Here is a 106,649-nt window from a genome sequence, read left to right as displayed (position 1 = left end):
AAAAGATCAGTGGACACCCATGTGTTACTCCAAATATACTCCTTCATTACTCTAAATATACTCTGTAGCCACATTGATGTTACTCCACAAGTGCTTGGCAACCATAGTGATATCTAAATCCCCAAGTGATTTCCAGAAACTCTTAAAGTGACAGACTGTAAGATTTCCTGCAATTCATTCAAGTTATTGTTAGGCTATACCAATTGATTCATGCATTATGAATATAGGCTAGTGTGAATTAATGCCTATGCATACATACACTAATGTGTAAGATCTGTCACTGTCTGGGCAGACAGACACTCACCGGGGTCATTATCACCCCTTCACCTTATAGGCCTATGAATCCATGGGAATTGGGAATTACCTATTGGTGTCCTATTGGTGGTATTTATGAGGGTCACATGAAGAGGGAATCAGGCAATGGCGTCTTATAAACGTGTTATAAATGTTGAAACTCCTCAGCCTACACATTCAGTCTAGCAAACACCACAGCTTGGGTTGATCTCGTAAAACCCAGCCATGCCACATGCCACTAGGTCCCCAATAAACCCTGCTCACATTGTGATCATTACACACCTGGGACCGACAGACAGACAGGCAATGGAACATACATGGGCTTTATTAAGGACGTGCCACAAGGCAGCCTCGGGGGTAGATAATGTTCTCTGGGACAAGTGAGATTCAACCACAGATATGGAATAGATAGAATTAACATGATCATTAAAAGGCAGACTTGGTATGTACTTTATGCCAGACAGGATGTCAATATCTCAAAGTAACCATTCAATTCGATCACCATGTGGGTGGGTCCATGACATAACCTGTAGAATAGAGACCTGTGTCAGTCTGTTCTATAATAATAATAATATGCCATTTAGCAGACGCTTTTAATCAAAGCGACTTACAGTCATGTGTGCATACATTTTTACGTATGGGTGGTCCTGGGGATCGAACCCACTACCCTGGCGTTACAAGCGCCATACTCTACCAATTGAGCTACAGAGGACCAAATCTTTACAGTCTATATCTATGGTTATACACCAGAGTAGAGGAGTGGGTCCTCCCTCTTTACTCGTGGCCAGTGAGGGCAGTGTAGTGAAATGTCCAGATTTAGAGGTGGGACTGTGGCATTAGCCTGTTTAAATTAAACCAGAGGTATTTATGAGCGGACATTCTCTCTGTCCTCTGTTCCCATGGGGCCTGAACAGGATTTCACAGCAGGGGGGGTAAGATGCGAGGGGTGAGAGATGGGGGGTCGGGGGGGGATGTGGTATAGAGGGTGCAGAGGGGTGTTAAAGATAGCCAGGCATTTTGTTTGGCTGTATGTTACAACATTGATATCCATGGTGACTATAAAGTATACTCCCCTTGGTGTCCATGGTGACAATGCACCGTGTCGTTGTGGTAACTATGCCTGTCCAGTGGGCAGAGGTTGAGGTTGCGCAAAGTCAAATATAATGGACACTTTTTTCTGCTTTTTCAGATGTCTCGGGGGGAGAGGAGGAGAAAGAACGGGAGAAAGAGGAGGAGAACAGCCTACAGAAGCCACCCCACAGGAGAATAAAGGAAAGAAGAGGAAACAGGTGTGTTCTCCTCCTCTGGTATGTAATAGTTTGTTTTAAACTTCATTGCGTTTCGTTTGGTGTACAACTGTACTACTACTGTCTCAGTTATATTTGTCTACACAGAAATCCCAGAAGGAGTGTTTTATGGCTCAGGAGAAGAAAGCGGATGAGGGCGAAAAAAAGCCCAAGAAACAGAGAAAGGTAAAACTGAGGATGGAGGGGATTGAAGAGACACTTGCTGTCCTAAAAAGGAACTGCAGTTAAAATGTGCCTAAATTCAATCACATTGGTGTTAGAAGTAGGAATTGTATCTCTGTGTGAATTCAGAAGAAGAAGACGATCACAGATGTCCTGGCCACATCGAAACCCAAACCGGGCTCTCCAGGCGACCTGCAGAACCTGGTTCTAAAGTATTTCAAATACGAGCGCTCTGTCATCGAATTGGAAGAGCTCAAACTGCAGGGCGAGTCACCTTTAACCTTTCAACTGTCACACCTGACCTCTGTCTTCTGTTACCAGCAGGTATAAGGGCTGTCAGCCTTTTTGTCAGTCTCTCTATATCTTTCTTTCTCTCTTTCTCTCTCTCTTCTTTCTCTCCCCCTCTCTCTCCCCCTCTCTCTCGTTCTCTCACTCCTACGCACTCACTTTCTCTGAATTACCTAATGTGACTTTTTTCACGGATTCCTGCTTCCTGATGATTAATGACCTCACACACACCTCCTCCTACCTGAAAGAAAGTGAGTACAAACCAAACCGTCACTCCTTACATACCTACATGCCTCACCAATCCATTACTCATTTTTAACCTCAATGTTAAACTAATAGGACTTCTGTCCCATTTGTGCTTTAAGTCTTCTGTCATGTTCCTAGATGTGTACTTGGGTATAACTCAATAGTCTGGTGTTGGCTTCCCCTCCTCATCTCCTATTATTCATCTGACTGATCTGTGGAGGAAATGAGAAGAGGAAGCCACTTTAGACTATTGACATCCGTCCCTTGTATCACAGTATATGTTTTTCCTTTTCTCTTTTTGCTCAGTTTGTCCCAAATGGGCTAAGGTCCAGACGCAACACACAGAGAAGGGTTCTGTAATTCTGCTCATTGTCTGTAACTCCGCCCTCAGACTCATCAAGCTCACACATTGGGATGGGAACACCATGGAGACTGAAAGCCCTTCTAGGGAGAGGTAAAGGCTTGTCCTTAGTGTGGCTTAATTTACATGATACTTTGTTCTGATCCTCTACCCTTCACCCTGAGGTGGGGCCTCATTTTCTCCCCCTCAGGGATTTAACCCCAGTTTGGCACTGCCAGCGCAGCGCTTCCTGGTTCTGGACTGGAACTGGTGGGACCAGAAGCTTCGCATGATGGTGGATGTCGCTGAGGTGAGACTACAATGCCCCCTGCTGGGTGAACAACACAGTCACACTTTACACAGTACTGAAAATATTTTCTAGTAGTACATGGGCTTTCTGTCAGACAGACTAAATGGAGTTTCTTAATAATATAGCCCTCTTTTTCACTTCCAGGTCCAAATTGACTTGCTGAAGCTGCTGGATAGGGGCATCTTGAAAGGCTGTAGAGAAGGAAAAGTAAAAGTGGGACTCTTCTGATACACATACACACACACCAACTGCCATACTTTGCCCTCTGCCATAGACTGACACACAAACACACACCCAACCATTTTGAACTGGACCTCTTCTGATCATGCTCTCACACAAACACACACACACACACACCAAAGTTATTGTAGTAAACAATTTAGTAAAATAAAAAAATAAAAAAATAAAAAATAAAACATTTGAAAAGCAAACTGCAAAACTAACTAAAATACAATCAAAATCATCATAAATTATGTTTAGTTTTATTGTTTTTATTCTAAAGTTTGGGCAAAAATCTAATGGGGTTTTCAAGCTTTTTTTCTATTGGGGTTTTCGAGCTTCTGAATCTGGTGTGTAAATGCTGCTAGTAGATGCCGATGTTTCAAATAGGCCTACCCACTGGGCACAGACGTCAGTTCAACGTTTAGTTTTGATTTATATTTGGTTGAGATGTCAACTAACGTGATTTAAATGTGAAATCAACAACAAATGTCACCATGTCATTGGATTTCAGTAAAAAGTTGGGTGAAAAAAATATGAAATGCCCTTACGTTAATGACTTTTTGCAAATCCAATCAGTTTTCCATGTTGATTCAACGTCATCACATTGATTGATTTTGGTTGAAATGACGTGGAAACAACGCTGATTCAACCAGTGTTTGCCCAGTGGGTAGCATGTGCATCACTACCACTAGCTATCACTAGCTAACAGGGAAGAAATCTGAGTGCGAGCAAGGAGCGTGACTAGGCCAAGCTAGAACAGCTTATGAAGTTGCTGGAGCCGTTCGCAATCCACATGACCAACTTGCTGACCAGTGACTGGGCCAAGCTAGAGCAGCTTGTGAAGTTGCTGGAGCCGTTCACAATCCACAACGACCAACTTCAAACTGTCTGATGTGGTACCGTGCCTTCTCAACCTTGAGGCACACTTGCAGTCATCTACTGTTGCAAAACAGTGGGCACAGGTCCTCCTGAAGTCACTGCTTGAGCGCTTTGCATGCATACTGAATCCTCTGGCAGCCAACTTCGATCCAACCCCTGCAGCAGCTTGCCTGATAGACCCAAGTATGTCTCTGGCATTTCGCTCAACAGAGATGGAGCCACTGATGAGGGAAGCAGAGTCATTTGTACTTCAGCAAATCAGAGAGTACAGCCATGGAGCAGCAGGACCCCAGGAAGATGCCAGCACGATGAATCAAGCAAAAATCTCGACCACAGTTCTTCAGAAAGATAGCCTCGCATCAAAGATTGTGTCTGAGGTCACTGTCCAGCGGGTCAACCTGGCAGGGCATTAAGTGCCCCGTGTGAGCTGCGGAAAAACCTGGAGGAGGTAAGGGGAGCATGTTTACAGAGTCACCTCTCCAGTTCTGGCAGACAAGGATGGCTGTTTATCCAAAGCTGTGTCCTGTGGCACTGGATCTGGTTTCTGCCACTGCATCTCGAGCGTTCGTGCAGAGAATATTCTCTGTCTGTGGACAACTGTCATCAGGCTTGAGAACACGAACGACCTCCTCTCTGGAACACAGAGTCTTATTGAAGATAAACCAGAACATTTTGTATGGTTGAACAGAAACACACACACACACACACAAGCTGGCTGTCAACTGATAGATTTGTGAAGAAGTGTTGTATTACATAAGTTTTTGCTGTTGTTGGAGCTGTTTTTATTAACCCTATGGGGTTAGTCAGTGATACTTATTTAATATTACATAAACATAATATGTCAAATGTGCCATGACTTCATTTGTAGTTTTTTCCTCTCTCTTTCTGTCAGATAAAGGTAAAGATACTTGATTCTTCTTACTTCTAATACTAAAAATAAAAAATAATTGGATTGGTTTAAACATGGGCAAGGGAGTACCCTTCCACCATATTTATTGCACCAGTCTAGGCGCTTATCCTTTAAATCCAAGTCACATTACGATTGTTTTATAGTTTAAACCTAACCAAACCAATGTCCTGGCCATGGAGTTGTATGGAGCCCTCTAGTGGCCAAAAGCTGGTGTTATCATGGGCAGCGCCATAGAGGATTCTTGCCATTTTTATTTAGTCAACTGTGCGGGACTTCCAATTTCATTGGCTGATCCCTGCTGATGACCCGGTTGGCATGACCTGATGACCTGGTTGGAGTCGTGACAGCCGGGTCATCAGGAGGAATCAGCCAATTACTTTTACTTGTGAAGAAGAAAATGTACGATTTCAAGATGGAGATGGCCTCAATGGCGCTGCCCATGCTCTCACAGACGTCATCATGACACAGATACAGAGCTGTTATGTCTATCCAGGTCTATGGTCCTGGCCCATCAATTTATGTATTACTGCCCCCCAGTGGCAAGAAGTGACATCCCAAAAACCAAAAAAACTATAGGCCTTCAACATATAAATGGCTCCTAGCCTCCCACACATAGGCTACTTTCTGTCCCTAACACTAAAATTTAAATTAAATAATATAAAACGAAATATAAATGTTTTTATCAAACTGAAACTAAATAAAAACGAGCAAATCAAGTCTGAACTAACTGAAACTAAACTGAATTTCCAATAAAAATCTAAAAACGAATAGAAATAAAAACTAATATTAAATCACGAAACTATAATAACCTTGAAACACACACACACACCTACACACAACAAAGTTAAGTGGGGCACCTCAAACCAATTATGTCTCCATAACAGAGAGAGACTGCTGGACACTTCCCTATCCTGTTTTTACCTTCTCTGTGTGACACTGTTGTTGTTATTTTTCTATTTTAAGTGACCATGTAAAATGTCTGATATTGTTTATACAGTGTTGTAGTCCCTGTGGGATGGTTTGAATAAAGCCATTCTGAATGGAACCAGACTCTCTGTTTGTTCACCCACACCAGCGGGAAGCCCATCCCACTGAGTCTGAGGTCATGAGTTGTTTCGCCCAGTAGGAAGTCTGATTTATCATAACATCCTGTGTGTGAAGTTGTTCTACAACAACGAGGCAGGTACAGACACAGGCAACTGGTTCGAAGGGGAAATGATCGTAAGTTACTGTCTAAAAATAAACCTGCAGTATTTCAGCTCGATGATCTGTTAGACTGTAAAACATCTGTATGTATGTAGGACTGAAGCGCTAAGGAAGGAGTGAGAGAATAACAGTAGAAAAAGAATGAGAGAGAAGAGACGGAAAGAGGAAGTAGAGCCAAGGATTCTTGGCAGGGAGGGGAGCGAGAACAAGGGAGAGGAACAAAGAGATAAGACCATGTTAAAGAAGACGGGAAGAGAAGAGAGACAAGACTCCCATTCCTTGCTTGTTCTCTGGTTGCCTGACCCTATCCGTGCTCCTTTCCCTGCCCCAGCCGGAGCTCTCTGTCATGGGCAAGGCGAAGGCCCACGCTGGGCTCCTGGCCCGGAGGCCTGATAACTCGGCTTTCAAACATCAGAGACTGCCTGTCTGGTCCCCCATGCTCACAGCTCACACCGTCCTGCCTTTCTTCTACTGTATGGCCACTATATGTTCTACTGGGAGTGTGCCTATATGGGGGATACAATCTTCCCAGCTCTGCAGATTTTGCTGCGAAGAGACAGAATCATTAGATCATTTGTTTTGGTACTGTCCATTTGTAGCTTGTTTCTGGACACAGGTCCAGGAATGGCTGAAGGATTGCAATATTTGCATGGAGCTGACCCTGCAGAGAGCACTACTGGGTGATCTGAAAAGTCATAGTCAATCGATCAATAATATAATAATACTTTTAGCAAAAATGGTTATTTTCAATTTATAATCTGTAGAAACAATGAGAATAGAAAGGTTCAGAACTTTTGTAAAACATCACAGTACAGTTGAAAAATATATGGCAAATAGAAATCCAATATGGATGGTGTTAAGAGATAGATGGGTGGTGTTGCATGGAGTTGAAGGATGGGACTAATAACAACTAGCAACAACAAGATAACTAATGTAAAGCATACTGTGTCCATAATAAGTATATAGGTTATAGGTTGAGAGCATTTGTGAAAGAGCACAGTTAGAAAGATATGGCATATAGAAGCAAACCGGATGGACATCATGAAAATGATCGGAGAGGTTGAGGGTAGAGGAAGTTCAGGAGTAAAAACAAAAAAATAGAATTATTGTAAAATTGACTGTATCCATGAAATGTATATAGTATGTATAAGCTGGAAGTAGAGGCCTAAGCATTGTTGTTCACTAGTTTACTCCAATTAGGGAAGGGGTGGTGGGGTTGGAAAGTAATAAAGGGAAAAATATTTTTTTTAAGGATATGTATATGTGTATGTATATATATATATATATATATATATATATATATATATATATATATATATATATATATATATATATATGCGAGAGAGAAAAAACATATGGGGGATTGGAAGTGATGCAGACAATTACATTGATGGAAGTTACAATCTATCTGCAATATTAAAGCTGATCTACCCCCTAAGAAAAAAGAAAAAAAAGAAGAAAAAAGAGAGAGAGAGACAATGAGAGGGAGAGAGAAGAGTTTAAGGGTATCCTGAGAATGAGTGTACAGTATAACAGGAGGAGTGGCAGTGGCGAACAAGCATCAATCTAAAGTTCATATAGGTTTTAATGTTTGCTATCTCTGTTTCTCTCTCTCACCATCTCTTCTTTTCTCTCTCCACAGGTGGACTACACACACGCAGGGTCATGTGATAATTGTGTTTTGAGAAGCGTAAAGACAGTGCCAACGCCAACCAGAGCTGCAACTGCACAATGGTGTTTAACATTGAAGACACATTGAAGGTGTGAGTGTGTGTGTTTCTGTCTTGGTGTGGACACTTCGACAAGACCACAAGCTGTCGAACCAAATCCAAGTCCTTTGAGACGCATAGTGATGACGCATTTCCTGTTTCCTGTCCCAGAGAGACATGTTCTTCTACAATGGGCTGATCAACTTCCACCAGAACATATACATGTACTCCAGGGACGATGGACAGATGGTCGGGAGAAAATGAAAACCTCAAGGTAGCAACTGTTTCTATCTACTCTATCTATCTATTCCTGTCTGTCTGGCATTACCCACACTATGTTATGAGTCTCTGCTAACAATGTGACTGCATGATATATAGGATTCGGGGGAAAACACCTTTTAATATCCAGTGATATGATCAAATCAATCTGACATGAGACCTGATTTTGATTAATTTACTGACTGACTGATTTCTTGATGAGTTTTGTTTGTTTGTCCCAGTCTCCTTGACTCTGACGTATCACTCAGAAAAGGGGGGTCCGGTGGTCCATGTTCCTCTGTTCAGGAAGGACATCACCTGGTACACCGACAAGAATGTCAAGTTGCACAACCCACCGGTTGAGAACAAGACACTAACGTTAGCACAGGTGTTTGAAGGTGTGTCTCACAATACACCCACACAGTGTGTTCATGGCCATCTCTATTATTAATAGTTATGGTGTAATACCACATTCTTATTTAATATACATTTATATCACCGCTTCCTCTTACTTGCCTTTCCAAATGTTGGTATCACTGTTGTCAAAACTCTGTCCTAGTTGTCTATGTGTTGTCAGGCACGGCACAGCCTCTGTACTGGCAGAAAGCAATGTGTGACCTGGACCCCTGGTACCACAACAACAACGGATTCATCAATGAGGACCTGATCGTGTGGATGAGGGAGGCTGCCTTCCCCAATTTCAAGAAGCTCTACGAGGGCTGCCGCCTGGGAACTACAGCGTCCATATCTCCTACAGTGTCCTTTATTATTCATCTGTTTATTCATGCTTTATTCTACCAGATTTATCATTTTGAGATTTGAATCAATTGAATTAAAACGGTTTCCCAATGGCAGGTTCCTAGTGGGGTTAGCTAGTTTCTCATTGGGTGGAAGTGAAACAGTAGGTTGTGGCTTGAAATGTTGATTTTTGTTTATTTGGTCAGTTATTAGAACAGTGTGGGTCACAGCACATCAAGCACAAAAACACCAACAGCTTTTTCCTTTGTCATCTGTGTGAAGAAGAAAAAAATCGAAGAACTAACAGTAAGCCTACTGACTATTTGGAGCCTCTGTGTTTAGATATAAGGTGTGTACCGTATGTGGCTCTGTTTATCCTTGACCTTTGCAGTGGAGTCCTTCTGGGGCAGAAAGGAAGTGGCACTGTCCAGTCAGCTGGGTCGGGGGTCAGAACAACTTCCTCACCGTAGCCTACCAGATCACTGACTGTCTCATCCTGCTCCTCGCTGTAATCTTTACCGCCATTTGGTGGAAGTTTGGTATGAACGGTCAGAACATGGAGGAGTGATGGAAAAGGACCAAAAAGGGTGAGGAAGAAGAGGAGAAATATTGAGTGAATCATGAGAAAGAGAAGTCTGATATTTCATTCTAAATACTGTAAATGTGACTGATTTATTGAAATGGTCAATGGTCCAAATGTACGTAGTTCTACATTTGAGATGTGGTTTGTGTTATTAGCGTTTGATCATCATGAATGCTTGTGCTTGGTTTAATTTCCCTACATCACCATGTGATGGCAGTAGTGGTGTTAAAATGACATAAGGTGGGATATCATTGGAAATTGTTTTCAGATGTTATAATTTATACCAGTGCTTGAATATCTATTAAGATGTTATCTTCAAGATATTGATATGAAGTAATGTGAAATATGAAGGAATCATTTAAGATTACATTTTTTACTGTTGACCGTATGAATGTGTTGTGCATTAACGTTTTTGTAAAAAAACATTACTTATTTTTAAAGTCTTTATTTCTCTTTGTACAATCTGTGAACTCACAGAAACACACACACTGACCTAGGGCCAGCCTTCCCTACTGATGTCCTAACCTTTAACAAACTGGTCCAGGATCAGATTTGGTGTTCAGGACAGGGAGTGACCTGACAAATTATTTCCTGACATCCATTACTACAGACATGACTAATCAAACACAGATACAGTACACTCATACAGACATAGCTAGATACTCTCTTTAGGACAGCCATACAAAGATAGACACACACCGATACAAAGGTTCAACAGACACAGCTACTTGCACAAAGACACTAAGGAAAGTTATCACATACACACACACGAAAGACAGCAATCATACAGTAGAGACAATCAATGTCCAAGAAATACACACAGCAGAGTCATTCAGACAAAGATGCACATTCACCTGCATACTGTATATTGGAATTTGAAGTGTTTCTGACTTCAGTATGCTGACTGGTCACTAGTGATATTGTTTTCTCTCCGTACCATCTTTGACAGGATCCGTGACCTATACGCAGCTCTTTAAGGCTGACGCGGTAACCTAGACCAGGGTTTCCCAAACTTGGACTACCCCCCCCCCCCATGAACCATGTAACCATGAAAACAGTGCAACCATAATTATTTGATGCCTTCCGTGTGGAAGAGGATTCGTCACCGCTGTCCATAATGGTTGGGAACATTTGCTTTTCTTAAGTGAGAGTATGTCCTTTTCAGCAGGAATTATGAAAGAAAAATAAATAAAAGATAATCATTTTGAGAAACACAGGTTTTTGGTGTGGATTTCACTCTAGATTTATGTACAAAGGTGAATGGTTACATTCAAAAGTTTTATGAGATCTGATTTTGAGAACTAACAGATCTAAAAGCCTCCAATCAAAGCGTACCGTAGTAAAAATGAGGAAACTCCTCTTTAGACATAGGTGACCTTCGGCCTTTATGCAGAGAACACTATTAGAACACATTAGTGGTAGAAACATTGCCTATAATAGAAGGCAACCATTTCAGAGAACCTATCTTTGGAGAATTACTTCACTTTTAAATTGACACATGAAAGGAATTAAAGGAATATAAACTCACAGTTTGACTAAACATACAATTAAGACACATTGACAGAGTGGACTAAGCCTGGCTGAAACAGTAGTGAGCTCTCCATCTCTCCTCTTTCTCTTTCATGTAGACATTCATCTTTGTGGTTTCAGTGATAGGACTGGTATGGCACTATGCTAGCACTCTCCGGCCACGCATGTACATGTAAACACACACATACTGTACATACAGACTCCTGTGTAGACACACTCACATACAGACAAAGTGAACTCACTTTAAGGTAGTGTGTTCTTTACAGACTCAGACCCAGGGTTATATCCCCCTCTCTCTGTCCATGGGGGATGTGGTTTATGGTTTCGGCCCTGTCAATCACAGTCCTCACTCCGCCCCTTCAGCTCTGCCCTGCTGGCTTCTGAGAGCTGCTCTGAGGCACCTGATAGGCTAGATCCACAGTGGGCATGGCCTGTCCTATACTCTTGGGTGTGTCGTACATTGACCTCCCCGATTGCCCACTGTCTGTCCGTGCGAGCAGGGAGGCGGGGCCATGGCCGATGAAGCTGGAGACTGTGGTTGGCTGGCTCAGCGAGGAGCTCCCTGATAGGTGGCTTGCAATGTCAATCACGATGGGCGTGGCGTACTCGGCGCCGGAGGCAGGCAGGGGTTCAGCGTAGGCGTGGTAGATGTCTGTTGCTATAGGAGCGTCGTAGAGGTCAGGGTCAGTGTAGCCAGGGTCAGAACCTTCCTCTGGCTTGAAGGTTGACCTCTGACCTAGTGATGTCACCACACCGCTCACCAGGGGCTGGGCATATTCTAATGCAGGAGATGAAGAGGGTGTGTTACACATACAAACACTCAGTTCGCTGTGTGTGTGTGTGTGTATACCTGCGGGTTCGGCCTGTAGTCTAGGGGCGTTCCCTCTTCCTCTGAGCCGGCCCACTTCACTGCTGCTGTAGCGAACTGACTCCTCCCCCTCTGCCATCTTGGATGGCAGGAACTGCTTCATACTCTTCCACCAGTCTGGACAGAGACACACACACACACACATTAAACACACACACACACACACAAACAAACACACTGAGAGTGTTGTGTTTACCTGTACGGTCCCAGTGAGGTAAATCATAAGCCCCCTCAGAACTCTTCTTCCTGAGGAGAGAGAGAAAGAGAGAACAGAGGAGAAAATCAAAGAAAGTGTGATACATCAAAACGTCTTCAAATACTATTTTAAATAAGACATCTGTCACCCCCCAAAAAAAGAATTATTGCACATCTTTTCCTACTAGCACTGGCTTTGCTGATAACTTTAATATTGAGGAAAAATGTACTTACTACAACTGTGATATGTAGTTTCTTACCTAGCTATCTTAAGATGAATGCACTATCTGGATAAGAGCGTCTACTAAATGACTAAAATGTAAATGTACTTTGTTGGGAGCTACTGAGTGCATGGGTATTTAGTTGTTACTAGTTATAGTTAATCATCACCTGTTTCTCCAGTGCCAGGCACAGACCATTGTCAAGATGAGGGAGGTCAGAACCATGACCAACACTGGCACCAACACTGCTGCCAACGCCACGTCTATGACCACAACACAACCAGTGTGAACCAATCACAATCATCAGCACAATTAGATACTGTAACTATTTTCCCTCTATCTGTTCCCTCCCTCCCTCACCGTTGCTGGTGCGTGGGGGCATGGTGGTGTTTCTGATGTCAGGGGTGTGGGTGCTCAAGCCGTACAGTGGGGGGGTGTCTGTGGCCACTGGGGGAGTGGGAGGCCGAGGGGGGCGGTATATCCGTGGTCTCGCTGTCCAATGGGAGAATAGGCAGAACAGTTATAATCATTCTATGACAATATAATCCCTTCGACTGCCCACAAGAAAAATCGAATTCACGAATGGGCTAAAAAGTCGAAACACCTGACTTGCATCTGATTGGCTGGTTTGGTTACCTTGATGGAACTGGCATCCGAGCAGCTCAAACTTGAGGGCGATTCGCTGGTGCCACTGGGCAGGGCTCATCCTCACATACCGCGCCTCGATTGGTGGGATGAAGTTATTGCGTACTTCATGGAGATAGTTGGTGTTTCCTTGAAAAGTCTGTCATGAAACAGAAAGAGAGACAGTCATCACTACACACAGACATTGAAGCTACAGTATGTTTCCAAATGATATCTCATGTTATCTTGCCTGTGCCTACAAGACTACTGTATTGTTAATATTATGTATGGTTTGTAACAAATGTTTGATTGCTACCTTTTTGGGAAAGGTTTCTCTTGTAAAATAGATTTTTAACCTTAGTGATATTATCTCCTGTTAAATATAGGATAAAAAGCCCTGATTACAGATCCTGACTAACACAGCCACTCAATCAATCTCCATCCATCTTTAATGAGCTGCTGTCCTGAGTGACCACAGCGCTTAACAACCACAGTCAGCTCTCATGTTTCCTGCTATAAACAACCGCAATCAATCACCGTTGCCATAGAAACAAACTCACAAACCCCCCGCTCCCCTACTCTTGTCTAAAGTAGCTTCCTCTCTCCTTAAAGGGAAAGTCCACTCAAAACTATCTTTTAGTATTTCTTTCTTTAGTCCACTGTTGATACATTCCCAAAATGTTTTGTATGTCAGCAGTCAAGTTTTCAAGATATTGGACTTTCAAGAAGCAAAGTGTCCCTTTAATGTTATTGATGAGAGGGGTGTTCACCTTGTCCTGGGTAGCATCTGCCTCCCGATAGGCGCTCCAGTTCTGTCCGTCATTGCTGTAGAGGACCCGATAGGCTGACACGTAGAACTGATACTCCAGGAGGGAGGAGCCTGTAGTGGTGATGCCTGTAATCCTCTTCTCCTTCTTCAGATCCACCTGTAGCCACTGCTGCTGGTCGCTGTGAGCCGACGCCCAGGGAAGCCCTGTCCTTTTAAGGCGGGCCCCAGATGGGCCCCACTCGCTGGGCTGGCCAATCACGTCACTCCATTCCCACACCGAGGAAGCAGAGAGCTGGGAGTCCCTAACAACGCCCGACTCTAGACCCAGTGTCCCATAGCAACCTAAGAGAGAGAGAGAGAAACTGAGTGTATTCAAGTGGGAGGACACATGACTGTCTTCGCGATTGTGGTAGTGATTGTGGTGGCAGGTGTAGTTGAAAAGGTTACAGAAGCATGTGTGGCTGTGGTGGTATCATGGTCTGTTTTTGTATTGTAGCTTAACTCACCACTGGTCTTGAAAGTGAAGAGGCTGTTGGACAAGGGACCACTGGAGAGAGGCAGAGAGAGATAGACATAATGATGGAGCGATGGAAAGGGAAGAGAAAGCAGATGTATTCTCCCAGACAGACAGTAGTACTTACACAGTGGAGGAGACGTTGTTAGCCAGCGAGCCATCGTAGTGAGGGATGCCCTTACTGCTAACCACACTGATCTGACCGCCCACAGAGCTAGACACTACACCTGCATGGATGGCTGCTAGACACACTGGAGACGACTAGAGGAGGGAGGGAGAAGGAGATATTGATTATGATCTATTCAAGAGTGTTTAGAAATGTGCATTTTTATGTATGACCATCTTCATCAAATTACTTCTATGTCAATTGAATCCTCGCTGCTGTGAGAAAAGGGGTTAGAACACTGGAGGGAGCAAGAGGGATGATGAGAGGGGGAGATAACAAAGAGACAGAGAGAGAGGAGAGAGACAGACGGAGAGAGAGAGCGGTGAATCTTGTGTTTAGGATTGTTCCGGTGTCAACTGAGAGGCCATATATCCCAGTGAGTGACAGTAATGGCTTGTATAAGGTTTTACAATGATATAGATCACAAAGAACAGCTCTCAGTCCCCAGACCTCAGCTCCACAGATAACAGGAGATAAGTCGGCACGATGATGTCACTTCCTGGCAGGGGGAACCCTGAGTGCTATGAAGAAGAAAAAATGCTGATCCAAGGCCTGTTTCAATAGATTTCTATCTATGAAGTGAAGGTGGTAAATTACCTTTTAATGGCGTCAGACCAAGGCTCTGCGTCTGTCCTCGTGCTCCTAGACCTTAGTGCTGCTTTTGACACCATCGATCACCACATTATTTTGGAGAGATTGGAAACCCTAACTGGTCTACACAGACAAGTTCTTGCCTGGGTTAGATCTTATCTGTCGGAAAGATATCAGTTCGTCTCTGTGGATGGTTTGTCCTCTGACAAATCAATTGTAAGTTTAGGTGTTCCTCAAGGTTCCGTTTTAGGACCACTATTGTTTTCACTATATATTCTACCTCTTGGTGATGTCATTCGGAAACACAATGTCAACTTTCACTGCTATGCATACGACACTCAGCTGTACATTTCGATTAAACATGGTGAAGCCTGTGTTTCAAACATTAGGAAGTACTGCTTACCTACAAAGCATTACATGGGCTTGCTCCTACCTATGTCACTGATTTGGTCCTGCTGTACATACCTACACGTATGCTACAATCACAAGAAAAAGGCCTCATTATTGTTCCTAGAATTTCTAAGCAAACAGCTGGAGGCAGGGCATTCTCCTACAGAGCTAAATTTTTATGGAATGGTCTGCCTATCCATGTGAGAGATGCAGACTCGGTCTCGACCTTTAAGTCTTTACTGAAGACTAATCTCTTCTGTAGGTCCTATGATTGAGTGTAGTCTGGCCCAGGGGTGCGAAGGTGAACGGCAAGGCACTGGAGCGAAGAACCGCCCTTGCTGTCTCTGCCTGGCCGGCTCCCCTCTCCCCACTTGGATTCTCTGCCTCTGACCCTATTACAGGGGCTGAGTCACCAGCTTACTAGTGCTTTCCATGCCGTCCCCAGGACGTGTGCGTCACTTGAGTCCCTGACGTGATCTTTCTGTCCGGTTTTTGCCCCCTCGGGCTCGTGCGGTGGAGGAGATATTTGTGGGCTATACTCAGCCTTGCCTCAGGGTAGTAAGTTGGTGGTCTGTTGATATCCCTCTAGTGGTGTGGGGGCTGTGCTTTGGCGAAGTGGGTGGGGTTATGTCCTGCCTGGTTGGCCCTGTCCGGGGGTATCGTCAGACGGAGCCACAGCCCCCCCCTGTCTCAGCCTCCAGTATCTATGCTGCAATAGTCTATGTGCCGGGAGGCTAGGGTCAGTCTGTTATATCTGGTGTAATTCTCCTGTCTTATCTGGTGTCCTGTGTGAATTGAAGTATGCTCCCTCTAATTCTCTCTCCCTCCCATCCCGGAGGACCTGAGCCCTAGGACCATGCCTCAGGACTACCTGGCCTGATGACTCCTGGCTGTCCCTAGTACACCTGGTCGTGCTGCTGCTCCAGTTTCAACTGTTCTGCCTGCGGCTATGGAACCCTGACCTGTTCACCGGACGTGCTACCTTGTCCCGGACCTACTGTTTTCGACTCTCTCGCTCTCTCTACCACACCTGCTGTCTCGAACTCTGAATGCTCGGCTATGAAAAGCCAACTGACATTTACTTCTGAGTTACTGACCTGTTGCACCCTCTACAACCACTGCTGGTCATCTATGAATGAAGAACAATCTGGCCTTAATGGCCATGTACTCTTATAATCTCCACCCAGCACAGCCAGAAGAGGACTGGCCACCCCTCAGAGCCTGGTTTCTCTCTAGGTTTCTTCCTAGGTTCCTGCCTTTCTAGGGAGTTTTTCCTAGCCACCGTGCTTCTACATCTGCATTGCTTGCTGTTTGGGGTTTTAGGCAGGATTTCTGTATAGCACTTTGTGACATCATGTAAAAGAGCTCTATACATTTTTTTTTTGTTGAATTTGATATACATCCTTCCTTAATTCCTTCCCTCCTTCCGTGAGTTAATATCATATTAAGATCACTGAAAAGGTTGGATTGTTTAAACATTTCCCTTTCTCTTCTTCATGTATTCCCTTAGCTTTCCAGTAACTAACTCAGTAATTTGCAGACATCATAAAATCGATCTATTCATGCATATATTGGCAAAACACGTACACACACTAGTGAACACACATTTAGTGAGACCACAGTTCCCAGCAGTGGGCAGCTGGGTGAGTGAAGTGGGATGGTTTTCCTGGAAAGGCCCCACATGGGGTTTCACAGCTGACAGGACTGTGGGTAACACCAAAGGCACCGTGTTGTGACATACACACACACACACACATTGTGCGATCATAGACACGTTCTACACATTCACACACACACACCACATAGTCAAGGTACCCACAGGCACTGAACACTTGCCCTCTCAGCTCTAAATCATCCCAGTAACACACCACATCCGAAGCAGCACCCAACCAAACCACTAACACAAACACACTGCACTGCTCCAAACCACCACACCCAGCAACTCAGAGCACAGACCGCTTACACACACACACACAAACTCTCTCACTCATTACAACACATTACACACCAACCCAAAGGGATGAGAGAAGGAACAGGAGAACCGGTAGAGCAAGAGAGAGAGAGACAAATTCATACTGAAAAAGTTGACAGAGTGACAGAATGTGAGAGTAAAGTAGACGTGCAGAGATGGGTGGGGTGCACTGACCCCCCTGTGACATGAGGTGTGGTCCAATGAGCAGCAGATGGCAATGCTCCATGGAAACCAAAGTCAGACTGACTTGGGTTGTAACCCCGTACAGCTCTGTTTGGCTGAACATGTAGAACCCAGGATCCTTTTCTGCTATGTAAACTGCAACACCGCCTACACAAGCTCAGAAACACACACACACACCACACGTCACAAACATATGCCTGCACGCATGTACACGCCACATAGGCACGCTCACATGCACACGCACGCACACACACCAGTCCGCTCAGCACCCTCCTCCAGCTGGAATGGATTAGAAGAGGCTGTTCCTTCGGCCAAACAATTAGCTCACCTCCCCCAAACCCCCTTCCCCTCCCCTATGCCTCTGAGACACCCCCTGACACACATACATACACACAAACACTCTTGCCCTCTACTGTGCCTCTGAGCCACCCCTGGGCCCCCCCTCTTTGATAACACCCACACCCCCCATCTAGCCTTCCCTCCCCTCTTTCCCACCCCCATGGCCCCCTGACCAGCCCAGGCATGAGGTCATCAGCCGCAGACTCACTCAGCCCCCATGACCTCAGACACAGCCGGGGCATTGTGAGGACATCAGCCTGGGATGTGCATACGCTGAGAGAGGCCCTGTTTACAAAGAACTTCATGAGAGCGAGACAGAGAGAGGGGGGGGGGGGGGTTAATTGGGACAGACAAGGTCCAGCAGGGTAAAGAGAGAGTGAATGAGACTGGAAAAAGAGAGATGGGGAGAGAGTAAAAGAGATATAGAACGAGAGAGAGAGGGGAACATAGCCATGAAGTGAGTCATGACTGTGTGCGTGGCCAGTTAGTTCCTGTGGGTTAGTGGCAGTGGTGGTGGGTACTGCTGAGTGATGAGCAGGTTGGTGGAGGAGGGTATTGGGCAGTGTGAATCACCTGGGAACTGTGTGCCCTCCACAATGACTAACACTGACACACACACACACACAAATGCATACGCTCACACAAAGATGCACACACCCACGCACATGCACTGTTCCCACCCAGTCTGTCTCTGTTTCGTTGACTTGCTCATCTCTCAGTCCCCAGCACCACTCATGCACATCCACAAACCATTCCATGAGTACTGTGCATATACTCACGTCTCTGTAGCCATGGGGTATGGTCCCAGAGATCTCCCCAACAGAGGTCAGACATCCTGCAGGACAGTATCTTGTGAACTCTGCCTCAGTGAAGTGGATTCCCTTGTCTTGACAGGTGATCAGATCTACAAACAGGGATGCAAACTGGTGACAGTCCAAAACATGCAAAAAATCTGTGTAAACTGCAAGAAAATGTGCCTATTTCCAGAGAGGGGTTGTCACAATACCAACATTTTACTAACGCTGTGATACCAGGCCAAGTATCACCATACTTAGAAATATGGTGACACCACATGGTTTGCTGCCAAAAGTTAGGCACCAAACAGAATTTAAGGAACGCCAGAAAAATACAGATTGTTTATTCATATTTAGCTTAGAATTCCATTGATTAGGCATATGCATCCTACCATTGATTAGGCATATGCATCCTACCATTGATTAGGCATATGCATCCTACCATTGAAGCATATTTTTGAGTAAGCTATCTCAGTGGTTCCCAACCTTTTTTTGAACCATGGCACACCTTGATGGGATAACAAATTCTGCGGCACACCAAAAATGTCCCTCTTAATATATTTAGTGGTACTGACCTCCATCTCATCTGATCCATACTGCAAATCATCTATTTTCTGTGAAAGACATTTATAGATTAAGGGCGTTTTCTTATATCCCCTTATGATCTGGATCCTACCCTGATCCGCTCTATAAAGCACGTGTGAAACGCAAACGAACCCTGGCTGAAACTAATCCTGGACCTGAGTTGGTAGCTGCAGCGCAAGTCGCGTGGAACTTTTTTGCCCGTTGTAAACAAGCTAGCTCGCTAACGTAATGTAGAAGATGTGTTTTGCTAATCATACCCTGAAACGGTGAAATGTATTCTGTAGAATCACATTAACTCAGCTCTCTCTCTCTCTAATCCACCCTGTCTAGGTAGACACACGTACATGAACACAAGCAGAACAAACACGCACAGACAGACACACACACAGTGTGCTGTAGCGAGCAAGAGTGTTTTTTGTTTTTTTTAACACTGAGGGGATGCCCACAAGGTTAGAAATCCCCATCCAGTCACTGAGGATGATAACACTCTCTAACATATGAATGTGCAATAACATATACATCTGTATTTCACCCCATCTCTTTCTCTCTCTTCAGTAATTTGATTTCCCTCTTTCAGAGGATGTGGATAAAAGCTTTGTTGTATCTCACTCTCTCTGTTCACCCTCAACTTCTCCCTTCTCCAACCTTTCTCTCTCTCCACCCCCCTGCATCCCACTTTAGTTTTTCTCTAGCTTCCTTCCCCCTCCATCCCCTCATCTATCTCTCCTTCTCTCCAGGGAGACTGGCGATGTAGACAGACTCCTGACACAACAGACAAGTGTCACCACACGCTGGATCTGCAGTGCACAGCGCTATTGGCTCTAAACACACACACACAGTCTGTGCCACTCTAGTCTGCAGAGATAGACAGCTCTTTGGAGTGGTGTGTGACAAAGCCCAGCCACACAGGGACAGGGTGGGCTTCACCTAAGGGTTCTGGATACGTACACGCACTGTTCTGACACTCTCACTGCAACAGAACACCCCATCATTAAGGCCGGGATTCAATCCAATCGCGCTTATAGACAATGCAGATTTTAAAGGCGCTTAGAGACGGGCTGCAGTAAACGACAATTTAACCGTGAGAAAATCCACCTACCTTGTGTAGAGAACAGCGGTCCCAGTTGTTGTCAGCTCGAATGTTGTCATTAAAACATTGTTTGATTGGTTGACAAGGTGAACTATGCTCATTGGTCAACCATGCGCGGCAGCCGCTCAAGACTTCAGCTAATTTAATATTTTGGCGCCTCAAGCGCTGAGCCATCAGCACCGTCCACGGTAGTGAGCACGAAGAACCGCGCGGCTTGCAAAACTACTTGCGTTTTGCCACTCACCGCCCTACTCCCATTGAAGTCTATGAGACCTTTGCCGCTAACTGCGGCCTGTCTGTAAACGCCTTAAAAACAATGTTACCGCATTCGCAGGAGATCGCATTCAAGGTAAACAATGCAGATTTCGGCTCAATTGGAAATTAACTGTCAAGCGCATTATATACCGTCGTTACGGATTGAATCTTGGCCTAAGCCTCCCTGTCCTTCCATCTGCCCTCTACCATAACGCTCCTTTAACTTCCTTCTCTATTCACCTCCCATCTCTCACTGTACCCTTTCTTATACCCTCTCTCTACTACTCTCTCACAGTAGACACACAAAAAACAAACCCACACATGCATGATGCACACACACAGAGCTGCAGTATGTCTAGATTAAGAACTCCAGTATTAAAACACACACACACACAGTTATGTGGAGATAAATGCCAGCTGTAATACTCTCCAGGCATGCTCCATGTCTGTCATGTTACAGCAGATCACTTTCCTTACATCTCCCTGTAACTGAATTCACTCCATATATCTCCCACACCCTGACAGAGAGAGCAGCACGAGGTACCACTTACAGACAACACAGTCAGTCTCATACATTTAAAATAGTTATTTATCCAGTAAGGAAAAGGTGGAAAAGGGAGAGAGAGAGTAGAGGAGGAAAGGGAAAAAAGAGGGAGTAGAAACACATTTATAATAGGACTCACATGAGACCCTGCAACTCCCAATCATACAAACACACACAGTTACCTAGGCAACTCCATCAGCCATGGGGGCACAATGTTACTGTAAAACAATCTATTGTAATCTCAACTAAGAGTTAACACAGCGGTCTATAATGGGTGACATTGTCATATCTGAGGATTGGGACACCAGCAGCAGCTTGAATGATCACCTCACAGTTCACACAGTTAGGATGCAGCTCAGACCCCACCCCATGACCGTTGACCCCTTGTACCTGTGTGTTCTGTGGTGGAGTAGGACAGGGAGAAGCCCCGCCCACTGCGGTGAGTTCCACTCATGAACTGGATGGTGACCCGGTTCCCACCGGACTGGATGAGCTCAGGAACCTTCAGACCCAGACCACAGAACTTCACTGGTGGTCGGGAGGAGAGGGGTAAGTTACTTAATCTTGCACTCTGATCTAGCGGTTATTATCTACATTCAGATAGTGGTACAGACAGTGTTATTCTATTGACGTGTCTGTCATATACTGACATACTGTCATATAGTGGTTGCTATTGATTGATTATGTATATTTCATACACCCCTCTCCTTTCCCCTAGGAGATAATAGAGCCATTCCCTATCCCCTCCCCACCTTCCCTCCTCATCTCCATCCCTCTCTCACCTATCTGGGTCCTCTGGGGTCCTACACCGTCGTAGATTCTGAGGTAGTTGACCTGACAGTTGTTGTCCTCTATGTCCAGGTCAGCGAAGCGGAAGTGTAGCCTCAGGCCCTGCGGCACACTGATTTCCCACTCACACACTGTGTGGTTGGGGTACGTCCCTGGGTAACCCAGAGAGGACAGGGTCCCACTGCTGGGGCCCAACACACTGGGGCCACAGCCATCACCTGTAGACACACACACACACACACACTGAGTGACTTAGGGGAGACATACATGTACTGTTTCTACCCACACATAATGGGTGGATGTATATGCACATAAGGGTTGTGTTACACAAATACACACACATTATGGAGTTAGAAATATCAGTGGGATTAGATATGTTCAGACTTTGACACACCAGTAGTTTGGACAGCAGAGGGTGAAGGTAAGGATTTCACCATCACTGTTTAGTTTAGTTATCAGGATTCCAACAGAGTTCTAGTGAACAAATCCATTGCAGCTGATTTAAGCCAATTGGGGCTGTGGTTTTCGGCTTGACCTTTGACCCTGTCCTATACTGTACTAGGCCCAGTCAGAGGCCTCATCCGAAAACAATCCCAAGACCAAGTAGGTGTCGCAATATGGCGTGTCCTTTAATCCATTTAAAGTCAAGCTAGGTGGAGTCAGCCCCATATTGCTACACTTTACAGATGTGCAAAAACTGAGGGGTAAACAGTGCAGCTATAGGGGAATGGGCTAGGGCTTGTTTTCGGACCAGAGATAACAGGGGACAGTCATGCGTCATGGGCGGCAGGTAGCTTAGTGGGTAAGACCGTTGTGCCAGTAACCGAAAGTTCGCTGGTTCTAATCCCTGAGCCGACTAGGTGAAAAATCTGTCGATGTGCCCTTGAGCAAGGCACTTAACCCTAATTGCTCCTGTAAGTCGCTCTGGATAAGAGCGTCTGCTAAATGACTAAAATGTAATGTAAATGTATGTCATGGGCTAAGAGGATCCGCGGCTGGGCTGGTGTTATGTAACATAACTGACATTTTATTCAGATGAACTGGACAAAAATGGGTCTCCGTTCAAACACGCCACTTCGATACATGTGACTTTACGTAGCAAGTTAGGAGAATATTTTCGCTTACCCTAAACCTTTTTCCTAACCTCAACCTATTTATCCTACATGCTACGTTAATTCTCATAACCTGCTGCGTAAATTCTCATAACCTGCTACCAAAAGAAAAGTCGTAGTTATATCGAAGTGGCGTGTTTTTAGGGGATCTCTAGAGAGAAGCAGCTTTCGGATCAGCTTACACCAACACTAACCAATTTTTTAAATGTTTTTAACCTTTATTTAACCCTCCCGTTGTCCTAGGGTCAAAATGACCCGCCACTGTGTTGAACCAACTTTATTTAATTTTTATATTTTTGGGATCATTTGTGAGAAGGAGGCAGTGAGACTTTAAATAAATTAAATAAAGTTGGTTCAACACAGTGGCGGGTCATTTTGACCCTAGGACAACGGGAGGGTTAACTAGGCAAGTCAGTTAAGAACAAATTCTTATTTACAATGACCGCCTACCAAAATGCCTTACTCTGCCACCAATGTTTCCAAAAGAAAAAAAAAACTTTATAAACGTCCCCAAGTGCCAATTGGAGAAGTGATTTAAGTTTCTAAACCATGTTCGTTGGGTTAAAAATACTGTTGTTATTTAACTCGTTACTAGCCTACATGTACCGCCACGAGACGTTGTTGAGGCTGTTTACCCCTCTACCACTTCAACCCCTCCCCCTCGGTTAGAATTCTACCAAATGGTGTTATCGCTATCTCTTTCATCACCTGAAATCCTGCCCACAAATGACTATTGTTTATTTTGCCCGGTCTGCCCTTTATATCTATGCTATACACTTAAATAACCAATTTCAATGACTACCAAACTACTTGGAGAAGTGAGGAACTTTTGCAGTCTGTGATTCTGGCTACATATTTGGGATTGGGGAGAGAATGTAGCAGTCGAGCCATGTAAGGTAGGCTATCTGCTCTGCTCAACCTTGCTGAGGCGCAGCTGCATAACAATCTCTGCCGTTGGCTATCCGGAGTGCAACAAAGTAGACTTCAAAAGAAACACTGCGTCAAAGCGAATGTAGTAATGTCTATATGTATCTAGTTTATAGCACTTTTATTACACATGGTTACATTAAGTGGCACCGAACAACACCAACCTTTCTGCGCTCGACTGCTTCTGGCGGTGAGGAGGATGATGAGAGTCGACAGGAAGAAAAGCCCGGCCTCTCTCGGTCCCCTACCCACCATTACCGCTCTGCCCATAGCAGCCTGCAGTCCGAATGCATACTGCTCGCTTTCACACCGGTGAACTCAAGAGTTTAGTCCGTACAGGCAGTTTAAAACGCCGCTCCGCAAAACATCCGTCCTCAGTCAAAACCGCTCCTTCTTTCTGCGCTCGGAAACGTCCGACGCTCTCCGCTCTCTCTGAAAACACGGCGCGGGTCGCGTGCAGCTTCGTTTTCACAACTGAATCTGAAGCAACACTATCCAATCTGCTGTAGAACGACTTCCTCCTCTTCCGCTCCTCCCACACTGCAATAGGATTCAATAGGAATCCCTAGTCCACCAAGTGGTATGATGGAAGGGAATAAAACATATTAAATCGTTACTTTCTCCTGCACTCCTGTAAGCATCCTGCAACGAGTTTTCCCCCGTTGGACGTGCTAGGGATGAACCAGATAATCAGTATTCACTAGAGGACAAATTGTCATAGGTCTACAACCTATAGCCCATACAGCCATAAACTGTACCTGCCCAATGCCCTGGCCCATGACCCAGCCACGGTGTCAGTACTTAGGGGTTATGTACAAATAGAAGGCTTACCTTTTCTCTCTCCAATAACACTGAGTGGCCTAGTTATTGACTGTCTGTTGTAATTAGTAGATTGTATGCCAGTAATCATCTATAATTAATGAACACATACATTTTGGCCCCTGGCCAGTGTCCAGATGTTCCTGAGTCCCAGTAGTTTATTTCTACATTTATGTCACACACACACACACACACACACTCACACATCATGCATTTATTATGGCTCAGGCACACACGCGCATACTTGGTAGAGAGGGAAGAACAAAACAGCTTGCTTTGGATTGTGATGCAACTAACTAACTGAGTATCCATTAGTAACCCGTAGCAACAAACAGTGTTTTCGCCAGTGAGTAGCCTAGTGTGTGTGTGCGTGTGTGTGTGTGTGTGTAGGCCTACAGTTGAGGAATCTGAATGCATACAGATGTTTTCTACAGAGACATGATTTCTGCTACGTAGAGGAGTGGCCCAGAATTGTCTCATTATTGTGTATGATGTCCCCTCTCTCTCTCTCTCTCTCTCTCTCTCTAGTGCGTAAAGTTTGGGGAATTCCAGTAATGTGTGTTATTAGAGCGTTCTTATCAGTAGATGCCCTGGGAAAAGGCTGGGTTACGCTGGTTACGCAGCAGACAGCAAAACAGTTCTCCTGCAGGAATTTCTAGGCAGTGGAAAGTGGCTTGAATCCTCCTCTCTAACCAGCTAACTTCTCACATTGACCAAATGCATTGTCTAAAAGTAATACAACATGTTCCAAATGATCTAACTAGCAGAAATATGTTTCTGATTAAGAGGTTGACCTCTGCCCCCTGGATAGAAATAAAGGAGTAAGTTGAAGTTGCTTTAAACCACTGACATAGATTCATATATTACTTCACCCCCCTAATGGTAAAGTTAGGATCAGGGTAATCAGATCTGTGGCTAAAGTGGTAAGGTCTACGGGTAGCTTCTACTAGCTGCCTTTGCTCTTTGCTGTGACACTAATGCTCTCTGGTGGTCAATTTGGGTATTGTTGTGATCAGGACTGAATAGACCTCTCAGAACTAGGTTTCAATTAGTGGACACAGAGAGCTATAGCAACTTCCATGACTCACTGTTCTACTGTGTTGTACCTGTCCTAGCCTCGGGAGCCCAGGCTTCTTACGTTGGCGGCAGGTAGCGTAGTGGTTAAGAGCATTAGGCCAGTAGCCGAAAGAACACTGATTCGAGCCGACTAGGTGAAAAATCTGTTGATATGCCCTTGAGCAATGCACTTAACCCTAATTGCTCTGGACAATAGCTTCTGCTAAATGACTAAAATGTAAATGTTGTCAAGGAGACAAGATTTGGAAGGACAGACCAACAAGACTATACCTGTCCTCGTGTCTCTTATCAAAATTGTGCACGTGTAGTTTTGGTGATATGTGTGGTGCTCTTATTGTATGTTACTCCCACCTTGGTTCATTTGTCTTGCTTCAACTTACCCTGGTCACAGCACACCACTGTCCTACATACACTACATGACCAAAAGTATGTGGACACCTGCTCGTCGAACGTCTCATTCCAAAATCATGGGCATTAATATGAAGTTGGTCCCCCCTTTGCTGCTATAACAGCCTCCACTCTTCTGAGAAGACTTTCCACTAGATGTTGGAACATTGCTGCGGGGACTTGCTTCCATTCAGCCACAAGAACATTAGTGAGGTCGGGCACTGAATTTGGGCGATTAGGCCTGGCTCGCAGTCGGCATTCCAATTCATCCCAAAGGTGTTCGATGGGGTTGAGGTCAGGGCTCTGTGTAGGCCAGTCAAGTTCTTCCACACCGATCTCAACAAACCATTTCTGTATGGACCTCGCTTTGTGCACAGGGGCATTGTCATGCTGAAACAGGAAAGGGCCTTCCCCAAACTGATGCCACAAAGTTGGAAGCACATAATTGTCTAGAATGTCATTGTATGCTGTAGCTTTAAGATTTCCCTTCACTGGAACTGCGGGGCCTAGCCCGAACCATGAAAAACATCCCCAGGCACCTGGCATCCGCCAAACCCAGATTCATCCGTCAGACTGCCAGATGGTGAAGCGTGATTCATCACTCCAGAGAACGCGTTTCCACTGCTCCAGAATCCAATGGCGGAGACCTTTACACCACTCCAGCCGACACTTGGCATTGCGCATGGTGATCTTAGGCTTGTGTGCCGCTGTTCGGCCATGGAAACCCATTTCATTAAGCTCCCGACGAACAGTTCTTGTGCTGACGTTGCTTCCAGAGGCAGTTTGGAACTCGGTAGTGAGTATTGCAACCGATGACAGACGATTTTTACGCGCTACGCGCTTAAGCACTCGCCGGTCCCGTTCTGTGAGCTTGTGTGGCCTAGCACTTTGTGGCTGAGCCGTTGTTGCTCCTAGACGTTTCCACTTTACACTAACAGCATTTACAGTTGACCGGGGCAGCTCTAGCAGGGCAGAAATTTGACGAACTGTCTTGTTGGAAAGATGGCATCCTATGACAGTGCCACGTTGAAAGTCACTGAGCTCTTCAGTAAGGCCATTCTACTGCTAATGTTTCTATATGGAGATTGCATGGCTGTGTGCTCGATTTTATACACCTGTCAGCAATGGGTGTGGCTGAAATAACCAAATCCACTAATTTGAAAGGGTGTCCACATACTTTTGTATATACAGTATAGTGTACCTCCATGGCATTACACTCATCCTAGTTACCATGGCAGCCACACAGTGTGATGGATACAGCCAGCAGGATGGGACAGTGACTCCGTGGTTACAGGGCTCTGAGTGTTTGCAGGGCTCTGAGAGGTTGAAGGACATCGGTGTGTGTCTCTGTGCTCCTCAGATGAGTAAACTGGAAACTGGGAGAGCCATGTCTAAAAACATTGACCAAAACATTGGATTGGTGGTTCTTTTGAGATCTATTAGGCTTGGTCAGCTCCAACATGTTAGTCCTCTGTTACACCACTAGAACGTGCTCTTTAGCAGCCTACCATTATCAATCCTCTTTTACTACTGTACTGTCACCCTCTCTCTCTCTCTCTCTCTCTCTCTCTCTCTCTCTCTCTCTCTCTCTCTCAATTACAATTACAATTTACAATTTAAGGGCTTTATTGGCATGGGAAACATGTGTTAACATTGCCAAAGCAAGTGAAGTAGATAGTAAACAAAAGTGAAATAAACAATAAATATTAACAGTAAACATTACACTCAGAAGTTTCAAAAGAATAAAGACATTTCAAATGTCATATTATGTATATATACAGTGTTGTAACAATGTGCAAATAGTTAAAGTACAAATGGGAAAATAAATAAACATAAATATGGGTTGTATTTACAATGGTGTTTGTTCTTCACTGGTTGCCCTTTTCTTGTGGCAACAGGTCACAAATCTTGCAGCTGTGATGGCACACTGTGGTTTTTCACCCAGTAGATAAGGGAGTTTATCAAAATTGGATTTGTTTTTGAATTCTTTGTGGATCGCTGTAATCTGAGGGAAATATGTGTCTCTAATATGGTCATACATTTGGCAGGAGGTTAGGAAGTGCAGCTCAGTTTCCACCTCATTTTGTGGGCAGTGTGCACATAGCCTGTCTTCTCTTGAGAGCCAGGTCTGCCTACGGCGGCCTTTCTCAATAGCAAGGCTATGCTCACTGAGTCTGTACATAGTCAAAGCTTTCCTTAAGTTTGGGTCAGTCACAGTGGTCAGGTATTCTGCCACTGTGTACTCTCTGTTTAGGGCCAAATAGCATTCTAGTTTGCTCTGTTTTTTTGTTTGTTCTTTCCAATGTGTCAAGTAATTCTCTTTTTGTTTTCTCATGATTTGGTTGGGTCTAATTGTGTTGTTGTTGTTGTTGTTGTCCTGGGGCTGTGTGGGGTCTGTTTGTGTTTGTGAACAGAGCCCCAGGACAAGCTTACTTAGGGGACTCTTCTCCAAGTTCATCTCTCTGTAGGTGATGGCTTTGTTATGGAAGGTTTGGGAATCGCTTCCTTTTAAGTGGTTATAGAATTTAACGGCTCTTTTCTGGATTTTGATAATTAGCGGGTATTGGCCTAATTCTGCTCTGCATGCATTATTTGGTGTTTTACGTTGTACACGGAGGATGTTTTTGCAGAATTCTGCATGCAGAGTCTCAATTTGGTGTTTGTCCCATTTTGTGAATTCTTGGTTGGTGAGCGGACCCCAGACCTCAGAACCATAAAGGGCAATGGGTTCTATAACTGATTCAAGTATTTTTAGCCAGATCCTAATTGGTATGTCAAATTTTATGTTCCTTTTGATGGCATAGAAGGCCCTTCTTGCCTTGTCTCTCAGATCGTTCACAGCTTTGTGGAAGTTACCTGTGGCGCTGATGTTTAGGCCGAGGTATGTATAGTTTTTTGTGTGCTCTAGGGCAACGGTGTCTAGATGGAATTTGTATTTGTGGTCCTGGCAACTGGACCTTTTTGGAACACCATTATTTTTGTCTTACTGAGATTTACTGTCAGGGCCCAGGTCTGACAGAATCTGTGCAGAAGATATAGGTGCTGCTGTAGGCCCTCCTTGGTTGGTGACAGAAGCACCAGATCGTCAGCAAACAGAAGACATTTGACTTCAGATTCTAGTAGGGTGAGGCCGGGTGCTGCAGACTGTTCTAGTGCCCTCGCCAATTCGTTGATATATATGTTGAAGAGGGTGGGGCTTAAACTGCATCCCTGTCTCACCCCACGGCCCTGTGGAAAGAAATGTGTTTGTTTTTTGCCAATTTTAACCGCACACTTGTTGTTTGTGTACATGGATTTTATAATGTCGTATGTTTTTCCCCCAACCCCACTTTCCATCAATTTGTATAGCAGACCCTCATGCCAAATTGAGTCAAAAGCTTTTTTGAAATCAACAAAGCATGAGAAGACTTTGCCTTTGTTTTGGTTTGTTTGTTTGTCAATTAGGGTGTGCAGGGTGAATACGTGGTCTGTCGTACGGTAATTTGGTAAAAGCCAATTTGACATTTGCTCAGTACATTGTTTTCACTGAGGAAATGAACTAGTCTGCTGTTAATGATAATGCAGAGGATTTTCCCAAGGTTGCTGTTGACGCATATCCCACGGTAGTTATTGGGGTCAAATTTGTCTCCACTTTTGTGGATTGGGGTGATCAGTCCTTGGTTCCAGATGTTGGGGAAGATGCCAGAGCTAAGGATGATGTTAAAGAGTTTAAGTATAGCTAATTGAAATTTGTGGTCTGTATATTTTATCATTTCATTGAGGATACCATCAACACCACAGGACTTTTTGGGTTGGAGGGTTTGTATTTTATCCTGTAGTTCATTCCATGTAATTGGAGAATCCAGTGGGTTCTGGTAGTCTTTAATAGTTGATTCTAAGATTTGCATTTGATCATGTATATTTTTTTGCTGTTTGTTCTCTGTTATAGGGCCAAAAAGATTGGAGAAGTGGTTTACCCATACATCTCCGTTTTGGATAGATAGCTCTTCGTGTTGTTGTTTGTTTAGTGTTTTCCAATTTTCCCAGAAGTGGTTAGAGTCTATGGATTCTTCAATTACATTGAGCTGATTTCTGACATGCTGTTCCTTCTTTTTCCGTAGTGTATTTCTGTATTGTTTTAGTGATTCACCATAGTGAAGGCGTAGGCTCAGGTTTTCTGGGTCTCTATGTTTTTGGTTGGATAGGTTTCTCAATTTCTTTCTTAGGTTTTTGCATTCTTCATCAAACCATTTATCACTGTTATTACTTTTCTTTGGTTTTCTGTTAGAGATTTTTAGATTTGATAGGGAAGCTGAGAGGTCAAATATACTGTTTAGGTTTTCTACTGCCAAGTTTACACCTTCACTATTACAGTGGAACGTTTTGTCCAGGAAGTTGTCTAGAATGGATTGAATTTGTTGTTTCCTAATTGTTTTTTGGTAGGTTTCAACACTACTTTCCTTCCATCTATAGCATTTCTTAATATTATTCAGTTATTTTGGCTTTGATGCCTCATGATTGAGTATTGCTCTGTTCAAGTAGACTGTGATTTTGCTGTGGTCTGATAGGGGGTGTCAGTGGGCTGACTGTGAACGCTCTGAGAGACTCTGGGTTGAGGTCAGTGATAAAGTAGTCTACAGTACTACTGCCAAGAGATGAGCTATAGGTGTACCTACCATAGGAGTCCCCTCGAAGCCTACCATTGACTATGTACATACCCAGTGTGCGACAGAGCTGCAGGAGTCGTGACCCATTTTTGTTGGTTATGTTGTCGTATTGTGCCTAGGGGGGCATATGGGGGGAGGGAATGCTGTCACCTCCAGGTAGGTGTTTGTCCCCCTGTGTGCTGAGGGAGTCAGGTTCTTGTCCAGTTCTGGCATTTATGTCGCCACAGACTAGTACATGTCCCTGGGTCTGGAAATGATTGATTTCCCCCTCCAGGATGGAGAAACTGTCTTCATTAAAGTATGGGGATTCTAGTGGGGGGATATAGGTAGCACACAGGAGGACATTTTTCTCAGTTGAGATAATTTCCTTTTGAATTTCTAACCAAATGTAAAATGTTCCTGTTTTGATTAATTTAATAGAGTGAGTTAGGTCTGCTCTATACCAAATTAGCATACCCCCTGAGTCCCTTCCCTGTTTCACACCTGGTAGTTTGGTGGATGGGACTACCAGCTCTCTGTAACCTAGAGGGCAACCAGTGGGTCCGTCTCCTCTATACCATGTTTCTTGTAGGATGACAATGTCTGTATTTCCGATTTCTTTGGTGAAGTCCAGATTCCTGCTCTTTAGGCCAAAGGCAGATGACCTCAGGCCTTGGATATTCCAGGATGAAATAGTGAAAGCTTTGTGTTCCATAAAGTGTCTAATGTTGTTGGTTGTGTGGTTTGGCCTCAGGCCAGTAATTGTGAGCAGAGCCTGCTGAGCATCTGGTACATGCCATTGGCTTGGGCTAGTGTAAGAGTGGGTGTTGGGCCTGTTTGCCTGCTCACGGCCTGGGCGTATGTGTGACTTTCATGTTGAGGCCCTCTTTGTGGGAGTGGGGGCTTGGGGGTGGGTAGGAGGGGCATAGGGTCTGAACTGAGGGGGCCTAAATGGGGTGTGGGCATGGTTGACTTGGGGGGGAGTTAATTGGTTGGGGTGGGGGTGTAGATGTGGTTGATGGTGCTGTGGTCTGGATGTAGGTCCTCTCTGCGGGGGTCCTCTATGTGTAGGTCCTGGGGGGTCCCGCAGGTCTGGGAGAGTGTCTCGCTGGTCTGGGCGGGGTGTCTGTTGATCTGTTGCTCCTGTGTGAGGTGTTGGGTCTGCGGTTGAGGGCGATATCCTTTAGGGTCCGGGCGAAGGTGGGCACTGCTGCCTTGTATAGGTGGACCTGGTCGTAAAGGCTGTTCACGTCCAGGGTGGAGTGGTGGGCCAGGAAGACATTTGGTTTTGATGCACAGTCACGGGAAATACTTGCGTTTACCCGCTGTATGGTAGCAGGGTGGAAGTCTTTTCGTGGTAACAGGGTTGAGATAACCACTTGTGCGTTGGGGAAAGTAGAAGAAGCTTTTTCTATCACGCCCTTGAGTGATGTGGCCACCCTTTCCTGCTGTGTTCTCAGGTCGTTTGTGCCTGTGTGTATTATTATGTGGCTGGGTGATCCTAGTCGGTCCTTAGACAGAAGGTCTAGGGCGCGCTGGGTATTTGGACACCAGAGTTTAGACACTGTGTGTTTTGGAAAAAGTTTATTTTCTTGTATGTATTTCCCGTTTGAGTCCATAAGGAGTACAATCTGTGGCTTGTGTATGTCCTCAGTGGGTGTGGGGGGGTCGTCATGAGGGCTATCAGGGTGTCTGACTGGGGGGTTGCTCAGAGGGGTTGGGGTCCCCAGGGCTTGGGGTTCTTCATTTGTTTGTCTGGGTGTGATGTCGAGGCTATGGTCAGGGTCTAGGGTGTACTGTTCTGCTGCGGTGTCGAGACTTTGGCCAGGATCTGAGGTGGGCTCTCTCTCTCTCTCTCTCTCTCTCTCTCTCTTCTGCTCTTTCTTTCTTTCTCTCCCCTTCTCACCCCCATCTCCCCCCTCTCTCTCACCACTCTCTCTCTCCTCTCTCCATCTGTCTCTCTCTTTTACTCAGTCTAGCCAGGAACCAACACAACACAACTGTACCCTCTCTCTGCCTCACACTTCAAAAGACAACCATAAAAACCCCAGTGTTTACACCTCAATCTGCTACTCCCCCTTGGTCAAGATTCTGAGGGTAAGGAGGAGGGAGATGGAATGGAATCTGTCAACACACGCTTTGAGCTCATGTTTGATTGGCAGGGTCCCCGTTTGATGACATCACTGTTAAGATGGATGACTGTTTGGTAGGAAGAGCAGTCGGACAGGCCAGGCTCATTACTGGAAGATGGAGACAGACACCCAGCAACAGTAGCCCTGGAGAGCCCAGAGAGATGTGAACATAGGCCATGTAACTGCACACATATATATTAGACACATGACATGGGAGTGAGAGCAGGGGTGCACAGATCAATTTGTTGAGAGCCACATCACATTTAATTAATCAGTTTAGTGTCAGGGAGAGAGGAAACCCAGCAAGACTGTGGCCCTCAAGGACTGTAGACTGTAGCAGATGACTGTAGCTAGAAAAAAAGACACATATTAGAGCTTCTATTGTAGGCCATAGGCTACTCATGTAAATTGAATAATATGAGAATTGGGTAATAAAGAACCTAAACATCTCTGACCAATTAGATTAATGTCCCGGAAATGTTAGAATCCTCCAACATTAGAATGTTCTGAGCAGAATTTTCCAGAGAAGTCAGTGGACTAGACAATTGTGGAATGTTGGTGTCTTCCACAGACATTCTAACACACTGACCTGTAGAGAGAGAATGTACATTCTGGAAGGTCCTGAAAGTGAGTTGGAGGGTCAGAGCTACAGGCTCTGATGACCTGGAGAATTTGTCTTCAATCCACCATTTATGCTGAAAAGACCCAAGTCATCGCCTTTGAATCACAAATACCGTTCCATTGGATAGAAATCTATTTTTGGTTATTTAATTTGTGTTGAAATATGGTATTAAATAGATATCATATTGGTTTTACAGGAAAAGTAGGCTTATACCTATTCACTGTCTTTGGAATTCAACGTTCAGCCTGGTGTACTGTTTACACCCAGCTAGTGTCAGTATAGAGCTCTTTATATGAATGTTCTGTCCTGGCTGGCAGACTCAGGTCACTATAGACATACAGAACATACTGGGAGAGAAAACGTATAAAGCTACATATGTCTAGTCCAGAAGATGAACTCTTGAATAACAAACCTTTCCCCTCTGCACATTCAGTGATTCCTCTAACCTCTCTCTCTCTCTCTCTCTCTCTCTCTCTCTCTCTCTCTGTCTCTCTCTGTCTCTCTCTCTCTCTCTCTCTCTCTCTCTGTCTCTCTCTGTCTCTCTCTGTCTCTCTCTCTCTCTCTCTCTCTCTCTCTCTCTCTCTCTCTCTCTCTCTCTCTCTCTCTCTCTCTCTCTCTCTCTCTCTCTCTCTCTCTCTCTCTCTCTCTCTCTCTCTCTCTCTCTTGGCAAGTGAGGTAAGTCAAATGATCCAAGTCTAACAGGGTTTGGTATAAAGAGAATGCTTAAAAATTCCTTGAAGGAAAAGTACAGTGGAGGCAGGAACAGGAGGGGTATTACTTTGATAGGCTTGCAGGTGAATGGTGAAGCTTTTATCATAGGTGCATAGAAGGGTGTGTGTATGTGTGTGTGTGTGTGCGTGCGCACAAGCCTTCCAGACCACCGTCACAGTGACTTATTGGGGGTATAGGGGTGCAGTGAGGGGTTATGGTGGGGGTTTTGGGGGTGGGAGTATACCCCAAGCTACATGTACAGTACCAGTCAACAGTTTGGACACACCTACTCATTCAAGGGTTTTTCTTTATTTTTACTATTTTCTACATTGTACATCATTGTACATTGTGTATCTACAATTGTAGACATCAAAACTATGAAATAACACATATGGAATCATGTAGTAACCAAAAAAGTGTTACACAAATCAAAATATATTTTACATTTTAGATTCTTCAAAGTAGCCACCCTTTGCCTTGATGACAGCTTTGCATACACTTGGCATTCTCTCAACAAGCTTCACCTGGAATGCTTTTCCAACAGTCTTGAAGGAGTTCCCACATATGCTGAGCACTTGTTGGCTGCTTTTCCTTCACTCTGAGGTCCAACTCATCCCAAACCATCTCAATTGGGTTAAGGTCGGGTGATTGCGGATGCCAGGTCATCTGATGCAGCACTCCATCACTCTCCTTCTTGGTCAAATAGCCCTTACACAGCCTGGAGGTGTGTTGGGTCATTGTCCTGTTAAAAAACAAATTATAGTCCCACTAAGCACAAACCAGATGGGATGGCGTATCGCTGCAGAATGCTGTGGTAGCCATGCTGGTTAAGTGTACCTTGAATTCTAAATAAATCACAGACAGTGTCACCAGCAAAGCACCCCCACACATCACACCTCCTCCTCCATGCTTCACGGTGGGAACCACACATGCAGAGAACATCCATTCACCTACTCTGCGTCTCACAAAGACACGGCGGTTGAAACCAAAAATCTCAAATTTGGACTCATCAGACCAAAGGACAGATTTCCACCGGTCTAATGTCCATTGCTCGTGTTTCTTGACCCAAGCAAGTCTCTTCTCATTATTGGTGTCCTTTAGTAGTGGTTTCTTTGCAGCAATTCAACTATGAAGGCCTGATTCACGCAGTCTCCTCTGAGCAGTGAGATGTGTCTGTTACTTGAACTGTGAAGTTTTTATTTGGGCTACAATTTCTGAGGCTGGTAACTCTAATGAACTTATCCTCTGCAGCAGAGGTAACTCTGGGTCTTCCTTTCCTGTGGCGTCCTCATGAGAGCCAGTTTCATCATAGCGCTTAATGGTTTTTGCAACTGCACTTGAAGAAACTTTCAAAGTTCTTGACATTTTTCAGATTGACTGACCTTCATGTCTTAAAGTAATGATGGACTGTCATTTCTCTTTGCTTATTTAATCTGTTCTTGCCATAATATGGACTTGGTGTTATACCAAATAGGGCTATCTTCTGTATACCACCCCTAGCTTGTCACAACACAACTGATTGGCTCAAACGCATTAAGAAGGAAAGAAATTCCATAAATTCACATTTAACAAGGCACACCTGTTAATTGAAATGCATTCCAGGTGACTACCTCATGAAGCTTGTTGAGAGAATGCCAAGATTGTGCAAAGCTGACATCAAGGCAAAGGGTGGCTACTTTGAAGAATCTCAAATATAAAATATATTTTGATTTGGTTACTACATGATTCCATATGTGTTATTTCATAGTTTTGATGTCTTCACTATTATTCTACAATGTAGAAAATAGTGAAAAATAAAGAAGATCCCTTGAATGAGTAGGTGTGTCCAATCTTTTGACTGGTACTGTATGTTATATTTTTGTTCCATAAATAAACGTCTGCTCCATGCTGAGTCAGTCTTGGTGAAGCCACCCAGCTTCTAATGGTGGACCTTGGCCGGTGGTCTGACGCTCTCCAACTGTTAACCATCTCGTCCATAATGTACCATGCTCTGCTGGGATGTTTGGGGCTTACAGACACACACACACACACACTGCATACGGCCACATGGGGGTCACAGAAAACACAGACACACACACATTGCACATGCAAAATACACTCAAACTGCACAAGAAGGAGACACACACAAAAAAACACTGCACATGGAGGACACACATACACAGACTGTACAGATGTTTGTCTGTTTCTTTGGAGCCCCCATGTGGCCCAGAACCTTGGGAGACGCAGCCTTTTCCCCTGGTGACTGAAAAACAAGCAGCAGATCTCCAAATCTGGGACTTTAAATGAGGGGTGCCATTCTGCCTCAGCTCGCCTCCCATCTGCACAGGGGAACACACACAGCTAAACAACAGGACAAAGGGCCCATTACACACACACACACACACACACACACACACACACACACACACACACACACACATCTATGCACAGACACCAGTGTACTACACAGAGGGGGAAGACTGCACACACACAAACATTAGTGCATGGGCAGACACACATAACACATTCACACATGGCCTTTGTGGAGACATACCTGTTGAGACAGAAATACTAACATTAGACAGACATGGTTTTTCTGTACAGTATGCACATGGTCATGGAAGGAACTCTAGGAATATTTGTTCCATCTGTGTGTGAACCGTATCGAGCTATGGGTCCCATGTCCTGCGGTCAACTGTACTGCCTGTCCGCTTAAACATGTGTATCTGTCCTAATATGTGTTCCGTTAAACGACAGTGCTTTTTGTAGCAACGGCAGCCTAAACGGACACGTCGGGGGGCTGGTATGAAGGTGAGGGGCAGGTTGGGGGGATGGGGTGGGGGTCCAAATTGAGGTGAAGTGTTGGACAGTAGTGTGATTTACCTCTGGTACGTGAGTGCGGATATGGCACATCATTAGAAGGTGGACTCAATTCCACCTCAATTGATATTTGATTTCCAATTGTTAGGGAGACCGTTGCGGTGAAGTAGTGAGGAGGCAGAAAAGATGCTCCCAGTGCAATGCCCAGAATGGTGTACTACCAATCTACATAGAGGAGTTAGCCAGCTAACTTTGGTCAACTCGGAGTTCAACTCGGGATAACCGGTGTCACGAAAGTGGCTCACCTTTTAGCCAGGTCAATTTCTATGGCAACGAATCCTTCAGAACTAACCTGCTCCAGGGCAGGCTAACTCAGGGCTAACTCCACTTAAACTGAATTAAGTGTTTGAGCCGTGAGTTGAGGACCAATCAAATTAGATTCCCTCCCTCTCGCAAAGAGCGAGTCATAAAAAAAAAACTGCCCTAGTTATAACTCATGGTCTGGTCAGAGTCACATGATCAGAAAAACTGCTGTCCATAGTTATGAAATATGCCCAATATATCTATTTACTGTTTAGGTCAGACCTGCTCAGGCTGAAGCTTTATTTTCTCACCAGTTCTGTATACAATACAACACCTGATCACCATGTCTACTCATATAGCACATTGTGACATTTGCGCAATATGAAAAACGCACACACACGCATATGCACACACAGGCTCTATTGTAACATTTTATGTATAAGAAATCCATATGTTTGTGTATGTATGTTTATATGTGTGTTGGCTAATATATATTAATAGTTTACAGTGGTTTATTTTGGAGAAAAGAGTGTATGCTTGTTACCTAGAAGGTTTCATAAATAGCTTAGTGAGACACCAACAAATAGAGGAGAGGTGGTAAGGAAAGGTGACAATAGATTGGACCATCTTCCCAAAGTTTTCTAGGCCACACACACACACACTCAACACACACACACACACACACACACACACACACACACAGGCACACACGTCATGGTTCATTCTATTTGGTATCACAAATGTTATTTATTTGATGGAAGCTCCTATTATGGTGGAGTTTGTTGTTGATGACCATTCCCTCTAAAAGATCAAAGACAGAATGACATCATAGGTGACAGTATGGATGGACAGATGCTACTGTCTGAAGTCTGTGTTTGCTGACTCTCTCTCTCTCTGTCTCTCTCTCTCTCTCTCTGATCTTTGGTTATATTTATTCTCTGGTGGGTGGGTGGACAGAGTGTTGTTTCTGTCTCTCCAGACACAGTGTTTATTCTCACAAGTCTTACACACACATTGTGACTTATACACACACATTGGTCCCTGTCAGTAATGGCGAGCTTCAGACATTGTGTGTGTAATCAAACAGTAGTAATACAGTATAACCCAGACATTTGGTGTGTAATCTAACAGTAGTAATACAGTATAACCCAGACATTTGGTGTGTAATCTAACAGTAGTAATACAGTATAACCCAGACATTTGGTGTGTAATCTAACAGTAGTAATACAGTATAACCCAGACATTTGGTGTGTAATCTAACAGTGTGTGTGTGTGTACTCCAGACATTCTGTGTGTAATAAAGCAGTAGTAGGGATGTGGGACATACTGAGCCGCTTAGATACTTTGACATGCCACTGGTTTGTAACAGTAGGAAGAGCAGAGATCCATCTACAGTATCAAAGATGGATCCCCCCAACAATCTCTCTCTCTCTTTCCCCCTTTCTCTCACCCTCTCTGTCTCTCATTACAGTATGAAGTGTTTGTCTTATAAACGTCAGCCAACCGCAAGGCTCTGGTCGGGTACTTCTTGTGTGACCTCTGACCCCTCCCCTGGGTGGCGTGTTTTCCCCGGCCTGGTTGAGGGAGGAATGTAACTCTGTTCTGTTTGCTCCATTTGTGTCAGTGCTGCCACATGTCCCTTTCACATATCCACTGTATGTGTGCCCACCTGCCAATCATTTTTGTATATATGTCACTCTGTCAGTCACCTTATGAAGTGTATGTGTGCCAGCTTGTCAGTTATGTGTGTACCCTCTGAACCCTGGGGCTGGGTCTCTATCTGTATCAGTTGTTATGTAGTTATGATGTAGTTATGTGGTCCTCTGTAGCTCAGCTGGTAGAGCACGGCGCTTCTAACGCCAAGGTAGTGGGTTCGATCCCCGGGACCACCCATACACAAATAAATGTATGCACGTATGACTGTAAGTCGCTTTGGATAAAAGCGTCTGCTAAATGGCATGTTATTATTATGTTATTATGTAGCTGTGTAGTTTTGATGTAGTTGTGTAACTGTTTAGCTTCTGAACCTTGGGGCTGGTTGCGTATCTGGTTGGTGCACTTGTAGTTGTGTAATTGTGTATTGGTATAGTGGTGATGTAGTTGTGTAGTGAGTAATATGTAATTGTGTAAATGTGTACTCTGAACTGTAGAGCATGATGTGTGTATGTATCAGTTGTGGTGTAGATGCGTAGTTGTGTATTTATGATGTCGTTGTGAGGAAGTTGTGTAGTTGTGATGCAGTTATTTAGTTGTAATGAAGTAGTGTAGTATGTAGTTGTGTAACTGTGTACCCTCTGAACCCTGGGGCTGGGTGTGGAACTGTCTGTCTAGGATCCTCTCTAGGATCCCCTCTCACATTCCTGTTCCAGGTGCTGTGTATTTTCCTTTCCATCCTGCATGAGTCCCCATGTAAACTCCACAAGCCGAATGCATACATTACCTAAATACTTCGTAAAAGGTTTAATTTCTACCATAAACAGCAGAAGCATTTAAAGTGAAATATGGAGATTTGGAAACCCACAAATACGCTGTCAAACTTTTGCTATAATTCGTTGAAACTATGGTGCTCTGGCAGTTTATGGTATAGTTGAGATGTCAGCGTTGGTTACCAAAGTAGTATTTAACGGTGGAAAGGGAAGACCATTCTAGGGATGATTGAACTCAAAGGAAGAACAAATAAACACAAACTGACAGGGGTCAGAGTTCAACATCTACGGGGTCGTTACAGGCAGAAGATGCCTTCATGGGGGCCTAGTGAATGTACGGTGTGTGGGTGTGGGTGAGGGTGTGTGTGTGTGGTTTTATTACTAGGTCTCCCATGAAGTACACAAAGGGTGTAAAACCGTCTCATTTCATGCTGTGTGCTCACATACACACTAGACACATACTGTAAAGCACACACAATACACCTTCACACAAAGATCACGGTGTTCTCACACTGTTAAGAGGTGGAAGCAGTGGGCATTGGAGGAATTTCACCGTTCTGTATCACAAAGATATATTTAGCACTCTCAGTTAGCCAGGGCTAAACACACACACACACACACACACACACACACACACACACACACACACACACACACACACTCACACACATCACTCACTCACTCACTCACTACACACACACACACACACACACACACACACATAGTTGTGTCACAGGTCAGTATTTCACATTTTCCAAGGCAACATAACAAGCATTTATCCTCAAAATATCATCCCTGCTCCAAAGTTACAACAGTATGAATTTACGTAAGTATACAGTATCTATCAAGCAAACTCTTCCCCCCAGTCTAAACACTCATGTATGAAAGTCGCCACACCTGTTGGCCAGAGGTGCCTTTCAGTGAATTCAGCAGCAGAAAAAAAGTATTTCCTTTCAAATAAAGCTACATGGAGACAGGGGAATGAAAAACTAGAGTGGAAATGTCTGTGCTCTGTGTAAAATATAGTCAAATGAGCGGTTTAATAATGTGTTTTTAGCTATCAGTTTTTTTTTTTTTAAGCATCTTAAAAACAGTAGAAAATAATAGGTATCACCACTAAAGCTGTTACCTTTCGATCAAAATTAGTTCAATATTAGTTTGACCTAAAAATGACATTCACATTACTTATCCCTCTCCTAAACTAGGTGACCAGTTTGGATTGAAGAAGGCCCTTTGTGTGCCCTCAGTATAGGGAACCTACTCCTTCTACTAGTCTGCCATGCATCGGCTTGTTCTCAAAGGTGCAGTATACCTTCCACTTCTCCAGAGGAAACTAAGTAGAACCAACTAATTCAGCCAAGAAGCAAAACAAGAAACAAACAGTTCCTTTAGCTAAAACCCCACCCCTCATACATACAAACAAGTGCAGGTGCCAGAAAAACGGAAAGCTACGGACCCTTGAGCATGAGTATTAGTCCCACCCGGTTCTAGTGAAGTCATGGATGTGACAAGCCACAGACACCTCTCTGAGACCTGAGGTTTACAGACATGCTCCATAGCAACTATAGTTTCACACACAGCCATTTACCCTGGCTAGCTAGGCCATGCTTTGAGTAATGATTATGGTTCCTCTTACAGTGCTACTGTGTGGAGTAGAAAAAGCTGTCTGTCGCGGTGCACTTAGTGTTATGGCTGGAGCACTCCCGGTAGCCGTCCCATACGTCACAGACAGGCATGGCAGCAGATACACAAAGTGTCCCAGTGTCACTCGGATGCAGACTAGACTGTTTGCCCATGATGACTCCACTCCTGTGAGGCTGGCCTCTTTGGGAGTTTTCCTAAATTGATTAATTTGCTGACAGACAAACCCCTTACACCAGATAGAACTCACCTGCTGAGGGTAGGTAGAGATGTCTGTTGTCTTGGAGATTTCAAACACATTTAGGCCAAAACAGAGAGTCCGGCTATGGCTTACAGGCAGGCCGGCAGACAGGCAGGCCACCACTCACACTGTTTACTGTAGATCAGAACCAGAGAGCATTTTTGGCACCAACAATGGCTTTGGTCAGTTTGCCATGAGTCCATCATCTCAGAAATGTTTTTGTAATCTAATGTGTTTGACATTGGCATTTTCCACCACCTGCCTGAGAGAGAGAGAGAGAGAGAGAGAGAGAGAGGGGGGGATCAAATGTATACAATTCTAGCAGAAAACCTAAGAAAGAAATTGAGAAACCTATCCAACCAAAAACACAGAGACCCAGAAAACCAGAACCTACGCCTTCACTATGGGGAAACACTAAAACAGAATGTGCGTATGACCACAAACTTTTCTAAACACTAAAACAGTACATAAATACACTAAGAAAACATAAGAAACAGCATGTCAGAAAACATCTCAATGTGATTGGAACACACTAAACAAACAACAACACAAAGAGCTATCTATCCAAAATGGAGATGTATGGATAAACTACTTCTCCAACCTTTTCGGCCATATTACAAAGAACCAAGAGCAAACACAAATACGTGATCATTTGCAAAACTTAGAATCAGCTATTAAAGACTACCAGAACCCACTGGATTCTCGAATTACATTGAATGAACTACAGGACAAAATACAAGCCCTCCAACCCAAAAAGGCCTGTGGTGTTTATTGTATACGAAACTAAATAATAAAATATGCAGACCACAAATTCCAATTGGCTATTCTTAAACTCTTCAACATTATCCTCAGCTCTGGCATCTTCCCCAATATTTGGAACCAAGGTCTGATCACCCCACAAAAGTGGAGACAAATTTGACCTCAATAATTACAGTGGTATCTGCATCAACAGTAACCTCTGAAAAATCCTCTGCAGTATCATCAACAGCAGACTCCAACATTTCCTCAGTGAAAACAATGTCCTGAGCAAATGTCAAATTGGCTTCTTACCAAAATATCGTACGACAAACCACATTTACACATAATAGACAAACAAACAAAACAAAAGCAAAGTCTTCTGATGCTTTGTTGATTTCCAAAAAGCTTTTGACTCAATTTGGCATGAGGGTCTGCTATACAAATTGAAAGAAAGCAGTGTTGGGGGCAAAATAATGGATTGTATACTCAGTGTATATACACTACCAGTCAAAGGTTTGGACACACCTACTCATTCAAGGGTTTTTCTTTATTTTTACTATTTTCTACATTGTAGAATAATATTGAAGAGATCAAAATTATGAAAAAACACATATGGAATCATGTAGTAACCAACAAACTGTTAAACAAATCAATTTTTATTTGAGATTCTTCAAAGTAGCCACCCTTTGCCTTGATGACAGCTTTGCACACTCTTGGCATTCTCTCAACCAGCTTCATAAGGAATGTTTTTCCAACAGTCTTGAAGGAGTTCCCACATATGCTGAGCACTTGTTGGCTGCTTTTCCTTCACTCTGTGGTCCAACTCATCCCAAATCATCTCAATTGGGTTGAGGTGGGGTGATTGTGGAGGCCAGGTCATCTGATGCAGCACTCCATCACTCTCCTTCTTGGTCAAATAGCCCTTACACAGCCTGGAGGTGTGTTGGGTCATTGTCCTGTTGAAAAACAAATGATAGTCCCACTAAGCGCAAACTAGATGGGATGGCGTATCGCTGCAGAATGCTGTGTTAGCCATGCTGGTTAAGTGTGCCTTGAATTCTAAATAAATCACAGACAGTGTCACCAGCAAAGCACCCCCACACTATCACAGCTCCTCCTCCATACTTCACGGTGGGAACCACACATGCGGAGATAATCCGTTCACCTATTCTGCGTCTCACAAAGACACGGCGGTTGGAACCAAAAATCTCAAATATGGACTCATCAGACCAAAGGACAGATTTCCACTGGTCTATTGTCCATTGCTCGTGTTTCTTGGCCCAAGCAAGTCTCTTATTATTATTGGTGTCCTTTAGTAGTGGTTTCTTTGCAACAATACGACCATGAAGGCCTCCTCTGAACAGTTGATGTTGAGATGTGTCTGTTACTTGAACTCTGTGAAGCATTTATTTGGGCTGCAATCTGAGGTGCAGTTAACTCTAATGAACGTATCCTCTGCAGCAGAGGTAACTCTGGGTCTTCCTTTCCTGTGGCGGTCCTCATGAGAGCCAGTTTCATCATAGCGCTTGATGGTTTTTGCGACTACACTTTAAGTAACTTTCAAAGTTCTTGAAATGTTCTGGATTGAATGACCTTCATGTCTTAAAGTAATAATGGACTGTCGTTTCTCTTTGCTTATTTGAGCTGTTCTTGCCATAATATGGACTTGGTGTTTTACCAAATAGGGCTATCTTCTGTATACCACACCTAGCTTGTCACAACACAACTGATTGGCTCAAACGCATTAAAAAGGAAAGAAATTCCACAAATTCGCATTTAACAAGGCACACCTGTTAATTGAAATGCATTCCAGGTGACTATCTCATGAAGCTGGTTGAGAGAATGCCAAGAGTGTGCAAAGCTGTCATCAAGGCAAAGGGTGGTTACTTTGAAGAGTCTCAAATATGAAATATATTTTGATTTGTTTAACACTTTTTTGGTTACGACATGATTCCATATGTGTTATTTATTTTGTGCACACATTTGTTTACATCCCTGTTAGTGAGCATTTCTCCTTTGCCAAGATAATCCATCCACCTGACAGGTGTGGCATATCAAGAAGCTGATCAAACAGCATGATTATTACACAGGTGCACCCTGTGCTGGGGACAAAGAAAATGTTTTTTTTAAGAATGTGCATTTTTGTCAAACAACACAATGCCATAAATGTTTCAAGTTTTGAGGGAGCGTGCAATTGGCATGCTGACTGCAGGAATGTCCACCAGAGCTGTTGCCAGATTATTACATGTTAATTTCTCTACCTAAGCCGCCTCCAACATCGTTTTAGAGAATTTGGCAGTACGTCCAACCGGCCTGTATGATATAGTGTGGGCGAGCGGTTTGCCTATGTCAACGTTGTGAACAGTGCCCCATGGTGGCAGTGAGCTTATGGTGTGGGCAGGCATAAGTTACGAACAACAAACACAATTGCATTTTATCAATGGCAATTTGAATGCACAGAGATACTGTGACGAGATCCTGAGGCCCATTGTCGTGCCATTCATCTGCCGCCATCACCTCATGTTTCAGCATGATAATGCACAGCCCCATGTCGCAAGGATCTGTACACAATTCCTGGAAGCTGAACATGTCCCAGTTATTCCATGGCCTGCATACTCACCAGACATGGGGCCTTGTCTCAGAAAGACAAAAATAAGGGTGTTCCAAAAAAGGTCCAGTTGCCAGGACAACAAATTATATCTAGACACAGTTGCTCTAGAGCACACAAAGAATTATAACTACCTTGGCCTAAACATCAACATCACAGGTAACTTCCACAAGTCTGTGAACAATCTACAGTGAGGGAAAAAAGTATTTGATCCCCTGCTGATTTGTACGTTTGCCCACTGACAAAGACATGATCAGTCTATAATTTTAATGGTAGGTTTATTTCAACAGTGAGAGACAGAATAACAACAAAAAAATCCATAAAAACGCATGTCAAAAATGTTATAAATTGATTTGCATTTTAATGAGGGAAATAAGTATTTGACCCCTCTGCAAAACATGACTTAGTACTTGGTGGCAAAACCCTTGTTGGCAATCACAGAGGTCAGACGTTTCTTGTAGTTGGCCACCAGGTTTGCACACATCTCAGGAGGGATTTTGTTCGACTCCTCTTTGCAGATCTTCTCCAAGTCATTAAGGTTTCGAGGCTGACGTTTGGCAACTCGAACCTTCAGCTCCCTCCACAGATTTTCTATGGGATTAAGGTCTGGAGACTGGCTAGTTCACTCCAGGACCTTAATGTGCCTCTTCTTGAGCCACTCCTTTGTTGCCTTTGCCTTGTGTTTTGGGTCATTGTCATGCTGGAATACCCATCCACGACCCATTTTCAATGCCCTGGCAGAGGGAAGGAGGTTCTCACCCAAGATTTGACGGTACATGGCCCCGTCCATCGTCCCTTTGATGCGATGAAGTTGTCCTGTCCCCTTAGCAGAAAAACACCCCCAAAGCATAATGTTTCCACCTCCATGTTTGACAGTGTTGATGGTGTTCTTGGGGTCATAGGCAGCATTCCTCCTCCTCCAAACACGGCGAGTTGAGTTGATGCCAAAGAGCTCGATTTTGGTCTCATCTGACCACAACACTTTCACCCAGTTCTCCTCTGAATCATTCAGGTGTTAATTGGCAAACTTCAGACGGCCCTGTATATGTGCTTTCTTGAGCAGGGGGACCTTGCGGGCGCTGCAGGATTTCAGTCCTTCACGGCGTAGTGTGTTACCAATTGTTTTCTTGATGACTATGGTCCCAGCTGTCTTGAGATCATTGACAAGATCCTCCCGTGTAGTTCTGGGCTGATTCCTCACCGTTCTCATGATCATTGCAACTCCACGAGGTGAGATCTTGCATGGAGCCCCAGGCCGAGGGAGATTGACAGTTCTTTTGTGTTTCTTCCATTTGCGAATAATCGCACCAACTGTTGTCACCTTCTCACCAAGCTGCTTGGCGGTGGTCTTGTAGCCCATTCCAGCCTTGTGTAGGTCTACAATCTTGTCCCTGACATCCTTGGAGAGCTCTTTGGTCTTGGCCATGGTGGAGAGTTTGGAATCTGATTGATTGATTGCTTCTGTGGACAGGTGTCTTTTATACAGGTAACAAACTGAGACTGCATGCAGAATTCTGCCAAACATATCCTTCATGTACAACAGAAAACCCCAAACAATGCATGCAGAGCAGAATTAGGACTACACCCGCTAATGATCAAAATCCACAAAAGAGCTGTTAAAAAGCTGTTCAATTCTACAGCCACCTAAAAAGAAGCGATGCCCACACATTCCACCACAAAGCCTTCACCTACAGAGAGATGAACCTAGAGAAGAGTCCCCTCAGCCAGCTGGTTCTGGGGATCTGTTTACAAATATAAACAGATCCTACAGAGCCCCAGGACAGCAACACAATTAGACCCAACCAAATTATGAGAAAATAAAAATCTAACTATTTGACACACTGGAAATAATCAACCAAAAACCTGAGCAAACTGGAAATCTGGCCCTAAACAGAGAATATACAGTAGCAGAATACATGACCACTGTGACAGACCTAAAATTAAGAAAATCCTTGACTATGTACAGACTCGGTGAGCATAGCCTTGCTATTGAGAGAGGCCACAATAGGCAGACCTGGCTCTCGGGAGAAGAAAGATTACGTGCCCACTGCCCACAAAATGAGATGGAAACTGAGCTGCACTTTCTTACCTCCTGCAAAGGTATGACCGTATTAGACACACATATTTCCTGCAGATCACACAGACCCACAAAGAATTTGAAGACAAATCAAACATTGATAAACTCCCATATCTGTTAGGCGAAATACAGCAATGTGACCTGTTGCCATGAAAACAAGTCAATCAGCGGAGCACAAACAACATTGTAAATACAACCAATATTTATCTGTTTACTTATCTTCCCCTCCTATTCGTACTACAACTATTTGCACATTGATAAATACACTGTGCATAGCTGGTAATATAACATTTGAAACGGCTTTATCCTTTTGAAACCTTTTTGAGTGCAATGTTTACTGTACATTTTTGTAATTTTGTTTTGTTTCTTCTCTCTTTTGTGTGAGGGAGAGAGAGAGAGAGGAGAGAGAGCGATAGAGAGATGATCATTTTTTTATTGTTTATTTCATTTTTGTTTATTATCTATTTCACTTGCTATGGCAATGTAAACATTTTGTCCCATGCCAATAAAGCCCTTTGAATTGAATTGAATTGAATTGAATTGAGAGAGAGAGAGAGAGAGAGAGAGAGAGAGAGAGAGAGAGAGAGAGAGAGAGAGAGAGAGAGAGAGAGAGAGAGAGAGAGAGAGAGAGAGAGAGAAAGAGAGATGCATTTGCCTAGAACTATCACCATGCAGTTGCCTAGAACTATCAAAGCCCTCACAGAAAAACCACAATTTGTGAAAGTGCAAATTCGATCATTTTTTGTAAGGGAAATAATTAAATGTTATGGGGGTTTTAAGGTAAGTGGTACAATGTTCAGCTAAAATGTGTTTTTAAAAAAAAAGTGCACAAATCTTTACTCAATGACAATATGATTACATTTGATATGATCACTAATTATTTTTCAATATGACCCTACCTGGGATTTGGGTTACTCTGATCTTTCTGCTGCGCCACAAAGTCTGCAGCATTCTCAGAAGTCCCCTACACATTCATTACCTATAATACATCTCTGCACTTAGCAAAAGAGTGCCATCTGCACTGCTATTTTAGTTACCAGTTAATCTGACTATTCTCTCATCATTGATTTCATTTAGTTATCTCAGCAATTAATAGTTGTCTAATGTTGGTGGGGCATATTATTATTTTTTTATGTTACTCCTGAATCACCATGATGAATATAATCATTTTTCTTGAGTGTATTATACAAAGCTGAGATTTGATTTGAAGTCCTAAGTTTAGGAATACAGGTGAAATCAGTCACTGACACAGACATGGTGTCTTAGCAGGAAGACCGGAATGCCGTGAACCAAGAGGTTGTGAGTTCAAAGTCGAGGTGAGGACATGTTGAATGTATAAATAAACATACACTATGTAATCATGTGTGTCAAATATGTAAGTGGAAAACACTATGGCTATTTCGTAACGTTCCCGAGACATCTCAGCAACCTCTTGTTTACAGGGTATCATGTGAACATTTTAATCCACATGTGAAAGGTTATGTGAAATATCATCACATGTGAAGTGTTCCAAAACATGTGAAATCATCAGTGGTGTAAAGTGCTTAAGTAAAAATACTTGAAAGTACTACTTAAGTAATTTTTGGGGGTATCTGTATTTTACTTTACTACTTAAATTTTTTACCACTTTTACTTTTACTTCACTACATTCCTAAAGAATATTATGCACTTTTTACTCCATACATTTTCCCTGACACCCAAAAGTACTTGTTACTTTTCGAATGCTTAGCAGGACAGGGAAATTCACACATTTATCAAGAGAACATCCCTGGTCATCTCTACTGCCTCTGATCTGGCAGACTCACTAAAGACATGCTTTGTTTGTAAATTATGTCTGAGTGTTGGAGCATGCCCCTAGCTATCCATAAATAAAATAAAAACAAGAAAATGATGCCGTCTGGTTTGCTTAATATAATGAATTTGAAATTATTTATACTTTTACATTTACTTTTGATACTTAAGTATATTTAAAACCAAATACTTTAAAACTTTTACTCAAGTAGTATTTTACTGGGTGACTTTCACTTTTACTTGAGTCATTTTCTATTAAGGGATCTATACTTTTACTCAAGTATGACAATTGGGTACTTTTTCCACCACTGGAAATCATGTGGTTTTTCCGTAAGTGAGAACATAGAGTTTTACCGTAAATAATAAAGTTATTTGTGTGTAATAACCTTCCATGAATTTACATGAATCACTGTCAGAAGGTGAAGTTGGATTAACTATTGTTGCATGCATAATAAAGCACATCTCTGTTTAAGGGAATGGCTCCACATGTCAATCAGGTGGATTGTTTGTGGCATGCTCGCCTGCCATGTCGCTTGCCTTATTATGATATCTAGCGATGGCGACAGTTTGAGTAGGGTGGAATGATACTGAGGTAGAACGGTGGCTTGGCTAATGACTGTACGCTATACACTACTGTTCTCTGTCTGTCTCGAGTCAGCCATGGGTTGGGGACACAGCCAACATTTACAGTCATTATACCGATTATTTCAATGTGTTTTCAACCACAAGCCAGACATATTAAATAGTACATTTACATTACATTTTACATTTTAGTCATTTAGCAGATGCTCTTATCCAGAGCGACTTACAGTTAGTGAGTGCATACATTTTTCCTACGCTGCATCAAACGGAAATTGAAGGCAGGCTTGATCAGCGCGTCACACACAACTTTGCAATGAGCTGGAGGCAGTATGCATTTTGAAAACCAATACTTAATTGTTTGAAACCTGAACATTTTAATACGAGTCATGTCTTACCTTGCTTCAAAGTAGCCTATTAGATCTCCTCTCTTTCAACATTTCTAACGGATGCTTTCATCTCTGTCACCTGAAACCGCTCACATGTGCTGTGCCCTTTTGACAACAGTGTTTTCCAGCTAATTGCATTATGGAACCAACATTTGTGTGTAGCCTACTGCCTTGTGCACATTGGTGCTATTATAATGTGAAGAAATCAAAATGTTAAACAAAACGTTCTGATCTGTTGCGTTAGACTCATTGCTTTTTAACGTTTTTTTATTTTTTATGTAGCCTAGGCCTACGGGTTGAATGAACTTGGGATCTATCATCCCATAACTGTTCCAGGGTCTGTTTGAAATTGGCCATTTCTTTCTCAACAAGCTGACCAATAGAATAGGTAGCCTAAACTTTTCTACTATAGTACAAAGGCTAGTGATTTTGTTGTTCATTACTCCTGTGTGTAAGTCTAGCTCGGGTGATATAAGACATTTACTGAGGGGGTTGGAGGGCAGGGATATGAAATGCATAACTTCTAGTTGTAAATGAATACCCACTGGGCACAGACGTCAATTAAACTTCTATTCCACGTTGGTTCAACGTCATTTAATTGAAATTGGTTCAACATTGATTCAACCAGTGTGTGCCCACTGGGTAGTGATGCAAATGAAGCTAATTAATGTGTAGTTGTGTTTAATGACCACCATGTGGCTCACTTTAGTTCCCACTCTGCCCCTTTATTGTATTATGGCTCCTTGAAACAGTACGTTTTGTTGATGGGACTTTGGTTCATGTTTACAGCCATAAATCAAGAGTCTTCAGATAATCCAGTGAGGCTTGTGTAAATATTTTGATCAGCACAAGGACGGAATGTATTTCCATCATCCATTACTTGTTGTTGGTAAGATAGATGCATTCCCAGCTACCACACACGTTTGTTTGTTTTTGGAGTTGGCAGGTAGGTGCCACACATATTTATTATATCCTTGGCAAAATGTTAGTTTTCAGTAAAATATCTGCATTTTATGCTTTCAAAACATCATCGTAAATGTAGCCACTCAGCCCCCTGACAAATACGATTAAGCCGCTGCCTTTCCAGATTACAAAAGAAAACAGACAAAGAGTGTTGTGTTGAAGAGCAACTATTGGAGTTCCCCATCTTTCATAGAGGGATGAATCCCAGCATGCTCTCTGTTTGTCTCAGGTCAACACTGAGCACTGTGCGCATTCCTCACATACTGTAGCTGCACATCACAGCAGAATTCTCTACCCACAATCCCATTCAGCTAACAGCAGCCATTTATATGGCCCACTACCTTCTCCTTTTCCTAGTTACTCTGTGTGTGTGTGTGTGTGCGTGTGTGTGTGTGTGTGCGTGTGTGTACATGTGTGTATGTGTGTATGTGCGTCGGTATCCGTGTGCATACGTGCATGTGTATGTGCTTAGCATGACACCCAATGAGTTACTATGACTAAATGTAAATCAAACACTCCCTATACGTAGAGATGGGACTCCAGTGATGCGTGCTAGGTCATATCCTATGGTCATGGTCTGGTCATATCCTGTCTTACTTCTTCTTAGAATCATCACCCCATTCCTCATCCAACAGTCTGGGCATCCCTTACTCTAACCCCTACTCTACCCTCCCATCCCTCATCTTCCCCATTGCTCATATACCCCTCCTTACCCTACCTTCACCTTCCCTAATCTCAACCCAACATTGCCTCTAACCCTCAGCCTATGTTAATAAGGGTGTTTTGTCTGTTTCATGTCTTAGCTAACCACAGTGAATTGTGCAGGATCCTAACTGATATCTCTTGTGATGAAGCTGTCCCTGTCTACAGTAGTCCTGACCTTACATCCAGCCAGGCCAAGAGTAACAAGTGACAGAAAGCTGTGAGAAATATAAAACACATAAAAAGCCCTGTAAAAGTCTCCTCACTGATGCAGGAAAATAAATATACTTCTTCAAACAGTCCATAATCATTACATAATTATGTGTGGTCGTTTGCCAGACAAAGAAAATATAGTTAATTGAGAGAGGTGAAATCAAAAGTTTGTTGAATTCCCAATTACTGTCAATTAAGTAATATTGAATTGTGTTCGGTTGAAAACAGAACAAAATATCAACATTTAAATGAGATGTATCTACTGCTTGGATAGTTCCCTTTGAGCTACTGGCTTAATCCTATTCTTCATTTTCATTTTGGGTTGAGATGAAGACGTAAATCGAACATATAATTTGTTAACTTGTCGACAAGTTAATAGGCTATTTACCGTATTGCAAAAGTGATATTGAATTGTGTTTGTTTGTGAACTCAACCAAATATCTACTTCTGAAGGTGATGTATCTTCTGATTGGATAGCTCCATCTGTGCCACTGAGTCTGGCTTTAATTCCAGTTTGTCTACAAATTTCCATTTCAACCAAAAATCTAAACAAAAGAATAGGACTAAATCAAATCAAACTTTAAATGCACTTTAAATACTGTTTGATTTGATTTAATCTTCAACTTTTATTTTTGGTTGATACGTAGAAGGAAAGAAATTCCACAAATTAACTTGTAACAAGGCACACCTGTTAATTGAAATGCATTCCAGGTGACTACCTCATGAAGCTGATTGAGAGAATACCAAGAGTGTGCAAAGCTGTCATCAAGGCAAAGAGTGGCTATTTGAAGAATCTCAAATATAAAATATATTTTGATTTGTTTAACACTTTTTTGGTTACTACATGATTCTATATGTGTTATTTCATAGTTTTATTTCATAGTTTTACAGCTGTGAGTCTTTCTGGGTAAATCTCTAAGAGCTTTGCACACCTGGATTGTACAATATTTGCACATTATTCTTTAAGAATTATTTTCCAAAAATGTAACTAGGCCACTCAGTAACATTCAATGTCGTCTTGGTAAGCAACTCCAGTCTATACAGAGATGAGGTAGTCATTCAAACATCATGTTAAACTATTGCACAAAGAGTGAGTCCATGCAACTTATTATGTGACTTGTTAAGCAAATGTTTACTCCTGAACATATTTAGGCTTGCCATAACAAAGGGGTTGAATACTTATTGACTCAAGACATTTCAGCTTTTCTTTTTTAATTAATTAGTGTGTGTATGTGACAGAGTGAACGAGTGAGAGAGGGGCAGAGAAAGAGAGGGGGAGAGAGAGTGAAGAACAGGGAGATGGGGTGGGGTTAATAGTGCCGGGTGCTGTGGTTTTGAAGAGAGTGGGTCTGTTTTCACCAATTGGAGCTTGTCCACCACAGTGCCCCCACCCCACCCCTCACCTCACCTCGCTCCTCACTCTAGCCCCCCTCTCTCATCTAGTCCGAAGCCTAGCTTAATGTCCACATCTCGATTCAACCCTACCTTTCCTCAACCCTAACCTTAGGTTCATGTCCACATCCCAGTTCAACCCTAACCCTCAACCACAACCCTAACGGCTGGTTTATACTTGGTCTAACGACACATCTGTAGACAATTAGAATGCGACAAGTGTCGCTGGTCAAAACACCATTTAATTTATACTCCGGTGGAATGTCTGCAAACTGTCGCTGCGACTTTCGGTTTCGTCACACTCACAACTGTAAGCTATTTTCTTTGTTTAATATTATTTTTTACCCCTTTTTCGTGATATCCAATTGCAGTCTTGTCCCATCGCTGCAACTCGCATACGGACTCGGGAGAGGCGAAGGTCGAGAGCCATGTGTCCTCCAAAACACGGCCCTGCCAAGCCGCACTGCTTCTTGACACACTGCTCGCTTAGCCTAGGAAGCCAGCTGCACCAATGTGTCGGAGGAAACACCGTACAACCTACCACAAGGTGTCGCTATAGCGCAATGGGACAAGGAAATCCCAGCCGGCCAAACCTTCCCCTAACCCGGACGACGCTGGCCAATTGTGCTCATGGGTCTCCCAGTCACGGCCAGCTGTGACACAGCCTGGGATCGAACCCGGGACTGTAGTGACAACTCAAGCACTGTGATGCAGTGCCTTAGACCGCTGCGCCACTCGTGAGGCTATTTTCTGTTATTAACTTGACATTACCTTGTAAATAATGATATTTTTGTGAGATTATTTTCCTGTAATAATTAATTAAACTTAGCTAAAGATAAGACGTTGTCAGCTATGCTCTGGTCACAAATGCTACATTTATTAACTGATGGGTTTATTGGTGTTAAAATACAGGAGTTATGCTATTTGGACCAACAGGCTGCTGATGATGTCATGTAGCCAGTCATTTTAGTGTTTATACTGTTTCATAACAACAACGACAAGTTTGATGTTGGACGACAATAGAATATTCATGATGTCACTGAGAAAATTGTCTACAGACATGTCGATAGACCAACTGTAAACCAGCCTTCATCCTAGCACCAACAGTTGGTCCCCCTGTTGGACAAAGGCCCAGTAACACTAGTTGTTGAAGAGGGCTAGGCTGATGGGAAGAGGCAGCCTGGTGTTTAATGCAGCCAGTGAGGGCCTTAGTGTTTACTCTCTGAGGGGCATCCTGCTTCTTAGCCCTGTTTATCATAGACCCAGACCCGAACACAGACATCCTGGCTCCTCTCTCTGTCTTTATGTTTACCTCTCATCATCTATATCAGGGATCAGGCCCTCGGACCAATTCAAATATATATATATATACAGTACCAGTCAAAAGTTTGGACAAACCTACTCATTCAAGGGTTTTTCTTTAATTTGTACTATTTTCTACATTGTAGAATAATAGTGAAGACATCAAAACTATGAAATAACATTTACATTTTAGTCATTTAGCAGACGCTCTTATCCAGAGCGACTTACAGTTAGTGAGTACATTACATTTTATTATTCATACTGGCCCCCCGTGGGAAACAAACCCACAACCCTGGCGTTGCAAACGCCATACTCTACCAACTGAGCTACATCCCTGCCGGCCATTCCCTCCCCTACCCTGGACGACGCTGGGCCAATTTTGCGCCGCCCCATGGGTCTCCCGGTCGCGGCCGGATACGACAGAGCCTGGATTCGAACCAGGATCTCTAGTGGCACAGCTAGCACTGCGATGTAGTGCCTTAGACCACTGCGCCACTCGGGATAACACATGTGGAATCATGTAGTAACCAAAAAAGTGTTAAACAAATCCAAATATGTTTTATATTTTTGATTCTTCCAAGTAGCCACCCTTTGCCTTGATGACAGATTTGGAATGTCTAAACTTTTGACTGGTACTGTATACATATATGTTGAGAGTTAGAATAATAGAATACACAAGATGCGATTTCGAAATGTGTTTGTGTACAAGCAGTCACTCAATTAGCCCATGTCAGCTCAATTTTTTTAGATTTGTAAGTTAGTCTAGCGGCCAGCTATCTAAACTTGTAGTAAGCATGGTCGAATTACCGACCAGGGTGGGGACCATTGATCATCAGTTATCATATTAAAAACGGCAAACATTTGCCTCCACCCTATAGCAAAATGTGTACAATTGCAGGAAATTCGCTGTAGAACTGCACGTGTTTCTCTCTGCCCCATGGCAAAATGAATTGCATGAAATGAGTTATAAAATTGCAAAATCATCTCTCCGGCCCATGGCAAAATGTGTAGAATTGCAGCAAACTTGCTTTAAAACGGCAAAATTTTCTCTACGCCCCATGGCAAAATGTGCAGAATTGCAGCATACGTCATTTCTTTCTCTTTGCTGTCATGAGGGGGGCGCTAAAATGTTTTGCTCTGGGGTGTGGGGGGGAAGGGGGTACAGAGACCCACGAGCCACTGTGGCCCCTGATGATGAGTTCCGTTTTTTTGTGGCCACCACCCCCATCAAAGTTGTCCATCCCTGACCTATATGATGTTCTGACTTTCAGAAGGCTGGTGGGCTGAGGAAAGGTTTTACCACAAAAAGTTGAGATGGGGGAGAGGGTAATTTTGGTTCACTCATAGACATACATACATTGTCAGAGTGATGGTAACACAAAATGGTTTACCTTCTCATGTAGTCTTGTGTCCTGACTGGAACTGGTCATAGGGGTCGCCAATTTGAACACACGCACACACACATACATCCCTTTACAAGCATGTCGCTCAAGTCGTTCACAAAGTTGCTTTTATTCTGTTTATGTTCAATGTCCTATAAAACCTGTCTGTGGGATAAACTGCTTTTTTTATGTCCGCCCATGGGAGAGGCACCCTTTTGAACTGGGGGTCGCCCTACCAAACCCCCTAACCCCCAGCCCTAAACCTTGTAAACCCCCTCAGTGATGGTGATGTCATCAGTGAGCAGCCCTGGGCGAGAGGCAGGAATTTTACAGTCTGTTGATTGAGGCAAGGGATTATGGGTCGGGTCTTGTCAAGTGGCAGGCATAGTGTGTGTGCGTATGAGTTTGTGTGTGTGAGGGGGGACTTTACTGCGACACTGCGGTGTGAAGCCTGGTCTTTGTGTACAGGCCAGCTGTGTGTGTGTGTGTGTGTGTGTGGGTGGCTTGTACATTCACAGCAAACTCCCAAAGCTAGCTAAATAAACACACCACCCACCACTCAAGTAGAGGTACAAACACATGCAGGCAAGCACACATACACACACACACACACACACAAATACATATATAGAACACACTTATACTGTAGCTTGGGGTACTCATTTCCACGATTTGGAGATAAGCTAAGGTGGGATAGTGACAGCAAGCTACTTCCCTTTCCTCCATAGTCTGGGCATGGGACTATTAGCTTTCATGTTCATGTGATTAGTGATTAATTTATGTCTGCCCCTCAGTTTAAGGTCAACCCTGTTACATGAACTGAACTATCCCTCTAATATGGTGAAACCATTACTTAAAACAATTAAAATAATAATAATATTAAGCAAATCTAAAAGTTAAATTATAGTGTAAAAGCAGGTGAGCTGATCTACTCTTCTTTTTTTGACAAAGTTACACATCTCAAAAGGCACTGAAATGGTGGAATGACCCAGCTGGGTGAACAGTGGCGGTGAAATTACTGTACTTCAAATACAAACAAACACATTTCTTAGATAAACTGAGGTTATGGGATTTTGACCTCAAGATAATGGGTGATTCCTCACTAAACTAGAACAAAATGGTCCTTTGGAGAAAGAATTGTTGACACATATTTGACATTTGTATCTTAAAGCATAATTTACAAAAAAAAGTTCCAGAGTGGGATCTCTGTTAGTTTTAAAGCTATGGCCCATTTTACAGTTTTTTTCAATTCGCTTTGGAGCAATTTTCACAAGTATGTGGTACATTTTCACAACGCTTAGTAGAAAACAGATCATCAAAAAGGCAGTTGTTTCAAAACTTTAAGCACATTTTCAATTGACTAAGTATAACACACAAAATCATACAGTCACTTTTTCACCAAAGTTGATTAGTGTTTAATCTATAATATGCCATGCCATTTAGCAGACGCTTTTATCCAAAGCGACTTACAGTCATGTGTGCATACCTTTTTTTTTATGTATGGGTGGTCCCGGGGATCGAACCCACTACCCAGGCGTTACAAGCGCCATGCTCTACCAATTGAGCTACAGAGGACCACTATCTACAAATACAGTGGGGAAAAAAAGTATTTAGTCAGCCACCAATTGTGCAAGTTCTCCCACTTAAAAAGATGAGAGAGGCCTGTCATTTTCATCATAGGTACACATCAACTATAACAGACAAATTGAGAATTGTTTTTCCAGAAAATCACATTGTAGGATTTTTTATGAATTTATTTGCAAATTATGGTGGAAAATAAGTATTTGGTCACCTACAAACAAGCAAGATTTCTGGCTCTCACAGACCTGTAACTTCTTCTTTAAGAGGCTCCTCTGTCCTCCACTCATTACCTGTATTAATGGCACCTGTTTGAACTTGTTATCAGTATAAAAGACACCTGTCCACAACCTCAAACAGTCACACTCCAAACTCCACTATGGCCAAGACCAAAGAGCTGTCAAAGGACACCAGAAACAAAATTGTAGACCTGCACCAGGCTGGGAAGACTGAATCTGCAATAGGTAAGCAGCTTGGTTTGAAGAAATCAACTGTGGGAGCAATTATTAGGAAATGGAAGACATACAAGACCACTGATAATCTCCCTCGATCTGGGGCTCCACGCAAGATCTCACCCTGTGGGGTCAAAATGATCACAAGAACGGTGAGCAAAAATCCCAGAACCACACGGGGGGACCTAGTGAATGACCTGCAGAGAGCTGGGACCAAAGTAACAAAGCCTACCATCAGTAACACACTACGCTGCCAGGGACTCAAATCCTGCAGTACAGACGTGTCCCCCTGCTTAAGCCAGTACATGTCCAGGCCCGTCTGAAGTTTGCTAGAGTGCATTTGGATGATCCAGAAGAGGATTGGGAGAATGTCAGATGAAACCAAAATAGAACTTTTTGGTAAAAACTCAACTCGTCGTGTTTGGAGGACAAAGAATGCTGAGTTGCATCCAAAGAACACCATACCTACTGTGAAGCATGGGGGTGGAAACATCATGCTTTGGGGCTGTTTTTCTGCAAAGGGACCAGGACGACTGATCCGTGTAAAGGAAAGAATGAATGGGGCCATGTATCATGAGATTTTGAGTGAAAACCTCCTTCCATCAGCAAGGGCATTGAAGATGAAACGTGGCTGGGTCTTTCAGCATGACAATGATCCCAAACACACCACCCAGGCAACGAAGGAGTGGCTTCGTAAGAAGCATTTCAAGGTCCTGGAGTGGCCTAGCCAGTCTCCAGATCTCAATCCCATAGAACATCTTTGGAGGGAGTTGAAGGTCCGTGTTGCCCAGCAACAGCCCCAAAACATAACTGCTCTAAAGGAGATCTGCATGGAGGAATGGGCCAAAATACCTGCAACAGTGTGTGAAAACCTTGTGAAGACTTACAGAAAACGTTTGACCTGTGTCATTGCCAACAAAGGGTATATAACAAAGTATTGAGAAACTTTTGTTATTGACCAAATACTTATTTTCCACCATCATTTGCAAATAAATTAATTAAAAATCCTACAATGTGATTTTCTGGATATTTTTTTCTTATTTTGTCTGTCATAGTTGACGTGTACCTATGATGAAAATTACAGGCCTCTCTCATCAATTGGTGGCTGACTAAATCCTTTTTTCCCCACTGTACGTGTTTCACATTGGCCAATACAATACGTATCAGGTGGTTTTATTCAAAGTGTCTCCACACATTTTCATATGTGACCCCAGCGGGAATCAAACCTGGTGTTGCTAGTAACATACTAACTAACTGAGCCACACAGGACCGCTACAACACACAAGATGTATGATTGACATCCCCATGGGCGTACCACCCTCTTTCAGGCTATTGATGAAGCATGCAATGACATCACTCCAGACCTATGTCAGGCTTGGATTCGCCATGCCAAAAGGTTTTTCCCCAGGTGCATGAACAATGAGGACATTTACTGTGTCAATGAGAACCTATGGCCAAATGCTCAAGACAGGTTTGATTCAAACTACTGCCTGCTAAACGTTGTTTCTTTCATTCATTTATTTTGAATACAGTACAACTAGTGTAATTATATCTGAACAATAAATTTATATTTTACATCAATGATTGTGAAAGATGTCTTCAATGAACACAACTTGATCACACATGGAATAGAAATGATGGAAATTTGATTTTCAGTTAATTTTGACGGGTAGTGCAAGTGTGTAGCCTAATGTGAAAACAGTGTAATATACTGCAATGTACAGTACTGTAGCATATTACTTTCAGCATTTGAAAAGGGCAATTTTGAAATACTTGTCTTGCATTTTTTGCCATTGGATTAACAGCTAAATTGAGAAGATATTATTATGTTGTGTTTTGGTGATTAAACCAGTGTACTCATTATATTTCACAGTTAACATATATTTTGGATCAATGGTTGTGTGGTGAAAGATGTCTACACACAAAATGAATGCACAATGAAAGGTTTTGAACCGTGTGGTGCCAGGATAACAACCTCTACCTCAACGTGATCAAGACAAAGGAGATGATTGTGGACTACAGGAAAAGGAGGACCGAGCACACCCCAATTCTCATCGAGGAGGCTGTAGTGGAGCAGGTTGAGAGCTTCAAGTTCCTTGGTGTCCACATCACCAACAAACTATCATGGTCCAAACACACCAAGACAGTCGTGGAGAGGGTACGACAAAGCCTATTCCCCCTCAGGAGACTGAAAAGATTTGGCATGGGTCCTCAGATCCTCAAAAAGATCTACAGCTTCACCATCGAGAGCATCCTGACTGGTTGCATCACTGCCTGGTATGGCAACTGCTCGGCCTCCGACCGCAAGGCACTACAGAGGGTAGTGCGTATGGCCCAGTATATCACTGGGGCCAAGCTTCCTGCCATCCAGGACCTCTATACCAGGCGGTGTCAGAGGAAGGACCTAAAAATTGTCAAAGACTCCAGCCACCCTAGTCATAGACTGTTCTCTCTGCTACCACATGGCAAGCGGTACCGGAGCGCCAAGTCTAGGTCCAAAAGGCTTCTTAACAGCTTCTACCCCGAAGCCATAAGACTCCTGAACAAATAATCAAATGGCTACCCAAACTATTTGCATTGATTTGAATGTAAGACTGGCTGTGTTACAAGTGTTAACAGTTTGGAGTTTTGTACTAAGAGTTTTGAAAATTCACCACATACCTGTGAAAATAGTCTGAAAGGCTCAAAATGGCCAGAAACAAAGAACTTTCATCTGAAACTCGTCAGTCTATTCTTGTTCTGAGAAATGAATGCTATTCCATGCGAGAAATTACCAGGAAACTGAAGATCTCGACAACGCTGTGTACTACTCCCTTCACAGAACAGCGCAAACTGGCTCTAACCAGAATAGAAAGAGGAGTGGGAGGCCCCGGTGCACAACTGAGCAAGAGGACAAATACATTAGTGTCTAGTTTGAGAAACAGACGCCTCACAGGTCCTCAACTGGCAGCTTCATTAAATAGTACCCGCAAAACACCAGTCTCAACGTCATTAGTGAAGAGGCGACTCCGGGATGCTGACCTTCTAGGCAGAGTTGCAAAGAAAAAGCCAAATCTCAGACTGCCCATCTTAATCTTTCCTTTTTATTGGCCAGATATGGCTTTTTCTTTGCAACTCTGCCTTTGCAAAAGTATTCAGACCCCTTGGAGCCCTTGGATTGCTTCACATTTTATTGTGTAACAAAGTGGGATTAAAATGGATTTAATTGTCATTTTTCTACACAAAATACTCTGTAATGTCAAAGTGGAAGCACATTATTTTAATACAAAATTCAGAGCTAAAATATATTAATTACATAAGTATTCAGCCCCTTTGTTTAGGCAAGCCTAAATTAGTTCAGGATAAACATTTGACTTAACAAATCACATAATAAGTTACATGGATGTGTGAAATAATAGGGTTTGACATGATTTTTGAATGACTAACACTTCCTCTGTCACCCATACATACAATATCTGTAAGGTCCCTCAGTCAAGTATTGAACTGAAAGCACAGATTCAACTACAAAGACCAGGGAGCTTTTCGAAAGCCTCATAAAGAAGGGGAGTGATCGATAGATGGGTAACAATAACAAATCAGATATTGAATAACTCTTTAAGCATGGTCAAGTTAATAATTATGCTGTGGATTATGAATTAAACGACCCAGACATATCAAAGATATAGTCGTTCTTCTGAAATTAAACTGCTCAGGGATGTTACCATGAGGCCATTGGTGATTTTAAAACAGTTCAATGGCTGTGATCGGAGAAAACTGAGGATGGATCAACAACATTGTAGTGACTCCACAATAATGACCTACAGTGCCTTTGGAAAGTATTCAGACCACTCCTGCGTTGCCTTGGCTGCGTGCTTAGGGTCGTTGTCCTATTTAAGATGAACCATCACCCCAGTCTGAGGTCCTGAGCGCTCTGGAGCAGGTTTTCATCAAGGATCTCTCTGTACTTTGCTCCGTTCATATTTGCCTCGATCCTGACTAGTCTCCCAGCCCCTGCCGCTGAAAACATCCCCACAGCATGATGCTGTCACAACCATGCTTCACTGTAGGGATGGTGCCAGGTTTCCTCCAGACGTAAGGCTTGGCATTCAGGGAATCTTGTTTCTCATGGTCTATAAGTCCTTTAGGTGCCTTTTGGCAAACTCCAAGCGTGCTGTCATGTGCCTTTTAATGAGGAGTGGCTTCCGTCTGGCCACTCTACCATAAAGGCCTCATTGATGGAGTGCTGCAGAGATGGTTGTCCTTTTGGAAGGTTCTCCCATCCCTGCCGAGGAACTCTAGAGCTCTGTCAGAGTGACCATTGGGTTCTTGGTCACCTCCCTGACCAAGGCCCTTTTCCCCTGATTGCACAGTTTGGCTGGGCTGCCAGCTCTAGGAAGAGTCTTGGTGGTTCCAAACTTCTTCCATTTAAGAATGATGGAGGCCACTGTGTTCTTGGGGACCTTCAATGCTGCAAAACAATTTTGGTACCCTTCCCCAGATCTGTTTCTCGACACGATCCTGTCTCGGAGCTCTACGGACAATTCCTTTGACCTCATGGCTTGGTTTTTGCTCTGACATGCACTGTCAACTGTGGGACGTTATATGGACAGGTGTTTGCCTTTCCAAATCATGTCCAATCAATTGAATTTACCACAGGTGTAATCCAATAAAGTTGTAGAAACATCTCAAGGATGACCAATGGAAACAGGATGCACCTGAGCTCAGTTTCGAGTCTCATAGCAAAGTGTCTGAATGTAAATAAGGTATTTCTGTTTTCTATTTTTAATACATTTGCAAACATTTCTAAAAACCTGTTTTCACTTCGTCATTATGGGGTATTGTGTGTAGATTGCTGAGGATTATATATATTTTTTACTGTTTTTAGAATAAGGCTGTAACGTAAACAAAATGTGGCAAAAGTCAAGGGGTCTGAATACTTCCGAAGGCACTGTAAATGACCAAGTGAAAAGAAGAACACAAATATACAGAATAAAATATTCCAAAACATGCATCTTATATGCAGCAAGGCACTAAAGTAATGCTGAAGATTAAAAACACAGCAAAGGAATACACTTTTTGGCCTAAATGCTAAGCCTTATGTTTGTGGCAAATCCAACACAACACATCACTGAGTAACTGCCTCCTTATTTTCAAGCATGGTGGTGGCTGAATCATAGTTTGGGTATGCTTGACATCGTCAAATGCTGGAGGGATAAAAGTAAACGTGATGGAGCTAAGTACAGGCAAAATCCTAGAGGAAAACCTGCTTCATTCTGATTTACACCAGAGACTGGGAGAGGAATTCACCTTTCAGCAGGACAATAACCTACAACACAAGGCCAAATCTACACTGGAGTTGCTTACCAAGAAGACAGTGAATGTTCCTGAATGGCCAAGTTACAGTGTTGACTGAATTCTGCTTGAAAATGTATGGCAAGACTTCAAAATTGCTGTCTAGTCTAGAATTTTGAAAAGAATAATGGGCATATATTGCGCAATCCAGGTGTGCCAAGATCTTATAGACTTACCCAAGAAGACTCACAGCTGTAATCGATGCCTAAGGTGTTTTTAACATGTATTGACTCAGGGAGCTGAATTTTTCTAACACTTTGACATTACAGAGTAGTTTGTGTAGATTGTTGACATTTTTAATCCCACTTTGTAACACAATACAATGTGAAGAAATCCAAGTGGTCTGAATACTTTAACAAGGCAATGTATGTCAACAATCCTTCCTCCAAATGACCCTTCTATGGATTAAATGTTGTACACATCAGAAAAATCATGGTTTGTTCTAGTTCCGTGAGGAATCACCCTAATGTCCTACCGCACCTCAATCCATGTGTGTGTGTGTGTGCATGTCTGTGTGTGTGTGTGTTCTAGTAGGGGGGAATGTATAAGTCATGGGAGCCCCCAGTGAGTGAGCGACAGGGTTGTTTTTACAAAAACATTCAAACAAACGTTGGGCCATACTGGTGGTGAGAGTGGCACTTTTAACACGGCACTGGGGGCTCTTAAATGTCTACACTGACTGATTTACTTGCTGTCCCAGGTTAGGGGCTAGGGGGGTAGGGTAGTGGTTCCTACCCGCCCTGGGTGTAGCAGTTGTGGGATGTGAAGTGTGATGACGTGCCCCTAAGAACCAGGGGAGAACCAGGGGAGGGACAGGGCGGAGAGTTCTCATCAAGCCCAGGATGGGACACCCTCATGGGTAGGGTCAGTTGAACTTGTGAATCCACATTTTTCCGACCAACTTACCCTTGTCCCACTCCTGGTTCTGGAGGGCAATATGGTATGCAAACTTTCACAAACAACGAACACGAGTTTCAAATAGTTTCAAATACTAACAAACACTTTTCTTTCTTAATTTCTCATCAAATTTGGGCTGAGCTAGAACAAAAGCCTGCATACCATGTGGCTCTCCAGGACCAGGGTTGGTGACCACTGTTAAAGTTCTCCTGACTCCATGGATGACTTTGTTTTAAGCCCTGCGTGAGTCTGTGGTGGACTCTGAGTTGAGGGTATTTAATACTTGTCATTGTGTAGGGAACTGTTCTAAAGGAGCCCTCTCTTTGAAGTCAGACCCATGTTTTCACTGTGCCGAGGGCTGAGAAACCAACATGGCCCAGTTGTTTGCCTGTCAGTTTCCATTTGGGGACGATGTCCAGGGCTATAGGTTCAGAGTTGTGACATATTGGGGACAGACAGATCATCAGGACTTTTAGGGACCGCACACAGAAAGGGAGGAATTCCAAGCCCCTCTGGGTGCTTATGTCCCCCTGGGACGGTGTGACAGGAGTGTTGGTATGTTGACTCGTCTGTTTGCCCACGGAATTCCAGCGTTGCCACACAGAGAACGGGAAAGTAAGGAAGAATGTGGCAAAGTGGGAGTTTCGCAAAGTTAGGCTTTGTCAACCAATCAGAGATAGAGCTCATGACAGCTGTAGAACTGTAAAGGAGAGATGGTTGACCCATCGTTACCATGGTGACAGGCTCAGCCTCTCAACTCCCACTGTTTTAATTAAATTAACTGCTTTAATAAAAGAGTAGCCTGAAAGTGTGGTTGGTTTGGAGGGTCTCCTCTTCTCCCCTCCCCTCCCCTCCCTCCCCCCCTCCCTCCCTCCCTCCCTCCCCTCCCTCCCTCCTCCCTCTCCCTCTCCTCTCCTCTCCTCTCCTCTCCTCTCCTCTCCTCTCCTCTCCTCTCCTCCTGTCCCTCTACTCTCCTGTTCATCAGTAAACAGTAGGCCAGATGTCATAGATGGATACAGGGGGTGGATGGTGTTTGAAGGCCAAACACAGAGAGCTAATTGAATACTGTGTCTCAGTGCCATTGAATAGCTAGGATCCCCCTTGACTGTGTATCTGCTCTATGACACACACACATGCAAGCGCACACACACAGACACACACACACACAGTAAAGCATGGGAGCGAGAGCATTACATTATATTTGACAGACACAGAGGTTAGGAACCCATTGACGATTCTCTTTACACGGTGTGTGTGACTGTGATTAAAGCAAGACTGTTTCTCACCCAGTCTAAAGTATCGTTTTCTGGTTTTCATTAGTCACACATGCTTCTAATCCTCTGTCTGTCTTTCTGTCTGTCTGTCTTTCTGTCTGTAGTCATGTGGGAGACACACAGCACCGTGCCAGCTCTGTAATGTGATAATAAGGCGCTGAAAGCTCCTGTAATGTCCTTCATATCCCTCTACTCACACCCAATGGACAGCATGCTTTCAGTTGACTGGTTTCTCTCTCTCTCTCGCTCTCTCTCGCTCTCTCTCGCTCTCTCTCTCTCTCTCTCTCTCTCTCGCTCTCTCTCTGCTCTCTCTCTCTAGGGTAATTTAGTCTGGGTGCTGATGAGATGCGTCTGTGAGCCAACAGGATGTGGTCATGATGAGTGTGGACTGAGATTCAGATTTCTACAGATACAGATCTTTTACTGGCAGAGAATTGAGAAAAGATGGGTGTTTGCACTATTACAGTAGGAACTGAAGACACACATAAATACACACACACACACACACACAGTGGGAGGTGACTGAGGCTTATTGAGGCTTCATTAAAGGAACAGGAAGAGAATTTAAGCCCAGGGACAAACACACTGTCCTATTACAGCCTGACTAACATGTACCTTTCACACCGCCGCTCAAAGTGTGTGTGTACAGTAGAGCTCCATCAGGCTGAACGCCCACATCACCATTTCAGAGAATGAAAGGGAATCCTTGCAAACAGTTCAACTCTTATTACTGACATAAAAGCACACTAGAACAGTGTTTAAGTGGTTGACTCCAGTCTCAGGGGCCAACAGGAATGCACATTTTTTAATCAGGTGTGTTAGTGCTAGGCTAGGACAAAAAAGTGCAATGCTTTGGACAGCAGTTGAGAAACACAACAGGAGGCTATTCATTTATTTTCATTTACTTGACTTACCCATACGTCATTAGTCATTAATCATCAGTAGTGACTGGCTGGACATGGCTGGCAGAGCTGACGCTTGCCTGTGGAAGACAGTATGGGACATCCACTCTTTCACACCCCTCTGTCACCGTGGCCCCCCACGCACAGACACTTACTGCATTCAGTAACCCACGGTGGAGACATACTGCTACTTGCTGTCCATTCTCTAAGACCCTGAGGACTAAGAGCAGGCTCTGTCAGTGGAGGGGTGGACACATGGCGGTGTGCACGTACACAGGCACACACACACACACTCTCTGGAGACCACAAAGTGAATAAGTCAAGTGGGGGTGGGGGGTTGAGGACAGGTGTCAGAACTGCCCTGGAAGAACAGTGTCATGTTCTTGCTCTAAGGACTCCTGACATATGTGTATGTGTGTGTTTGTGTCTGAATGTGTGTGTGTATGTGTGAGGTGATGACGTCCAGTGATGGCCTATTGTGGAAGCCCCTGACTCAGCAGCTGACCCACAGTGTGTGTCGGGCCAGGTGGCTTGGAGCAGCTAACACACACACACACAAACACACACATTCAGACACAAACACACACAAACACAACCCCCCACAGGATAATTGTTTCATATGTTTACTCCCTACTACTGTTAAGCAAGTTTTTACTCCTCCATCTGTTATTCTCCACCCTTTTCTCACTTTCTTTCCCCCCTCTTTTTCTATTTATCCATCTCTCTATTCTCTTTCCCCTTTCTCTTTCTGTTTTGCCCCCCCCACCTCTGCCCTCCTCTCCTCCCTCTGACTCCTCCCAGTAGTAGATATAAATCAGGTCCATGCTGTGTGGTGCTGTTCGGAGCTCATAACCCAGGGTTTTCTCTGTACGTCTGTCTGTCTGTCTCTCCGTCTGTCTGACTGCAGTGATTATTCCCTCTTTAAACGGCCACTCACAGAGAAAGGTAAGGAACCTTCCAATCCTCCAGCCTTAGCACCTTTTTCATAATTTCAGATGACAAGCATGGATGAATATCCTGATTATTACAGTGGATAAATGCTGTAAAGAATTAAGCTTTTTAGATGCATGTAAAACAAAAAATGTCTGCTTAAGTTCAAGGCAACATCTGATCTGATGGTACACATTTTGGCACTTGGTTTGTGTGTCTGTACATGCAATATGTTTGTATTTTTCTATGTTGACAGGTTGACTGCCATTGAGTGTATTCTGGAGTTATCAGAAACAGAGTTGTATATGTCCGAAGCCTTTGTATATAAGTTGTGTTCCTTGTGGTTGATTTTTGTTGCTCTGTGGGGAAAAGTATTTCCCCAGTGTATTCTTCATATCATGGATTGGTTTTACATGTTTGTATTTAGTCCAGTAAGATCTAGGTCTTCCTTGGTAATTGAATGAAACTAAATTGTTTTAGGGTAGCACAAATCCCCTTTGGTCCACTTACATTTTAGTTAGGTTGTTCTTGGATGTAATTGGGTCTCTTGGATTTTTGGATTGAATGGGAATGGGAAGGCCAAATAGAGTAGTTGAACCATTATGGCTTGGTTTTCTTTGTAAAGCTGAACTGTCTTTAAGTGGTGTCTTTGTTCACATTGGCTGCTTCACTAGCAGAGGTCACTGAGATGTCTGTGGTGCATTTTAAGTTTAATTCAAATATGCTTTGTTGGCATACAGTACATGTTACAGACGGAGGATGTTGCCAATGCTTTGAACAGTGAAGAAGAAACTTGCCATTATGAATGCATTTTCAATCAGAGAAACATTCAATAACTAAACGATCAATTAATCCCAATTAATGTGTCTAATGGTGGCCATGCTTGGCTGCAATCAGACCGGTAGAGCATAGTAGTATTGCTGGACAGGGTGTGGGCCAGGGAAGCCTGGGCAGCGGGTAGCTCGTTTCCCGGGCTATGTAGTGAGAGTGCCCCCTAGTGGGGTGGGTTTGTCCAGTTCTCCTCTTCTGAGAAAAGTTTCCATCCCCAGGGAAATGGAATGTGTGTATCCGTGAGAGAATGCTTGTTTAGAAAGCATGTGTGTTTGTGTTTGCACACTTTTGTTTGTTTGTGTGTGTGTGTGTGTGTGTGTGTGTGTGTGTGTGTGTGTGTGTGTGTGTGTGTGTGTGTGTGTGTGTGTGTGTGTGTGTGTGTGTGTGCATATGCAGGAGGGTGTGAGTGTGTGTGCACGTCTGTAAGTGTGCATGCATCTGTGTGCGTGTGTGCGAGTGTACTGTACGTGCCTGTGTGTGTGTGAGTGTGTAGGCCGTGAGATGTGTGTGTGGCAGAGGAATGAAGCTGTCAGGTCTGTGTGATGGGGGCAGGAGCAGCAATTTGGTGAGAAAAGAGCCCAGAGCAAACTGTCACTGGCTGACAGGAGTTATTTCTCCCTGGAATATTTACAGCTCATTGGCTAAGTGATGTTCTCTCCCTGGAGTAATGACAGCTCATTGGCTAATTGATGTTCTCTCCATGGAGTAATGACAGCTCATTGACTAAGTGATGTTCTCTCCCTGGAATAATGACAGCTCATTGGTTAGATAGTGTTCTCTCACTGGAAAGCTCATTGTTGCATTGGTCTGTCAATCAAAGTGAATGTTAATTTATGGTCTTATTCTGTGAGGCATGGACATTACTGTTGATGCTGATATCTGGTTGAAATACAGGTTATTCAAAGTGCCTCTATGGATGTGCAAGGATTTAGACCAGGCAATCTTATCCTACAAGGTCCAGTGTGGGTGCTGGCTTTTGCTCCCACCATGCAGTAGCTCCCCTGATCAAAACATAAATTAGAGACAGATTAGTTGATTAGTAGTATCAGATGTGTTACTGCCAGAGGTGGGACCAAGTCACTATTATAAGGTCAGAGTCTCAAGTCGAGTCCCAAATAGAACAGGTCAAGACTCGAGTCAAATCCCAGTTGTGCATTCTAAGAGCAAGTCGAGTCAAGTCACAAGTTTTCAAGTCATGTCTCAAGTCAAGTAAAAAAGTCAAGTAAAGTAAGTCAAGTCAAGTAAAAAATCTAGACATGCAACGACTTGTTCAACTACAACTCTTTGTCTATTTATTGAGGAACCAGACAGTCCTTTTCATTATTTTGTCTACAACACTATGTCATTATAAAATAGGGACCTTGTAGCAGTCATAATGGCATGAAATCAGCAGAAGGCAAGGCAGGTCGACGTGCTCAGAGTGTAGATTTATTTATAGGTCTTGGTGATCCAATGGTGAAAGCACCATATCATACAAAAAGTAGATTGATCAAATATACACGGGCAATAGCCCAAAAGAAATAGCCTCTGTATCAGGCTTAACCTGTCGTATCTGAACGGACACAGTTAGAGGGCAAGACTGTACAGCCTCCCCTTGAGAAACCAAATTGAAACTGTCTAACAGGAGCTCAAACAGGTAGGTCTACATAATACAAGCACTTGGCCCCCAGGACCATACAATTACCCAATTGGCAATTACAACCAATAAACTGGTTCTATAATGTAAAAGGCAATTTCCACATCCATTGGTAAATTCATCTTAATCAGACTTAATGATTATAAATGATATTTCAACACCATGCATACATGGAACAATCATTTTCTCTTCTTCAAAGTTCTGACTCCAAAGCGTGGAGCGTAGGCCATGAAGCCTATTTCTATGCACACTGAGGCGCGAGCACTCCTATTATGCACAACTAGAATGATAGAGACATAGGACACAGACACACGGAACTCTGACATAACCTGGGAAATATGAACAAAGGAAAACATACATTGAATTAAATAAACAGAATTTCTACCTCATGAGTCTTGTGAACGTTCATGTGCACAATAAACATCACGCCACTCAGAGGGTAAGAAATGGTTGGCTAAATGAAAATGTATCGTAGGCCTATCAAACATGAAACCTAAATATCTAAGTGTTGCAATAAACGGTACAGGAATGGAATTATGAAACACTAGCAATTATTGAAGTACTAGATGGAATGTAGATTTACCACATAGGGCCTCTGCAGTTAAATGTGTGAAAGCAAGAGCAAACATTTCAACAAGAGGGCACTCTCCACTACGCCCATGGTGCGTCTTCGCCACAGTAATAATTAATTTTAAAAAAAATCTAAATGCAAGCTTCATAAGTAAATGATCGATTTCAAGCAATTGTTACATTTCAAAATACCAGTAGGCCTATGCTAGTCATTGTTACCCCACTGCTGATGAGCTTGCAAAGTAAACTTTGGAGCTGCATATTTATTTATTATGGCAATCCTCTTCCTATAATTTGACGTTTACGCTGCACCCGATCCTATACAGTTGAAGTCGGAAGTTTGCAAACACCTTAGCCAAATACATTTAAACTCAGTTTTTTCACAATTCCTGACATTTACACTACCCTTCAAAAGTTTGGCGTCACTTAGAAATGTCCTTGTTTTCTAAAGAAAAGCATTTTTTTTGTCCATTAAAATAACATCAAATTGATCAGAAATACAGTGTAGACATTGTTTAATGTTGTAAATGGCTATTGTAGCTGGAAACGGCTGATCTTTAATGGAATATCTACATAGGCGTACAGAGGCCCATTATCAGCAACCATCAGTCCTGTGTTCCAATGGCACGTTGTGTTTACTAATCCAAGTTTATCATTTTAAAAGGCTAATTGATAATTAGAAAACCTAGTTGCAATTATGTTAGCACAGCTGAAAACTGTTGTGCTGATTAAAGAAGCAATAAAACTGGCCTTCTTGAGACTAGTTGAGTATCTGGAGCATCAGCAATTGTGGGTTCGATGACAGGCTCAAAATGGCCAGAAACAAATAACTTTAATCTGAAACTCGTCAGTCTATTCTTGTTCTGAGAAATGAATGCTATTCCATGCGAGAAATTGCCAAGAAACTGAAGATCTCGCACAACGCTGTGTACTACTCCCTTCACAGAACAGCGCAAACTGGCTCAGAATAGAAAGAGGAGTGGGATGCCCCGGTGAACAACTGAGCAAGAGGACAAATACATTAGAGTGTCTAGTTTGAGAAACAGACGCCTCACAGGTCCTCAACTGGCAGCTTCATTAAATAGTACCCACAAAACACCAGTCTCAACGTCAACATTGAAGAGGCGACTCCAGGATGCTGACCTTCTAGGCAGAGTTGCAAAGAAAAAGTAATATCTCAGACTGGCCAATAAAAAGAAAATATTAAGATGGGTAGTCTGAGATATGGTCATTGTCCATTTGGAAGACCCATTTGCGACCAAGCTTTAACTTCCTGACTGATGTCTTGAGATGTTGCAAATATATCCACATAATTTTCCTTCCTCATGATGCCATCTATTTTGTGAAGTGCACCAGTCCCTCCTGCAGCAAAGCACCCCCACAGCATGATGCTGCCACCCCCGTGCTTCACGGTTGGGATGGTGTTCTTCGGCTTGCAACCAACCCCCTTTTTCCTCCAAGCATAACGATAGTCATTATGGCAAAACAGTTCTATTTTTGTTTCATCAGACCAGAGGACATTTCTCCCAAAAAATATTTGTCCCCATATGCAGCTGCAAACCGTAGTCTGGCTTTTTTATGTCAGTTTTGGAGCAGTGGCTTCTTCCTTGCTGAGCGGCCTTTCAGGTTATGTCGATATAGGACTCGTTTTACTGTGGATATAGATACTTTTCTACCTGTTTCCTCCAGCATCTTCACAAGGTCCTTTGCTCTTAATTCTGCGATTGATTTGCACTTTTCGCACAAAAGTACGTTAATCTCTAGGAGACAGAATGCATCTCCTTCCTGAGCGGTATGACGGCTGCGTGGTCACATGGTGTTTATACTTGCGTACTATTGTTTGTACAGATGAACGTGGTACCTTCAGGTGTTTGGAAATTGCTCCCAAGGATGAACCAGACTTGTGGAGGCCTACAATGTTTGTTCTGAGGTCTTGGCTGATTTATTTTGATTTTCCCATGACGTCAAGCAAAGAGGCACTGCGTTTGAAGGTAGGCCTTGAAATACATTCACAGGTACACCTCCAATTGACTCAAATAATGTCAATTAGCCTATCAGAAGCTTCTAATGCCATGACATCATTTTCTGGAATTTTCCAAGCTGTTTAAAGGCACAGTCAACTTAGTGTATGTCAACTTCTGACCCACTGGAATTGTGATACAGTTAATTATAAATGAAATAATCTGTCTGTAAACAATTGTTGGAAAAATTACTTGTGTCATGCACAAAGTAGATGTCCTAACCGACTTGCCAAAACTATAGTTTGTTAACAAGAAATGTGTGGAGTGGTTGAAAAACAAGTTTTAATGACTCCAACCTAAGTGTATGTAAACTTCCGACTTCAACTGTAGATGTACAGCAAATCAGCAATCTGGTCACTAGCTCACCACCCAACCTGTATTGATTGACAGTTTGGTGGTCCAATCAGAGTGCTGAGTGTGCATTTCACTAGCCAATCCGTTGCAGGTTTTCTTGCAAGGGCGATGCTGCGGCTACTGTCTCTGGATGCGTGTAGAGTAATCCACGTAGACTGTGCCACAAAATGTGTGTCAAAACATTACAAAACCTGGCCAGATAAATTCAAGTCATTAATTTCAAGTCAAAGTCGAGTCCCGAGTCTTCAGGCTCCAAGTCCAAGTCAAGTTTCAAGTTATTTTATTTTCTATTAAGTCGAGTCTCAAGTCATCAAATGTGTGACTCCAGTCAGACGCTGAGTCTAAGTCATGTGACTCGAGTCCACAACTCTGGTTACTGCTTGGCTGGAGCAAAATTGTTTAGATTCAGCTTGTACAGTCACAAGCACACAATGGCTTTATTGTGTAAATGAACAAACAGCTGGGAAAACATGTTCCACTTTGACCAGACATATGGCCGGAGAGCTGTCTAGTCTAATTGGTAGTGTCGCTGGGGCATCACAAGCTTTTTACAGGACCTTATTCAGTGCTCAAAACGTTCTGAGATTTGCAGATATAGAAATATCACAGAAAACTGTGGGCTAACTGTAACTGATTGGTGTCAGTTACGTTGATGTTTATATCATAAGGAGGATGGGTGTCATCGTGATTGTTGTTGGCAGTCTATTCAGGTCTGTGGAAATCAGATAATCTGTGTAGGGCCTTGTCTTCCAATGTCCTTCGCATAAACTTCGCCTTAACTCACAGATCTAGTATCAGCTTACCCTCCCCAAATCCTAACCTTCACTATCAGAAAGGAAACATGCTAAACTGACCTTAGATCAGTCTCTGTGTATCTTAGAGAGTGGTGGAACATGGTGAAACATGGTGAAGATTCACATACACATGATAAATGGGTGGTTGAAAGCACGGGAGCACGGGTTGGTGTGTGTGTGTGTGTGTGTGTGTGTGTGTGTGTGTGTGTGTGTGTGTGTGTGTGTGTGTGTGTGTGTGTGTGTGACTTGAACCCATTTAATGCTATTTGATGGTGTGACTGCTTAATCCACTGCCTTTTTAGAGACCTGAATCTCTGACTAAAAGCGGTTCTCAACAATCAACCATTTTCCCCTCCTCTTTTGGACAGGGCGTATTTTCCACAGCTCCTCTCATTCTGAATTCCTCTCTACTTAGTTCTGCACAAGGCCAGTTCCTCTCCTCTAGCTCACACACAGACACAAGCCTGAATGCTCACACACAGACACCTTTCTGTGCGAACATACACTGAGTATACAAAACATTACATCTTTCTATGACATAGATTGACCAGGTGAATCCAGGTGAAAGCTATGATCCCTTATTGATGTCACTTGTTAAATCCACTTCACTCCGTGTAGATGAAGGGGAGGAGACAGGTTAAAGAAGGATTTTTAAGCCTAGAGACAATTGAGACAATGATTGTGTATGTGTGCCATTCAGAGGGTGAATAGGCAAGACAAAAGATTTAAGGGCCTTTGAACGGGGTAGGCTAGTAGGTGCCAGGCGCACCGGTTTGTTTAAAGAATTGCAACGCTGCTGGGTTTTTCATGCTCAATAGTTTCCCGTGTGTATCAAGAATGGTCCACCACCCAAAGGACATCCAGCCAACTTGACACAACTGTGGGACGCATTGGAGTCAACATGGGCCAGCATCCATGTGGAACGTTTTGACACCTTGTAAAGTCCATGCCCTGATGAATTGAGGCTGTTCTGAGGGCAAAAGGGGGTTTGGTATACTCAGTGTATACAGTGCATTCGGAAAGTATTCAGACCCCTTGACTTTTTCCACATTTTCTTACATTACAGCCTTATTCTAAAATGGATTAAATACATGTTTTCCTCATCAATATACACACAATACCCCATAATGACAAAGCGAAAACAGTATTTTATAATTTTATAACTTGATTAGAGTCCACATGCGGTAAATTCAATTAATTGGACATGATTTGGAAGGGCGAACACCTGTCTATATAAGGTCCCAGAGTTGACAGTGCATGTCAGAGCAAAAACCAAGCCATGAGGTCGAAGGAATTGTCCATAGAGCTCCGAGACAGGATTGTGTCGAGGCACAGATCTGGGGAAGGGTACCAAACAATTTCTGCAGCATTGTAGGTCCCGAAGAACACAATGGCCTCCATCATTCTTAAATGGAAGAAGTTTGGAACCACCAAGACTCTTCCTAGTGCTGGCCGCCCGGCCAAACTGAGCAATCGGGGGAGAAGGGCCTTGGTCAGGCAGGTGACCAAGAACCCGATGGTCACTCTGACAGAGCTCTAGAGTTCCTCTGTGGAGATGGCAGAACCGTCCAGTAGGACAACCATCTCTGCAGCACTCCACCAATAAGGCCTTTATGGTAGAGTGGCCAGATGGAAGCCACTTCTCAATAAAAGGCACATGACAGCCCGCTTGGAGTTTGCCAAAAGGCACCTAAAGGACTCTCAGACCATGGGAAACAAGATTCTCTGGTCTGATGAAACCCAGATTTAACTCTTTAGTCTGGAAGAAACCTGACACCATCCCTACGGTGAAGCATGGTGGTGGCAGCATCATGCTGTGGGGGTGTTTTTCAGCGGCAGGGACTGGGAGACTAGTCAGGATCGAGGCAAAGATGAACGGAGAAAAGTACAGAGAAATCCTTGATGAAAACCTGCTCCAGAGCGCTCATGGCCTCAGACTGGGGTGAAGGTTCACCTCCTAATAGGATAACAACCCTAAGCACACAGCCAAGACAACGCAGTAGTGGCTTCGGGACAAGTCTCTGAATGTCCTTGAGTGGCCCAGCCAGAACCCGGACTTGAACCCAATCTCTGGAGAGACCTGAAAATAGCTGTGCAGCGATGCTCCCCTTCCAACCTGACAGAGCTTGAGAGGATCTGCAGAGAAGAATGGGAGAAACTCCCCAAATACAGGTGAGCCAAGGTTGTAGCTTCATACCCCAAAAGACTCTAGGCTGTAAACGCTGCCAAAGGTGCTTCAATAAAGTACTGAGTAAAGGGTCTGAATACTTATGTAAATGTTATATTTCAGTTTATAATTTTTTATACATTTGCAAAAGTTTCTAAAAACCTGTTTTCGCTTTGTCATTATGGGGTATTGTGTGTAGATTGATAAGGGAAAAAAACAATGTAATCCATTTTAGAATAAGGCTGAAACGTAACAAAATGTGGAAAAGGTCAAGGGGTCTGAATACTTTCCAAATGCACTTTATACCCACCTATACTTTAACAAATCAACTAAAAACACATTGTAGCGTACCATGAGAACCTCAAACAGAGATTCCTCTTCTACTTCCCTCCAAGTGGACATAGGAGGTATCCGGCGTCCGGCGTCCGGATACTAGGTTCGGTTTGCTCCTAGCAGAACTCAGCTAGGTTAAGCGAACATCTGTGCCTCAAATGCTCCCTTAAAAAGACATTAGCTTGAATAACGAGCAATATTACTGTTTGTCACTCTTGAAACACCGTACGCAACAACATACAGTAACACTTCCTCAAAATAGTCAGAATCAATCTAAGATAAATCAAGAAATCTGCCATTAATTGTAACGTTTTGCCGAGGAGGTCTTAGTCACGCAATTTTACATCTAACTAAGATGTTTGGTGCAGTATTTCTCAGGTGGAAAAATGTGCATGAAAACTAGTCGTCTGTCATTAAATGACAAAAAACACTTTATTGAAGAATCCCTACTGTTGACCAATCACAGACGAAGGGGCATAGACTTCGGCTACCGAACACTGGCTTGCCTCAAGAAAATAATTTATGTGCACGAACAGTCCAAAGAAAACCGCTGCCGAACACCAAAACAAACAAAAACGACACAAAATGTTGTCATAATATATGCGTGAACTGTTTTGACCGGGAAGCATACGGTAAGCTTCAGAAAGGCAGAATAAGGACAGAAAGGTCAAAGAGGGTTCTAAGGTATTTGTACTGTATATGTGAGTGTCTTCAATGCATTGCGTAAAGAGCATGTTCCTGCAAACATAAACCTCTACTCTTGAGAGTTATTTAAACTGAAGGAATTCATTGCATTCAGGGAAGGAGAAAGTGAGAGAGAGAGAGAGAGACAAAGGGAGTGAGAGAATCAGTAAACATAGTTTGGTTGTTTAGTTTAGCTCTGTCTAACTGGGCCTGTGTGTGTGTGTTTAACTATTCTTGTGGGGACCAGAAGATTACGTTAAGGGTTAGCGTTAGGAGCTAGGGTTAGTTTTAGGGTTAGGGCTTGGAGCTAGGGTTAGGTTTAGGGTTAGGGTTAGAGAGAGAGAGAGAGAGAGAGAGAGAGAGAGAGAGAGAGAGAGAGAGAGAGAGAGAGAGAGAGAGAGAGAGAGAGAGAGAGAGACCGCCCAGTGGTTGTCTGGACATGCTCAGTAGGCTTGGACAGTTCTTCCTTGGTTAGTGGGAATGCTTTCAACAACCAGTAGGATCACACAGTGTTGTCAGAGTGATTGATGCTACGTGCCTATTGCCTGTACGCATACACATACGTCTCTGTGCGTCAGAACCTCTGTCTCTCCCTTTCATTACCTCACATTCCTTTGTGAGTGTGTGCGTGTGCGTGTGGACATTTATAAAAGGAGAATGCACCACACAGACATACAAACACACACACACACACACACACACACACACATATCCAGGAAACCAGACCCAGGTGTATTTCCATGAGTAAGACATCATACTGTGGGCAGCCACACCTTTCTTTTCTCTCTCCTGCCTCCCTCCATCATGTCCCCCTCCTCTCTCTTTTTTTGGGGAACTGGGCCCTGACCCAATTTTTTGGGGAACTGGGCCCTGACCCATATTACCGGCGCAACATTTTTATCTTCCTTATAGCGGTTCGCCGGGACCGCATTTTACATTCATAAACCATGTCGTGGGCCATTCTAAAACTACTCGTGGGTCGACGTCGTTAACCATTTCTTAACACTTTGTTCATCTTATTATCTCATTGGCTAGCTAGCTAACAGCATCGTAACTTTACCAGTGTATCCAAACATTTGGGGGCACAGAAAGAAAGGAAAGGGGATAGCTTCATCAGGAGATCAGTGATCATAGCAATGAATGAATGACAGATCTCTTGCAAGTCACCATCAAAAACCTGACATTTTTAAAGAGACAGTGTACCATTTTCGATGTAATTCATCTCAATAGGAAAATAGTCCTTTTACACCATGGAGAAATCTAATATTCTACAAATTAACTTGACATTTCAATGACAGGTATTCGTATCAAATTTGAGCTTTATAATAAACAGATGTATTTACAGTGTTAAATATTCGTTTCTAGGGCACAACATGTGTTTCAAACGAAGCTAGAATTCATAAAATCTCACTACAGGCTATATCTCAATTAAGTAGAAAATATGTATTTTCTGGTGTTCCTACATTTCATGTGGTGCTCCTAACTCTTTTAAGTTTGGCGCACCAGTGCTACCAATTTTGTATTGTTATTTAGAGCCCTGCACACACGCTCGCACAGACACACACACAAGACAGCTTTGAAAAGCTTTGATTGTTTTTGAGTATGTCTGGGGCAAGAGGAGCAGCTGAAAGCTCTGTGGCGTGTGACCAACCACATGTGGTTAACGCTGCAGATGTTGGGTAACGTCAGGACCGCAGACATCCATGGTCACGCTCTCTCTGCCCTGTGGTCCAGTAGTGGCTGAAGTTGCATGTGACGATTGAATGAGAATTAGTGAGTGAGTGAGTGAATTTACAGTAATGAGCTACTACAACAGTAAAGTACATTATGCGTACCTGCATGACTACACTAACTATACATGACTACACTGTGTGTGTGTGTGTGTGTGTGTGTGTGTGTGTGTGTGTGTGTGTGTGTGTGTGTGTGTGTGTGTGTGTGTGTGTGTGTGTGTGTGTGTGTGTGTGTGTGTGTGTGTGTGTGTGTGCAAATAGTCCGGGTAGTCATGATTAGATGTTCAGGAGTCTTATGGCTTCTGGGTAGAAGCTGTTAAGAAGCCTTTTGGACCTAGACTTGGCACTCCGGTACCGCTTGCCGTGTGGTAGCAGAGAGAACAGTCTATGACTAGGGTGGCTGGAGTCTTTGACCATTTTTAGGGCCTTCCTCTGACACCGCCTGGTATAGAGGTCCTGGATGGCAGGAAGCTTGGCCCCAGTGATGTACTGGGCCATACGCACTACCCTCTGTAGTGCCTTGTGGTCAGAGGCTGAGCAGTTGCCATACCAGGCAGTGATGCAACCAGTCAGGATGCTCTCGATGATGCAGCTGTAGAACTTTTTGAGGATCTGAGGACCCATGCCAAATCTTTTCAGTCTCCTGAGGGGGAATAGGCTTTGTCGTGCCCTCTTCACAACTGTCTTGGTGTGTTTGGACCATGATACTTTGTTGGTGATGTGGACACCAAGGAACTTGAAGCTCTCAACCTGTTCCACTACAGCCCCATCGATGAGAATGGGGGCGTGCTCAGTCCTCTTTTTTTTTCCTGTAGTCCACAATCATCTCCTTTGTCTTGATCACGTTGAGGGAGAGGTTGTTATCCTGGCACCACACGGCCAGGTCTCTGACCTCCTCCCTATAGGTTGTCTCATTATTGTCGGTGATCAGGCCTACCACTGTTGTGTCGTCAGCAAACTTAATGATGGTGTTGGAGTCGTGCCTGGCCATGCAGTCATGGGTGAACAGGGAGTACAGGAGGGGACTGAGCACCCACCCCTGAGGGGGTCCAGTGTTGAAGATCAGCGTGGCAGATGTGTTGTTACCTACCCTTACCACCTAGGGGCAGCCCGTCAGGAAGTCCAGGATCCAGTTGCAGAGGGAGGTGTTTAGTCCCAGGGTTCTTAGCTTAGTGATGAGCTTTGAGGGCACTATGGTGTTGAACGCTGAGCTGTAGTCAATGAATAGCATTCTTACGTAGGTGTTCCTCTTGTCCAGGTGGGAAAGGGCAGTGTGGAGTGCAATAGAGATTGCATCATCTGTGGATCTGTTGGGGCAGTATGCAAATTGGAGTGGGTCTAGGGCTTCTGGGATAATGGTGTTGATGTGAGCCATGACCAGCCTTTCAAAGCACTTCATGGCTACAGACGTGAGTGCTACGGGTCAGTAGTTATTTAGGCAGGTTATCTTAGTGTTCTTTGGCACAGGGACTATGGTGGTCTGCTTGAAACTTGTTGGTATTACAGAGTCAGTCAGGGACATGTTGAAAATGTCAGTGAAGACACTTGCCAGTTGGTCAGCGCATGCTCTGAGTGCACGTCCTGGTAATCCGTCTGGCCCTGCGGCCTTGTGAATGTTGACCTGCTTTAAAGTCTTACTCACATCGGCTATGGAAAGCGTGATCACATAGTCATCCGGAACAGCTGATGCTCTCATGCATGCTTCAGTGTTGCTTGCCTCGAAGCGAGCGTAGAAGTGATTTAGCTCGTCTGTTAGGCTTGTGTCACTAGGCAGCTTGCGGCTGTGCTTCCCTTTGTAGTCTGTAATAGTTTGCAAGCCCTGCCACATCAGACGAGCGTCGGCGCCGGTGTAGTACGATTCAATCATAGTCCTGTGTTGACTCTTTGCCTGTTTGATTGTTTGTCGGAGGGCATAGCGGGATTTCTTATAAGCGTCCGGGTTAGAGTCCCGCTCCTTGAAAGCGGCAGCTCTACCCTTTAGCTCAGTGCGGATGTTGCCTGTAATCCATGGCTTCTGGTTGGGGTATGTACGTACGGTCACTATGGGGACGACATCATCGATGCACTTATTGATGAAGCCAGTGACTGATGTGGTGTACTCCTCAATGCCATCGGAAGAATCGCAGAACATATTCCAGTCTGTGCTAGCAAAACAGTCCTGTAGCTTAGCATCTGCGTCATCTGACCACTTCCTTATTAACCGAGTCACTGCTGCTTCCTGCTTTAGTTTTTGCTTATAAGCAGGAATCAGGAGGATAGAATTATGGTCAGATTTGCCAAATGGAGGGTGAGGGAGAGCTTTGTACACGTCTCTGTGTGTGGAGTAAAGGTGGTCTAGAGTTTTTTTTCCCTCTGGTTGCACATTTAACATGCTGGTAGAAATTAGGTAGAATGGATGTAAGTTTCCCTGCATTAAAGTCCCCGGCCACTAGGGGCACTGCCTCTGGATGAGTGTTTTCCTGTTTGCTTATGGCCTTATACAGCTTATTGAGTGCAATCTTAGTGCCTGCATCGGTTTGTGGTGGTAAATAGTGTGGTCTACTGCTTATCATGAGATACTCTACCTCAGGTGAGCAAAACCTCAAGACTTCCTAAGTATTAGATTTTATGCACCAGCTGTTGTTTACAATTATACACAGACTGCCACCCCTTGTCTTACCGGAGTCAGCCGTTCTATCCTGCCGATGTAGTGTATATCCCGCCAGCTGTATGTTATCCATGTTGTCGTTCAGCCACGACTCGGAGAAACATAAGATATTACAGTTTTTAATGTCCCGTTGGTAGGATATCCTTGATCATAGGTTGTACATTTTGTTTTCAAATGATTGTACGTTGGCTAATAGGATTGATGGAAGAGGCAGATTACTCGCTCGCTGTCGGATCCTTAAAGGCACCCTGACCTACGTCCATGATATCTCCGTCTCTTTCTCATGCGAATGACGGGGATTTGGGCCTTGTCGGGTGTCTGTAAAATATCCTTTGCGTCCGAAGGCTGGCACCTACCAGAATAAGTATTACCCATACATTTCCTGGAGATGCCATTCATTCATGAGTCACACTCAAGCTTCACCAGAGTGGTGTCTGTGAAAAACAACACGTCCAGCACAGTCTGACCGACTGTGTGTGTGTGTGTGTGTGTGTGTGTGTGTGTGTGTATGTGTGTGTGTGTGTGTGACCCTCTGTGAGGGTAAGGAGGATCTCATAAAGACTTGTCCAGCCTGAACCCACCATGGAGTCATTCAGACAGTGCCAAACTGAGGGGGCTGTGGGTAGGGCCCATGCCATCTTGTCTAATAACAAGCTAATAGCAGGTTAGTGTGACCAAACCATGTGGGAGTGAGTGTGGTGGAGAGGGGGTAACAGCTCTAACCCTAGTCTCACTGGGCCATCCTTCCAAATTGCGTCTCATTGACTCGACTTCATGAGCGAAGCCTGGATGTCTGAGGCTACTCGAACCCAATTAAAATGTATTTACATTCATTTCATAGAAGCAATCTGAAGGAGCTTATTCAGTGGATCCTTCAGCTAAAGACAATGCTAGTGAATGATGGGTCTCTTTCGTAGCGTATATGTTTTGGTATCAAGCTGCATCATGTATTGATAAGGCAAGGGTTGGTTGCCTGCCCTACACCTTACGCAATAGAGCAGGAGTTTCATGGTGTAGGTCTACATGTGTCTGACAGCTAACTCTGGGAACTCCTGTCCGATTTCTGTTGTTATGGTTACCCTTGTGGTATTTCCATCCAAACTCTGACTTGTCATGATGTCTCCATGACAACTCGTTAGGGCGTGTCTGACACTAAACAGAAATCATGTTCCGTATCTGGCATGTTGTCAAAATGTTTCCCATCTTCCACACACACGCACACACACACACACAGTTACAGACTGCTTATAATGTATAAATATGTATCACTTTGGGTAGTTTGAATGCTTTCTCAGTGTACACTCTAGCTGTCCTTGTACAGTTGATCCTTTGTCAGTATGATGCAATGAAAGATTAGTCGCTGCACACAGCATGCTTTTAGAAAGTCCGTGAAAGGTTGCACCTACTCCACAAAACCCCCAAAGACTTTCACGCTCTTAAGAACTTTTGTTGAATCTATTTACTCTCTGAGTTGCAATTTGAAGTGTGTGTGACAGTTAAACTGACCCTGTCAAATGTCTCAGCATCAAGGCATTTCTCCCAACCCCGGTCCTGGAAAGCAGTTTCAGCTTACTTACATGAATACTCACTCAAAATCACTCTGTATACAGGAGTCTGCTAAATGGCCAAAATGTGAATGTAACATAAAATACATCTGTGTCATTTACAATGGGACCCTGGCCAGGCATGGATGGCCAAAACTGAATATCTATAATCTGTCAGAAGATACCATTTCTGCTACAAAAGCAGCTATGAACAGAGCGTGTCCTTAATCCACCTGTCCATTCTATTGTATTACAGTCTAGACTTTTCTGTCTCCACCAAACTGGATCCATATGCTCACACACACACTCACACATGCATGCACTCACACGCACACACACACACAGCTTTATTTTCGTGAAATTTCAGGACTTTTAGGGGAGTAAAACTGTTTGACCATTAAAAATCATATTTTCCCTAACTCTGAACCTTAATCCTAAACCTACTGCTTAACCTTAACCCTAACCTTAACCTTAACCCTAACCCTAACTTTAACCCTAAAAACCCTAAATCTAACCCTAACCTTAACCCTAACCCTAACCTTAACCCCAAAACCCTAAACCTAACCCTTAAGCTTAAAATAGCATTTAAACCAATTCAGAACATCAAAAAAGTTATTGTTTTCCTACCTTGTCAGGACATTCGGGTGAATTGTTAGGACATTGGGGTCCTGATAATGTAGGAAAACAAGTACACACACACACACACACTGAACCAGCAGGACTGAATTAGGCTATTAAACTATAGCGCTAACACACCCATCCACCCACCACATCCTCTTCATACACCCATGTGTCTTGGTCTGCATTATGTTCCCCTCTTCTCTCGCTGGCTCTGCCTCTTTCGCTCTCTTCCCGTCTCATTTTCCCTCCATATGGATATGGAGCAGGAATTGTTAGAAAGCATTCCCTTGAGCTAGGACTGGTAGAGAGTGCTGGGACTGGTGTATAGAATGCCAGTTGCATATCATCCTGCATCCCACTGCTGGCTTGCCTCTGAAGGTAAGCATGGTTGGTCCTGGTCGGTCCCTGGATGAAAGACCAGATGCTGCTGGAAGTGGTGTTGGAGGGCCAGTAGGACGCACTCTTTCCTCTGGTAAAAAACAATAACATCCCAATGCCCCAGGGCAGTGATTGGTGACATTGCCCTGTGTAAGGTGCCGTCTTTCGGATGGGATGTTAAACAGGTGTCCTGACTCTCTGTCGTCACTAAAGATCCCATGATACTTATCGTAAGAGTAGGGGTGTTAACCCCAGTGTCCTGGCTAAATACCTAATCTGGCCCTCATACCATCATGGCCACCTAATCATCCCCAGCTTCCTATTGGCTCATTCATCCCCCCTCCTCTCCCCTGTAACTATTCCCCAGGTCGTTGCTGTAAATGAGAATGTGGTCTCGGTCAACTTACCTGGTAAAATAAGGGTTAAAAACATAACTGGGACTGGTGTATAGAACTGGGATTGGTCTATAGAGTTGGGACTGGTGTATAGAACTAGGATTGGTCTATAGAGCTGGGACTGGTGTATATAACCGGTATTGGTCTATAGAGCTAATACTGGTGTATAGAACTGGGACTGGTGTATAGAACTGGGATTGGTCTTAGAACTGGGACTGGTGTATAGAACTGGGACTGGTGTATAGAACTGGGACTGGTGTATAGAACTGGGATTGGTCTTAGAACTGGGACTGGTGTATAGAACTGGGACTGGTGTATAGAACTGGGACTGGTTTATAGAGCAGAGGCTTGTGTATGGGGCTGGGACTAGAGCTACAGCTAGGGCAGGGGCTGAGCATGAGGCTGAGTGTTGGTTGTGGGGAAAAGGGTCTGCAACTGGATATGGGTATAAGTATGGGGCAGGGAAAGGGGCTGGTGTTAGTGTGTAGAGGTTGGATGGCTGGGGCTAGAACCTATTATTATAATAAATAATATATATACAGTACCAGTCAAAAGTTTGGACACACCTACTCATTCAAGGGTTTTTCTTTAATTTTACTATTTTATACATTGTAGAGTAATAGTGAAGACATCGAAACTATGAAATAACACATCATGTAGTAACCAAAAAACTGTTAAACAAATCAAAGTATATTTTATGTTTGAGATTCTTCAAAGTAGCCACCCTTTGCTTTGATGACAGCTTTGCACACTCTTGGCATTCTCTCAACCAGCTTCATGAGGTAGTCACCTGGAATGCATTTCAATTAACAGGTGTGCCTTGTTAAAAGTTAATTTGTGGAATGTATTTTGTTCTTAACGCATTTGAGCCAATCAGTTGTGTTGTGACAAGGTAAGGGGGGTATACAGAAGATAGCCCTATTTGGTAAAAGACCAAGTCCATATTATGGCAAGAACAGCTCAAATAAGCAAAGAGAAATGACAGTCCATCATTACTTTAAGACATGAAGGTCAGTCAATCTGGAAAATGTCAAGAACTTTGAAAGTTTCTTCAAGTGCAGTCGCAAAAACCATAAAGCACTATGATGAAACTGGCTCTCATGAGGACCGCCACAGGAAAGGAAGACCCAGAGTTACCTCTGCTGCAGAGGATAAGTTCGTTAGAGTTAACTGCACCTCAGATTGCAGCCCAAATAAATGCTTCACAGAGTTCAAGTAACAGACACATCTCAACATCAACTGTTCAGAGGAGACTGCGTGAATCAGGCCTTCATGGTCGAATTGCTGCAAAGAATTCACTACTAAAGGACACCAATAAGAGGAAGAGATTTGCTTGGGCCAAGAAACACGATGTGTGGTTCCTACCGTGAAGTATGGAGGAGGAGGTGTGATGGTGTGGGGGTGCTTTGCTGGTGACACTGTCTGTGATTTATTTAGAATTCAAGACACACTTAACCAGCATGGTTACCACAGCATTCTGCAGCGATACGCCATTCCATCTGGTTTGCGCTTAGTGGGACTATCATTTGTTTTTCAACAGGACAATGACCCAACACACCTCCAGGCTGTGTAAGGGCTATTTGACCAAGAAGGAGAGTGATGGAGTGCTGGAAAAGCAGCAAACAAGTGCTCAGCATATGTGGGAACTTCTTCAAGACTGTTGGAAAAGCATTCCTCATGAAGCTGGTTGAGAGAATGACAAAGGTGTGCAAACTGTCATCAAAGCAAAGGGTGGCTACTTTGAAATATATAAAATAAATTTGGATTTTTTTAAACACTTTTTTGGCTACTACATGATTCCATATGTGTTGTTTCATAGTTTTGATATCTTCACTATTATTATACAAAGTAGAAAATAGTAAAAATAAAGAAAAACCCTTGAATGAGTAGGTGTGTTCAAACTTTTGACTGGTACTGTATATATACACTGAGTGTACAAAACATTAAGAACACCTTCCTAATATTGAGTTGGACCTCTGCCATTTTGCCCTCAGAACAGCCTCAATTTGTCGGGGCATGGACTCTACAAGGTGTCGAAAGTATTCCACAGGGATGCTGGCCCATATTGACTCCAATGCATCCCACAGTTATATCCAGTTGGCTGGATGTCCTTTAGGTGATGGACCTTTCTTGTTACACACCGGAAACTGTTGAGGGTGAAAAAACCTGCAGTGCTGCAGTTCTTGACACAAACCGGTGCGCCTGGCACCTACTACCATACCCCGTTCAAAGGCACTTAAATATTTTGTCTTATATATATACTGAACAAAAATATAAACACGACATGAAACAATTTGAAAGATTTTACTGAGTTACAGTTCATGTAAGGAAATCAGTCAATTTAAATATAATAATATGCCATTTAGCAGACGCTTTTATCCAAAGCGACTTACAGTCATGCGTGCATACATTTTTTGTTGTTGTGTATGGGTGGTCCTGGGGATCGAACCCACTACCTTGGCATTACAAGCGCCGTGCTCTACCAGCTGAGCTACAGAGGACCACAATACAATAAATACATTCATTAGGCCCTAATCTATTGATTTCACATGACCGGGAATACAGATATGCATCTGTTGGTCGCAGATACCTTTTTTTTAAAGTAAGGGCGTGGATCAGAAAACCAGTCAGTGGCCTGTGGAATGGTGTCCCACTCCTCTTCAATGGCTGTGCGAAGTTGCTGGATATTGACGGGAACTGGAATATGCTGTCGTACATGTCGCTCAATGGGTGACATGTCTGGTGAGTATGCAGACCATGGAAGAACCGGGACATTTTCAGCTTCCAGGAATTGTGGACAGATACTTGCTACATGGGGCCGTGCATTATCATGCTGAAACATGAGGTGATGGTGGCGGATGAATGGCACGACAATAGGCCTCAGAATCTTGTCACGGTATCTCTGTGCATTCAAATTGCCATCGATAAAATGCAGTTGTATTCGTTGTCTGTAGCTTATGCCATAACCCCACCTCCACCATGGGGCATTCAGTTCACAACTTTGACATCAGCAAACAGCTCGCCCACACAACGCCATACACGTGGTCTGCAGTTGTGAGGCCGGTCGGACGTTCTGCCAAATTCTCTAAAATGACATTGGAGGCAGCTTATGGTAGAGAATTGAACATTCAATTATTGGGCAACAGCTCTGGTGGACATTCCTGCAGTCAGCATGCCAATTGCACGCTCCCTCAAAACCTGAGATATCTGTGGCATTGTGCTGTGTGACAAAACTGCACATTTTAGAGTGTCCTTTTATTGTCCCTAGCACAAGGTGCACCTGATCATGGCGTTTAATCAGCTTCTTGATATGCCACACCTGTCAGGTGGATGTATTATCTTGGCAAAGGAGAAATGCTCACTAACAGGGATGTAAACACATTTGTGCACAAAATATGAGCGAAATAAGCTTTTTGTCAGTATGGACATTTTCTGGGATCTTTTATTTCAGCTCATGAACATGCACCAACACTTTATATGTTGCGTTTATATTTTTGTTCAGTGTGTATACACTGAGTATACAAAACATTAAGAACATGACATAGACTGACCAGGTGAATCCAGGTGAAAGCTATGATCCCTTATTGATGTCACTTGTTAAATCCAATTCAATCAGTGTAGATGAGGGGGAGGAGACAGGTTAAATAAGGATTTTTAAAGTATTGAGACAATTGAGACATGGATTGTGTATGTGTGCCATCCAGAGGGTGTATAGGCAAGACAGAATATTGAAGTGCCTTTGAACGGGGTATGGTAGGCGCACCGGTTTGTGTCAAGAACTGAAACGCTGCTCGGTTTTTCACACTCAATAGTTTCCCATGTTTATTAAGATTGGTCCACCACCCAAAGCACATCCAGCCAACTTGACACAGCTGTGGGAATCATTGGAGTCAACACGGGCCAGCATCCATGTGGAACGCTTAAGACACCTTGTAGAGTCCATGCCCAACAAATGTAGGCTGTTCTGAGGGCAAAATGGGTTGGGGGGGGGGGGGGGGGTTGCAACTAGGAAGGTGTCCTTAATGTTTTGTACACTCAGTGTATATATATATATATATATATATATATATATATATAATATGCCATAACATCTTAGTAAATACTATATACCAGTTCAAATAGGAGTGCAAAATAAAGCATTACCCCCTCCTCTCCCAGACCCAGCCGGCCAGACCCAACCCCAACCACAGAGCAGAATCCCCTCCCTCTGGCCCAAGCCAGAGACACAACTAAACAGGATCAGGAATGCCTTTAAAGCCCAAATAGAAACACATACACAGACACACAGACACAGACACACGCACACGCACACACACACACACACACATACACACACACAAACACACACACACACATACAGTCCTACCATAGCAGCATCACCCTTTCAGAAGGAAATGCACAGAGGGGAGAAAAAGAGTGTAAGATGAGAAGGCTGTCTGGTCTGCCTCGTTGGACCGCTCTTCTGTTTGTTGGACCAGAGCTCTGCTCATTGGGACTTCTGGGTCCTGGATGTGAATGAAAAGGTAGAAAATACACACAGACGCACATACGCATTAACACACATATTCTTGTTTTTCTCATGTACAGACAGCAGCCCCAGACAGATACATGTAGGAGAGGAAGCAACTCAAGATCAGTAGAGAAGCGGAGAGTGACGGGGTCAGGGAGGTTGTGGGCAGTGAGGTGTTCCTATTTCCACTTGGCGTGTCTGTGGGTTGGCTTTGGGGTGAGATAAATACCTTTCACTGCTGTAAAGTTACCCATGAGTGACTGACACGCAGTGCACAACCTGCTACATGCAAACACACGCACACTTTCACCTATGCACCACACACACACAGATCGGATGCTGTAAAAATTATGTGAATTGTTGGACTTCCTTGAGGAAGAATGGTGTAACATTCCTCAGATAGCCTGTCCCTATCTGTGTTGACTCCTGTTCACAATGTCACCATTGCAGCCCAACATCGGAAGACCTAAGAGGACCTCTGTTAGGCTAGGAGTTTATCACGACTACATGAACTGACCAGGAAGGGATATCCCTTACAACTTGACTTACCCATACCCTCAGTATCTTTTCTCACTGTAGACCTGCATTGCTGCATTAGATATTTGTGTATGTCAGTAGTTCTGTTATCATTCATACCTGTGGTTGAATCTTGTGCATGACTTTGAAATAGTAGCCTATCTATTGTAAAATGGTATGTGTTATAAATGAGGCTGCTGTTTTTCGGAGGCTTGACAGGAAACATACTGTAAAAACCCCAGAGAACCTCAGAAACAGCAACTTTTATTTATTTCTCTTCAGAAAGTATGCACTCTATGGTAAGTATGAGTAGACAGAAACACAGAATAATAGCCTCTTCAACAAATGTGTTCCATCCTTCTTCCATCAGTATTTCTCATTCACAAAGGTCAGCTGTGACAACTGATTGGATTGAACTGGCTCGCTAACTGGCCAAGCCAACTCGGAAAACTCATTCCTACTGCATATTTTGGCCAGACCAGCTCTCGGTAGAATGCTTTGGTTTGGAGGGCTGGTCTCTAACATACTGGTATTCAGCCTTCAGTATAGACTTGGACCATCAGAGCTCTGTGTTCTGTATGAGAGAGGGACAGAGTGAGGGATAGACGGTGACAGAGGGATTCAGTGAGGGAAAGAGAAGAAAAAATATATATATATACAGTGGGGAGAACAAGTATTTGATACACTGCCGATTTTGCAGGTTTTCCTACTTACAAAGCATGTAGAGGTCTGTAATTTTTATCATAGGTACACTTCAACTGTGAGAGACGGAATCTAAATCCAGAAAATCACATTGTATGATTTTTAAGTAATTAATTTGCATTTTATTGCATGACATAAGTATTTGATACATCAGAAAAGCAGAACTTAATATTTGGTACAGAAACCTTTGTTTGCAATTACAGAGATCATACGTTTCCTGTAGGTCTTAACCAGGTTTGCACACACTGCAGCAGGTATTTTGGCCCACTCCTCCATACAGACCTTCTCCGGATCCTTCAGGTTTCGGGGCTGTCGCTGGGCAATACGGACTTTCAGCTCCCTCCAAAGATTTTCTATTGGGTTCAGGTCTGGAGACTGGCTAGGCCACTCCAGGACCTTGAGATGCTTCTTACGGAGCCACTCCTTAGTTGCCCTGGCTGTGTGTTTCAGGTCGTTGTCATGCTGGAAGACCCAGCCACGACCCATCTTCAATGCTCTTACTGAGGGAAGGAGGTTGTTGGCCAAGATCTCGCGATACATGGCCCCATCCATCCTCCCCTCAATACGGTGCAGTCGTCCTGTCCCCTTTGCAGAAAAGCATCCCCAAAGAATGATGTTTCCACCTCCATGCTTCACGGTTGGGATGGTGTTCTTGTTTCTAGGCCTCCTTGCTCGCACATGCTTTTTCAGTTCTGCCCACAAAATTTCTACAGGATTGAGGTCAGGGCTTTGTGATGGCCACTCCAATACCTTGAGTTTGTTGTCCTTAAACCATTTTGCCACAACTTTCGAAGTATGCTTGGGGTCATTGTCCATTTGGAAGACCCATTTGCGACCATGCTTTAACTTCCTGACTGATGTCTTGAGATGTTGCTTCAATATATCCACATAATTTTCCTTCCTCATGATGCCATCTATTTTGTGAAGTGCACCAGTCCCTCCTGCAGCAAAGCACCCCCACAGCATGATGCTGCCACCCCCATGCTTCACGGTTGGGATGGTGTTCTTCGACTTGCAAGCCTTCCCCTTTTTCCTCCAAACATAACGATGGTCATTATGGCCAAACAGTTTTATTTTTGTTTCATCAGACCAGAGGACATTTCTCCAAAAAGTACGATCTTTGTCCCCATGTGAAGTTGCAAACCGTAGACTGGCTTTTTATGGCGGTTTTGGAGCAGTGGCTTCTTCCTTGCTGAGCGGCCTTTCAGGTTATGTCGATATAGGACTCGTTTTACTGTGGATATAGATACTTTTGTACCTGTTTCCTCCAGCATCTCTGTTGTTCTGGGATTGATTTGCACTTTTCGCACCAAAGTACGTTCATCTCTAGGAGACAGAACGCGTCTCCTTCCTGAGCGGTATGACGGCTGCGTGGTCCCATGGTGTTTATACTTGCGTACTATTGTTTGTACAGATGAAAGTGGTACCTTCAGGCGTTTGGTAATTGCTCCCAAGGATGAACCAAACTTGTGGAGGTCTACAAAAAAAATTCTGAGGTCTTGACTGATTTCTTTTGATTTTTCCATGATGTCAAGCAAAGAGGCACTGAGTTTGAAGGTAGGCCTTGAAATACATCCACAGGTACACCTCCAATTGACTACAATTATGTCAATTAGCCTATCAGAAGCTTCTAAAGCCATGACATCATTTTCTGGACTTTTCCAAGCTGTTTAAAGGCACAGTCATCTTAGTGTATGTGAACTTCTGACCCATTGGAATTGTGATACTGTGAATTATAAGTGAAATAATCTGTCTGTAAACAATTGTTGGAAAAATTACTTGTGTCATGCACAAATTAGATGTCCTAACCGACTTGCCAAAACTATAGTTTGTTAACAAGAAATTTGTGGAGTGGTTGAAAAACAAGTTTAATGACTCCAACCTAAGTGTATGTAAACTTCCAACTTCAACTGTATATATATATATATATACAGTTATATATATATATATATATATATATAGAGAGAGAGAGAGAGAGAGAGAGAGAGAGAGAGAGATCAAACAGTCAAACTACAGTAAGTGACAATATATTCAGTAATTTCAATGGCATTCTCGTAAATTCCAAGCCTTTGTAAGTACATCACTCTAACAACATATTTCTGAGACTGCATACCAATCAATTAGTATTACTTCTCACACAATCCTTACTATTACAGTCAAACTCAAACATTAGCATTGGAATTTTAACTGTGTTTTAATGCGTTAAAATGTAATTGGCTACAGTAACACAAAAGAGGACCAAAGCCAAGAAACACCATCTCCCAGTTTCAGTCCTGACGCTCTTTGCCATGCTGTAGCTGGGTCTTGATGGAGCACCCTCATTTCCTAGGAACATCTGGGAGGGTTCAAAGTAGAAGGTCAGAGACACATCAAAGGGCTAGCCAAAAACAGCCACATTATATGATTCATTATTTTATGAAATAACAGAGAATACTTTATTTTCTGACCTCCCTATCTTGAGTAAAATGTTTACTGCTTTTTTTCTGGTGTGACTTGTAGGCTGAAAAGCATTTGTGTTTTATTCTGATCTGGTAGGTTTTTTCAGAAGCTTTCATGTCAAGTATAAATGTCCTTGTCAGATCGTTTGTCTGATCATTTGTCTGATAACAGGGCTATTAGTCATTTTGTCATTTTGCTCCGTCAGCTGTTTGAAAGCTCAGTCAGTTAGTAGTCTCATAAACCCAACCCTAGGCAACAGCACTGGAAACATTGTGGGAGCCAACGGTCTGCGGTCTGCCTAGGTCCAGTGTATCTCAGTTGGTAGAGCATGGCAAGCGCCAGGGTTGTGGGTTCGATTCCCACGGGGGACCAGTACAAAAATAGTATTAAAATGTATGCACTCAGTACTGTAAGTCGCTCTGGATAAGAGTGTCTGTGAAATGTAAATGTAGTCAGTTAGCAGTGTTGTTGTAAGATTACCACATCTTGCAATATATACTTTTTGTTCATTTTCTATGGTTTAAAAAGGCTGGCCCATGGTTGAGTGTTGAGTGACTGGTTGTTGTCAGCTGTGGGCTGCACTGTCGTTGTAATGCATTGCTATTTAGTGTCCAGCAGGTGGAGCCAGAGCAATGCAAAGGTGTATCAGGGTATGAATCCCTTTCTATTGGGAAAAGCTTTCATAGTTCCAGCCATATGGCAAGTATTTTATTGTCATATATGTATGTTTGACTTCGTATTTGGTTGAAAAATACATACTGACTGTGAATTAGACTTTTTAATCAATTGATCAATTAAATGATTGTCTAACAGAGTTCTCCTCTGCTGTCTTCCCCAGGCCATGGCTGTGCCTTCCCTCTCAGCCCCTCTCCCTCTCCTTGTGGCTTTGCTTCAGCTTGCAATACTACCTCTCGTCCACGCGGGGGCATACTACGGACACAAGCAGCACCAGCAGCACCCCCAGCAGCACCCCCAGCAGCACCAGCCTATGCCACACTTGTCCCACATTGGCATGGGCGGCAAAGAGCAGCACCCACAGCAGCAGTGGCCAGGCAAGGAGATGCCCCACATGCAGTACCCCCAGTACAGAAAAGAGATCCCCCAGATGCCCATGCACATGGGCAAGGAGTACCCCCGTAAAGGTGGGGTAGTCAACGGTGGACAGGACAAAGGTGAGACCGAATGGCAATCTCTAGTATGGAGTAGGCCAATAGCATGTTGTTTATGTTGAGATTATGTAAATCTTCAATGTTCATTACCTAACCTAACTCTAGTTAGGACACACACACAAACACACACACACGCAGATTGTACCTCATTTTGCTCTTGTACTGAATTTTGTATTATGACTGCCATCTTGCAATGTTTAGACTGAATGGACATCTTATCCCCTACAGGTCAGACCATCCCCAGTGGGGCAGCAGGAGGTCTCCCTGGAGGCCTGCCAGGAGAGCAGGGCCCAGCTGGGCCTCCGGGACCTGAGGGACCCGCTGGGCCACCAGGACCTCCTGGGGAAGGACAGCCAGGAGTTGAAGGAAAACCAGGCCCCGCTGGTCCCCCAGGATTCCCTGGTGTAGGCAAACCAGGACTCCCGGGAATTCCAGGCAAGCCAGGTGGCATGGGAGAGCCGGGAGTACCTGGAGAGCTGGGCCCCAGTGGTGGAGAGGGTCAAATGGGGCAGCCAGGGACTCAGGGCCCCCCTGGTCCTCCAGGTTTGCCGGGGATAGGAAAACCAGGGGTTGGGGGGTTGCCAGGACAACCAGGACCCAAAGGAGAGCCAGGACATAAGGGCCTGCCGGGACTACCAGGATTACCAGGACCCAAGGGTGACAAGGGAATTGGACAGCCAGGACAGCCAGGCCACAAAGGGCCAGTAGGACCCCCTGGACCTCCAGGCCAGGGAGGGATGCCCGGCGTGGGCAAGCCTGGAATGAATGGCTTACCGGGGCCACCAGGAGGACCAGGGAAACCAGGCCCGCCTGGAGAGGAGGGGCTGGCTGGACCAACAGGAGAGGGCGGAGAGACCGGTCCACCAGGGCTGCCAGGCCAGGGAAAACCAGGCCAGAATGGTCTACCGGGACAACCAGGCATGCCCGGTGGGAAAGGGCACCCAGGCCCTCCAGGTTTCCCGGGGAAGCCTGGATTGCCCGGATTCGGAAAACCCGGATTCCCAGGACCCAAGGGAGATAAAGGGATGGGTGGGATGCCCGGAGGCCCAGGACCAAAGGGAGACAAAGGCCATGGAGGACTTCCCGGTGTGCTTGGACCGCCTGGAACAATCGGACCAGCTGGTCCCCCTGGCCCTATGGGACCCCCTGGAGGTCTGGGTCAACCAGGGCCAAAAGGAGAGGCTGGAGAGGGAGGTAATAAGGGGCTGCCAGGTGGCCAGGGTGAGCCTGGTCCTCCTGGACTGCCTGGTCAGAACGGCTTCCCTGGAGATGGAGGAGAGCCAGGGCCAAGGGGTCCCGCTGGGCCTGTAGGACCCCAGGGGGAAGGCGGACACAAAGGGTTACCAGGTGCCCCTGGCATTCCAGGCCTATCCGGGCCAAAGGGAGAGGGAGGACTTCCAGGCGACAAGGGTCCCCAAGGCCCTAAGGGCATTCCAGGTCTGGGAGGTGCAGGTGGGCCGATCGGACCTCCTGGTGCCCCTGGGTCTAAAGGTGACAGCGGATTACCTGGTCTTCCCGGCGTTGAGGGTAAGGGAAACCCCGGTGTCCCTGGTCCTCTTGGACCTCCAGGTAAAGAAGGTCCTGGAGGACCACCAGGAAACCCTGGCCAGCCAGGTCTACCTGGTCCCCCAGGCCCTCCCGGACCCCCCGCCCTCTCCCCTAACATGGGAGCAGTCCTCCCTGAGATGGGTATTCCTCCTGGGCTGGACGGAGTCAAGACTGCCGGCTATGGCAAGAAGGGCAAATACGGAGGAAACGGCGGAGAGGTGATGGGCGCTAACGGCCTGGAGATGCCCGCGTTCACGGCTCTGGTGACCACGCCCTTCCCACCAGTGGGCACGCCTGTGGTGTTCGACAAGATCCTGTACAACGGCCGTCAGAACTACAACCCCCAGACAGGCGTGTTCACTTGCGACATGCCCGGGATCTACTACTTTGCCTACCACGTCCACTGCAAAGGGGCCAATGTGTGGGTGGCGCTGATGAGGAACGATGAGCCTGTGATGTACACGTATGACGAGTATAAGAAGGGCTTCCTGGATCAGGCATCGGGGAGCGCAGTGTTACCTCTACAGCCCGGGGACACTGTGTACCTCCAGCTACCCTCGGACCAGGCCGCAGGACTATACGCTGGCCAATACGTCCACTCATCCTTCTCTGGGTACTTGTTGTACCCCATGTAACAACACAAAACTATAGAGAGGAAGAGACAGTGACAGAGAGAGAAAATGTTGGAGAAATTTAAACATTGGTTATAGAAGTCTTTAAATTGATCGCATTTTTTTTAAACATCAACTATCTGTTGAGATCGATGTTGTTGAGATCGTAAGTGATGGGAGGAAGCGTCGGACCGTCCCCGGGAAAATCTGAGAGAGGAGTGTGTGTGTGTGTGTGTGTGAGTGTACATATATGCAGTTTTTATAGCCATTTATGTTGGGGTACAACAATTTATGTATCTATCTACTGCTCTTATGACTTGTCACAATGTTACAACACTGCATTAAAAGATGCCATTACATCAATAGGGTTCACATATTGTGAAATGTAGTTATATGTATGTATCAGTTTAATTTAAAGTGCAGCACAGGCTGATGTGGAAACTCAGTAGAAGAAAGAGATAAAGCTCTTGTATTGCCACAGAGTACCATGTGTTTTCCCAAGCCCCTACATGTTCCTTTGCAAACTGGCAGCAGCCATCAATTAAACTGTGGCAAAGAATGTAAATTGAAAAACTTTTTTTTTTACTAAAGAAAACAAATTGAATGCCTAGTAAAATGGCACCTGAAATGTTGTATAACGGTACTTATAGAAAGGTAACTGAAAACCAATAGAGTTCAAGATTCAAATAAAGTGGTGCAATGGTTTATGTCACGTTTTAGTTTGTTGCGTAACTTTCTTGTTATGTTTTTGGTTGATTTGGTTGATTCTTTAACTTTTGCAGACAAGCATCATCTGTGAAGTTTAAAGAGGTGATTTTGTTGCATTAAATGGATGGCAATATCATGTATTATGGGTGTATTAGTGTTGTGCAAAGCAATGCCTCTTGTGGCAAGCAAAGAATAATGCTCCAACAGACACTGTTGTACCCAGAATTATGAAGACCACTGCTGTCATTACAAACCCTTTTCTTGCTGTACTGTATGTGTTGGTTGTCAGCTGAATAAAGCAGTAGTGTTATACTGACAGATGTATGAAAAAAGTTTGACCAAGACCCAGACCCTCATTTAGAGGGGCCTATACTTTTCTCTAAGTAAGAGATAAATTGATAATCAATTGTGATTCTTTTGAATAACATTTGAATAAGCTAATTGAATGAACGTTGGGAAAAGGTGTGTAATCCCTCTTGGCTCAGCAGTACAGAATTTAAATAATCTGATTATAGGTACTCTATGTGGAGGTTAAGATTGAAGAATAATAAATACTTTGATGTCAATCAGAGAACATGATGGCCAAACCAAACCATGAGTTAGTGAGGAGACTTATGGAATAAGGTTTCCTTGTGGAGCCCAAAGAATAAAGACAAAGAATAGAATGTCAAAAGAAAATGCCTTCCTGCATGCCCCTCCCTCTCCCCCTCCCCCACACATATGTCCCTATAACTCAGCCCTCTACCCTTACCTCACCCATCTCCCCCGCCCCTACCCTTCTACCCCCCAGGGCCCCAGCACAGTAGGCTTGATGGAGACTGATAACCAAAAATATCCTGCAGCATTTGTCACTATAATGTATTATTTTGAATACTGACCTCCTGATTTTAAATGTGCAAAGGTGGAAAGGGGGCCTATGTAATTACAAAAAACATTTGAGAAAATTGACTCCAGATATTAATTCAGTTTTCTTTCTTTATTTGAGCCCATGGTGCTAAATATTCAGTAAACCAAAAGAAACCCTGAGTTTTTCTGTTTTTACTGTTATACTGTTGATGTTGTTACTTTAAAAAATAAAGATGATTTAACTAGAAGGTCATTTGTTACTATTTTTTCAACATACACTGAGTATACAAAGCATTATGAACATTATGCTCTTTCCATAAAATAGACCAAGTGAATCAAGGTGAAAGCTATGATCCCTTACTGATGTCACTTGACGAATTGATGGTGAATATTAGGAAGGTGTTCTTAATGTTTTGTACACTCAGTGTATATCAAGACAGCTATTATTTTATTGTGTGACCATAATAAGTGCACATCAGATAAGTGCAGTTCACCAGTCCAAATGTAATAAACTAATTGTACTTGCTCCTGATCTAGGCTACAGTAAATATGCTCTGGTTTAATAATGCAGTCATTAATTATAGTCATGATCATATTGCAGCTGACTGGATATACCATATGGCGAAGAGATGAGGAAACTGTGCTGTCAGACAGATAGGCTACTGTACCTTGACTCGTTCAGATTACTATTAAAATAGTATATTATTTCTTAGATTCATCCTATAGTTTTCAGGCACATCTATAGGGGCATGTACATGTATTTCCTCGTTATAAGAGGTGCTTTCTTTTTCCGCAAAACCCCAAAAACACATGTTTTGGTTTCTTAACAACAGTTCATATGTTTCCGATGCAGCCCAAATAATCAATGGACCAGTCTCGAGAAGTCTCGAAAAGGATGCTGCGAGAAAAAGCTCAGTGAAAAAAAAGGGATGCTGCGACTGATGTTCCGCGCATGCGTGCAACACATGTCACTGTCATCTATTCACCCTGTTTTTATTATGCCGAGCTACGATTATCACAATTGATAACTTCCAATTTAATTAACTAAACATGGCCATTAATAATTGCATCATAACACAAGGCTACAACAACAAACTGAGTTATAGGCTATTTATTACATCAGTTTGCCAGGTCCAGGTAGGCTACACAAGTGACACAAATTGATTTGCAATGACTCAGTGATATCGTAATTTCAATATATATATATATATGTATTGTATCAAACGGTAGACTACAGTAGCCTGCAATAGCATATAAATGTATAGCCTACTTGATGGCCAACAGATGCAAATGTAGCCTATCATGCTCCACATTTAATGTCATTTTCATTGCGGACTTTTTCCCATAATACAAGCACGCGAGGGAGTTCCATAACTTCCATTTCAAATTTCTACTCGCGTAGCGCTCCAGAACCCCTAGAACTCAGCATGAGTAAAAACCTAGCTTGATACTGTTATCCATAAGAAAAGTCGACATTAGAATGCGGTTGATTTTAACCACCTCTGAGTGAATTTATCTAAAGAGCTCTAGTGCGCCTAAAGTCATTTTCCAATGCTTTGTCGCCGTTACATCAGTTCTAACGCGTTAATATGTTTTATGGAAAAAGGGTGTCGAGTTAAATAGCCTACCTACAACTGGTACACGACGTGTGCGCGTGCTACTCTGTCTCCGTGACTGAGCCGCCTCTGCGGTAGCACTCTCTCAACCAGTGCTCTCAAAGCACACACACCCCTCCGGCCCTCCCCCTCTCCACAATTCACTCACTCAGTTACAGCCTGCTCACTGCCTGATAGTCAGCAGCAGCAGGTCACAGTGAAATACATATATACAGTGCCTTCGGAAAGTATTCAGACCCCTTGACTTTTTCCACATTTTGTTACTTTACAGCCTTATTCTAAAATGTATTAAACACATACAAATCCTCAGCAATCCACACACAATACCCCATAATGACAAAGTGAAAACAGGTTTTTAGAATTTTTGCACATTTAATTAAATAAAAAAATGGAAATACCTTATTTACATAAGTATTCAGACCCTTTGCTATGAGACTCAAAATTGAGCTCAGGTGCATCCTGTTTCCATTGATCATCTTTGAGATGTTTCTACAACTTGATAGGAGTCCACCTGTGGTAAATTCAATTGATTGGACATGATTTGGAAAGGCACACACCTGTCTATATAAGGTCCCACAGTTGACAGTGCATGTCAGAGCAAAAACCAAGCCATGAGGTCAAAGGAATTGTCCGTAGAGCTCCGAGACAGGATTGTGACGAAGCAAAGATCTGGGGAAGGGTACCAAAAAATGTCTACAGCATTGAAGGTCCCCAAGAACACAGTGGCCGCCATTATTCTTAAATGGAAGAAGTTTGGAACCACCAAGACTCTTCCTAGAGCTGGCCACCTGGCCAAACTGAGCAATCGGGGGAGAAGGCCCTTGGTCAGGGAGGTGACCAAGAACCCGATGGTCACTCTGACAGTGCTCTAGAGTTCCTCGATGGAGATGGGAGAATCTTCCAGAAGGACAACCATCTCTGCAGCACTCCACCAATCAGGCCTTTAGAGTGGCCAGACGGAAGCCACTCCTCAGTAAAAGGCACATGACAGTCCGCTTGGAGTTTGTCAAAAGGCACTTAAAGACTCTCAGACCATGAGAAACAAGATTCTCTGGTCTGATGAAACCAAGATTGAACTCTTTGGTCTGAATGCCAAGCGTCACGTCTGGAGGACATCTGGCACCATCCCTACGGTGAAGCATGGTGGTGGCAGCATCATGCTGTGGGGATGTTTTTCAGTGGCAGGGACTGGGAGACTAGTCAGGATCGAGGCAAAGATGAACGGAGCAAAGTACAGAGAGATCCTTGATGAAAACGTGCTCCAGAGCGCTCAGGACCTCAGGGGTGAAGGTTCACCTTCCAACAGGACAATGACCCTAAGCACACATCCAAGACAACGCAGGAGTGTCTTCGGGACAAGTCTCTGAATGTCCTTGAGTGGCCCAGCCAGAGCCTGGACTTGAACCCGATCAACATCTCTGGAGAGACCTGAGAATAGCTGTGCAGCAACACTCCCCATCCAACCTGACAGAGCTTGAGAGGATCTGCAGAGAAGAATGGGAGAAACTCCCCAAATACAGGTGTGCCAAGCTTGTAGGTACATACCCAAGAAGACTCTAGGCTGTAGTCGCTGCCAACGGTGCTTCAACAAAGTACTGAGTAAAGTGTCTGAATACTCATGTAAATGTGATATTTCAGGGTTTTTTAAATTATAAATTAGCAGAAATTTCAACAAACCTGTTTTTGCTTTGTCATTATGGGGTATTGTGTGTAGATTGATGAGGGGAAAAACATTTTTTATCAATTTTAGAATAAGGCTGTAACGTAACAAAATGTAGAAAAAGTCAAGGGGTCTGAATACTTTCCGAAGGCATGTATAAAAAATAAAAAAAGAGAAATGCAATGGCGGCCGCGGTGCAATTTTGATGTAGCCCAAAATCTGCCACCAGCGACCAATACATTTTCACCCGCGACATCGTTTTCAAAGTAGCCCAATTTGCCGGAAAACTGCGAACATGGCAACACCGGGCTCAATAGATGTAGCTACTGCTGTGCCATTCATATTTATTGATATTATATGGTTCTTGATAAAAAAAACTTCAAGAATAGAGGAGCTTCTAATATTCAATTGTTTTAGGGTAGAAATAGAAGCCTGATCATCACATCGGTGTCTGTCTGTCTGCATAATCAATTATTTGGATGAAATGCATGTGAAAAACACATAATACTCATTATTAAAGGATTAGATGTAGGCAAAAAAAATTAACATTAAATAATTGGTTTGGATGTAGACTTACTACATAGAGTCTTCCAGAATTTTTGCTGAAAATGGACACTTGGGGCTCTATTCAATCCCATAAATTTAGCCTTTTACTACAGTGGGCTAAATCAGGGTCATGCCGAGTGAGTCTTGGTAGTCTTAAACAAATCTACTTTGAAACAAAAGTATACACCACACACATATGGTTATGGGCTTAAAAAAAGAAGACACCTGTACCATGTTAGATATAGAGTTGAAATGTATTACATTTTTAGTTTGCATCCCAATATTACACTGTAATATTAGGATGCAGACGGTATCCCTAGCCACGTCCTCAGAGCATGCCAGAGCTGGCTGGAATGTTTATGGACATATTCAATCTGTTCCTATCCCAGTCTGCTGTTCCCACTTGCTTCAAGATGTCCACCATTGTTCCTGTACCCAAGAAAGCAAAGGTAACTGAACTAAATGACAATCGCCCCGTAGCGCTCACTTCTGTCATCATGAAGTACTTTGAGAGGCTGGTTAAGGATCATATCACCTCTACCTTACCTGACACCCTAGACCCACTTCAGTTTGCTTACCACCCCAATAGATCCACAGACGATGCAATCGCCATCGCACTGCACACTGCCCTATCCCATCTGGACAAGAGGAATACCTATGTAAGAGTGCTGTTCATTGACTAGCTCAGCATTCAACACCATAGTACCCTCCAAGCTCATCATTAAGCTCTGGGCCCTGGGTCTGAACCCCGCCCTGTGCAACTGGGTCCTGGACTTCCTGACGGGCCGCCCCCAGGTGGTGAAGGTAGGAAACAACACCTCCACTTCGCTGATCCTCAACACAGGGGCCCCACAAGGGTGCGTGCTCAGCCCGCTCTAGTACTCCCTGTTCCCTCATGACTGCGTGGCCATGCACGCCTCCAACTCAATCACCAAGTCTGTAGACGACACAACAGTAGTAGGTCTGATTACCAACAATGACGAGACAGCCTACGGGGAGGAGGTGAGGGCCCTGGAAGAGTGGTGCCAGGAAAATAACATCTCACTCAACGTCAACAAAACAAAGGAGCTGATCGTGGACTTCAAGAAACAGCAGAGGGAGCACCTATCCACATCGACGGGACCGCAGTGGAGAACATGGAAAGCTTCAAATTCCTCGGCGCACACATCACTGACGATCTGAAATGGTCCACCCACACGGACAGTGTGGTGAAGAAGGTGCATTAGTGCCTCTTCAACCTCAGGAGGCTGAAGAAATTTGGCTTGGCCCCTAAAACCCTCACAAACATTTACAGATGCACAATTGAGAGCATCCTGTTGGGCTGCATCACCGCCTGGTACGGCAACTGCACCGCCCGCAACCACAGGGCTCTCCAGAGGGTGGTGCGGTCTGCCCAACGCATCACCGGGGGAAAACTACCTGCCCTCCAGGACACCTACAGCACCCGATGTCACAGGAAGGCCAAAAAGATCATCAAGGACATCAACTCTCGAGCCACGGCCTGTTCACCCCGCTATTATCCAGAGGGCGAGGTCAGTACAGGTGCATCAAAGCTGGGACCGAGAGACTGAAAAACAGCTTCTATCTCAAGGCCATCAGACTCTTAAATAGCCATCACTAGCCGGCTTCCACCCGGTTACGCATCCCTGCACCTTAGAGCCTGCTGCCCTATATACATAGACTTGGAATCACTGGCCACGTTAATAATGGAACACTAGTCACTTTAATAATGTTTACATACTGCTTTACTCATCTCATATGTATATACTGTATTCTATTCTACTGTATTTAGTCAATGCCACTCCGACATTGCTAGTCCTAATATTTATATATTTCTTAATTCTATTCTTTTACTTTTAGATTTGTGTGTATTGTTGTGAATTGTTAAATACTACTGCACTGTTGGAGCTAGACACACAAGCATTTCGCTACACCCGCAATAACATCTGCTAAATATATGTATGTGCCCAATAAAATTTGATTTGATTTATATACAGTACATCACAGAATAATTAAATGTAACAACACTGTTTGACATAGAAACACCAGATTGTTATTTTTTTATCATCTTTATTAATTATGAAATCATCAAAAATATTAATAATTTTCCACCCATGAGGCCAAAGAGGGCGCTTTTGGTCATTGACTGCAGGAAAGGGTACAGGTATGTGATGAGGTGATGTTGAAGGAGTCAGGCGCAGGAGGGTAAATCACAGAATAACAGGCTTTATTCCGCAAATACAGAGTTACGCAGTAATGCGTCAAAACACTCCTGTTTTGCGCACTGGAAAATACAAGGCACACGGGAAAATATCCTGGTGATACAAAATACACGGAGCTCCACCGAGCTTCACTATCCTCCACAATAAACAATCACACACAAAGACAAAGGGGCAGAGGGAACACTTATACAGGTACTGATGAGGGGATATGAACCAGGTGTGTGTAATAAACAAGACAAAACAAATGGAATGATGAGATGAGGAGCGGCAGTGGCTAGAAGGCCGGTGACGACGACCGCCGAAGCCTGCCCGAACAAGGAGAGGAGGCAGCTTCGGAGGAAGTCGTGACAAGGTAATTTCCAACTGAGCAGACATATGCAACGTTTACCGTGATTGCCATCTCTGCCAACGCGGGAACATTGCCTTTACATTTCAATTGTGCTTTAGCGCTGAATTTCAGCGATAAGGATCGAGTAGAGCCCCAAGCCTACTAGTCTAGGAAGATTAATAATTGTTTGTTACATGGTTTTCAGGGAAGCAGGTTGTTACCATGATGTCTCGTGTGGGCCCTGGAGCTGCAGGTACTGATGGGAGTGACTTCAAACACAGAGAGAAGGTGGCCACACAGTACCAGATGAGGTAATCATATCTGTCTATACCCTTGTCTGTCTGTATGCTTGTCTGTCTGTCTGCCTGCCTTTCTGTCGGATCATTAAACATACTGTCTCAGCTCCCTCTCCCCTTTTTCCCTGTGCCTCCAGTGCCTTGCTAAAGTCGGAGTTGCGGAAGCTCAACTTCGTCCACCTTCTGCTGTGGCTCATGGTGGCGGCCCAGGTGACCGTCAGCAAACTCGACCTGGTGCCCAGCGACACGGTGGCCGAGCCCTACAGATGGGAGTAACCGTACCTGATCAGTTTCTTTCCACTGGTCACCAGCAGACTGTCGCTTCCCAAGAACAACATCAGCTACCTGGTGATCTCCATGATCAGCTCGGGCCTGTTCTCCATTGCTTCACTCTTCTACGGCGGAAGAAGCTTGTTGAGGCCCAGCAGCTTTACCGCCAAGGCAAGGCCTACCGCTTCATCTTCGGCTGAGCGGCAGTCACCGTCATGTACCTTGTGATAGTGGTGGCGGTGCAGGTGCACGCCTGGCAGATATACTACAGCAAGAAACTGCTGAACGCCTGGTTCGATTTCACACAGGATAAGAAGAAGAAGTGATGAGGATGTATTGTGGGTTTTGAGGCTGGGGAAGAACTGTGTTTAGATTTTTTTTCTCTCTGTCTCTAGGATGCATTTATAAGTACTGTACATTGTTATTTATTTATTATCTCATAATCACTGTCCATTATCTTTCCAGATTGTCTAGGTAACACTAATTTTCTCGCCAACCTTGCATACTCTCTCTCTCTCCATTTCAAAGACACTGACTCATGTACATTTTCTCTCACATACAAACCATAGGAGGCTGCTGAAGGGAGGATGGCTCATAATAATGTCTGAAATGGAGCAAATTAAATGGATCCATGAACGTTGTGGGGTGTTACTACCTTGGTTCTATACTTGTTGCCATATCAACTAGCCTCTTCATCTCAGGTCCTTACTGGACGTAGCCTGAGCTGTGCCAGCCAGCTAGCAGTTAGTATCAGCAACTCTCTACTTTGTTTGACTAGCCTCAGAGAATGAACGAGAGAGACTGTAGCTTCCTCTGAAACCGCAATGTTCACTGATACAGCTGTTGTGAAGCATTTAGATGTGTGTGTGTATGAACCATGCCCTTGTGTGAGACTGCAGCAGGACAGAGAATCTCTCAACTGACTCTTTGTCTCAACAGAGGAGGAATGAGCACTGAACAAGTTTGTTGCCATGGTTTCAGTAAATGGACATCCGGTGACTAATCTGTCAAATATTGAAAGCACTGTATGAAAATGTATGCACTCACTAACTGTAAGTCGCTCTGGATAAGAGCATCTGCTAAATGACTAAAATGTAAAATGTAAGTACTGTCCAAAGCTTGAGACTGAGAGACATGAGATTCTGTGTTCCAATGGCAAAACATTTGATGCATTATCGCACTAAGTTGGCTTGAAAGGTTACACTGTGTCTTGACTGCTATCAAGGGGTCTTGATTTGCCCCCGGCATGTAATGTGCCCAAAATGTAGTGCTCATCATTCATATACCTCTTCAATGACCTGTATGCTTGACCCATTGCCCCCTCAATTAATATGTTCTTCTTTTTTTATACTGCCAATAAAAAGGGAAATTGAATCCTTGTTGTCTTGATTGTGTCAAGATTGTTGTGCCTTTAGTTTTCTTGATTGTTACTGACCTTGTGATGTGCTTGATGAGTTGTATTACAGCTACTTACGCCACATAATCACTTATGTGTCACTGCAACCTTTTAAATTAAAAGAACGACCTGCAAAACACAGTATAGAGGAAAGCAGAGTCACACATTTATAATATAAAATGCAATTTCTCAACCTGCGCCTATTCAAACAGAAATCTGCTGATTTCGCTCAAATGTCACTGTCAAACGTGTCAACCAGTTGAGCCACTGCGACTGCGCGCTCAGCTGTATGCCACGTACAGCTTGACGTCGACAAGCGGGCAAACTTCCTGATGTGAAGCTGGAATTCTGTGTTTGCCAGCCCGGGTAACAGATTTTGGCAGACACGGTCTTGCCAGAACCACCGACACCACAGCGGGATCAAGACGTTCATTTACAGGTGGAATACATATACTTTTCTTTTTTGATATTCCTAATATTTATGTTGACAACATAAATCAGATTCTAAACGCTAGCTAGCTTGCTAACACAGCAGCTAACGTTAGCATTTCTAGCTAACGATTGATGCTAGCATCGGGTTTGTTGTTTTTATAGCCTTATTTGTTTGGTGGAAATGTAATGAAATTGTATAGCTACATGATGATAGAAATGCAATGAAATGGTGTGTTTGTTAAATTAAGTCCATGAACATGCATTCTTTGACGCCGGTAAGAATGCTAAGTTTGGATAAATATTTTGCAGGAAGTCAACATTATAACAGTGAATGGGAGTTTTCAATTGGTCTGTATTTGGCAGGGTTCTATATCCTGTCAGTGACACAGGACAATGGCCTAGTTATGTTTATGATCCAAATTGGCTTGCATGCCAGTTACATTCCTTTCGAGACCTCTAGTAACGATACAGTTAGTTAACTATCTAGGTTAGCAATATAGCCAGTACAACTGATTTGAGTTAGCTAGTTTATTGACATCACAACGAACTGTCAAATTAGCAAGCTAACTATCATGAATCACTGCCAAGAAGACAAGAAGCTGCAATCTTGAACCTCGCCCTTTCATTAACTAGTAACTGAATTACTTATGTACAAGCCAAGCCTTGTTATGTTGTCCTAGTTAGCATAATATAACTATTAGCTAGCTAAGTAAAATTGTTGATAATCTTAGCTAACCTTGTTTGACACACACTTTTGTTGGTAATTAATTTAGCTAGCTAGCTAGGTACTGTTAGCTAACTAGTTTGCTAGCCACTGCTGGCCAGACCAACAAGTTTTTGCAGTTCACGTGATTGAAACTATTGTAACTATTTGCTTGATAGGCCTATTTTAGTGTGGACTGGATAGGGAAGAGATTGTTAATCTTAATCTAATCA

At 43.7% G+C, this 106,649-nt stretch overlaps 4 protein-coding genes, 1 long non-coding RNA gene and 1 pseudogene across 7 annotated transcripts in view; 5 read left to right on the top strand and 1 right to left on the bottom strand.

The window, feature by feature from the left end:
• The first annotated feature begins 1,487 nt into the window (after positions 1-1,487).
• LOC121571598 lies at positions 1,488-3,333 on the top strand. The gene is made up of 4 exons (XR_006001727.2): positions 1,488-1,766; positions 1,893-2,751; positions 2,823-2,947; positions 3,092-3,333. It is a non-coding gene; the product is annotated as an uncharacterized LOC121571598 (long non-coding RNA).
• A 2,840-nt stretch (positions 3,334-6,173) lies between these two features.
• On the top strand, positions 6,174-10,664 carry LOC123481220 (cell cycle control protein 50A-like). Its single transcript, XM_045212035.1, has 4 exons — positions 6,174-6,179; positions 6,496-6,637; positions 8,374-8,529; positions 8,709-10,664. Exons 1-4 carry the CDS (start codon positions 6,174-6,176, stop codon positions 8,951-8,953), a joined length of 549 nt encoding a protein of 182 aa, XP_045067970.1. The 3' UTR covers positions 8,954-10,664.
• On the bottom strand, positions 9,882-24,456 carry LOC121571596 (discoidin, CUB and LCCL domain-containing protein 2-like). 2 transcript variants are annotated; one of them, XM_041883147.2, is made up of 13 exons: positions 24,075-24,452; positions 21,865-22,089; positions 21,473-21,610; positions 18,594-18,718; positions 14,301-14,434; positions 14,166-14,206; positions 13,661-14,001; positions 12,903-13,050; positions 12,627-12,758; positions 12,436-12,529; positions 12,047-12,096; positions 11,833-11,967; positions 9,882-11,760 (listed from the first exon to the last, which is right to left on the bottom strand). In XM_041883147.2, exons 1-13 carry the CDS (start codon positions 24,178-24,180, stop codon positions 11,342-11,344), a joined length of 2,088 nt encoding a protein of 695 aa, XP_041739081.2. In that variant the 5' UTR covers positions 24,181-24,452; the 3' UTR covers positions 9,882-11,341. The 2 variants fall into 2 exon arrangements, with proteins under 2 accessions (XP_041739081.2, XP_045068055.1); XM_045212120.1 differs by having other exon boundaries at positions 9,882-11,967; positions 24,075-24,456.
• Positions 23,657-97,212, top strand: col8a1a (collagen, type VIII, alpha 1a). 2 transcript variants are annotated; one of them, XM_041883146.2, is made up of 3 exons: positions 23,657-23,879; positions 92,904-93,237; positions 93,463-97,211. In XM_041883146.2, exons 2-3 carry the CDS (start codon positions 92,907-92,909, stop codon positions 95,415-95,417), a joined length of 2,286 nt encoding a protein of 761 aa, XP_041739080.2. In that variant the 5' UTR covers positions 23,657-23,879; positions 92,904-92,906; the 3' UTR covers positions 95,418-97,211. The 2 variants fall into 2 exon arrangements, with proteins under 2 accessions (XP_041739080.2, XP_041739079.2); XM_041883145.2 differs by lacking the exon at positions 23,657-23,879 and adding an exon at positions 67,117-67,208 and having other exon boundaries at positions 93,463-97,212.
• Positions 97,213-103,541: 6,329 nt separating this feature from the next.
• On the top strand, positions 103,542-104,539 carry LOC121572811 (annotated as a pseudogene).
• Positions 104,540-105,578: 1,039 nt separating this feature from the next.
• Positions 105,579-106,649, top strand: part of tfg (trafficking from ER to golgi regulator) — a 21,120-nt gene continuing 20,049 nt past the window's right edge. The window contains 1 exon segment of the mRNA XM_041883148.2: positions 105,579-105,720. The gene's annotated coding sequence lies outside the window, so the exon portion shown is untranslated.

This window comes from Coregonus clupeaformis, chromosome 40 (assembly GCF_020615455.1).
Source record: "Coregonus clupeaformis isolate EN_2021a chromosome 40, ASM2061545v1, whole genome shotgun sequence".
Taxonomy (NCBI): Eukaryota; Metazoa; Chordata; class Actinopteri; order Salmoniformes; family Salmonidae; genus Coregonus; species Coregonus clupeaformis.
This window is presented reverse-complemented; position numbering and strand designations above follow the sequence as displayed.

Bases quoted from the DNA above. Each gene is read 5' to 3' on its own strand.
- LOC121571596 (XM_045212120.1), bottom strand. From the start codon at position 24,180: ATGGGCAGAGCGGTAATGGTGGGTAGGGGACCGAGAGAGGCCGGGCTT. The intron at 12,530-12,626 runs GTGAGGGAGGGA...TTGTGGTCATAG, and splicing joins GCCCCCACGCACCAGCAACG to ACGTGGCGTTGGCAGCAGTG. The intron at 12,097-12,435 runs GTGATGATTAAC...CTCTCTCCTCAG, and splicing joins GCCTGGCACTGGAGAAACAG to GAAGAAGAGTTCTGAGGGGG.
- LOC123481220 (XM_045212035.1), top strand. The intron at 6,638-8,373 runs GTATGGCCACTA...TGTTTGTCCCAG, and splicing joins CGTCCTGCCTTTCTTCTACT to TCTCCTTGACTCTGACGTAT. The intron at 8,530-8,708 runs GTGTGTCTCACA...ATGTGTTGTCAG, and splicing joins GTTAGCACAGGTGTTTGAAG to GCACGGCACAGCCTCTGTAC.
- col8a1a (XM_041883145.2), top strand. From the start codon at position 92,907: ATGGCTGTGCCTTCCCTCTCAGCCCCTCTCCCTCTCCTTGTGGCTTTG. The intron at 93,238-93,462 runs GTGAGACCGAAT...TATCCCCTACAG, and splicing joins CAACGGTGGACAGGACAAAG to GTCAGACCATCCCCAGTGGG.